The sequence below is a fragment of the Aotus nancymaae genome, unplaced genomic scaffold, assembly GCF_030222135.1.
Source record: "Aotus nancymaae isolate 86718 unplaced genomic scaffold, 86718_ANA_hifiasm-v0.15.2.pri h1tg000057l, whole genome shotgun sequence".
Lineage (NCBI taxonomy): Eukaryota > Metazoa > Chordata > Mammalia > Primates > Aotidae > Aotus > Aotus nancymaae.
Genome location: NW_026988471.1, coordinates 45,523,660 through 45,664,969, shown reverse-complemented (window position 1 = coordinate 45,664,969; position 141,310 = coordinate 45,523,660). Strand labels below are relative to the sequence as shown.

Sequence of the window (141,310 nt, the reverse complement as noted above, 5' to 3'; positions counted from 1 at the left end):
TCGGGGAAGCCACAGCACAGTGACGCATGGGCTGATGTGCAATGAGAATATTTTAGATCTGAGTTATCCTTCCGTGACTGGAACACGTGGCTGCCAGAGGCCAGAGGGCACTGTTCCCAAAGAGGGGAAAGGAAAGGGACAAGTGTTGAAAGGGCAGAGAAGACAGCAGGGCAGGGACAAGGACAACCTAGCAGAATTCGAGACATCCTCAGGGCCGGCCTTAGCAGGCTGCTGTCCTCTGATGCTCAGGGTCAGTCCCTCCCAGGCTCTGGAAGCCCATTCTTGCCCTCTCAGGACCCCCATTCCCAGCACGTTTCTGCAGCACCAGCAACACATTTCTATATCTCCCGATCTCCCTGGGCGGCCCGTTCCACCCCACCAAAGTGGGCCTGCACAGCAGATGCGTCCCTCACTCCACTAGGAGATGTGTGAGAGGCAGAGGCAGTCCCATTTCCTCATCCTCTAGACTCCAGGCAGGGGACCCCGGGAACAGGACAGCAGGGCCTGAACTCAATCACCTGCAAGCCTGGCCGTCTGGGTAGGGTGCCCAAATCCTGTTGTGGCTAGCTGGGCCAGGACCCTCACACAGAGAGCACCCGAGAAGTCAGGGCGGCCCAGAGGAGAGGCCCAAGGGTGGCCGGTGAGCAGCCAGAGAGGGACCAAGGATGGCTGCCCTCCCCTGCAAGGCAGCCTGTTTAGTTTGTCGAGAAGAGACAGATGGGTGTGGGGGGCACTCAAGGGCTCTGCCTCCAGGGCTTTTGCAGAAGTGCTTCCTTCCCAGAGGGACCAGATGAAACTCAGTGGCCCTTAGGACAACTGTTTCCCTCAATGAGCCTCCTCCTAAGAAACTAGCTGTCGGGCCAGTTAGCCACCAACCCAGGCAGAGTTCCCACACGGTGCAGAGTTTCTGAGCAGGCCATCAGGGAAGAGGCCAGCCCCCTCCTACTGGCTGTGCAGTTGCCTTCCAATCTCTGGTCTAATCCCTTGGAGCAGGTTGAGGAGGTGGTTTTGCAATACCTGGCACCAGCCATAACAGCTTTATTTGGGGCCTTTCCTCTAAGGAGCTCCGAGAGAGGCAGGTACCAGAGCTCCTCGGGATGACACATGGCTACCAGGATCTCAAGGCTGGATTTCTTGATTCATTCAGTAAACATGTATTGAGTGCTTGCTGTGTACCAGGCCTTGATAATGCAGGGGATATAGAGTCCCAACCCTTGTGGAGCCTTAGAAGTAGCCCATGATTACAATCAAATCAGGGAGAACTGGATGTTCTGGGAGTTCCTGGGGGCCCTGACTCAGTACTGGGGCTCGGGGGGATCACCTTAGAACATGGACACCTGAGACAATGGCCAAAGGATGTCAGTTAAGCAAGAGGGGGCAGGGAAGAGCCTTCCAGGTAGAGAGGATGGCCTTGCAAAAGTGATGGCGCTTCCCAGAAAAGGCTCCCAGAGCAGGTGCTGGAGAGAGAGGGGCGCAGAGATACGCAGGAGCCACTCGCACAGGACCTTGCTGGCCCGGCTTGTTTATACCTGTCCCCAGTCCAGCCAGAATTTTTCTGGGCCTCCAACTCCAGCAGGAAACCCAGTGGGAAAGAGTTATTTCCTGCCCTCAGAGAGAAGAAGAAAACAAAAACCCCAGCAATTTCTGCCTAACTCCAGAATGTCAAAGTTGACTCACGCTGGTTGGGTCAACTTTGACATTCTGGAGTGAGGCTGATGAGAGACTTTTCTCTTTCAAAAACAGTGCTTACTGCTTTTCTATTTAGAAAGGTAACACATGCCCTATGTAGCAAAGTGTACAGAGGAGGGTGAAATCACATAGAATCTTCATGTGGAGATAACCAATAAAACACATTTTTCCTTCCATTCTTTTTTTTTTTAAACATGCACTTTTACATTTGTTACATAGCTGTGGCACAACCGTACATGCGATTTGTTACCTGTCCTGTTCCCTTAATGTCTGTTCTAATGTTATTTAAAAATTCTTCTTCTTCCTCTTCCTCCTCCTCCTCTTTCCTTTCTTCCCCTCCTTCTTCTTTTTTGAGACAGAGTCTCACTCTGTTGCCCAGGCTGGAGTGTAGTGGCATGATCTTGGCTCACTGTAATCTCCGCCTCCCGGGGTTCAAGCAATTCTCCTGCCTCAGCCTTCTGAGTAGCTGGGATTACAGGCACAAGCCACCATGCCTGGCTAGTCTTTGTATTTTCAATAGAGACAGGGTTTTACCATGTTGGTCAGGCTGGTCTCAAAGCCCTGACCTTGTGATCCGCCTGCCTCGGCCTCTGAAAGTGCTGGGATTACAGGAGTGAGCCACTGCGTCCGGTCAAATTCTTCCTTTTTAAGGGCTGTATAGTATGCTGCCATATGGCTGTATCATAGTTTACTGAAGTGCCCTCCTGGGCACTCCTCTCCCATGTGGCTTTTCCTGGACTTTTCCTAGGGTTCCCCCTCAGCCCACAAGACCCCAGGCCTCAGCAGTCCCTGGAACAGCAGTGCCAGAGCCAGCCAGGCTGTGGAGTTACCTGGGGGGCCTGGGGAAAGCTCACAGACTTCAAATAAGAATTGAAGATGTGGAGCTGAAAGTCTGCATTTAAAAAAATCTCCTCGGATGCTATGAAGCCACTCCCGGGCCAGCATTTGGAAGATGCTGTTTCAAAGCCTTCTAGGCTGCATAGCACCTGCATAGCCACATGGAGTTGAAATAGCTTATTCTAAATTAGACAAATAATATCTATTTTGCAGAATTGTTGGGGAAAACAGAGGTATGGCTTGTGAAGCTCAGGGTCTGTCATATCTTACATGCTCAAAAAAATTGTAACTGCAGTTGTTATCATTCCAAGCAGAAGCCTTTGCACTGTGTCCCGCTCAGATGGACACTGTCAGTTCCTATAGCCATCCCGGGAAGGGCTTTCCTGCCTTAGGACCCAGTTCTCCTCATTCTCTTTTGCATCAAATAGACGAACACACCTACTGTAGGGCAGTCAATAGAAAAAAACATCAAGCTGGGTGCGGTGGCTCATGCTTGTATAATGCCAGCACTTTGGGAGGCTGAGGTGGGAGGATTGCTTGAGGTCAGGAGTTCAAGACCAGCCTGGGCAACATAGTGAGACCTCATCTCTACAAATATTAAAAGTAAAAAAAAATAGCTATTGTGGTGGCTCACGCCTGTAGTCCTAGCTACTAGGGAGGTTGAGGCCAGAGGATTGCTTGAGCCCAGCACTTGGAGGCTGTAGTATGAGCTATGATCATGCCATTGCATTCCAGCCTGAGCTACAGGCAGACTCTGTCTCAAAAAAAGAAAAAAAATCATAACATGTTACCCGTGAGTCAGAATATGTATAATTGGGACTGTTCCATATGGCATATGGTGTTAAATGACCAGGAAGGACCTGCGATGGGGGAAGAGGTTCTAAACAGATGGTGAGGGGCTGTTGGAACCCCTCTTCCTATCTATTCAAGGAGGAGGTAAAACTTCAGGAAGAAAAAGAGGGAAATTAACCTTTATGAAAGTGTCAGCTCCAAGTGGAGTGTGGTTGTTGTGGTACCGACCAGTGGTACAAACTGTTATTGGTTGCTGATGAGCTTGTGAGTAAGCACACAGAACAATTTTACAGCAATTTGACATTGACATTACCACAGTACGCAACAGTGTGATCATTTTTTTGGAAATTTTTATTGCATTTTACAAAAGCATTATCTGTGACTGATTATATATTTTAAACAGAGATTCTTCACCACAGCGAGCTTGAAAGGCACTGGTTTAGAGACTGGTATTATGAGATCTCACACCACCTCTGCAGGGTCTTGAATTAGGGGCTCCATCACTTTTCCTCTTGTCCCTCTCAGGAAGACAGCACCCATCCCATGCTTGCTTGCCAGGCTTCGGCCAGAGAAAGGCAGTCCTGTTCCCGGGTCCCCCATCCCACACCAACCACAAGGCAGGGGTCAAGACTCCCCAGGAAGAACCCAGGCAGAGTTTGGAGGATCTAGATTTTCCCAGGAGGACAAGGGTGTGAGACCCTCAGGACAGACCAATGTGGGGAACTGGCATGTTCCTGAGGCCTCAAGGGAAGGAAATTCCCCGATGACTTCTGCCCTTTGTTTTATAATCACCCCTCCTCATCAGGGAGCTTCTCTTGTTTCTGATCTCAGTTCTCACTGCTGGAGCTGAAGTCCTTGACTAATAGTCAAGCCCCTGCTCCACGCTGAGGCTGGTGCTAGCTGCTCTGGGGGCACATGCAATGGAGATATTTTTGTTAAGCACTTACTCTGATTAACTCATTTACTTTTCCCGATGATCTCATGAGATAGGTCCTATTTTTATCTTCATTGCACAGGAGAATCTCAAGGAGGTTGGCGGTAAGGGACTGGCTTAAAATCACACAGCTAATACGTAGGTAGGCCTCCAGCCCGCCCTACTCCAGGACCCGAGCCCTGAACCACTGACTGGTGCGGTGGACCTGCCTTCGAGGATCTTACAGTCTAGTTGGGTCTGTGAGAGCCTTGAAGAATCCCAGAAGAGGCAGGTAGTCCTGAGTGTGTGGCCCGGGAACCTAGAGAAGGAGGGACACTGGGGAGGAGGCAGCCAGCCCCAGGCCTTGCTCCTGGCTCTCCATGCTCCCCCGGGAGGATGCTCATATCCTGTGTTTCTGCCTTCTTCCTCCCCAGATGTGATCTCACTCCTCCTCTCCCTGGAGGCCCCAGAAAAGTGGCTATTGTTTCCTCCCACACAGAGAGCTTGGGGACCCATGAGACCCCTCTCACTCTGTCAGGGCAGCTCACGTTCCTGGCAGTGACAGGGTTGGGTGGTGCCCCTCAGCCTCCCAACTACACCGTTTGTTGGGAGAATGGTCTGCATTGGGAATCTAGAGGAAAGACCCTTGTTGGAGTTCTTCCTCTTTCCCATTCTCCTGTTTTCCTATCCCCTACTTCTGGTATTCCCTGCTCTTTGGATGGGGCAGAACAGGGTAGAGCAAGTGATATCAGGAGAGCCCAGCCAGTATCCTGCTGTCCTAAGCTCTCAGTGGAGCGTCACTGAAACTCTCAATGTGCTCATCCAGTAAAGCAGTGTTTGAGGATCCAATAGGAAACGGCTGTGGAAGCTCTGCTAGCTCTAAGTGGCTCTGCCTGGTTTGGCTTCCCTCTCATTCTAGACTTACTCAATTCTTGCAGCTTCCAAAGCTTGGCTCAGGTCCACTGCCTCCAGGAAGCTCTCTCTGACTACACAAGTCTGGATCCAGTCCTCAGCCTGGAGGGATTATTGTTCACACTAGTGATACGAGGCTGTGTTCCATCAGCCCTAGAGAGCCGTGGGGACACCAGGCAACCCTATCATGACCACGGGTTGGAATCTGCCATGCTGCTCCACAGCACCAGGCCCCACACAGGCTCAGGCTTGCTCTGCTCAGAACTTCTCTGCTTTAGGACTTGGTGGTTTTCCTTGTTTTTCACCTGGGATCACCAGCTATGGGGGAATCTCTTAACTCCCAGGGAGATGGTTTTAGAAGAGATCTTTGTTATTCCCACCACACTGGTGAGGAAACTAAGGAAGGACCTGGGCAAGGTCACGAAACTGGTTTACGGATTGCAGAGTCAGGACTCAACCTGGGTTCTGATGCTCTCAATACACCCCAGGCTGCCACATTTGCCCAGGGCCTGAAGAAAGCCATGCACAACACAAGTGCGTGCACCTGGGGCTCATTAGACCTCTCAATGGGCTTTTGCCTTGTCTTTGCTTCACCAACTCCTCCTCCTGGCATTCTCAACCTCTCCCAGAACCCTCCCACGGCCCCACAGGGAGCCAGGCGGAGACAGCAATGGCTGGAACAGACCCTACACACTACATACATGGGGATCCCAGGCCACAGCGGGTGGGGCTTTGCTCTTGGCAGGACAAACAGTCCTGGTTCCGAAAGGCCCCAGAGGCCAGGACAGAGTTTTAAATAGCCAGTGACAGACCAGTTGTGAGGCCCGGTTTAAATTAGTTGTCAGGGCTCCATTGAATCAGGTTTAATTGTTGGTTGGTGCTGAAATGATGAATGAGATGTGGCTTTAAATAGGAAGCATAAGTGTTTCAACCTCACCCTGGGCTGGAACTGCAGGCATGATCTGGTGTCCTCTTATTCAAAGAGTTCCCTAGAGGAGAGGAGGCAAGAGGATGGGTGGACTGAGCGGCCGGGCTGGCCGGGGCTGCTGCACCTGTTTCTGGGTGGTCTAGTGTTCCAGGACAGACACAAGGATCACCTGTTGGAGGCTCAGGGAAATAAGGTCTCGATAATTCAATCAGTCAGTCCTTCTTCAGCCCATCTGTCCACTATTTTCCTGGCCATCCTTTGACCAAGGATGCTTATTCCCATCTGTGCTTTTGCAGGGGTCCCAGACCAATCTTCCGAGAGTTGACAGAGGAAGTGGGGGGAAAAGGCAGACAGGAAAAGTCCACCGTGCTTGGGAGTTCCTGCATTTGGACCTTACTCTGTCCCTCAACAACTGCTTGGCCTTGAGAAGTCACATGGTTTATACATCTGTGAACTAAGATGAAGGTAGCTCCCTCCTCCAAGGAGCTGTTGAGGGATCAAGAGGGCTAAGGTGGGGAAGGAGCTCTGAAAACTGTCATCGTGCCATTACTGATGATCAGCGATCAGTGCCTCCCCTGCCCGGCCCTGGGCCAAGCTGGGGTGAATGGAGGGTGGAGTGAATGGGGAGAGGGAGCCCCCAATGTGCCTTCTGCAGCCCCCTACTGACCCCCAGCAGGTCACTGCCAACTCAGTGGTGGTTTGGTACCTTCTCCAGGGTTGCTGGACAGTTCCAGTTCTCTGGGCCAGGGTGGGATTCCCCACCCACCTCTCTCATCTGGGGCCTGCCTGGTAGGTTCCCCCAGCTGCATTTTCCACCTCCAGCTTCCTCTAACCCTCACCTGGAGCCAAGTGGGGCAGTCAGAAGAGAGGGCAAGAGAAGCCCCACAGAGCCAGGTTGTAACCACCAGTCTTCTTGGTAGAGGAAGCTGGAGGGCTGATTTCTGGGTTTGCTTCTCAAAGCTGGAAGAATGGCAGCAGGTGGGAACCAAGGACCAGCCACTGGTGAGGGAAAGCTTGGCGGCTCCGAGAAGGCACTGGAAGCCTCCACAATGGTGTTTCTGGGGCTCAGGGCTGCAGCGGCTGCTGCTAGAGAGGGCCAGGGAGAGTCCCTCACACCCATGTCAGCCGGCTCCTGCACCCCTGGCCACACCAGGCTCAGCAGAGTCCTCTCCATTAAGCAGGCAACTGTCCTAAAATGCCACTCCCAGAGGTGGTTAGCAGCTCCCCGTGGCCTATGAGGTGGCGCCCAAGCCCCGAGCTCACCTATGACAGTCCTCGTGGCCAGCTCCACCTGTGGATTTCCCCTCTCCCCTTGTACTTTCAGCAGCAGAGGGGTGCACCGAGCAGACGCAGGATTCCACACTGGAGTCCAAGCTCACATGTCGTGTTTTTGTTTTTTGAGACAGCGTCTCGCTCTGTCGCAGGCTTGCCCGTCTTGTCTCTGCTCCCTCCCTAGCTGTCATCTGGCCCCAGCCTCCTCACCTGTTGGCATGAGGAATATTTACCTGCCCCAGAGCAGGGCTGTGAGGGGTTGGGAGGAGTTGGGAGATGGCCCCGGGACAGCAGCACAAGGTGCAGCTGAGGAGCTCAGGTAGGGCGTGTTCAATCTTCCTCACCTTGCAGGCTTGGTGGGATTGTCTGAAGAAAGAATCTACAGGAGGAAATGTGCTGCTGAAAACTTTTAAGAACTACACAAATTCTGGCCTCAGGAACCTCCTTCTCCTGGATTTCAAGCAAATGGGTCTGCGCACTACAATAGGGCATCCCAGGTGAGGGGTGGGCCACATTCCTCCCACCCCCAATACCCTCTGATTCCCACCCATTTCTCTCCCACCCTCCAGGTCAGTGGCCCTGGGTTCCCTGTGGACACTAGCAGTCCTCTTTGCACCTGCACACCTTCTCTGTTCTCTGTCTTTGAGATGCATGCCATTTCATCTTCTACCCTCAACTGTCTTTCGGCTTTTACCACCTCCAGGAATGGAAGATTTAAATCACCCTTGTTATATTGTAAAGGGTGGGAAGACACCAGCTGACCCTAGGGTGCATGCAGAAAAAAGAGACCAAACACTTTTATTTTTTTTTGGAGACAGAGTCTCACTCTGTTGCCCAGGCTGGAGTGTGGGGGTGCGATCTCAGCTCACTGCAACCTCCACCTCCCAGGTTCAATCAATCCTCCCACCGCTGCCTCCTGAGTAGCTGCGATTACAGGCATCCACCACCACGCCCGGCTATTTTTTTTTTCTTTGTATTTTTAGTAGAGATGGGGTTTCACCATGTTGGCCAGGCAGGTCTCGAACTCCTGACCTCAAGAGCCACTACGCTTGGCTGACTAAACACTTTTCTATTTCTATATCTTTTTCTTTAGCTTAAAAACGTTTGTTGGGGGTGGGGAGTGGGCTACAGAGGAGATGCTTTTGAAGAGAAAAACATCACAACTCTGAAAATTCTGGTGAAGGACAGAAAGCTCAGGCAACAGGCTCCCGAGAAGGTGGCCAGGGTGCTAGAGCACGCATGACCTGCTCTTTGCAGTTTCTGAGCCCTCTCTGCCGGCATCACTGCGTGCTCCTCCCGGACGTGTGAAGTTGCTATCATTGGAACGCCCACTTGCGTTGATGGGGGAAACAAAAGTAGGTATTATAATTCCCACTCCATAGAAGAGGAGCCAAGGTTTGGAGAGGTTAAATACTACTGATGATAAAGCAACGACGACAGCTACCATTGGCTGAGAGCTAATTATGTGCAGGCTCTGGGGGAAGTGCATAGGAGACATCTTCTCATTGACTCCCTTAGCCATCTGGCAACGTAGACACAATCGCCCCCATTTGATGGAAACTCAGAGGTATTAAGAAATGAGTCCACATTTAGGAAGTGGCAGGGCTGGGCTCTCAAGAGCACCCATTCCAATTCTAGGACAGGGATGGGGCAGCCAAGGGTCATCTGGGGCCATCTCCTCATCTCTGAAGAACAGACATGACCGAGGGCAGAGCTCTGGCTTTCTTTCCTTTGCCTGGAGTTAGATTTAGGACTTACAGGACCCATAGATGAAAGTGACAGAGAGGCAGTTTTTAGTCCAGCCCCCAAAAACATTTTAGATGAGACTTTCCTTAGAAATAAGAGACACACAAGGAGTTCAAAATCTGGATGAAACTTTACTGGAGTGCTGTAGAAGAGACTCCTTCTGTGCCTGGGACAGACAGGGCTTGGTCTCAGAGCTGGAAGATCATATCCCAGCACTACCACCGACCTACTCACGTCATGACATTGAGCCAACTACTTGACCTCTCTGAGCCACAGTTTCCACATCTGTGAAAATGGGAAAGTAAGGCCTTTCCAGAAAGATGGTCATGTGGATTTTGAAATATGAAATAACAGGTACGAAAGCCCTCCTGGCCTGGCCCAGGGTTGGCATCCAGTAAATACTGGCTGAATCTGAATCTAATCCAGGCGGGGGGCTGGGATCAGAGGACAGTGACAGTCCCTTGCCACTCCAAGTGTCTATGACTTTCATCACCACACTGGCCATGGACCCTGCTTATTGTATTTGCCACAGGTAGCCAAATACCCAGGTGAGGATGTGCCCACAGGGCCGAGAAGAGATCTGCTAAGAGTATTCAGTTTCACTATGGCACGCCATGTCCTTGGTTCAACTTCTTTTTGGAGAGGAGTGTGGTGAGAGGAGAGGAAATCTTATGATCTGTCTGAAGTGGAAAGAAAGCTCTTATCTCATTTCCTTCTCAGAGCTACATGTGATGGTGTGACTCGGCCGTGGACGTGCTGGGGAGAGTAACGGGAACTGACAGAGGCCTGGGCCACGTTCTCTAGTCCTCTTCCCACACAGGCGTCCAGAGAAGGGGAACTGGGCCCTCTTTGCCGTGCCAAAATAAACTTGCATTGTTTCCAGCTCCATGAGAGGCCTCGAGTGAAGCCTTTGCCAAACCCTAAAAGGAAGGAAGGCTGGAGGGAAAGGGGGCCCTGGTCGGGGGATGCACCCACCACCCCTCTTTCTCCTGACTTTCCAAAAACTCCATGTGGGCAAGCTCCAAAGCAAATCTCAGATAGCACTATGAAAATCTGGGCTTTTAGGAGAGAAAGAAAGAACTGGAACTCCCATTTGTTGAGGGTCTGCTATGTGGTAGGTACTTTGCTCATTAAGAGTCATGTTGGTGGGCTGGAGGCACATGCAGACGTGGGTTCAAATTCTGACCCTGGCCCCATTTGCTAACCATATGACCTGGGCAGCAAAGAACTCTGAGCTTCCATTTCCTCGCAGGTAAAATGGGGCTGTTATGTAACAGCAGTACTTTGGAGAGGTGCGGCGAAGGTTAAGTCAGGTCATGGATGTAAAGTTCTCAGCATAGTGCAGGGCATATAAAGGCACTCAATATACGTGAGTTATTATTGCTGTTATACAGCTGCTACTACTAATAATAACATTTTAAAACTTTCATGAAAATGCTGAGAGGTAGGTATTGTTCAATAAACATGACAGGTATAGGCAATGGGGGCTCAAGAGAGGCTGAGGAACTTTTTCAGGGTTCATGAGTGGGAGGCTCAGGATTCAAACTCAGGTCTGCCCGGCTTGAGGGCCCATATATGTTGCACCTGCATCTGAAATGAGGGCCGACTGGGTTTTCTGATACAGATGCCAAGTTGCTCTGAGGCTGGAAAGCTGGAAAACGGCAAAAACAGAGACCATGGGCATCACTTTCATGGCCCAACTGCTCCCCAGACTTCATAGGCTCAGCTAGTATCCAGCTGGGCCTGGCTGACCACCAAAGCCTAGGGTTCTCCTGGCCAGGCCCCGGGGCTCCTCTGTCTTTCAGCTTCCATCTGGAGCCAGCGTCTGCAGCATGGGCCCCGTCTGCACCACTGGACCCCAGGCCCGGCACAGTTGGCCTCCTGCTCCTGCACGGACAGCTTGTTGAAGCTGAGCCAAAGCAGCCTGGGATTGAAATCCTAGCTCTGTCCCTCAATAGCTGGGTGATGCTGGGCATGTTACTTGCTCTCTCTGAGCCTCAGTTTTCTCATCTGTAACTCTGGAGCAATATACCTAGTGAGAATTACAGGAGACAATGAAAATGGCAAGTGCTCTGAAGGTGTTAGCTCCCCCTCCTCCCGTTCCCTGCCTCTGGAAATGGGTGCTCCTGGCTCTCCTGCTCACTCAGGATCATAAGGCTGTGGAGCCCCAGGCCAGGACCTATTTTTCATCCTGATATGTACTCTCTGCATGTCATCCTTAATGAAAAACGAATAACTCATGTGTTCATTTCATTAAATGCTGCCCCCACAAAAGTGTGGGCTTGTGCAATTCTCCAAAGACTGTCAGCTGGAAGATATCTCAGAATTCCTCGTAAATCAAAAGGTTTCATTTTGCTGCCAAGACAGTCAACTCTCTTTGCCTGAATAAGGCGGTGGGCGGTGCTGGGCTGGGATGGAGTCGGAGACTTGCCTGCTTGTCCGGGCTCTGCCAATTACCCACACAGGAAGGGAGCAGACTGCTTGTGACTCTGGCAGAGGAATGAGTGGGGTGGGGTGCTGGATCCTACAGGGTCCTTCCTTCTCCTTCTCTAGTTCTAAAATTCTAGACTTTGAGCTTCCCTTCTCCCTCTGCCTCTCCCAGCCCCCTCCCAATATCCTCCTCCCCCTCTGCTCCACCATCCTGGCATCTCCAATCAATCAGGTCAAATCAGCTCAGGGCAGAGTCTGCAGAGAAAAAGCATCTATGCCTTCCTGGTAGAGGATGATCTTCTAATGCCCCGTAGCACAAAAGCTGCCCTCCTTAGGAGTGAAAAGAAGGGCAGCCAAAGTCTGTGTTTCTATTGTGGGGTCCAGGAAGAGCGGGGCATTTGCTCATGGAGCTAAGGATGGATAAATTTAGAAGTAAAAAGAGGGTTCCCCTCCTGACTCCAGCTTTGGAAAGGGCTCCCAAGTCAGCCCAAAGGGGCTTTGTGGTCACCTAGTGGAGCAGGTTCTGGACCACCCAGAGGGGTCTGCACTTTGTGGGTGGCAGTGGGGTGGGGAGTGCACAGGGTGAAGGTCCCAGAGGAAATTGGGCCTCCTAAAAAACACAGTCAGAGCTGGTCTCTTGGGGAGGGGAGATGAGGGTTGCAGAAATGTTCAATGTCTTTAACGCTGGGGTGTCTGACTGAGAGCAGGAGATAGACATCTCTTCTATTTGTGGTATAAACAGAGACTACAGCATATTTAATGATTTAGTGAAAGATTGCTTCTGAGTGCAGGTGTTAGGAAGGAGAAGGAGACAAAAGAATGACAGGGACAGAAACAGAGACAGGCTGAGGGGACAAAGAGAGAAGTGAGGGGCCAAGGGGAAGGAAGGGAAAAGGGGACAAGAGGAAGAGAGAAAGGAGAAGGAGGAAAAGGGGAGGGAGAAAAGCAGGCGAGAAGAAACAAAAACGGGGGAAAAAGAGTGAGGAAGGACAATGTTTCCCAACACGTGTCATCTGAGCACTGCACTCCTTGACAAGGGGGTGGGAGGTGCGTCCAGCAGCCAGCCTGCAGGCTCAGCAACATCTCCACACCTCACGTCCTGGTCATCGCTGTGCCTGCCGCTCCAGTGCCTCCCTAGCAAAGGTGGGCTCAGAATCCGCCCGTCGACGACTCCAGGAACACTGTTTACCTAAAACACAAAGAGAACAGGTACCCTGGAGCTGTACAGGAGGTGGTGTGGCTGACAAATCCCAGCAGCGTAATAAGATGGGGACATAACGAAGCACTCAAAATACAGAATGCGTTGTCCCATTCACTAAATCATTAAATATGCTGTAGTCTCTGTTTATACCACACTAGCACTTTGACGTTTATAAAACCACTCTATTCACCATGGGAGGCTTAAAAAAAAATCCCTTCACTAATTCTGAAAATAAAACCCCTGGCCAGGCATGGTGGCTCACACCTGTAATCCCAGCACTTTGGGAGGTTGAGGCGGGCGGACCACCTGAGGTTGGGAGTTCGAGACCAGCCTGACCAACATGGAGAAACCCCATCTCTACTAAAAATACAAAATTAGCCAGGTGTGGTGGCACACACCTGTCATCCCAGCTACTCAGGAGGCTGAGGCAGGAGAATCGCTTGAACCCAGGAGGTGGAGGTTGTGATGAGCCGAGATCATGCCACTGCACTCCAGCCTGGGGGACAGAGTGAGACTCTGTCTCAAAATAAAATAAAATAAAATAAAACAAAACTCCCTAAGATGTCTATCCATCCATCTACCTGTCCATCCATTCATCTGGAGTCCATCCTTTCAGTGACCTTTTAATTGAGGAGCTACAGTGTCAGGCACTCTGCTTTACTGGTACAAGCGTGAAAACTTCCCAGTCCTTGCCCCCGGGGGCTCATTCTCTGCTGGGAAAACACACTTAAGGAATTTATTATATATATCATTACAAGTAAAGTGATGAATAAATCAATTTATCATCTTCAGCATTCTGGGTAGAATAATAACTGTATTAACAATTGTTATCTGGGAAAAATAAGATGATGCAAAAAAACCACGTGTGTGGAGTGACCATTACAGGTCATCTGTGATATAGTCCCCTATCCTTCAGCAGCAGATGCCCTGCTCTCTCCACCTCTCAACTGTGCCCTGATCTCTTGCTTGGTTAGTGTGCCCTGAGTTTAGAACTGGCATCTATGGTTTTATTTCCTATTTTTATTTAAAAAATAAAATCATTTTAAATGCGTAAAACATATGCGTAGTTTAAAGTAGAACTATAAAGCAAATGTTAGCTGGGCATGGCAGCTCCCGCCTGTAATCCTGGTACTCTGGGAGGTCAAGCAGCAGGATCACTCGAGCCCAGTAGTTCACAACCAGCCTGGGCAACATAGCAAGAACCCATCTCTACAAAACATAAAAAAGTTAGTTGGGCACGATGGCACATGCTGGTGATACCAGCTACTCGGGAGGTTGAAGATGGAGGATCACTTGAGCCCAGGAGTTGGAGGCTGCAGTAAACCATGATCATGCCACTCCAGCTTAGGCAAGAGAGCAAAGCCCTGTCTCTAAAATAAAATAAAATAAAATAAATAAATAAATAAATAAATAAGGCAAATTTTTTTTGAGCACCCATGAGATAAATAAATAGACTAGAACATCGCTAGTACCTGTGAAGTTCCTCACTACCAACACCACAGATCCTTCCCCAGTCAAATCTCCCTTCTTTCCTTCAGAGGTAACACTATCCTAACTTTTCTGTTAATCAGAAAAAGTCTGATTGAACCCTGCTTTTTTTTATGGTTTTACCATTTATGCATGCACCCTAAACAGTATTAGAGTGAATAATAAATGCCATTTGTAAGAGAAAAATAGCTGAATATCTGCAATTTCATACAACTTCATATAGTTTAACCCACTAGTTTAGTCTATTTTTTAAACTTGGAAATAAATATACTGTATGCATTCTTTTATGATTCACTTCATTTGGTCAATATAGCTACAGTTTCATTGTATATATTTTCACTGCTGAGATTTCATATACCATACAAGCTCATAGTTTATGCATTTTGTGGTTGATGGACATTTGAGTTGTTCCCTGTGTTGTTGTTGGAAGTTTTCTTGTCTCTGGCGCACACATGCATGGGTTGCCCTAGGGTGTTTAGCAATAAAGTTGCTGGATGACATGGTCTTTAACATTGCTAGATCAAGTCCAGTTGGTTTCCACATTGGCTGTACCAATTTATACTCCCAGAGGCATCTGCATCCTTGTCATCTCTTGGTATTACAGACTTAATTTTTCCAATCTGGGGGATACAAAATGGTATCGTATTGTGGTTTAAATTTTTATCTCCCAGATTATTAATGAAGTTGAGCTGTTTGTTTCTTACCTATTTGGATTTCCACTTTTCAGACTTGTCTGTTCAAGTCTGTTACCTTTGAAAAACTGTTTTTTTGTAATCCCAGCACTTTGGGAGGCCGAGGCGGGTGGATCACAAGGTCAAGAGATCGAGACCATCCTGGTCAACATGGTGAAACCCCGTCTCTACTAAAAATACAAAAAATTAGCCGGGCATGGCGGCGCGTGCCTGTAATCGCAGCTACTCAGGAGGCTGAGGCAGGAGAATTGCCTGAACCCAGGAGGCGGATGTTGCGGTGAGCTGAGATCGCGCCATTGCACTCCAGCCTGGGTAACAAGAGCGAAACTCCGTCTCAAAAAAAGAAAAAGAAAAAGAAAAACTGTTTTTTCCCCTTGATTTTTAGTTTTTTCTATGTTCTGGATATTAGTCCTTCATTGGTTATATGTGTAATTCCAGTTTGTGGTTTGTTTTCATCTCTTTATAGTCCCTCCTCAGTCTTCTCTCTCTCACAAAGTTATTTATGGTAAAATTCCAAACATATACAAAAGTAGATAGAATAATATGATCAATCTCCTTGTACCTATCACTTAGCTTCAACAATTATAATTTCATGGACAATCTTGTTTCACTTATACCTTTTCAACTTCTGCTCCTCTAGCTTCATTTTTAAGCAAATCTAAAACACTATTCATCATAAAATTTTGAGGATTTATCTCAAAATTTATCTCTCTTCATAACATAACCACAATACCAGTATGACACCTAAAAATATTTTAAACAATTTAATATCACCAACTTTTATAATAAATTTTGATAAACAGAGGTGCTTAATTTTAATGCCAATCTACTTCATGGACCTATTTCTTTCTTTATTTAATTGTTTGAGATGGAGTTTTGCTCTTGTTACCCAGGCTGGAAGTGCAATGGCATAATCTCAGCTCACTGCAACCTCTACCTCCTGGGTTGAAGCAATTCTCCTGCCTCAGCCTCCCGAGTAGCTGCGATTACAGGTGCATGCAACCATGCCTGGCTAATTTTTGTATTTTTAGTAGAGACAGGGTTTCACCATGTTGGCCATGCTGCTCTCGAACTCCTGATCCCAGGTAATCCACCCACCTCGGCCTCCCAAAGTGCTGAGATTACAGGTGTGAGCCATCGTGCCCAGCTATTTCCCTACTTTTATATCTCATTTAAGAACTCTTGCTCTGAGACCCCAAAAGTATTTGCTTCTCTCCTTTTTTAAAAGGTTTATAGTTTTACTTTTCACATTTAGCTCTTTATTCTAAATTAAAGAGATTTTAGTATGTGGTGTGAAGTAGATTCTCATTTTTTTCCCCTTTAGATCTTTTTCCCTCCAGTATCATTTCTTAAAAAGTCTTTTTCCCACTGCCCTATAATCTCCAGTCAGTCATATATCAAGTATCCATATATGTGTGAGTCTGTTCATGTCTCTCTCTTCTGTTTTATTGATCTGTTTCTCTATGGCTATGCTAATGTGACATTCTTTTAATTACTATGGCTTTATAATAAGTCATGATACCTGGTAGGGCAATTCCATCACCTTGTTCTTATAATTATTGCACTTTCATATGAATTTTACAGTAAGCTTACCAAACTCTACATGCAAAGATGTGTTGGGATTTTGATTGTGATAGATTGAATCTACAAATAAAGTTGGGGATAATGGCATATTTACAATATAGACTCATTCATCCATAAATATAGTATGTCTGCATTTATTAGTGCATTCTTTAATGTCTCTCAATAAAGTTTAATATTTATACAAAATCAGCATACATTTTGTTGGACTTATTCATAAATACTTCATTTGTGTTGCAAATGTAAATGATCACTTTAAAATTTTTTATTTTCTCAATGTTTATTGCTCATCTGTTGAAATAAACTCATGATTTGCATGTTAACTTTATACCCAGCAATCGTGCTAAACTCTTTTACTTGGTCTAATAGCTTGGATTTTCTATTTAAACAATAATATTGTCTGTACATATTTAACACTTTGTCTCATCTTCCCCAAACTTAAGTCCCTTCAAAATAAAAAATAAAAAATAAACTTAAGTCCCTTTCTCTCTCTCTTCCTTCCTTCCTCCTTCCCTTTCTTTCTCTTTCTCTTTCTTTTTCCTTATTTCCTTTCTTTCTTTCTCTCTTTCTTCTTTCCTCTACTCTCTCTTTTCTCCTTCCTTGCTTCCCTTCCTTCCCTTCCTTCCTTCTTTCTTCTCTCTCTCTCTCTTTTCTTTCAACAGAGTCTCGCTCTGTCACCCAGGCAGGAGTGCAGTGGCATGATCTTTGCTCACTGCTACCTCCGCCTCCCAGGTTCAAGCGATTCTTCTGCCTCAGCACCCTGAGTAGTTGGGATTACAGGCGCATGCCACCATACCTGACTAATTTTTGTATTTTTAGTAGAGATAGGGTCTCATCGTGTTGGCCAGGCTGGTCTTGAACTCCTGACCTCAGGTGATCCACCCACCTTGGCCTCCAAAGTGCTAGGATTACAGGCGTGAGTCACCATGCCTGGCCCTTTTTTTTCTTTGTTGAAATGGGTAGGATTCCTAGTGTAATATTAATATAAGTAGTGATAGTGACCATTCATTTTTCTTTTCTCCATCTCAAAGGCAGTGGTTGGACAAGATGATCTCTTTCCAATGCAAAGGTCTTGATTTTCCTTATAATCATCTTCTTTCTGGCTCAAGCAACTACTCACAGCCTTCTAGAGTGAGACTAAGAATCATAATTTATATCCAGACTTTATGTTTTTATTGTTTTTGAGACAAGTCTGGCTCTACTGCCTAGGCTGTAGTGCACTGGCACGATCTCAGCCCACTGCAACCTCCACCTCCCCAGCTCAAGCCTTCCTGCCACCTCAGCCTCCCGAGTAGCTGGGACTACAGGCACAGACCACCATGCCTGGATAATTTTTGTATTTTTCGTACAGACAAGGTTTCACCATGTTGCCCAAGCTGGTTTCAAACTTGTGGGTTCAAGTGATCTTCCCATCTCAGCCTCCCAAAGTGTTGGGATTATGGGCATGAACCACCCAGCCATATCCAGACTTCTGATAGTTGTGTCTCTCTAGCCTGAGTATAGAAGATCGTGGAGTCTGATCTCTGCTCCAGCAATTCGTATTAGTTGAGTCATTTCCTCTCAAAACCCCATTCCTCCTCAAACTCCCAAGCCATTTCTGGTTCATATTTTGAATCATGACTAATCATCAAAAAACTGTGATGGCCAAGAGGTTGGCTGTGCTCATATCCCTTTTTGAAATTCTATCTGTCCTCCTCCAGGGTGACAGAGATGGACTGTGCCTTTGCTCCCACCTCCTAGCTCTGGCTGAAAGAAGTGACACATGCTATGCTATGCTATCGATCTGGGGTGTCTAAGCTGCGTCCAGATGGGAGAACACCAGATACAGCACTACTAGATTCTCCAGGATCAGCCCCTTTCCCCAGAGAAGTGCCTAATGCTCTGGCCCACTTTTATGGAGGGTTAATAGAACAAGCAGCTATTGGAAGAAGGTTCGCCATATAAGTACTGGAGATGGTGTTCATCGCGCTGCTCAACATTCCTTACATAAGGACACATAGATGATATTATGTTTGGAATTAAGTATCGGTCTAGTTAGTCTCTCCTGTTGAGCTAACATGTGTCTGCAATGGGGTTGATACTTTCTGGAATTATTTTTAGATAAATTTTCATATCCTGTAAACATTGTTCTGTAGTTTCTTGTACACTGGAGTAATGTTTGAGTCTCAGATGGAAAGCTAGATGTTGAGAGAGAAAACGTTTACTAAATTCTTTTGACCCTCACTTAGCACATCAGGAGGTAGGTCTGGCTGACTACATTTTAGAAGATGATGAAGGAAAGCATATCCCTTCTATCCTCGTAGACTGTGGAGAGGGGAAGGAGGATAGAGAGAACAGGTAGCTCAGGAGCCAGAGCTCTTCTCTGCCTCTACCGTTATTACCTTCCCCACCGATGTGTCAGGGGACAACCTGGCAAGTTGGGACTTTTTTTGTTTTTTTCCTTCTGAGATTGCTGTGATTTTTTATTCAATTTGACATCTTGATTAGAATGAAACTAGTAAGAATGAAGCTTTAAACATTGCAATATTATTATATCATTGTGATACGGCTTTATACTGATTATATGTAGAGAACAAAATAACATTAGAATTAAGGCAATAACAACAGGTGCAGACCACGCATATTACCCTGATATGGTCCTTGATAGAAAGCTCTTTTGGTTAGCTGATGGTTGATATTGCTGCATGCAGGTCATTGCTCTGAAGGATAAGCTGTGAATAGCTTCATTCATTAAAAAAAAAAAAATCCCTCCTACTGGCCCACAATAGCCAGAAGAAGTCTTCGGTAATCTCCACTCATGTCACCTGCAATCATTGTGCCCAGGGTCTTCTGATACATCTGAGCGAACACTTGTTTTATTTGTACAAGATCAATCTCACTTCGAGTGACCACAATCCTGACCAGGGTGGAGTCATCTGTGCCAGCACCTTTCATAGTGTAGTAGAGCCTCTCAGCAAAGAAGGCAGGGCGGTTCAGGGCACACTGCAAGACGGTCTTCAAACCACTTGCACATATCCGGAAAACTCACGGCTCACACTGCTTAACAAATCTCGATTAGCCATCCTGGAATAAGCCTTCATGGTAGCTCTCAGCTGAGGATAGCTTCTCGTGGCAAGGATCATGTTAAAGCAAGATTCATCGGTTCCTAGTCTCCCCTCGCCAGCTTGATAGAGACGCTGAGCATCTTCCTGAGCCATTTGGTGGTTTACACTCTGGTTTTCATCAGGATTTCCCTGGGACATGGACACAAGTAAGCGTTCAAAATGTCCTGATGTATCTGACCTAATGTCCTTTTCAAGGTCTCGTCCAAATTCTGACTGATAACATCTGACAGTTTCTCGGATTTCCTGATTTGTTCTTGTGCACAAAATTTCAATCAATACACGTTCCTGAGTTCCTGCATTGCTTTCCGTAAGCTCCAGACATCGTAATATGTAGGAGGCATGAATAGGGCCAGGATCAATTCTTCCATATTTCCACTTAACTCTGATTTGAGATCATTGATTAAATCCTTGCCATACAAGGTCTTAAATGCTGCTTTAATTTTTTGCCTCTGATCATTGGAACGGTTGGCCACCACATCCACAATTGCCTGCTTATCTGTCCCCAAACCCTTCATTGCCTTACAGAGAATTTCTGCATCTCTCATAGCATCGAAGTTGGCAGCTGGTTGGATAGCTCCTTGAGTGCCCTGAGTCATTGCGGCAGGCTGACTAGGGTAAGTAGGCTGTCCTCCAGGATACTGAGAAGGCATCTGTCCTCCAGGAAAGCCACGAGGTAGTGGGACGTGTGCTGGACCACCTCCATAAGACTGAAGGTGGCTGTGGATAGCCAGAAAATCCTGCTCCACCTGATGGGACTCCAAATCAATGGCCTGGAGGAACTCCGGGATAAGATGGAGCTCCCCTTGGCTGTGGGGCACCAGGATAGCCTCCAGGGGCTGGATAACCTTCAGGCACAGGGTGGTCTCCAGCTCCTGGATAGCCACCACTTGGCACTTGTGGGTAGGCACCTCCCCCCATTGGAGGAAAGCCACTAGGATAAGGATACTGACCAGAAGTGGGAAAAGATGACTCCTGACCTGCAGGAGGATATCCAGGGATAGGTGGGTAGCCTGTTGAGGGATAGCCTGTGTATGACATTCTGACCCAGGCAGCAGCGTCACAGCCAAACCTGGTCATCTGCCAAGTTGGGAGTTTTTAAAGCAAGCAGATGTCTGAAGGCCACAGGGAGTGTCTGGGCTGGAGACACCCTTCTCCAGGAACACTGGGTCCAGGAGAAGCACCCACACGAAGACGTGGAGGTAGTGCAGGAATTAGGAGGTAGGGGAGACTGAGACAGCACCTGACCAGGTGTTGAGAATGCCAGCAGAAAGGCAGAGGCCTGGTGACAGGACTGAGTGACCACTAGGATAGCTGGCAGGGGTCATGGGCTCCAGCGACAGCTCCTGGCACAGCACCCCAGAAAGCAAGATGGGGCCATCCCATCACAGCGGTCATGAGCTCAGAAAGCAGGAGGTGAAGATCCAGGCGATGCCACAAGAACCCAAGGGCCTCCCTTCTGGGCTGTGCAAGGCTCTGGTCGGAAATGTCGGCCACACTGGGATTCAGCAGCCAGAGAGAGCAGTCTTCAGAAGGTTGACATTTACCTGAGTCAGTCAAGTTATCTATGAAAAACAATTTTGATTACTAGATCAAGCTTGACATTTACCAAATTGGATAAAATTTAGGATTTTACCCTCCTGCTTCCCAGTGGAACTGATAAGAAAGAAAACATTCATTATAAAGAAAATTTTAGCCAGGTGTAGTGGCACATGCTACTTGGGAATGTGAGCTACTTGGGAGGTTGAGGCAGGCAGATCACTTGAACCCAGGAGTCCAGCCTGGGCAACACAGCGAGACACCCATCTCTAAAAAAAAAAAAAAGAGAAAGAAAATTGTAGGGAGAGAGATCCAAGATGGCTGATGATTAGCAGCTCGGGCACGTACCTCCCAGTGAAAGCGCAAAGAACGAGAGGACGCCACACTTTCAGACGAATATTAGTTGCTCACGGACCAGGAGATTCCCAGTGGAGGAGCTCCACGGGTCGCCGGGGCGACTCTTGTGGCCGGCGTGGCGGTGTTGCTGGTGCCTTAGCGCGCCAGTTCTTGGTGCAGAGTCCGGAGATTCCCGGGCAGAAGGGCACCATCAATCTTAACACCGCTGTTTTGGCCGGCTCAGTGGATTGCTCAGATTTCGGCGCAGGGAATCAACAAGTTGGACGTCAGAGACCCAGTTAGAAAGTCGGTAATTATAAAGACGACAGACGGACAAATATATAATGAAGGGAAGAAACCAGCGTAAAAAGGTAGAGAATACTCAAAATCAGAATGCCTCTCCCTCTACAGGGGATTGCAATTCCTCATCAGTAACGGAACAAGGCTTAATAGATTACACGTGTGTTCCAATAACAGAAGCAGGTTTCAAAACGTGGGTGATAAGAAACTTCTGTGAATTAAAAGAACTTGTTCTAACCCAATGCAAAGAAACTAAGAACCTTGAAAAAAGGTTTGACGAAATGTTAACGAGAATGGACAATTTAGAGAAGAATGTAAGTGAATTGATGGAGCCAAAAAACACAACACGAGAACTTCGCGAAGCATGCACAAGTTTAAACAGTCGAATTGATCAAGCAGAAGGAAGGATATCAGAAGTCGAGGACCAGCTCAGTGAAATGAAACGAGAAGACAAGAATGCAGAAAAAAGGATGAAAAGGAATGAGCAAAGTCTCCAGGAAATATGGGACTATGTGAAAACACCTAATTTACGTTTAATAGGTGTACCTGAATGTGATGAAGAGAATGAATCCAAGTTGGAAAATACTCTTCAGGATATCATTCAGGAAAATTTTCCCAACCTGGCAAGGCAGGGTAATATTCAACTCCAGGTAATACAGAGAACACCACAAAGATATTCTTCAAGAAGACCAACCCCAAGGCACATAATCGCCAGATTTATTAGGGTTGAAATGAAGGAGAAAATACTAAGGGCAGCCAGAGAGAAAGGTCAGGTTACCCATAAAGGGAAACCTATCAGACTTACAGCAGATCTCTCAGCAGAAACCCTACAAGCCAGAAAAGAGTGGGGACCAATATTTAACATCCTTAAAGAAAAGAACTTTCAACCCAGAATTTCCTATCCAGCCAAACTAAGCTTTATGAGCGAAGGAAAAATTAAATCTTTTGCGAACAAACAAGTACTTAGAGAGTTCACCACCACCAGGCCTGCTTTACAAGAGCTTCTGAAAGAAGCACTATACATATAAAGGAACAACCAATATCAGCCTTTCCAAAAATATATCAAAAAGCAAAGAACTTTAACACAATAAAAAATTTACATCAACTAATGGGCAAAACAGCCAGCTAGCATCAAACGCCGGTATTAAACTTATATATATTTTAATTGGATAAAAAGCCAAAACCCATCGGTATGCTGCATCCGGGCCCATCTTACATGCAACAATACACAAAGACTCAGAGAGAAGGAGGAAGATTTACCAATCAAACAGAGAGTAAAAATAAACTAATAAACAAAAAGCAGGAGATGCAATTCTCGCCTCTGATAAAGTAGACTTTAAAGCAACAAAGATCAAAAGAGGCGAGGAATGACATTACATAATGGCAAAAGGATCAATGCAACAAGAAGAGCTAACGATTCTATAGATCAACGAGACAGAAAATTAACAAGGACATCCAGGACTTGAACTCAGACCCGGAACAAGTAAACTTAATAAACATTTATAGAACTCTCCACTTCAAATACACAAAACGTACATTACCACCTCACACCTATTCCAAAGGTGACTATATAATTGGAAGTAAATCACTCCTCAGTAATCGCATAGCATTTCATAGGTTTAAATTAAATATTGGTTGGCTGTTTGTTTGTTATCTTCTTCCCTTATTCCTTCCTGACTACATCATTAAGTATAATTATCAGTATAAAAGAGGTTTTCAATACCCATTACTAAATTGCATTCTAGCCTGGGCAAGAAAGCAATACTCCCATTCTCTCTCCCTCTTTCTTTTCCTTCTCCCTCCTCCCCATTCTCTCTCTCTCTTTCTCTTCCTTTTTCCTCCTTCCTATTCTCTCTCTCTCTTTCTCTTTAAAAAAAAAAAAAAGAAAATTGTAAAAGTTACATTTTTCCCCATCGTTGCATCGCATTGCATTTTCCCCATCACTGCATTGCAGAGTAAATGTTTCCTCCCTACACGTCACTACACAGTCTTTTTATGAAACTTAGAATTATCGATCTCACTGTGGTCTCTGTTTAGCTGCAGAGCTGACTAGCGTGTTACACTCAATGATGACAAATGTTCTTGCACAAGTGAGGAAAGGGCACAAGACTTGGAGTTAGGCAGACCTGAGTGTGTGGCCTGGGCTGCACTGTGACTTCTGCAGACTCCAGGCACTTTTATACCTGAGGACTTCTCCCTCCACAAAAAAATTAAATACATTTTATAATTGTGTAAGCATAAAGACAAATCTGTTAATATCATATATTAAAACATTTTCTTCAACCTAAAGGTTCTTTTCTCTTCTTCTGATTTTAAAAGAAATTTTAAAACATTTTAGTGGTTCCCTAAAGGTATCCTGGGCCCTGCGCCTGTTGGCGAGGTCAGCCCTGCTTGCACCTTTGCCTGGCCCGGGCATGCCTCTTTGCTTGTTTTCCTCATCTGTAAAATGGGGCTGTTGGACTCGATGGAGTGCATTCAAGGACTTGGCACCTGGGTAAATAAATGTGGTTTTCCTTTCTTCATCTCCATGGATTTGATTTTCTATTTCTATTTTCGTGATCTTGCTGCATATGTGGTTTTCACTGTGAGTCACCTTCAAAATTCTCTTTGGAAGTAGGTGGGGTATAAATTAGAAATAAAAATTCCTTTTTACTTCCTCAGCACTTAGCACAATGCCGAGCTTTATATTCCCAATCCTTGTTTGTTGACTGTGCCGGTAAATGGCTCCCTCCCAGCCGGCCTCCACCCACCACCCTGTCCCACCCGGCCTGGCTGCTCTTAGAGGAGGCATCCTTTCTTTCGTTCTTTGGCCTCTTCTCTCTCCCTCCGAATTCTTCTTTCCTTAGTGGCCTGTGCTCAGCTGGATGTCAGAGTGAGGAAGGTGCCCGCTAAATGTCACACGATGAGCTGGGTAATACTCCCACAGCCCCATGTGGCAGGGTGTGCACCCTGCTCCACCCAGGAGGACGCTGTGGCTCAGCAAAGAATTGCCTCCCTACATGGTGGGACCGGGATTTGAACCCCGGCCTGTCTGGCCAGGTGGTGGCATGGTGTGTTAAGCCTCCATGGTTTGCAGTTTCTAGGGGTCTGAAATTTCTTGGCACTGCTCAAATAAAACCCTACTGGAAAAGATGGAGGTCCCTCGAGGTGTGTGCTCAGCTTTGTCACCATCACTCAGGCCCCACCAGTCACCCAGCTGAAAGCTTGTGCTGAAACTCCCTTCCTAAATGTTAGAGGGGAACAGTGCCACAAGCAAGAGGGGAGGAACCGGAAGCCACAAAGCTCACACTGGAGATTCAATGGTATGTCCATCAAGAGGGTGGCCACCAACACATTTCCTTTATTAGCCAGACTTCAGAGTGCCTGGCTCGAGGACTTTAAGACGGCACCAGAGTATTCAATGAGCTGGTGTATGTGAGGCACTTACAACAGCGCCTGGCATGTGTGTTGGCCAGAGCAGAACCGAATGCACCGACTCATTCAGCACCCATTGAGCACCTACTGGGCTGCGTGCTGGGAAGATACACATGAATAAAACATCTTCCCACTTATTCAAGAGAAGGCAAAATAAAAATTGCCCCATGATGGGATAGAATCTGCAATTAAAAAGAAGAGCATGTGCAAGTTTATTTATGTCCTATTACACAAGCTCCTCCATTCTCCACCCTACCCCCACCCTCTCAATCTGTCGCATTCAGGGATCTGGGGCTCTGAGCATTTGCTTGAATTAAACAGAGTCAATGGCATGTCAGAGTTGGAAGGAGGAGGAATGGAGAAGGTGGAAGAATGAGATGGAGGGATAAGTTTAAAAGGAGAGTTGTTGGAAGTTAATGCACAGATGTCTCATCCTGGAGAGGAGATGAGGTCAGACAGACAGACCTGGAATGTTCTAGTGGGAACAATCATATTATTAATAACTGTGATAACGATGCATGTTACTGAGTGCTTCCAGTGCCAGGCACTGCTCTAAGCCTTAACACAGATAAGCATATTTAATTCTCCCAATCCCCCAAGGAGGCAGCTCCTATCATAAACCCCATGTTAGACCCCAGAGGCTCAGCAGGGAGCAGTGACTTGACCACAGGCACCACTGCCAAGAGGCAGCCTCCTGCCTGGAGCCTGCACTTGTCCTGTGGCCTTCACACAGGTTCGTGTGACACTGTGGGCCAGGTGAGGTCAGGGTGGGGTATACAATACCACCACAGCCGAGTTAGAGTTTAGAGCAGAAGGCATGAGGTCGGACTGGTGGAGTTTGAATCCTGGCCCACCATTACTAACTCTGTGGCCTTGGCCAGGGTCTTTCTATGTCTCGGTTTTCTTATAATTTATAATTTCTTATAAATCAAATGAAGATTGAGGACGGTGATGATGACACTACCTCCTGGAGTGGTTGTAAGGCTTTAACACAATTCTACACATACAGGGTTTAGCGGGGCCTGCCCAGATGAGCAAGATACATGGCAGGCATCCCTGAGGTCATGATTTGTCCCTAGGAGAGTTGCCCCTGCCATCATCCAGGCAGATGAACTCAGGCTTCCAGGCTTCCATGCTCACAGATGAGGGGGCCAGCTCATGACAGACAGTGGGAACCACAGATGGGGAAATGCTAATGAGAAGTGACCCCACCCATGGAGCCTGTCTCCAAACTGATTGAGCATGTTGGGAAATGTGCCCAAGTGTGACAGGACCTGACCCGTGGAAATGCCTTGGGCATGGGCAGCTGATGACTGGCCACGGGAATGCTGGAGGACATCGCCTGATCTCTGCCTCCAAGCAGGGCACCGTCTGGCCAGGGACAGAAGACTCTTCACAAGAACCAATGAGTGGCCCAGGTGGGGTCTTCCCAAGAGTCACCTGCAGCGTGTGGTCCCAGCCGTTGGAAAGCAGAGTGACCAGTGAGCCATGGGCTGGGAGCGGGTATGCGCAGAAGGCCAAGGGGCTGTGGGAGGTGGCATGTGTGTGGGATGCTGTGACTCAGCCACCCAAGGACTAGCTTCAGGTCTGGCTGCCCCACCTTCATCAGGCCTCCCCGCTTTTGACCATTTCTGATTTTCTCTCCTTTTCCTCTTTTTGGTGAGGGGCAGGTCTGGTGTCATAAGTGAGGCACAGCCAGGGCTGTTCTGGGCTGGGCCGACTCTGCTGTTTGAATGTGCAGGGCTCATTCTACAGTACGCCAATAAATGTGCCCATGAAAAAGAAGACCTTTAGAGATGTGCTCATGCAGATGATTCTATCCCACCTGTCACAGAGGGAGGCACGGCAACCATCTGCTAGATTCTCTATTCCCACTCCACCCCTTACATTTTTAACCACAGATTTTCACAGTTTGCCTTACTTATTTAAATCTGTTATTTAGAAAGACACATGTATGGCTAAGTAAGGAAACGGCAGCTTTTGCCCATTGAAGCCTGTTCTTCACATATTCTGTAGCTGGCTGGGGTCCCCTGAGAGACCCTTATGTGTGCAAGCCTGGGTGTCCTTTAACCAGGCTGGATTTAGGACTGAATCCACTGTGGATTATCGAGTGCTCTGTACTGGGCGGGAGGAGAGCTGACATTTAATGTGATTCGTCTTTCAGAGTAACAGTGAGACCCCAATCTCTTGGTCTCTACTGCGGGGGATGTAGAGCCCTCCTTTAACCCGGGGACAACACTGTATGTCCAAATGCTATGCTCTTGAAGTCATGCTGCTCAGCCAGACCACTGATTCAGTTATTCAGCACCTACTGTATGCCATACATCGTGTGCCAGGCACTGGCAATGCCTCGGGATGAGACGAAGTCCCCACCCTCATGGAACTGACACTTTTGTGGGGAAAGAGCTAGAAAGCCCAACATGGACAAATTGTGCTAAGTGCCCTGAAAGGAACAAACTGTGACAGAGAATGGAGAATAGCAGAGAAGACCGGGGGCAAGGAGGGTCCACAGAAGAGTGATGTGGAAGCCGGGCCCTGGCAGGAAGAACTCCGCACATGCAGAGGGAGGGTGAGTGCAGGTGGGGAGGAGAGGGAGCTTTACATATCGGAAGCAGGAGAAAAATCTGGCCCTGGGCCTCCTCCATACCACCTACTTGCAAGCCCTGGGGTCTCCCTGGCCTTCTCTGTCTTTGAAGCTCCTTGGAGTAGGAAGTACCAGGCCCTGTGCTTCTGTCCATGGCCAACAGAGCTCCCTAGAGAGCCTGGCCTGCCTGCTCACCCAGTAGTTCCAGGCTATGCCACAGCCTGCACCTGGCCAGAGTCCCAAGGAGTTCCGAAGCCTCCCTCAGCCCACACAACTCCTGCCCCACCACACCCTGCTCAAGTTACAGAGCTTTCAGCCTTGCAGCCACCACTGCCATCTCTTTGGGCCTCTGGTCACCTTGACACAGCCTCATTACTCTGATCATTTCTGCTGCAGCTGCAAGGTACCACTCACTGCCCTGCTGTGACTTCAGCCTCCAGCACGCTGTCAGGAATATGCTACTGCCTATTCCCCTTCTTTCTGGTGACATCTGGTGACTTCTTTGAGATCTCTTCAAATGCTGCTCCCTTCTGCACCCCCTCTCCCACGCTTTCCTGCCTCCTTCCCCTCTGTCCCTGGCACTTCACTATAAGGCTTACTTACCCCGTCGTTAGCTATTTGAGTCTCTCCCCGGCTTCCCAAGGGCAAGGTCTGAATCACTTTTATACTTGCAGTTCCAGGAGCTGATGCAGCGTAAATCATCAACACAGCTTTGTTCAATGAATTCCTCATGAGCCCTTTAGAATAATAATCTCCTTCGTATATTCGGCGTTTAACAAGCTCATCCAAAGCTTTGTGCCATTGTATGCTTGCAACACCGTTAAGAGTAGGTGGTGACCTGCTGCACAGGTAGGGAAATGTGGAGAAAGGTTACATGATTTATGTTAGATCACACACAAATTGGTGGCAGGGCTGGGGCATGGTCCTAATATCCTTACTCTTAGTTCACTGCTCTTCATTAACTTCAGAGCACTCAAACCTGGAGTCAGAGAAAAAACACATTTCTCAGTAACACATCTTAAGATATAAGCTGAGTACATACCTGTTTTAACACAAACTTAGAAAAAAGTGCACTATATTTGACCTTAGACTTCCCAAGCCAAATAAATAAATTAATTAAAAGTGCACTATAGACAGGAGGTAGGCCTTTATTGAGCACCTATTATATACAGTTATATACAGAACTCAGTATTCTGGGAGACACAAAAGAATTACAAGACTCTCCTTCATAGTACTCACAATTATTCAGGGAAAAGGACCAAGTGACAGACACAGAAAATGGAGATAATGTACGGGTGGGTAAATGCAGAAGCTCTTGGAGCACAGTTGCTCCTGAGAGGCCCATGGAGAAGGTCCCAGGAAGTCATTCCCATGGGAGAAGTGATAGCAGAGAGGAGACATGGGGATGAGAAGCAGAGGTGGGCAGGTGCAGAGGACAAGGAGGCAGCCCAGGGGCTGCCTGGAGGGAGGAGTTTATAGGAACACTTGTGTGAGTGCTCCTCTGAGGACCAGAGAGGACCCAGACATGGTCTTCTGGGATGTCTCACCCACAAGTAAAGCATTACTCTTTCTCATCAGTTGCCAGAAACAGTTTTAAGAACAACAAACTCAGTCTCTGGCATCAGAAAGGATGCCTCATCCCCAGGGATTCTAAGAGGGTAGGAGTTGTCTTTCCAATTCAGCTCAACTCAACTCAACTCAGCTCAATTCAGCTCAGCTCAGCTCAGCTCAAGTCAACTCAACTAAACTCAATTTAACTCATCTCCACTCAGCTCAACTCAATTCAGCTCAACTCAACTCATCTCAGTTCAGCTCAAGTCAACTCACCTTAACTCATCTCCACTCAACTCAACTCAGCTCATCTCATCTCCACTCAACTCGGCTCAGCCCAGCTCAACTCGGCTCAGCTCAACTCAGCTTGGCTTGGCTCGACACAACTCAACTCAACTCAACTCATTTTAGCTCAGTTCAGCTCAGTTTAACCTGGCTCTTCATATTACCTGTCAGTCATGGATCAGCACTTCCTATCCCCAACTGCCACAGACAAAGCTAGTGAAGTAAGACACACAAACAGAGGTTTCTATCTCTTCTCTGCCCCAACAGCAATCATGACACCCACTCCCCATTACCTCCACCTACCCCCATTACAGGTGCTCATAACAAGGTCCAAGGACCCAGCTTCATTACTGAATATGGTACTTGAGGGATGGTTGGCAAAGGCTCTAGCCCTAATGGAAAAACCTGGAGAACACTCCAGGAGTGTGATGGAAGTGTGATGACTCTCTTCCCCTTGCAAACTGAGACCTTAGCAAAATGGACACAAGGAGAGAAGAGGTTGTCATAGGCTGATGGCCCTGTCTGCCTGGCCCCATTGGCCTGGCCATTGAAATTGTGCTGGAACCCAGGCAAGTGTCCAATGTATCCCTAGGTGAACTTCTAAGGTCGTAAGGAGGTTTCTGAAGGACACATAGGGGCCTCATGGAAAAGTAGGTTTGGTGGGGGCCCTTCTCAATTCTGTCTTTCAAAGCCATGCATTGCACTGGTTCAGGGTACCAGGCAGGGCTCTGCTTCTTTCACTCTGTCCTATGGCAACACTAATGCATTTCAGCAGCTCTTTAACCTAAAGACCTGTGGGTCAGTGTAAAGCAGGTCACACACAGAGCATCTCTAGTTGAGTCCGCTGGCCTCATCACAATTCCTGGGAGCTGTTCATGGGCCTGTAGAGTTCATGCCCCTCCTCATGTGTCAACACAGGAGCTAGTCCATGCTGAGGAAATCATTTATTGTACCTTTCCCCAACAGAGTTTCTGTGGAGAGATTCCCCACCTATTTTCATAACTTCTTTCAAAGTCTGACAGTCTTTGTTCAGGTGTAACCTGGATCTAACCTCCTACTGCCAGACAAGCCAGTTCTCTTTGGTCTGATCCTCAGAGACAGGCCCTTGAGTGAGAAACTCCAGGATGTAAACTGTCTGGTTGAAGGTTTTCTGGCTCCGATCCCAGCCACGTGGAACGGACCTAAGCTCCCAGAGAGGAGGGCCTTCCCCCACAGGGAGGGGTTCCCTGCCTCACTCTACCCTGGCCCAACTCAAGGCCAACAATTTTTCCACCCAGCAACTCACTAAACCAATCACCATCCGCCCCATCAGCTCTCCGGTAACCCTCCATCTGCCCAGCAACCGACTTAGCCAATCACTGCCCACCAGGCCAATTCCCTTTGGCGCCCCATAGACCTCCTGCCCAGCAACCAACCTGGCCAATCATTGCCGGCCAGGTCCACTCCCCCAGCCTATCCCTACCTGCCAGATCAGCTCTCCCGCTACCCCAGGCTCTCGGTCCCTATAAAACAGACCGAACAAAGAAAGCGCACGCGATTCCCCCTTTGCTTGCTTGAGTCGCCCAGAGTTCCCAATAAAGCCAGTACTGATCACCACGCTTCCTGCCTCGTGTCGGTCGAGCACCTGTTTGTCTCCGTGGGTCGGGGTCCCACAACCGGGGTCGCACATCTGGTGCCGAAACCCGGGAGGGTTCGGGCTGCTGGGCTGCCCACAGCCCCCTCCCGGCGACCCCTCCGGATCTGGCCGTCCCGCACTCTGAGTAAGGTAGGACCGATTTTATTACTCTTTCCCTGCCTTACCTTCCTTTCCCCGTGGGGTGCACGGCAGTCCCTCCCAACTCCAACTCCACGGATCTCTCGCCAAGCGCCGGCCGGCCCGAGTACGATCCTCCAACCAGGCTCCAGGAGCCTTTTGGAAGCGCCGGACAGGGGACGCCCTCTCTGACTCTTCCTCTCTCCAATCCACTGAGTATTTGTAGTGTTCGGGGGACGCCTCGTCCTACATCTACTCTCTCCACTTCGCCAAGTGTTTGTAGTGCTTGGGGGACGCCTCTTCCTACATTTACTCGGTAGTTGGCAGGGAACCACTGCCACGCCACCCATGGGGAACGCAGAGTCCAAAATACCCCTTAACACTCCTCTTGGGTGTTTGTTGCGAAATTTTTCAAAATTAGGATATTCGCAAACCTTGAGACGAAAGAAACTTATTTTCTTGTCTCAAGTGACATGGCCTCAGTACCAGCTTGATAACCAGTCACATTGGCCCCCGACTGGTACTTTCGATTTCAATGTCCTTCGTGATCTTGATAATTTCTGCCGCCGCACCGGCAAGGACCGCGAGGTGCCCTATGTGCAGGCTTTTTGGGACCTCCGTACCCACCCGGACCTATGCTCTGCTTGTTCCACCCACCAGGTCCTCCTTGCCCAGGTTCCTCATCGTAAAACCCCCTCCACTTCCGCCACCATCCCTCCTCCTTATTCAATGCAGGAAGACTTGCCTGACCATCTTTCCTCCCCTCCCCTTGCGGCCGGGGCGGGCCCCATGGCCTTAGAAGCTCCTCCTCCCTTTGTTCCCTCAGTGGCCGCCCCTTCCACGTTGCCTGCCTCAGAGGCCCCTCTCTCTCTTGCCACATCGGGCGCCACTTCCCCCGCACTTCCCGCTGTGGAAACTCCTCCCTCCTTTGTTTCCCCTGCAACCGCTCCTTCTGTACCTCCTGCTCTGGAGGCTCCTCCCCCTCCTCCTACTGCGCCACAAACACCACTCTCTCCTACTTCCCCGGTGGCGGCACACACCCGTTCACACCAACCTACACTCCTAGCACCTCTCCGTGAGGTGGCTGGGTCAGAAGGTTTAGTAAGAGGTCCCCTTCTCCCTTCAGGACCTTGCTCAGATCGAGCGTAGGCTCGGTTCTTTCTCAGCTGATCCCTCCACGTACATCAAGGAGTTCCAATACCTTACTCAGGCTTACAGCCTTACGTGGCACGATATACGTGTCATCTGTACTTCCACTCTCACTGCTGAAGAACATGAGCGCATCTTAGCGGCAGCCAGACATCAGGCAGATAGAGACCATGCCCTAAACCCCAACCAAATCCCTGTGGGAACCGAAGTTCTTCCTAATGTTGATCCCCAATGGGATTACCAGGCACATGCAGGGTCCCATATCCCGCTGCGGGACCGCATGATCCTATACCTTCTTAGGGGCATGGACATAGTTTCCAATAAAGTGGTAAATTATGACAAACTCAGGGAAGTCACCCAGAAAGCAGATGAAAACCCCGCCCTTTTTCTTGGCCGTCTACAGGAGGCTCTCGTCCGTTATACTCGACTAGACCCAGCATCCCAAAACGGAGCCACGGTCCTGGCCTCTCATTTCATCTCTCAGTCTGCCCCCGATATCAGAAAGAAACTTAAAAAGGCAGAGGAGGGCCCGGAAACCCCCATACAAGACCTGGTAAAAATGGCCTTTAAAGTTTTTAATGCCAGGGAGGACACAGCTGAGGCAGCTCGCCAAACTTGAATGAAGCAGAAGGTCACTTTGCTAGCTGCCGCTCTGAGGCCGGCAGGGACCCAGAAGCCAAAAGGCAGCTCTCGCCCTCCTCCCGGGGCGTGCTTCAAATGTGGAAAGGAAGGGCACTGGTCCTCCACCTGCCCTCAGCCTCGTCTGCCTACTAAGCCCTGTCCTAATTGCCAGCTTATGGGACATTGGAAGTCGGACTGCCCCAGCTTGCCTAGGGTCCCGGCCCCTCCAGGTCGGCGCACTGGACAGCAGGGAGCAACCGCTGGGAGTCTGGAATCTGGCCCCACGACCCAGGACCCAGACACCCAGAACCCCCCGTTTCCGGAATTTCTGGGGCTGATAGACGAGTAGTGGTGCCCTGGCTCCCCAACTCCGGTTACCCTTGCCGAGCCCAGGGTTACGTTCAAGGTAGCGGGTAAAAGTGTCTCCTTCTTGCTCGACACAGGGGCTACCTATTCTGTGCTCCCCACTTTTTCTGGACAAATCATTCCTTCCCAGGTCTCTATTATGGGGATTGACGGAACTCCTAGCACCCCAGGCCAGACTTTGCCACTTACATGCTCATATGGCCCCATTCAGTTTACTCACTCCTTTTTAGTCGTTCCATCTTGTCCGGTGCCTCTACTAGGCCGAGATATCCTCTCCAAACTAAATGCCAGCATTACCTTCTCCCCAACCGCGCAGTGTGATTTTCTCCTGCTAGCCTATGTTTCTGAATGTCCACAATCTGCAGACAGTTTATCTGCCCTCCTCCCAAAAGTTAATCCCCAGGTTTGGAACATAGACAGTCCCATGGTGGCAACTCACCACCGACCCATTAAAATTCTCCTCAAGGAACACTCCCCTAAGTTCCTTTGTCGCCCTCAATTCCCCATTTCTAAGGCTCACCGCGTGGGCCTCCGGCCCATCATTGAGCGGCTTAAAAGCCGTGGCCTTTTAATCCCTATAAACTCCCCCTGTAATACCCCTATCCTTCCTGTCCGCAAACCTTCAGGGCAGTATAGGTTAGTCCAGGACTTACGTCTTGTCAACGCAGCAGTTGTCCCCATACATCCAGTGGTTCCCAACCCCTACACATTGCTCTCACATATCCCACCAGATACCACCTATTTTTCAGTGCTGGACCTTAAGGATGCATTTTTTACCATTCCCCTCGATCCGGACTCATACTTCATTTTTGCCTTCACCTGGGAGGATCCCCTCACAGGAGTCTCCCAGCAACTTACATGGACAGTCCTCCCTCAGGGGTTTCGGGACAGTCCTCACCTGTTTGGGCAGGCATTAGCCCATGACTTACTCAATTGTGACCTTACACCCTCGTCAGTTCTCCAATATGTGGATGACCTGTTGGTCTGTTCCCCCAGTCATTCCGAGTGTGTTCAGGCCACCACTGTTCTCCTGAACTTTTTAGGTAGTAAGGGATACCGAGTGTCCCCTGGTAAAGTCCAAATAGCCTCCTCTTCAATCACCTACTTGGGGTTACAGTTAGCACCCGGAAAAAAGTCCATCACGGTCGACCGGCTACAGGCTCTTAAAACTCTCCAGCCCCCGCAGTCAGCCCAGGAGATACTCTCCTTTTTAGGCTTGGTTGGGTTTTTCCACCACTGGGTACCTAACTATGCGGCCCTAGCCAAACCTCTATATCAGGCTGCCTCTGAAACCCCTACGGGACCGCTTTCTTCCCAGGGTACGGTTACCCAGGCTTTTAGGGCACTCCTCAAAGTTTTATGTACATCTACCAGCCTGGCCTTGCCCAACCCCAGCCTGCCTTTTCACCTGTACATGGATGAAAAGTCCCACACTGCAGTAGGAGTCCTAGCGCAGCCAGTGGGAAACACCCTTTTACCAGTGGCCTACCTCTCCAAACAACTCGACCCTACTGAGAGGGGATGGCAGCCATGTCTCCGCGCCCTGGCCGCGGCAGCTGCCCTCACCACTGAAGCCCTTAAAATCAACCTACAGCTTCCTCTTCAGGTGTTTTCCCCCCATAGGCTAACTGAACTCCTCACTCACCGGTCACTGCCATACCTGGGCCCATCCAGAATCCAACTAATACACTTACTTTTCATCGAAAATCCTGACATTACTCTTTCACACTGTGCTGCCTTAAACCCGGCCACTCTTTTTCCCACTCCCTCAGGACCTGCTCCAGACCACCATTGTCCTGAAATTCTGGCTGAGGCACAGTCCCCCCGTCCAGACCTCCAGTCAACGCCTTTGCCGACAGCCCCCCCACTCTGTTTGTGGACGGTAGCTCCATCCCGCATCCTCCTGGCCTCAGGATGGCTGCCTACGCTGTGGTCACACAAACAGACATCATTGAAACTCATTCCCTTCCTTTGGGCACCACCTCACAACAGGCCGAACTAGTGGCCCTCACTCAGGCTCTAAAATGGGCCAAAAACAAAGAAGTTAACATCTACACAGACTCAAAATACGCCTTTTTCATCGCCCACTCCCATTGCATGATCTGGAGGGAACGGGGTTTCCTCACCACTAAGGGGACCCCAGTCTTAAATGGCAAACTTATCGCCAATCTCATTCAAGCTATCCAACTTCCCAACAAGGTAGCAATAATCCACTGCAAGGGACACCAAACCACTGGCTCCATAGTGGCGGAGGGTAATGCCTTTGCTGACAGGGTGGCTAAGGACACTGCAAGGAATCACCCGCCCCCTGCCCATCTTTATTTCCTGTCCAAATCATACAGCCCATGTTACTCGGATCAAGAAAAACAATTCTTACGAGCCACCCCAGGAGTTACATTCAAAGACAAGTGGGCTTTTAAGCACAACCTTCTCATTCTCCCAAAACAACAACGAACTCAAATAATCCAAGATATTCACAACTCTCTTCACATTGGGCCCAAGGCCCTGCTCCACTTCCTTAGTCCACTCCTACATCCAGACGGTCTCTCCCAAACCATTCATGAGGTCCATGCAAAGTGCCTCACCTGTGCCAGGGTTAACCCTCAGGGGTCCTGCCACCCCCGCAAACAACTCCACCAATTGCGAGGGTTTCTTCCGGGCCAAGATTGGCAAATTGACTTCACCCATATGCCTAAACACAAACAGTACCGATATCTTTTAACCATTGTGGATACCTTTTCAGGCTGGATTGAGGCTTACCCTACAGCATCAGAGTCTGCAGAAACAGTGACCACCCATCTCACCCGGGACATCATACCCCGCTTCGGACTCCCGGCTACCATCCAATCTGACAACGGTCCTGCTTTTGTCTCCAAGGTTACTAATGCTGTCTCTACCACCCTAGGAATTCAGTGGAAGTTACATACCGCTTACCACCCACAATCCTCTGGTAAGGTGGAGCGGGCCAATGGTCTCATCAAGGAACAACTAACGAAGCTCACACTAGAGCTTCGCCAGTCTTGGGTAACCTTACTTCCTATTGCCCTTGCCCGACTAAGAGCAGCTCCTCGGGGCCCATCACAGCTTAGCCCGTTTGAGCTGATGTATGGTCGCCCTTTCCTGCTCTCTACTCCATCACCTCCTGACACTACTCCCTTAGGAGAATACCTCCCTTATTTCACCCTTCTCCGGAGCCTTCTCCGCGAACACGCTAACGCCTCTCTTCCCCAACCAACTCAGATAGCCGACGGCACTCAAAAGGTCTCCCCCGGGGATTTGGTCCTTGTTAAATCCTTGTCCCCAAAACCTCTCACTCCAAGGTGGGAAGGCCCGTACACGGTCATCCTCACCACCCCCTCTGCCGTAAGAATAGCTGAAGTTCCGTCCTGGATTCACCTCTCTCGGGTTAAAAAAGCTCTCCATGGCCCCCCTCCCAGCTGGAGGGCCACTTCTACTGGTCCTTTATCTCTTAAATTCACCAGAGCCTAGCCAAGGTGGATTTGGTTCCGACTATAACCCAAATCAAGTATTACAGGCTGCATACGGAGAGCCATGCAATTGCCGGGAGGGCTATGTGTCTTCTGCACCTAACACGTACCTGTCTACTGTCCAGTGCGGACCCATGACGGCATACCTCGTGTACGGCCAAAACCAAAAACCAGGGTACAGGTGCCTAAAAAGTCCAACCCTAGCCTCCGTTCCACCTGGGTCCCCTCTACCCCCCTGCAACTGCTCTACAATATATCAATCTATACACAGTAGCTGTTACAACCAATATGCCACCTGCCTACAGGACGGCACCCCAGTCTTCACCGCTTGGGTCACTCGCAGAAGGGCAGGATCATCTGGAGGAGACTGGCATTTTACCACACAAATAGGCCCCTCCTATAAACACCTCAGTGCTGGTTGCCCGGAACCCTCCAGCCAGGCTGTCTGCTGGAACATCAAACCTACCCTTGGCGTCAGCGATGGAGGAGGCCCACATGACCAAATGAAGGCTCACCATCTTAAAGAAACCCTCACAGCATTATTTCCCTCCTTATCCTATCATCCTTTATCTCTACCCAAATCCCGCCGCCTAGATTTGGACAGATCTACCCAAAGTCTTCTTAAAGCAGTACACAACTTCCTCCTACATGGCAACTCTTCGTTAGTTAACAGTTGCTGGATATGCTTACCTCTGGGAACTCCTATGCCCTTGGCTCTGCCTGCCCCTGCCAATCACAGCCAAAACGGGACCCTTCGGCTCCCTTTTTCAGTCCAACCCATAGGGAGTGCCTGTGTCAATGTCACATGTTACCAAAAAACTCCTATAAATAACTCCTATGATCTGGATGTAGGTTCCATTTTAGAGTCTTGCAATTGCTCTAGTTTCAAAAACTCTACTACGGCTTTATTTGCTCTCCCAGGGCAGAGTTTTGTTTGCGGGAACAACATGGCTTTCTCCTACCTACCCCAAAATTGGACAGGTATATGTATGGTGGCCTCCCTTTTCCCCGATGCCAACATCGTCGCGGAGGACGATCCCGTCCCCCTTCCCAGCTTTGACTCAGTAGTAGGAAAAAACAAAAGGGCGATCCAGTTCATTCCTCTATTGGCCACCCTTGGCATCACGGCTGCAGTCTCTACGGGAACCGCTGGGTTAGGCTACTCCCTACAAACCTATCAACAACTCTCTCGCCAATTAATTAACGATGTTGATCTACTCTCATCCACCATTCAAGTTGCCCAGGACCAGCTTGATTCCCTCGCAGAAGTCGTTTTACAAAACCGCCGAGGTCTAGACCTACTCATGGCCGAAAAAGGAGGCCTGTGCCTTGCCCTGAATGAACAATGCTGCTTCTACGCCAACCGGTCGGGCATCGTCAGAGACAAAATTAAAACTCTCCAAGAAGACTTGGCCAGGCGACGGAAGGCCCTTCAGGACAACCCTCTGTGGAATGGATTCAATGGACTTCTCCCTTACCTTCTCCCTCTCCTTGGACCTGTTTTCGGCCTCTGCCTAATCCTGTTTTTCTTACCCTGTCTCTTCCAGTTTCTCCAAAAGCGATTCCAGGAACTGACTAGGACTACCATCCACCAAATGATGCTCCAGCCCGCAACTCATCGACCAGAGTACCGCTACACGCCTCTCCAGACATCCTAGTTCCTGCCCCAACCCTACGTCGCCCCACGACAGCAGGAAGTAGCCAGGAGAACAGCCGTCGCCCTTTTCCCTTTTTAAGGAGTTGGGAATGTCTGGTTGAAGGTTTTCTGGCTCCGATCCCAGCCACGTGGAATGGACCTAAGCTCCCAGAGAGGAGGGCCTTCCCCCACAGGGAGGGGTTCCCTGCCTCACTCTACCCTGGCCCAACTCAAGGCCAACAATTTTTCCACCCAGCAACTCACTAAACCAATCACCATCCGCCCCATCAGCTCTCCGGTAACCCTCCATCTGCCCAGCAACCGACTTAGCCAATCACTGCCCGCCAGGCCAATTCCCTTTGGCGCCCCATAGACCTCCTGCCCAGCAACCAACCTGGCCAATCATTGCCGGCCAGGTCCACTCCCCCAGCCTATCCCTACTTGCCAGATCAGCTCTCCCGCTACCCCAGGCTCTCGGTCCCTATAAAACAGACCGAACAAAGAAAGCGCGCGCGATTCCCCCTTTGCTTGCTTGAGTCGCCCGGAGTTCCCAATAAAGCCAGTACTGATCACCACGCTTCCTGCCTCGTGTCGGTCGAGCACCTGTTTGTCTCCGTGGGTCGGGGTCCCACAACCGGGGTCGCACATAAACCATCACATTGGGAGTGGAAAGGTGGAAGAGAGAAGAGACAACAGAAAGGGGAATGCCTACAGCCACTGCAAAATCAACAAGCAGAATGGTGGTAGATGCAATAATGACCATGATGGCTACCGGTTAGTGAGCACCCACTCTGTATTAGGTGCCCTACATGGACATTATAAACATCTCATGTCATTACATGTAGCCGTCACCATTCCCGCCCTATGAATGAAGAAACTGGAGCTCAGAGATGAGGTTACTCATTTGATATCACGGCAGTCTAGGGTAAAGCTTATACTCAACCAAGGGCTTATGATTTCAGCCTTATAATATTATCTATTCAAAAAACATTTGTGCAGGCCAGGCATGGTGGCTCATACCTGTAATCACAGCACTTTGAGAGGCTGAGATGGGAGGATCATTTGATATCAGGAGTCCGAGACCAGCCTGGCCAACATGGTGAAACCCCATCTCTACTAAAAATACAAAAATTAGCCAGGTGTGGTGGCACACCCCTGTAACCTCAGCTACTTGATAGGCTGAGGCAGGAGAATCGCTTCAACCCCGGAGGTGGAGGCTGTGGTGAGTAGAGGTCATACCTGGGTGACAGAGCAATACTGTGTCTCAAAACAAACAAACAAACAAAAAAACTCAAAACCATTTCTGGAGTATGTATTACACGCCAAGCACTATTTTAGTCATCATGAACTTACATGAATACAAACACATGGACAGATATCTCTCTCATTTCAGAGTTGTTCACAGAGTCACAGCTGCAGTAGAGAGAAGCAGTTATGCATAGATGAGTAAGAGAGCCCAGGGATGCTGAGTGCTTTTGGTCACCCAGGAAATTAAAAGGCAGAACCAGGTGTCTGAACTCTTGAATTCTCCTTGTTATTCCTCTCATCTTTGGAAGTGAGCATTTCCTAGGAAGACAAAATAATCTTTTATTTTCTGGGTTCCTAGCCAGGAAGTCCTCTTCACTACTTTGGAGGGGTTTTCCTTGCCCAGGGAGACACTGGCAGGTCAGCCCTCGTGTTCATGGTGCCTGCTGCTTGCAGAGAGTTACGTTCCTGGACCTTCATCTTCTGGAAGCATGACATTACTTTTTTTTTCATGCATGGTATTTATGAGGTCTTTTTCCCCCTGGGGCTGCTCCATATTCTGAAATGTGAACATGGTAGGCAGGATGGATACATTTTTGGAACAGTAAGTAGAACCAGATGTGTGGATGGGGCTGAAGAAACACAGCGAGCTATAAATATCCCTCAAACATTGCTTAGCTGCATCTCACAAACTTTGACATGTTGGATGGTCATTTTCATTTGGCTCAAATATGTTTCCATCCCCTTTGTGATTTCTTCTTTGACCCATGGGTTATTGGAAGTGAGTTTTTACATTTCTAAGCATTTGCATATTTTTCACATCTTTCTGTTACTGATTTATAATTTTGTTTCAAATTAGTATGGCCATTCATATTAGTATTAGTACTCTAGATTATTTAAATTCTTGTTAAGTTTTTTGAGACTCTCGATCTCAGCATACAGTCTATTTTGGTAAAGGTTCTATGTGCATTTGAAAAAATGTGTCTTCTGTTACTGTCACATGAAGTGCACTATACATGTCATTTCTGTCAAGTTAGTTGATAGTGTTGTTTGAGTCTTCTGTATCTTTGTTTTCTAATTATTTGTTCTATCAGTTACCGAGAGGAATTTTGGGATCTCCAGCTACTTTTGTGGATTTGTCTATTTCTTCATTTTTTTGCTTCCTGTATTTTTAAGCTTTCTTATTGGGTACATACACATTTTTGGATTGCTTTGTCTTCTTGATCTGTTGACCCCTTTATCATTATAAAATGTTTCTCTTTATCCACGGTATGGTGATATTCTCTGTTTTGAAGCGTACTTTGACGTAACATAGTTACAATGGCTTTTTAAATGATTAATGTTGTGCATGGTATTAGTATGTGGTATCTATCTTTTCCCATCCCATTCCTTTAACCCTTTTTTAGGGTTTATATTTCAGGGTTTTTTTTTTTTAAAGAGTGTATAGTTGGGTCTTGGTTTTATATCCAGTCTGACAATCTATGTTTGTGAATTACAGTGTTGAGATAATTTACATTTAACGTGGTGATTAAGTCAGATGTGTACCTACCATCTTGCTACTTGCTTTCTATTTGTCCCATCTGTTCTTTGTTCCCCTTTTATTCCTTTTTGTCTTCTTTTGCATTCATTGTACATTTTTTAGTATTCTATTTTATCTCAATTATTGACTTGCAAACTATTATCACCTTGCTTTATTGTTTTTAGTAGTTGCAATAGTGTTCAAAATATACATAATTAATATGTCAACTCTACCTTCGAGTAATATTATACTCATTCACACAGAATGTAAAAGCCTTCCAACAATATACTTTCATTTTTATGCTGTTGTTGTCATAAACTTACTTTACTGCTGCATGTTATTAACATCACAATACATGCTTTTGTTTTAAATCATTGTTTTAAAACTAATTTTAAATAAAGGAAAAGGAAAAAAGGTCTCTTCTTTTTATCTGAATATTTGCCATATCCTAGTCTCTCCAGCTCTTTGTGTTGCTTCAAGTTTCCACTTGACAGCATTTTCCTGTTGCCTGAAGAACTTTATTTTTTGAAGTCCAGTACTACTGGGAACAACTGCTCTCATCTTTTTTCTATCTGAAAAAGTAATCATTTCACCTTCATTTTTAAATCAGGTTTGGGCCATAATACTGAAAGACATAATCCTGAATGTCACAATCCTGTTAAAATCCCAAGAGATCAAAATCCCTAAAGTCTAAAAGTCTGGAAAATCACAATGCTGAAAGATCGAATTCTGAAAATGTAATTTTGGAAAAACTAACCTTTAAAGACATTTATTTATATTTTTAAAGAGAGATTTATTTGAGAAACATATAAAGACACAACAGAACATTTCATACTTTACCCAACAAAATGGGCAATCATAACATACATATTTTTACAAGCATACACACTCAGGTATACTAACAGCAGTCACGTGGATATAACAATTATAAGGAGATGAATCATATTCATAAAGAAATAGGTGAAAAAGAAAAATGTATGCATGCATAGCAGTATGGTTGGTAATTGTGTGCACCCAGCTTTATAACTGCTGTCATTTGAAATTACATGATGGACAACCTAAGTCTTTTGATGAGATCAATCAAAAACATCAGTGGGTCACCACTGTATATGCAGTGGCCCAAAGAGCCAAGATTTTGAGACATTTTATCTTTCTCAAGTGCAGATGTACAAAAAGAATATCTTTTCATTTACTGAGGAAGTTTCAATATTTTACATATATGGACAATGCTTACACACAAAGTCAATGCTGTGATATGCAATTTTGTGGAATTACATTTGCAAAAATTGCACAAGACAAATTAGAACTCACTAAAAGTCTTTATACAATTTATACTTAGTACTGGAAATGATGTGAAGATGAAATACAGAGCATAGCAGATTGGTACTATGTGTGAAAGGGCAGAAATCATACACAATTGAATAATTTAGCAGGGGAGATTTCTTGTATTTTTTTGCCTGCATTTTCACTTCTATGATCATTGAAACACTCACTGCTCTTGTATTTGGAGAGTGGTTGTGGTGTACAAATTTTGTAAGTATATGATGTCCTTTTGAAATTCTGGTTATTGCTTGGCTGTTGCAATTAAGCAATTTTCTGTTTTTGCAGTGTCAAAAATAATTAGCTTTTTTTTTTTTTTTCTGAGATGAGTTTCACTCGGCTGCCCAGGCTGGAGTACAGTGGCGTAATCTCTGCTCACTGCAACCTCCACCTCCTGGGTTCAAGCAATTCTCCTGCCTCAGCCTCCTGAGTAGCTGGAATTACAGGTGCCCGCCACCACACCTGGCTAATTTTTTGTATTTTTAGTGGAGATGGGGTTTCACCATGTTGGCCAGGCTGGTCTCGAACTCCTGACCTTAGGTGATACACCTGCCTTGGCCTCCCAAAGTGCTAGGATTATAGGCGTAAGCCACCATGCCAGGCCATAATTTTTTTTTTTTTTTTTTTTTGAGATAGCGTCTCATCTGTCACCAGGACTGGAGTTCAGTGAAACAATCTTAGCTTACTGCAGCCTCAACCTCCTGGGCTCAAGTGATCTTGCCATCTCAGCCTCCCAAGTAGCAGCTGAGACTACAGGGTCATGCCACCAGGCCCAGCTAATTTTTTATAGAGATGGGGGTCTCTGCCACATTGCCCAGGTTGGTCTCAAACTCCTGACTCAAGCGATCCTCCTGCCTCAGCCTCCTAAACTCCTGGGATTGCAGGTGTGATGCACCATGCCCAGCCTAAAATTATTAGCTTTAAAATTTTTATCTTACACAGTTAAGTAGCCTTGTACATTTTATTCACAATTTTGTTTTGTTTTGTTTTTTGTAAAGAAACAATTTCACAGATCACTTCCATTGAGCTGTAAGGAATACATTAAGAAGGAATGATATTTGGCTTCGCCAATACCAAATCTGTATTAGGCAATAATCTCCAGAGAAACAGAAACAATAGGATATGTATATAGGTACATGAGAGGAATTTTTTAGGGGAATTGGCTCATGCGATTATAGTGGCTGAGAAGTCCTGCAACAGGCTATCTGCCAGCTGGAGACTGTGGAATATGGGAAGTACGGGTCAGTCTAAGTCTGAAGGCCTCAGAGCCAGGGAAGCCAATGGTGTAACTCTTAGTCCAAAGCTGAAAGCCTTGGGACCCAGATCGGGGCTACTGGCAAGTCTGGAGCTCTGATGTCCAAAGTAGCAGAAGAAAAGCCTGTCCTAGCTCTCAGAGAGAGACTCATTCACCTTCTGTATTTGTTCTCTCTGGACCCCTGGATGACTGGATGGTGCATACCAACAACGAGGGCAGATCTTCCCCACCTAGTCCACTCAGACTCACACACCAATCTCCTCTGGAAACAGCCTCACAGACCCACCTGAACTAATGCTTTACCAGGTTTCTAGGTATTCCTTAACCCAGTTAAATTGACACCTAAAATTAAGTGCGCAAGTCCCCTTGTCAATTTGGCACATATATGCATCTCCTTAAACCAAACTTAATTTCCAAATAAAGACAATAACAAGATAACAGTTCTGCGTAACATGCTGCAACTAACATGATGCAACTATCTTGTGTATAGCCGAAGACACACTAATCCTTTCTCCAGAATTTAGCTTTCAGAATTTTAGAAATTAGGATTTTAATCTTTTTTTTTTTTTAAACGAAGTCTCACTCTGTCTCGTCTCACTGCAAACTTTCGCCTCCTGGATTCAAGCATTTCTCCTGCCTCAGCCTCCAGAGTAGCTAGGGGTAGCACGTGCCACCACGTCCAGCTATTTTTTTCTTTTTTTGGTATTTTTAGTAGAGGTGGGGTTTCACCATGTCGGCCAGGCTGGTTTTGAACTCCTGACCACAAGTGATCTGCCCAACTTGGCCTCCCAAAATGCTGTGATTACAGGCACGAGGCACCATGCCAGGCAGGATTTCAATTTTTGGGATTTCAACATTCAGGATTATGGCATTCAGAATTATTATTGGCAATATTTTAAATTATATTTTTGCTAGATTTACAGTACTGGTTTGGCTTTTTTCCTATCCATACTTTAAAATGCATTCCATTGTCTTCTGAATTGCATTGTTTCTGATGAGGAATCTGTAATAAGTTTTATCTTTTTTCTTCTGTACGAAATATTTCTTTTGTCTCTGGATACTTTAAAGATGTTTTCTTTGGAGCCATTTTTCAGAAATTTGGTCAGATATTAATAACATCTTGGTGGAAGACATTTCACTCTATTGATTTATAGTTCTCATCAAGTTTGGAGGGAAATTCACCATAAAATTTTCAAGCTTTTTTCTATTTCCCTCTCTCTCTTATCTTTGTGGCACTCCAATTTCATGGGTACTAGACTGCTTGATATTGTCCCACAGGTCATTGAGGCTATGCTATCTCCCCCTACTCCCACTCAAGATTTCTTTTTTTTTTTTTTTCCCTTTGGTTTAGATAGTTTACATTGCTATGTCCTCAAATTCACTGTTACTTTCTTCTGTAGTGTCAAATACACTGTTAGTCTCATCCAGTGAAATTTTTCTCTCTTGAAGTCCCATTTGGTTCTTTTTCATATCTTCCATTTCTTTCTCATTATCTTCATTTTTCTTTGACTATGTAAACTTATTTATAATAGTTGTTTTAAAGTTTTTGTGTGCTAATTTTGTTATCTCTGTTATTTCTTAATTAACTTTTATTACTGATTTTCCTCCCAGTTATGGGTCACATTCTCCTGCTTCTTTTCATGCCTTGAAAAGAATATTCTTTTAGATGCTGGACAGTGTGGATTTTATTTTGTTCTGTGTTAGATTTTGTTATGTTCCTTTAAAGAATGTTATCTTTGCTCTGGCGGGCAGTTAAGTTACCTGCAGATTAGCTTGACCCTTTTGAGGATTGTTTTTAAGCTTTGGTAGCACTTCTGCTAAGGGATGACTCTTTGTGGTCTCTAACTGAATGGCTCTGGAGCTCAATGTGCACTTTCTATTCTGCCTGGTTGAATGCAAGTATCTTGTAGCCCTGTGTGACTGCTGGGAATTGTTCAGCTTGTATCTCCCCAGTAATTCTTTACTTAGTCTCATGGAGTTTCACCATACTCAGGTTCAGCTTGGTGTGCGGCAGCAGATTCAGGGAGACCTCTCTGCAGATGCTGGAAGCTTTCTCAGCATAACTCCCTTCTTTATGGTACTTTGTCACACAAATTCTGGCTGACTCAGCCTCCCTGAACTTTGATCTCTGATACTTCAACTCAGTAACACCACCATGCTCTTCTAGGATCCCACTCCCTGCAACATGGTCCCAGAAACTGTCCCCAGGCAGAAACCTGGGGGCAACAAGAGGGTTCACCTCATTCATTTTTCTTCTCTCATGTATCACAGTCCTAGGCTGACTGTTGTCTAATACCTGAACACAGTTGTGGTATATAATTTATCCATTTTTGTAGTTGGTTATGGTAGGAGGCAAGTTTGGTCCCTGTTTCCCCAAAATGTTATTTATCATTTTTAACAAAATGAAAAATTACAAGCACATAGAAAAAATATGGAGAAAATTCAACCAGTGAACATGTTAAAATTTGCCATATGTGCTTCAGATTTTTTTTAAAGAACAAAAGTATTACAGATACAGCTTAAATGCTTTAAATCTTTTTTGATTTTATAACAACAGTGCCAGGTGGTGATAATTACTTGAATTTTATTCAAGGAAAAAGAAAGTTCCCAAGGATGGCATAGCTGGTCCTGGGCAGAGCTCGGTTTAGACCTTTTTAGGCCACTTCAGCCTACAGAAATAGACTCTTAGGTGACTTGCACATAGTGTGTGCAGGAGCAAGAAGGCCTCTGGGCTGACTGGGGGTCAGTGGAAGGGTCCATAGGGAGTAATGCGAGAAATACCTTTGGGTTAGCTGGGTGTGCCCACTGACAGAGTCTCGAAAAACACACAGGAAACTGGCTTTCTTTCTATGAGTCAATGATGCGTGAACCTCTTTAACCTGCATATGACTGGGCTTTTGAAATGAACTCCAAAGCAGTGTGACTTAGCCAGGGCAGGAGGACACGAATAGCCAACAGGTATGGATGAACTCATTTCCGCACCGGATTTTTTCTCAGCTGCTGCCATCAATCAGGTTAACTAAGGCTCCCTGAAACATCCCTGTCGTCACCTGAAGTGACCAGTTTTGCTAGGTCTCTGTGGCATCCCTGTCGAGGGGCCTTCTCATCGTCTGTGACTCAGTGGCTGCTTCCTTCCAAATGGCTGCCTTGCTGCTCAGGTGATCCACCCACAGACTGCATGGCTCAGGTCTGTGTTGAATTTCACAGATTGTTTCATTATCAAATTTTAGTAGTTGGAGAGGAGGTGAAAGTTTTCACGCAGGTGTGCAAAGTTCTAAGGAGGATACAGGAGTGGGAGGTGTCATCTGGATCCCTCCATGGATGGAAGAACAATTCTTTCTAACCAAAGAGCCAGATTAAGCGAACACTAATAATCATGGATAGCGTGGAAACTTCGTGTTTTGAGGTTCCCTTCCTACTCTCTGGGAACCATCCATCTTCTCACTCCACAGCTTCAGGGTCTGGGGGGCAGTCATATTCTTATGTGGCTTGGCTTCTGGACACAGTGGTTCTCTCAAGCTGGGCCATGAGTCCCTCCCCAGGACCTCTGGATGTGGGACCTAGAATAGCATTGGTGTCTCTCTGTGAAAAAGAAGTTGCGCTTTGCCAACTCTGTCAAATGTGGGCAGTCCCCACATTTCCTGCCCTGGGGAAGCACAGGCTGGTGGTCAGCAGAGAGAAAAATGGAGCAGGTGCTTTAAGAGGTACATAGATAAAAGGTGGAGAGAGCCCCATCCCATGACTGAGAGCCTGGTTGTGCCCTTGGGTCTTATGACACATCCCAGGATGTTTCTTTTTTAAAAATCTCCATCTTGTGTAAGTTAGTTCAATGTGGGATTATTTAATACAATCTGCATTGGGTCTTCATAATGGTAACGATTACATACTTAATCTCACCTAGGACTAATAGCCACTGTAGCACGGCAACTTCAAGGCATTAAGAGAATTGCTGCGGGCAGGTGAGAGGGTTTCCCTGGGGTGGAGTGGGGGCTTTAGAAGAAGGTCCATTTTAGCTAGACTTGTTGACGCTCAGCATGCCTGGAGGCAGAAGATTATGTGTGTTGATTCCTTGACACTTCAATTTCAGTATTGGAACTAATGTGATTGCTAAAATATCTAAGTTCCTCTTTTTGGAGTATTTCAGTATAAAGCAGAGTATTCAATAAAAATATTGAATATAATGTGAACCACATATGTAACTGTAAATTTTAATGTGGCCATATTAAAAATGTAAAAAGATACAGGTGAAATTAACTTTAATAATATATTTATTTAAACTGATATATCCAAAATATTCTCATTTTAATATAATCAATATATGCAAATTATTGGTGAAATATTTTATCTTCTTTTTTTGGCCTTAAGTCTTCAGGGTGCAGTGTGAATTTTAGACTCACGGCACATCTCAGTGTGGACCAGCCACAGTGCTTGAGCTGCAAGAGCTTGAGAGCCACGTGTAACTAGTGGCTGCTACATTGGACAAGGCAGGCTTCTAGCATTATCCTCAACTAGCCAGTAGACCTGCCCTTGATGAGCAGGGGTTCAGAAACAGACTCCCCCTTGGGCTGGCTCAGAAAAGAGGGCTTTTGTGCAAGGATCTATGTGAAAGAGATGGTGTCTCAGAACAGGGGCCTTGGCCTGGGTGGCTTTCGTAGGAGCTGGGACCGAGGTGGCAAAGCCATCCCAAGCTAGGGCCACACTCCCACCTTTCCAGGAAGCTGTGGAGCATTAACCCTGCTCTCTGAGCATCTGCTCCATTGTCCTGACTCTGCTCCTGGCCCCTTCATGCCCTTGCCTGCACATGACTGTCATGGAGATAACCTGTTTCTCTTTGCTTCCCTGCTTTCTGCACCATGATCCTTCTGCTCTGGCTCCCACTTCAAATCTCAACAGCCACTCAGTTTCCCAAATTTTGTCCTGAAGGGGGAATCTTAAGAGGTCTGGATCATCTTTTTCGCCAGGCCACAACTCACTGGTCTTGGGAGAGGCTACCCTTAAGTCAGAGCCCACCCTGATCTAGCTAGTTATAGCTGAGGTGGGAGGAGGGACAGATTCCCATGGAGGTGGTCTCTGGGAGGGTGACACAAGATTGGCCTCTCATGGAACATCTTTTTCCTTAATGGGAACAAAGGAGACAAAAGCCACTCTTTCGAGGGTTCAGACACCCTTCGCACAACACTCTTTGCAAAGGGAAGAGAAATGTACTCTCTACAGGCCAGGTTAATTCAGTGGCAGTCTAGAGACTTCACAGGGAAACAGTCTCTGTGTGGCAGCAGCTAGACTCAGACTTGAGGGTTTAAAAGGAGCAAGAGACATGAATTCCCAGTCATCTGTGCCCTTGTGGAGATCTAGACACAAAAGCACAACATTCACAATAGACTCTTACTAAAGAGCTTCCTTTTGGTCTGATTCCAGCAGAAGGTTCATAACTTGCATTGCTGAGTCCTCACTTTCCTGGGAGAAAGATGGAAAGGTTAGAGAAAAATGCTGGTCAAGAAAGGTCATAATTCCCTGGAGTTGTTGGACATGACAAAGAGGCAGGTGTTCCAGTAGAAAGAGCACCAATTTGCCTACTCCTTGTCCCCCAGTTAGGAGACCTCAGGCCACTCTAGGATTCAGTTTTCCCTGTAGGTGGGACTGAGCAGTGGGGCCAGGCCTGGAAGGGCTTGGAGTCCGTGGTGGATGGATGGGGCAGGGCCTCTGCTTCCAGCTCCACAGCTAGCCTTGCCGGGAAGGCTTGGAGCTGCTCCCTGGCCTTGACCAACCCTGGGGAGCAACAAGCAAAAGGTTCTGAGCCAGGGCATTGGTGCTGCCAGAAGGGCCCCAGCATTTGGCCAGAACTGAATATAACGTGGCAGAGGTGGGCTGCTGTTCCAGTCAGCAGCCCACCTCCCCCAGGTTGGGGAAAGCAGCCTCAGAGACCACATTCATTCAGCCTCAGAGACCACACTTTATTAGTATTGCTTTCATCATATTAACACAAGCAATAACAAGTGCTTTCAACATCCTAAAGCACACATCTGGAAGCTGCAGCAGGCTATACAGATATAGACCCTTCAAAGAACCGGCCACTTGTTCAGGTTTAAGAGGCTCTGATGGACTTCAGACCGGTCTCATTTGATCCTGAGCCCAGCCCCACATCACCACGCTGCCGTGCCCATGCACGGCCAGGCCCCACAGTCATGACTGCCCAGGCACCAGCCAAGTTCTGATGTTCTATCTAAACATTGCCATCCCTAGGATCAATGGCAAAAAAACAGGACTTGGAAATTTCCTTGATAAAAGAGCTTTCTGTTAGAAAGTCCAGCCAGCTGCAGTAGGGGCTCGAGAGGATAGATGGGTAGAAGAGAACCGCATCTATAGGGGCTGGCTTTCTGCCCCTGGTGGGGCCAGCCCAGCCCACTCCCGGAACGGTGCTGAGTCTGCCAGCAGAGGGCTGCACCCTTGGGGCCTGCTATAGGAGTGAAGCCATATTGACAGGTTCTGTGCACTCCCCTGACCCATGCTTGTAGGGCAGTGCTACTCACAGCTGGGGTGCTGTGGGCACATTAGCCAGCATCTCAGAGGTGGCAATGTAACCCTCGCCTTGCTCACTGCACAGGGTGATTTTATCAGTACAAAATGGAAGAGCTATGTAAATGGCTGAGTGCTGAAAAATGTAATGATGGCACTTGCTGAAATGCCATTTAACCCACAGAAAGTATTTTATTAGCTGCAAAAGTGTCCTTACTCTTGGAGTAAGGACAATGGAAATGCCAGGGCAAAAATGCAAAACAAGAAATACTGGGCCAACAGCAAGCCAATATATGGCATTTCCCATTTCACTCTTGAAAAGCTTTGGCTGAGCCTCTGGGTGAACGTGGCCTCTCTGGCATTGGCCCTGGGGCCCACTGGCACAGTTCCCTTTGCTGATAGAGGCGGGTTCCCAGTCCTGATTCCTTCCCCACCACCCCCAAGGATGTCCACTGTCCCCAACTCCCTCTCTTCCTCTCACACCTTCCATGCCAGGCTCCTGACAGAAATGCCATTTGCCAATCTTAAAGCCTCACCTCATCCTTCCTCAAGCCACACCCTGATAGTCTCCCTCTCCTCCAAAACTCAGCCCTGAGCCCTGGTCCCAGAGGGTCCCACTGGCTCAGACGAGTAAAACCTTAAGACAGGATTGCTGTCTCCCTCAAGGTGCCCCCAGAAGCAGACCCTGAGACAGGAATTCAGGTGCAAGTCGTTTATTCAGGAGCTGATTCCTGGAGGCACGGAGAGGTGGTGAGGGCCACACGAATGAGCCCTGGCCAGGAAGCCACCGAGAGTCAGTGTAGGATATACCTTGGAATCATGCCACCAGGGGCAAGCAGGATGGAGTGGCAAGGAAGCTGGGGTATTTCCACTCAATCTGGGCCCTTACTGTTAGAGGGGTGCCTCTGAAAGGCACTGACCCCCTGAAACTTTCAGTCTAGCCTTCCCATGGGCAGATGGTGTCAGAGAAAGCCCTCAGGCAGAGAGTCACAGGTCCTTATCTGCATGTACAGGAACTGTCCTCCAGTAGGCCAAGGGCATGTGTGCTGGGCATAAACACCACCACATTGACCAAGGCCCCAGAGGAGCTCTGGCACCAGCAGGCAGGCCTCAGTGCCCATACACAGGTGAAGGCCTGCAGGACTCACAGTTGGAAGATCTGAGTGGGAACCCTGGCTCTGTCCCGGAGCAAATCTTGAGCAACTTCCTTTCTCTCTAACCCTCACCTGCTTTGTTCAAATGGGATATTCATACTTCCTTCACAGGATTGCTGTGAGCCCTGAAGCCAAGACACCAGGTACTGTTAGAAACTGGCTTTCAACCTTTTAGATAATGTCTTTTTGAAGTTACAAATTGAATACTTCCCATTCTTACCAAGAATTACTCATATTTCTGACTAACATTACTAATGCCAAAGCAATAATGCTAGGAGTGGGGAATCAGAAGTTGAGAATTAGTCTTGGAATCACGTTCTAAATAAGCACCATTCCACGTTATCCTCCAAAGAACTGGCCACTTGAGAGCCTGGTAAGAAAGTGCACAGCAGTGTGACAGGTACGTTCAGCTCTTTTCCACAAGTATCAGTAAATAAGTTAATTCTGTCTCACCTGACTGTTTGGAACATATGATTTTTGTCCATCTCAAAATGGGCAAAATTACACTGGGATTAGTGGGGAAAATGACTAATTGTGCCATTATAAAATTCTCTTGGCAACAGATTTCTCATTAGAGGAAAATAGCTGTATGTAAAATAAATAAACCAACAGGTTGAAAATACAATTTGCTAATAAATGATAGACAATATACCATTGAATGGAGGAAAGTAATTAAAAATATATGTGTATATATATACATCCACATAAACATATATAGAGAGAGAGCACGTGTGTGTGTGTGTGTGTGTGTGTGTGTGTGTGTGTATGTATTCAGCCCTGGCTGAGAAAATGTCACAGGTTGGATTCTCCAGAAACAGATAATGAGGCAGAATTTGGGGTGCAGAATTAGGGCTCCACACTTGTGAAGGAAAGAGGGAGCAAGTAGAATGGGGAAGAAGTCGAACTGCAACAAGGCGTTGGCTAGTCCCCCAGAACTCTAGAGTGGATATTGTCCTGCAGAGCACGAGATGGCTGTGCTTTCACACCCCTGCCTCTCTGTGACAGGATGCAAGCTGCCGCCCGAAGACAATGCAAGGCAGCTCTTTGCAGGGAGGCGGCCCTTTGCAACAAGGCAGGTCCTGAAAGAGCTGATAGCTGGACCAAGATTTCAGTGGATGGGCAGCAAGTCCTTTAGGGGAAGGGGATCTAGGCTTTGCATCCTGGCCTCTACCACAGACAACGGCATTAACTCTCGGTCATTTTATTTCGACAGCTTCTTTTGGCTGACCATAACTCTTCAAGGAGTTTTCCTCCCACCTCCCTCTGCTGCCCCCACCATTTCTCTTGGTTTACTTTCAATCCTCTTTGCGAAACCAAAGGCAAACAGGGTGGGAGAGTGAAGAAGAAAAGAACTATTCCAGTCCATTCCTTCACCTCTCAGCTCTGGATATGGCTGTCTGCAGATAGTCACAGCACCAGTGACCTCCATTCCCTCAAGCTAAGCTCTGTCTTCCAGCCTCAGTGCCCTCATCTAAACTAATATCCTCATGGAATAACCCTTCTACTCTATCTATTTCTATTTATCCTTCAAGGGCTTTTTAAGTCTCACCTCTGTGAAAACCGAAAATCCCTTCGTGTGCCCTATTCTCATTGTTTATAACCTACGTTCAAGTATTTGATTACATTTGAGGCAATATTTAACTACACATTTTCTTAAATCCCAGCCTGGAGTGCAGTGGTGCAATCTCAGCTCACTGCAACCTCCACCTCCTGGGTTCAACTGATTCTCTTGCCTCGCCTCCCGAGTAGCTGGGATTACAAAGGCACATGCCACCATGCCTGGCTAATTATTGTATTTTTAGTAGAAACAGAGTTTCACCATGTTGGCCAGGCTGGTCTCAAACTTCTGACCTCAGGTGATCTGCCTGCCAAGGCCTCCCAAAGTGGTGGGATTACAGGCATGAGCCACCATGCCTGGCCACAAAAATTAATAATTGAGGAGTAGGATATGTGCCTTTTGCATTCCCTTTAGTACCTGGATATTACGGGTGCCTGATATGTACTTAGGAAGTTTTATATTGAATCAAAAGAAATTTCTTTTAGAAGGAATACTTAGAATGTTGTGATTAAATTCCAACCATATGCAACACTTCTAATTGCTGCAGTTTCCACTTTGAAGAAAAATAAGTGATTACGAAATGATCTGGAGAAGCAACATGTGGGAATTTAAATCCATTCATTTATCAACAGCAAAACAACTATTTCCAGCTTTTTTTTTTTTTTTCAGACAGAGTCTTGTTTTAGAATATATACATGTGCAGTGATGCGGTCTCAGTTCACTGCACCCTCTATCTCCTGGGCTCAAACAATTCTCCTTCCTCAGCCTCCCAAAGCTGGGATTACAGGCATGTGCCACTATGTCCGACTAATCTTTTTTTTTTTTTTTTGTATTTTGAGTAGAGATGGGGTTCCACCATATTGGCCAGGCTGGTCTCGAATTCCTGACCTCAGGTAATCCACCTGCCTCGGCTTCCCAAAGTGCTGGGATTACAGGTATGAGCCACGGCACCTGCCCTATTTCCAGCTTTTTAACAAGGACTGAATCAGGGCTTTCAGACTCATACTGCAAAGATAGAAGGATTTAATGGGATCCAAGTGAGAATTCATGGCTCTTGAACTGTTAACCTCCGATGTCTCTTATTTCATTCAAAGCATCAGCAGCTCCTGAAATCTAATTCTAGGTTCTACAAGGTGCATCAAATAAAGAACGTGTAATAAGCATACTTAAGATAATTGAAATTCATTTAAAACTGATGGCTCCCTAGACCAGTGATTCATCAAATGTAGCCTGGGGACTCCAGGGGGCGCTAAGAGGCCAAGGCTAGAGGATTGCTTGAGGCCAGGAGTTGAGACCAACCTGGACAATGTGGTGAGACTCCATCTTTACAAAAAATTTAAAAAATTAACCGGGCTTGGTGGCGCACGCCTATAGGTCCAGCTACTCAGGAGACTGAGGCTGATCGTGCCTCTGCACCCAATCACTCTAGCCTGGGTGACAATGTCTTTGGTGAAGCAATAAAAATTGCGAATTTTATTAAATTCCAACTCTTGAATACGTATCTTTTTAATGTACTATGTGACAAGATGAGAAGCCCACATCAAGTATTCTGCTGCATCTTGAAGTACAGAGGTTGTCTCCAAGAAAAGCACTTGTGTGACTGAACTGCAAGCCGAACTAGCCACTTTGTAACTGAATACCATTTTTATCAGAAGGACTGAAAAGTGTGCTTGCTCAGACTTGAGTATCGAGATTTTCTCAAAAATGCCACTTCAAGAAAAACAACTGACAGTATTTGTTGCTAATGATAAAATTTGAGTTTTCAACCAAAAATTGGAATTTGGGGAAAATTTGTATCGAATATTATAAGTTTCCCAGTACTTAAGTATGAGATCATTGGTGCTATTATTAAATAGGATTTTTAAAATATTATATACTGAAATGAGTAAAAATTTGGAAGAACTCTGTGACTCAATGAACTGGTATTTTCCAAATGAGCAATGCAATGCACGATGCTACAAAATCCACTCAGAGCACAAGATGGACCAGTGCATTTTAATGTAATACATTTTCACAGTTCATTGATAGGGTTTCAGATTCTACTCTGTAACCAGCCTTTAAGAAACTAGGATTTGTCAAGTTTTGCTCTAATATCGCTGAATACCCACAATTATTTGAAAAGGCTATCAAAATGCACCTCTCCTTTTCCAACTGCATATCTATGTGAAGCCAGATTTTCTTCACATTCTTTAACCAAAATAATGTATTGGAACAGATTGAATGCAGAGGCAGATAAGACTATCCAGTGCCTTCTATTGAGCCGTGTGTGTGTGTGTGTGTGTGTGTGTGTGTGTGTGTGTGTGTGTGTGACGGGGTCTCACTGTTGCCCAGGCTGGAATGCAGTGGTGTGATCATGGCTGACTGCAGTCTCAACCTCCCAGGCTCAAACGATCTTCCCACTTCAGCCTACCAAGTAGCAGCTGGGACTACAGCCGCATGCCACCATGCCCAGCTAATTTTTAAATTTTTTGTAGAGACTGGGACTTGTAATGTTGCCCAGACTGGTCTTTAACTTCTGGACTCAAGTGATCCTCCCATTTCAGCTTCCTAAAGTGCTGGGATTACAGGTGTGGGCCACCATGCCCAGCCTAAGCCAGATACTAAAGAGATGTGCAAAGATGAAAACAATGCTGTTTTCTCATTCGTTTTACAGAAGTTATTTTAAAAAAAAATGTTATTTATATTAATGTATGTTGGGCTTATTGTTATTTCCAGAAGAATAACCAAATGTATATTTCTAATTTGTGTTTTAATTTTTAATATGATAAATATTGGTAGGTAAATCCACAAATAAAAGCATTTTGGGGTCATCAATAATTTTCTGGAGTGTAATGGGGCCTGGTAACCAAAGAGTTTGAGAAGCACTGCTGTAAACAGATGGGAACTTAGGGTATGTTGAGAAGTGGGCTGGAGTGACTTGAGATGGGTATCAGTTAGAGGAGAGAAGTGAGTCTACCTAATTCCAGAAAGAGACAAGAGAAAAAAGGCACAGGCCAAAGGCCACATAACTGCTACACCTGAATGTGTTTCTTGTTACAAATGGTGGGGACTAGAGCAGAGGTTTCAAGGGTTGGGCCAGGTTCTTTCTTGGAGGAGTAATTTACTAGACCTAGGGCTGGTAAGCATGAGATATCCTTTTCCTGAGATGTGAGGTTCAAAAATTCCAGATGGATGATATTTTTTTAGCCACTTAATATATTTAACCAAAAAATTCAAATTAAGTATATTTTGGGCCATTAGATTTTATCCTTTCATTTGATAGCAGAATAAAATTACCACCGAATCAAAGACTATATAAAGTTTTTAAACCTAAAAGAACTAGTCACCCAAAGAGCCAGAGAATCAGAGATAAAGGGATTAAGATTATTTACTTCTTTCCTCAAAATTTTTCTGATTTGATTATGTAACTTACATGATATCGGTTTTATTTGTTGTTGTTGTTGTTATTGTTTTGAGATGGAGTCTTACTCTCTTGCCCAGGCTGGAGTACAATGGCATAATATCGGCTCTCTGCAACTTCTGCCTCCTGGGTTCAAGTGATTCTTTTGCCTCAGCCTCCCAAGGAGCTGGGATTACAGGTGCACGCCACCATGCCTGGCACTTTTTGTATTTTTAGTAGAGATGGGGTTTCACCAGGCCTAGGCCTCCCAAAGTGCTGGGATTAGAAGTGTGAACTACCACAAATGGCCTTTTTTTTTTTTTTTTTTTTTTTGAGATGGAGTCTCACTTTGTCACCTAGTCTGGAGTGCAGTGGTGCGATCTTGGCTCACTGCAACCTCCACCTCCAGATTTAAGCAATTCTCTCACCTCAACCTCCCAAGTAGCAGGGACTACAGGTGTGCACCATCTGCTCAGCTAATTTTTGTATTTTTAGTAGAGATGGGGTTTCGCTACATTGGCCAGGCTGGTCTTGAACTCCTGACCTCGTGATCTGCCTGCCTCAGTCTCCCTAAATGTTGGGATTACAGGTGTGAACCCAGGAAGAAATACGTGCCTCTACGTGGAATACCACGTACCCTGTGACACACCAGGACCTAAGGATAAACGTTCACTAGAAGTCACAAACCATTAAAATCAAAAGACCACTTTTTTTCACTTGATCTGTATTTGGATGTTTGGAGGCATTCCTTGTAAGTCTAATATAGTTTTCAGGACATCCTGTTAGAAACTTCTCCATCTAGGTCCCAAGGACAATACTCTAAACATTCTGCCTTAGAGAATGAAAGCATGATTCTGGTATCCATCCGGTGCAAACGGAAACAACCAGGAGTGACAGCTATGTGGCCTTTTACCTATGTCCCACTGTCTCTTGTTTTTTTGGGGAAAACTTTGTTAATAGGTACAACTACTTTCCATTTCCTGATACACAACAGGCCCCACTTCTCAACAAATGGTAGGCATTTCAACCTCAAAGTAAAACAGACATCTTCTCAACTTCTAGCAGCTATAGAATCAAAGGATGTGAATTCCATTTTTTTTTTTTTTTTTTCCGAGACGGAGTTTCACTCTTGTTACCCAGGCTGGAGTGCAATGGCGCAATCTAGGCTCACCGCAACCTCTGCCTCCTGGGTTCAGGCAATTCTCCTGCCTCAGCCTCCTGAGTAGCTGGGATTACAGGCATGCGCCACCATGCCCAGCTAATTTTTCATATTTTTAGTAGAGACGGGGTTTCACCATGTTGACCAGGATGGTCTCGATCTCTTGACCTCGTGATCCACCCGCCTCGGCCTCCCAAAGTGCTGAGATTACAGGTGTGAGCCACCGCACCTGGCGTGAATTCCATTTTTTATTGTTTAAAGGGGTATATAACCAGCAGAATGAAGTAATAAGGCCTAAAAAGGTTCGGTCTCAATTTCAAAATTAATAAAGTCAAAAAAGACTTTTAACTATAATGTAGTAAGGTAATTGAATCTAGTGTTAGATTAAAGAAATAAAGTATTATTTTTTTAATTTTTTGAGACAGAGTCTCACTCTGTTGCCCAGGCTGGAATGCAGTGGCACAATCTCAGCTCACCACAGCCTCTGCCTCCCAAGTTCAAGGGTTCTCCTGCCTCCGCCTCCTAAGTAGCTGGGAATACAGGCACACGCCACCACACCCATTTAATTTTTTGGTATCTTTAGTAGAGATGAGGTTTCACCATGTTGGCCAGGCTGGTCTCAAACTCCTGACCTTAAGTGATTTGCCCATCTTGGCCACCCAAAGTGTTGGGATTACAGGCATGAGCCATCGTGGCCGGCCAAAGCATGACTTTAAAGTTTTTGACATGAAGCAAGGTAAAACTAGTAGACAATGCTATCTTATTCTTTCAATTCTTCGAACTGAAGCAATTTAGAACAAAAGACCATGTTTTATGCCTTTAAAATATTTACACAGTAGATCATTACATATTATTTTTGAAAACTAATTCATTTTTCAACAAATGTTTACTGAGCGCCTACTCTAAGCACCAGTAGCCAAAGATAAATTCTTTCACTTGATGGGAAACTAAGCCAAGCACTGGGCTGGGCTCTAAGGATGTGGCTAGGGCTGCCTTCAGGGAGCTCCCAGGAACAACTAGCAACGATTCAGTGGGTAAAAGGAAGGAGGGACCAACAGAAATTAGATGAAAAGGAACACTTGGGAATCTTCCCAGAAATTTCTGTCATAAAATGAAGCACACTAGTTTTCAAAGTCTTAGGCAGCAGCTGAAGACGATGAAGACAATGTAGATGTCCCATAGACGACACACCTGTGATGATTAGTATTAGTGGGAGAAGATGGTTAAAGAGCTCTTACGGCTACCGTAGCCATGCCCCAGGTCATATCGCGTGCGCACACGTGTGTGTGTGTGTGTGTGTGTGTGTGTGTGTGTTTCCTGGTCCTATACTCATAGCCAAGGTTACAAAATAGAATGGTGTATTTAGAGAAAAAAAATTAATGAAACTTTTATTTTTATGTGTATGGCTACATTTTTACTAGGATGTAAAAGCATAAACTAAATTTATAATAACTATATTTCTATTGATTCCAAAGATAAATTCTTTCACCTGATGGAAAACTAAAACATTTTATGAGTATAAAAACAAAAATTTGAATAGAATTATGGCCTGCTTTATACTATCTGCTTCCTAGTAATTTTCTCAGCAAGGTATTTTATAGATTTTTTTTCCTATGAAGATTTGGAGATAATGTTTCAACATTTTGACCCTGTCCTTCAATATAACTCCACAGTAAACCAATAGTGTATAGGAGAATTACTAGCTGAATTTACATTTTAGCCAAGCCTTTGGCAGAAAAAAGAAACACTGCAATTTGGATCAGGACGCCTGGATTCCAGGATCGTATTTCCATGAATGGACTAGCATGCATAGATGGATGTAAGCACAAAGAAAATGATAACAATATTTACCAAGCACATATGCTGTGCGGGGCCCTGGGCTATGTATCTCTCGAAGAATATTCAGTTTATATTTCTACACCACGACGAGGTAGGTGATGAAGAACTCACGCCTCGGAAGAGTTAAGAAACCCACCAGTGAATAGTAGCTGGGCTGAGTACAAGCCAGGCAGTCTGACAGCAGTTCCACAGACACGGAAGAAATCTGAGCTCTTCAGAAGAAAAATGTTACTGAAAGACCAGCTTCTCCACTCAAAAATTATTTTCAGTAAATCTGCTCTGTCTTATATTAATTCATATACTTATGTTACAAAATGTCCATTCTTCCCAAGTGCCACAGTTCTGAAAACTAATCACTGGTACTTTATCTGTAATTTCTTATCTGAGATGATTTCCAAAATATAATTCTGTGGGGTAGGCAGGTATTGTTTTCTTCACGAGAGAAAGAAACAAAGGTCATTGGAAAGTGTGAGCTGACCAAGATGATGGGGTGACAGCCCCCAAACTTTCAGTTAGCCCAGTCTGCCTAACTCCACCATACCTCAGCTCCCAAAGATCTCATAAAACTTCATCCAATGTTTATTCAAGGGCATTCTTTTTCTTTAAAAAATAAATAAACGACTTTCAGTACCAGATAACTTGGGACCTGTAGTTTCACAGATAGGGTAAATTACATGGACCTTAGTGTTTCCCAGTGGTCATTTTTTCTCTGTATTATCCACAGGCTTCTCCACTCATCACAGGAAGACCAACATGTTAGTTATCTACTTGTCTCTTTTTTAAAGACAGTTTTGTGCCCATACTGCAAGAGAAGACACAGTACCCATACCTACATTTCATCCATTCAGATGTGAACACAGGGTTCCCTTGAATCTCATTTATTACGATTGAAGAAAGAGTAATCCTGCATCTATATATACGAGAGGTCAAGATCAACAAATTGAGACTATAACCACAATCCATTTGAAAACATGACACCATCCTTTTGAGTATTTCTCCATTTCCAAAGCAGCACTTTTTCATGGTTTGCTGAAGTTCTAAATAGTTTTAAGGTGCTGGTATAAAAGCAATCACTTTTTTTTTGAGACAATCTCACTCTGTTGCCCAGGCTAGAGTGCAGTGGTACGATCTCGGCTCACTGCAACCTCTGCTGCCCAGGTTCAAGCAATTCTCCTGCCTCAGCCTCCCAAGCAGCTGGGATTACAGGAGCATGCCACTGCACCTGGCTAATTTTTATATTTTTAGTAGAGATGGGGTTTCATCATCTTGGCCAGGCTGGTCATGAACTCCTGACCTCGTGATCCACCCACCTCAGCCTCCCAAAGTGCTGGGATTACAGGCGTGAGTGACCTCGCCTGGCCAAAAGCAATCACTTTTTATGTTGTATTTATAATACACACACACACACACACCCCTCTTCGTGTTGGAATTCACAAGAAATTACCCAAAGAAATTTGAAAGAGTATGTATACATAAAAAAAACTCAATGTATAAAAGAGAAAAAATATTTTGAGTGTGAAAACAAGATTGAGGAAACAGGTGAAGAAGGAAAAACAGATTTGTCCGTTTAATTTTATCACTCATTGGGCCCTGCATTCTGGATATTCAGGTAGAGAACACAACCTAGATTTTTTTTTTTTTTTTTGTATGAAATATCCTCCTAAACACTTGCTTTTCTTTTTTTTTTTTAAACAGAGTCTCGTTCTGTTGCCCTGGCTGGAGGGCATTGGCATGATCTCAGCTGACAGCAGCCTCTGCCTCCCAGGTTCAAGCAATTCTCCTGCCTCAGCCTCCCAATTACCTGGGATTACAGGCTCCCACCATCATATGCAGCTAATTTTTGTATTTTTAGTAGAGCCTAGGTTTTATCATGTTGGCCAGATTGGTCTTGAACTCCTGACCTCAGGTGATCCACCTGCCTTGGCCTCCCAAAGTGCTGGGATTACAGGTGTGAGCCACTGTGCCTGGCCTACTCCTAAACACTTTCTACAGTTTCAGATGTGGCAAATTTCCAATTTTCTAACTTTAGTGAAAAAACACCACTTTGCATTCTTTTAAATATCTAGTTGTACTTATAGCAGCTACAAAAGTGTATTGTATCTTAAAATGCAAGCTTTTCAAGAGGAACGATTTTAGAGTCACCTCTTTTTGCTAGACAGCTGTGGCATATTTTAAAATTCACTTATAAAGACATCTGATCTTATTACCTTTGGAAACAATTTTGATTATAGACACACGCACACACACAGAGTTTTAGTTATGTCTGAGACAGACTATAGACAGACTATAAAGGAAACGGTAAATGATACAATGTTGATGAATGATGGAAAGCTCATCCAATTCCTATTACACTTCTACTTTTTCTGGAAAGGGCAGAACAAAAGCTGGCAGGAAGGAATCAATAGTCCAAATGGGTGAAGAGATTCTAGAAAAAAACATAGTTACTATAAATATATTCCAATATCCTTGCCTGGATTGGTTTCTTCCAGAGAACTATGCGTCTCCAAATAAAGTCTCTGCAGGTTGCCATCAGAGGTGCCGAGGCAAATGAAAGGGAGGCTGGAAGACCAGAGAGAGGTGATTTTTATCTTTAAATAAGGAGAGTCAGATGGTCCCACAACCTGCAGACTGATGAACATGACATAATCCTGGGCAGCATTCTGGGATGGATTATTGAAAGGTAGGGCCTGTGAGTATTTAGGGGAAAAAGGGTAATCTCCAGGAACCTGCATGAATTCACCAAGAATAATTCATGTCAGATTAATCTTATCTTTTTTCACAGAATAAGTGGGAGATTGTGGAAGCAATCTAGATTTCGGAAGGACAAGCAATAAGGTTTTCATGACTTTTTTGTGGGTAGACAGGAAAAATAAATACAAGTGAATTAATTACTCATTTAACAAATATTGGGTTAGTGCAAAAGTAATTGTGGTTTTTGACATTGGAAGTAATGGCCAAAACCGCAATGTTGCACCAACCTAATAAATACTTGCTGTGTATCAAGTACTGTCCTAGGCATTGATGATAAAACAGCAAACGATAGATATGGTCTCTGCCCTCAGAGTTCCTCAAGAGGGACAGTCAAAACCCAAAAGCCAAATAAATAACATATGCGCAAGTTTTTCTGTAATACAGACTATAAAGACAACAGAGGCAGGGCAGAGATAGAGAGTGGGAGGCAATCTCCTTTAAATGGCATGAGCAGGTCTGAGGAGGTGACACTGAGGCTTAGGTGTGAAGAATGAACGGAATCTACTTTGCTACAAGGAACAGTGGGAAGATGACAGTTTCAGGAAGGGTAGCATGTGCGAAGGCCCTGAGGAAGGAAACATAGTGGAATGAGGGAGCTTTGAAAGGCAGCCAGTGTGTCAGAAGAGTGGTGAGTAAGGTGATAGCTGCACTAGATTAAGGTTGGAGAAATTGGCAGGGGCACTCCCCCAATAAACTGGTGACCAGTTCTTTCAACTCTTTTACCAGTGGTTTAGAAACCATTTTTATCAGTTATGTATATCCTATTGTCTTGAAATACAATATAAGAGAACAAAGCATAAAAAGAAATGTTAATTTGGTTGACAAAAGTAGAATCCAAAGAGGAAAATACAGTGGATAAGCGCTTAGGCTTTGGTCTCAGCTCAGTGTTGGAAATCTAGCTCTAACATTCTCTCTATGACCTTAGACAAGTTATCTAACCCCTCGGATTCAGGTATCAAAGACAAGCATAGGGCCAGCACAGGAGGGCGGATCATTTGAGGTTGGGAGTTCGAGACCGGCCTGGCCAACATAGCAAAATCCCATTTCTACTAAAAATACAAAAATTAGCCAGGACTGGTGGCATGCACCTGTAATCCCAGCTACTCGGGAGGCTGAGGTGGGAGAATCTCTTGAACCCGGGAGGTGGAGGTTCGCGTCATTGCACTCACTCCAAGCTGGGCAACAGAATTACTCCATCTCAAAAAAAAAAAAAAGACAAATATAGGACGAGACCCAAGCAGCTCAGTTAAATCTTCTATATTACACAATAATCTTTGGTGACCAGGAAACTATTGTGGCAGCTTTCTCCCAGGATTATTTTAAATACATTGTCCAGCCTCTGAAAGAATTGTTTATAGACCAAATGTAGGTCCTTATATTTATTTTGCTTATATCACCAATAAACTATAGTGCCTCACAAATTTTCTGTTTGAAGGACTGAGAAACTTAGCAGAGCCAAATTCTAGAAATTAATTTTAGCCTTTCAGTTCTATTATCATCATTGGGAAAGAAACTGCTACTATACCCAAGTATTTCTCTATTCCTTTAGTGCCATTAAAACTTTTTTTTTTTTTTATTGTTTTTTCTTTATTGTGATTAAAAAAAACACATAATATAAAATTTACCACCTTAGTCATCTTTAAGAGTACAATTCAGTAGCATGTTGTGCAATCTCCAGAACTTCTTTGCTTTGCAAAAATGAAACTCTATTCCCATTAAAAAACTACCTTTTTTCTCTTCACTCCTAGACCCTGGTAACCAGTCTCATTGGTTTGCTTGTTTTTTTTTTTTTTTTTTTTTTTTTTATTTTTTATTTTTTTATTTATTGCATTTTAGGTTTTGGGGTACATGTGAAAAACATGCAAGGTTGTTGCTTAGGTGCATACGTGGCAGTGTGATTTGCTGCCTTCCTCCCCTTCACCCATATCTGGCATTTCTCCCCATGCTATCCCTCCCCAATTCCCCACCCCCCCCGCTGTCCCCCCCACTCCCCCACAACAGACCCCCATGTATAGTGCTCCCCTCCCTGTGTCCATGTGTTCTCCTTGTTCAACACCCGCCTATGAGTGAGAACATGTGGTGTTTGATTTTGTGTTCTTGTGTCAGTTTGCTGAGAATGATGGTTTCCAGGTTCATCCATGTCCCTACAAAGGACGCGAACTCCTCGTTTTTAATGGCTGCATAATATTCCATGGTGTATATGTGCCACATTTTTCCTGTCCAGTCTATCATCGATGGGCATTTGAGTTGGTTCCAGGTCTTTGCTATTGTAAACTGTGCTGCTATGAACATTCGTGTGCATGTGTCCTTATAGTAGAACGATTTATAATCCTTTGGATATATGCCCAGTAAACTTAATACTGTTGTAATTACACCCAAAGCTACTTAAAAATATTTTTTAAATTAGGTGGCAAAGCTTTAAAATATTCAAGTTCAATTTTTTAAAATGACTTAAAGGGTTAATAAAAGCACAATAAATTTAAAACAATTCACCCTTTTAAAAATAGAAGCAAATAAAATGTTAGGTAGGATTAAGGGCATAACTGTTTGTATTTTAAGACAGGTAAGAAAAAATTAAACCATTCAGTGTAATGATAGATTTACAAAAACAACCCTAAAATCTTGGGTTGCTAGTTGGGAAGGAATATTCAGTAAAAATATCCAGAAAAAGAAATGTCAGGCAGTAATGCTATACATTTCTAAATATACTACTACTAAGCAACAAAAAATTCAAAGCAGGCCAGGGACAGTGGCTCATGCCTGTAATCCTAGCACTTTGGAAGCTGAGGCTCAGGAGTTTGAAACCAGCCTGGCCAACATGGTGAAACCCTGTCTCTACTAAAATGCAAACAATTAGCCAAGCATGGTGGCGCGCAGCTGCAGTCCCAGCTACCTTGGAGGGGAGGCAGAGATTGCAGTGAGCCAAGATTACGGCACTGCGCTCCAACCTGGGAGACAGAGGGAAACTCTGTCTCCAAAAAAAAAAAAAAAAGAATTCAAAGCAGTTTTCATACTTAGTAAAATTGAGAAATGAGAAAAAACTACATCGATTATAGAAGTATTTTGGAGGTTAACGTCAGCAACTCCCTCTTAAGATTGTGCCACCTTTTCTCAGCATTTTTGTCAAGTAAAAGTGTTTTTGATGTTGCTTTTTTTTCATGTTCCTATTTTCTCTACATAAGCATAGTTAGTAGTGATATTTTCCTTATTTGATCAAATCTTCATTTTTTTTGCATTAAAATGTGCCTTTTAAAATGCTATCCATAATTAAAATGTTGTCCATAGAAAAGTTACCCTAGTTTTCTCTACGTATGCATAGTTAGTAGTGATGTTTTCCTTGATAAAATATTTATTCATTTTTTGCATTAAAATATCTTTTAAAATGTTATCCATAATTGGATATCCATAATATCCAATATACATGTCCTACTTTACTGTAGTTCAGGAGTTTGAAACCAGCCTGGCCAATATGGTGAAACCCTGTCTTTACCAAAATGCAAAAAATTAACTGGGCATGGTGGTGCGCAGCTGTAGTCTCAGCTACCTGGGAGGCTGAGGCACGAGACCTGCTTGAACCCCAGAGGCAGAGGTTGCAGTGAGCCAAGATTGCTCCATTGCGCTCCAGTCTGGGTGACAGAGGGAGACTCTATTTCCAAAAAAAAAAAAAAAAAATGTAATATACTTAGTTTACTGTAAGACATGTATATTAAATGAGAAATACAGCTTGGCTTATGATTTGCTTAAATTTGGAGCAACTATCAAATATTTAACTAGAAGTCTCCTAGGCAAGCAAACTGCTTGCTTTTCCTTACTGAAAATTTAGTTGATTTTTCTTCTGCAACTTCTCTTACATGTGCTCCTGTTTGATTCCAAAGCTAGCGACATGACCTAGGCAAATTTCACAGGACTTCTTGACTCCAGTCCCTCTTGGTTATAGGCTATCTTACAGCTGCTGCCATAATATCTAAATCTTTCTTGCTGCAGAGCCTAGGTAATTTCAGACTGTTCAGTCTAGCGTATGCTACAATCATCTGATTCCTCCACCTCAATCCTGCCCCTCTTCTTCTGCACCTGGCCTCTCCATCATCTGCTGCTAAATGAAATTCTCATTTTTGTGATAAAAGAAACCCAATACCTTCCCAAATCATCCCTACTTGACTTGGGTCACCTTTCTGTTTTTCTTTATCATCAATGAAACCAGTTTTTACTTAATTACTTTATGTCCATATGTTCTCATAACTATACATTTATATAGTTGCCCACATCCCCACCAGCTTATAAACTTAGTCAAGGGTCTTCATCTTCTACTGAAATCCTATTTCAAAAAAAACCCTTCAGTAACTGACTCAAGATGTACAACTTTCTATCTTTTATCTTTTATAAAATGTGGTTTTTAAAACTGTTAAAAATATATGAAAAATATGAAAGGGAATGTAACAAATATTAATAGCAGTTACCTCTGGAAAATTTCAACATGGGAGTTGGGAGGGGCAGGGCTGGTGGTAGTAATGTACCTCAATATATGCCCATTACCTAAAATTGTGACTGGCACATGGGTCTTCAATGAGTATTTGCTGAATGAATGACCAGAGTCTAAATGTCCAGTCAACAGTATGAACTGTTTTTGGTAGGTTCTTTTACAATCTTTAGTACTTCTTAAATATTCCATAATGAACTTGGATTTCTCATATAAAAATTCACACTAAAAAAGATACACAAACAAATCTGACATGGAAAGCATGACAACCAAATTTGATGTGGATAAAGTTTTAAAATTCAGTGCAAGGTTTGATTCCAGTATTTTAAAACTTTTTGGAAGACAAGTCCTCTATTGAAAGCAGATGGCTTTTAAAACATCTAATGATACAGAATCCTGAATTAACAAACTAAGATAAATGTTGCCATAATTATTTCCTCCAAAGAAATTCTTAATCCCATGCAAAATCCCTGGCTGTTGCATCCTGTTCTGTGGCTTTAAATACTATCAATATAGTGATTCCCCATTTTATTTTTAATATATTTTTTAGAGACAGGATGTGGCTGTGTCTCAAGTGATCCTCCTGCCTCAGCCTCTCAAGTAGCTAGGACTACAGGCACATACCAACCCACCCAGCTAATTTGGAGAGATGGGGTCTTGCTATGTTGCCCAGGCTGGTCTCAAAATCCTGGGCTCAAGTGATTCTATTGCCTTGGCCTCCCAAAAGTGCTGAGGTTACAGGTGTGAGCCATCGTGCCTGGCCTAGTCATTCCCTACTTTAATTTTCTCCCTTAAACTCTACACTCATATATCCAACTGCCTACTATGCAATGTCTCTGTTAGGATTATTAATAGGAATCTCAAAACTCAATACTTCAAGGCAGAATTTGATTTATACCCTCCAATTTGCTCCTCCATTAGTTTTCTTAAATCTCAGCTAATGGTAGCACCACCCTTCTCACACCAAAAACTGGAGTCATCTTTGATCTTTTTCTTCTTGTTCATATCTAATCCATCACATCTTATCAGCTCTACCACTAAAATATGCCCCAATTCTGACTTCTCCCCATGACTATCGCCCCCGTCTAGGGTCCCATTATCTCTCACCTGAATGACTGTAAGTCTAGTCCTCACCTTGTTCCACTGGTCTTTTCTCCACTGACAAGAGAAATTTACAACACACCACACATCTCCTTCACTTAAAACCCTCCAATGGCTTCCCATCACAATCAAAATAACATCCTTTTAAATCCCTCACTATAGGCTTATAGCCTTCAATGGTCAGGCCCTTGCCAATCTCTAGAACCTCATCATTTACTATTCTCCACACTCAATGGACTTATCTTACTGGCATTTTCTTTCTCAGCAAATAATTCCATTTCTGCTTTGGGGACTAGTTTTATTGTTCTCTTCATCTAGAATGATTTGTTCTTTGATCTTGGTCTAATTTTCCTATCATTCAAGGTTACGACCCTGTAAAATTATGCCCTCTACCACCATATTCTGCCTCACTTTCTTCATAGCTTCGGAAATTATTTTGTATTTCACTACTCTCTTACCTACTAGAATTCAATAAACTCCAGAAGGCAGTAAAACTTTGTCTTGTACCCCAATGTACCCCCATTACTTAAAATAGTGAGTGGCACACAGATCTTCAATAAATATTTGTTGAGTGCATGGCTGAAGAGTCTTCATGTTCAATCAAGCGTCCAGGGCATGAAAACAAAACAGTTGCTCCAACTCATCTATGCTTTGCAATAGCAACATCTCCTCCCGTCCCCCACAAATAGCCAGCTACCTCCCACAAAAATTCCACCTCAAATCTCTTTAGAATATACTATTTTAAAAGTCTATGTTCTGGATCAGCTGTTGCAAAACTATAAAACAAAACCAGAGCCTCAAATACATGTAGCTTTTATGCACACGGGCCAAGCAGCATTGCCCTCTTCAGAAACTTTTCTTACCTTTGAGTTAGCCCTTGGTGTACATTTCTATCTAATTTCATCTAAGTAAAACTGCATGTGCTGGGGTACAGATAAGCAAACAAACTGGTGCTATTTGCCCTACGTTAACACTCTCAAAGATGAACCTGGCTCTGTATCCTTCTTCGGAGGGTCCTATGGCCGGGTGCAGTGGCTCACGCCTGCAATCCCAGCACTTTGAGAGGCTGAGGTAGGTGGATCACCTGAGGTCAGGAGTTTGAGAACAGCCTGGCCAACATGGTGAAACCCTGTAGCTGCTAAACATACAAAAATTAGCTGGGTGTGGTGGCAGGTGCCTGTAATCCCAGCTACTTGGGAGGCTGAGGCAGGAGAATCACTTGAACCTGGGAGGCAGAGGTTGCAGTGAGCCAAGATCAGATCACTGCACTCCAGCCTGGGCGACAAGAGCAAGACTCTGTCTCAAAAGAAAAAAAAAAAAAAAAAAAAGAGGCAGCTCCGGATTCACTCACAGGCTCTTTGGTTCTACCAAAAAGCAGTATTTGCTATAAAAATAAGAGATCTAAGACCAGTCTCAATAAAACTTTCCAAATTAGTGTTTAGTGCCAGAGAGAAAAGAAAGCTTTGGAATAAACATAAATAGCAACCAGATCAAAATGTGAAATTAAAAAATTCATAAGCTTTGGATTTTGTCAAGTGAAGGTTAAAATGCAAGTATCAGTTCTTATGGTTCCAGCCATTATAAATCTTATGTAAACATAAGAGGCAAAAACAGATTGGTGTGTAGAGAATGATTATTTGGGCTCAAGTTTTGTCTAAGAAACATAAATTTAATTATGACTCTTAATAACTATTTAATCCAAGCTGCTTTTCTTCAAATATTTTGTACTGTGTTTAGCCAGAAAATAAAATACAGATGAACTCTTTCTCTTTGTAAGGTGACTGTATTATAAACAAGACTAAAGTAGCAAGGCTAAACTTTAAGTGCAGAGAATAAAATTTGAATAGTACAAGAATACTCTTCAGGTAATATCTATAGCATAAGATCTCTAAATGCTTTTCTATCAGGTGGCAATGCCATCTAAAGTAATATTAACAACATAAATGTATATATGTGCATACATACATAATACACACTTGTACATATGGGGGAAGGAGAGGTGGGGTGTGTGTGTGTGTGTGTGTGTGTGTGTAAGGGAATGAAGAGAATGAATGAGAATGGGTACAAATCAAACCAACCTTTTCTTGGGTTAATTATTTCAACTAGAAAGATGCATCTCAACTTTTAAAGAAATTCCTGGTTTATATTTAAATGCACTTTAAAAAGACCATAACACTCAAATTTAGTTGACAGGCTACAGTGGGATTCAGAAAAGGACACAGTGAATATAGACTTAGGTGCAAGTTCATGCTGGTGATTTTTCTTTTTTAAAATGTAAGCCACTAATATTTTAAGAAAAAAATTTAAACCAAAAATTGCATATTATTATACACAAACTGAAACAGAAGTGACTTTTAGCACAGTGTACGCATGCTTACATAAACTCAAACACATTTAAAACAATTTCCATTTAACACATGAAAGTTTTAAATACATAAAAGCATTAATATTTTCCATAAAACTACAGTTAGAACATCAATTTGCTACAAGCATATAAAAACATCAAGTGCTTTCTTGGAGTTTCAAGTTTCCTCTCTAAAACACAATCTTGCTTACATATATAGTCCTTTTCCAATAATCAGTATGGACTTTTTTTTTTCCTCAAGAGGTTTATTTTCCAGGTACAATTATAAGCTCAAGAAAATAGACCCAACAATTACGCAATTTAATAATGTCGTAACAACTTAATTGCACATAATGCTTTAAAGTAGGTTTGGATGAAGTTCTCAAACACTTTGGTATATGATATTCAGGGACTTCAATTAGAAACAACAGAAATTATAAGTCCCTTCAATCCCCATTTTGCTTTAAAATGGACAAGTCTTTGGTTAAAGTTCTACATTTTGGGCATTTATTTTTAATTAAGATGGTCCCCAAACCAATACATGGTACTGATGTATTACTAATTCACAAGACTTTATTCAATCTGCTTCTGATGCAGTGGGAGGTTACAGATACTCATTTACTATAATATGTCATTGGATAGTTTCAATCTTTCACTTATAAGCAGAGAAATCAATAGGCTTACTATTTCTCTGTCAGTTCTGTTATAACCTAAACTGTACAGTAATTTGCAGTAACTATACATACTGTTCCACAGTATATGTGATTGTGACTGATAAGATGTAGAGCATTAAATTTGGAGTTAGCTTATTCTGATAAGTCAATATTAGACTGTATAATAACTCTGCATTAACTATGGAAAGGTTGTTAGTTAATGCTTATTTAAAAACCCCAAACCATTCCATTTACAAGAGAAATTGTTGCAAATGTATAAAACAGCAGATATACAAGGAGAACACCAAACATACTTTATTAGCACAAAAAAGCAGCCATAACAAGGCACAGCAAGCAGAAACATACATTATCAGTCAAAGGGTTAGTGTTGCATACAAATATAGCTTTTCTTTTTTGTAGCCTTGGCAATAACCATAGGGATGTAAAATAACATTCTGTAGCAGCAGGTAAGGAAACTATGGAGCACTCACCAGTGGTACAGAGCACATAAACAGAAAGACACAAGAATGGATTTGGCTACTTCAGTGCAAAATGTCTAGGACAGAACTGTAAATTCAGTCCAGTTACTAAGAAGCAAACACTAGAACTTGATATAACTTCCAAAAGAGCTCACTCAAGTAGTAGTACATATTATTCTAAGTGACAAAAAGGTGCTAAGTAAAGTTATTTACAGATATAATGGTTGTACAGTACCTTTTAACTCTGCAATTTAGGTTTCAGATTTTCCATTAAGAATTAACTGCACTGAAATTCCTATAAATTATACTTAAGCAATTCAGCTACGAGAGTTTACAAAAAAGAGATAAATACTGCCATCCAAATTATTAATTACAGTTCAACAACAATCTCAACATCAGCAACCATTGTAGTTACTATCATCTGATTTGTTTGGGCATCTTCTAGTCTCATGTACTTCATGGTTCACAAAATCATCCTGGGCATAGGAAAAGATCCAACTTTTATGAAACAACAATTAGACTGCACATCAACTTAAAAAAAAAATCACACGCAAGACTACATTGCAGCAGCTATTCCAAATGCCTGTTTTAAGTTAAAGCACTCACTTAAAAAATTAATACCTAGGGCCTTTCAATAAAATTCAGCTTTGTAAGTCTGAAATTTTAAGAATGACTATTTAGAAAATCTGGTTTACTTAACAGTACCTTTTGCAGAAGAGAAAAGGGGTCTGATTATAAACTACATCAACACTGAAGTCAACTGCACTATGCCCTTGTGGCCAGAAAATTGCATTTTTTTCTAAAAGGAAGGCAGTCTTTTATTTTTTATTTTTTGGACTTCCAAAGCTTGATTTATAGTAACTACAAACATCACTACTTTTGGAAGGTTATAGAAAAACTCTTGGAAAAAATAATTTCAAACATTAGTCACACTGTTGAAATACTCATCCAATATTAATAATTTGTTCTTTAGTAAGAAATAGAATTCTTCATAACAAATGCCCCAGAGTTGCCTCACTCAAATACTACAGCCATTAAAAACCAAACTGTTAGCGAAATCGGCAAAATGTTTTTGTAGTCTTACTGAACACCTGTAGCTCTATCCTCTGTTGTTCCAATAGGCACCATGTTTATCTGAATAAGTAACAGCAGGTCGCATCTGACAGATACTAACACTAAGCTTACATACTGTATGAAAAAGCCTAACACTGCTATGTGTGCTTGCTATAAGTGTACTGTCTGATGCACATGAAAGCGGACCTAGTTAACACCCTTTGGGGACAGGAGAGTTTACTTTGCCTTGACTGGTTCTCGTTCTAACCAGCGAACTCTAACTTTTTGTTTATAATGATATTCTTTTAAAAAATCCTGTAACATTGAGGGTAGAGGGAGCCCATCAATGCCATCATACGTAGTGCACCTGCAGATTACCGCACGGCAGATATACTGCAGGCTAAAAGGAAAAGTCCTATTTAGTGATATAGTAAGCAATGGTTCAAAAAACATGCATGAACTTGGATCTTTATAATGTTCTAAAAGTCCTGTTACAGTGGAGGAGTGAAATACACACGGGTCATGGGCATCAAAACTAAAGTTGTGATTCCACTGCTCAATTCGGGCATGCAGGGATCTGTTGTAACGTCGGAAGCTCACAGAGAAGAGGTAGTCCTCTTGCGCAGAGTCCCTGAGCAAAAACGTGCCTTCAGGTTTCCCTTCAAGAAGGGCTTCTGCTTCATAACGGTCCATCACTCCCCAGTAACAGGGATTCCCTGTAATTTGAAGCAAATCAGGCACAAGGCAGTGTATGTAATCAATCTGTGTGTGGACTTTCCAAGCTCCCTGTCTGTTAACATGGGTATGGCTGTCTCCAGATACCTGACGCTGCTTCTGCCTCCGTGACTGCAAACACAGGGTGGTTGCATCCTCTTCTGAGTCACAATTAGCTTGTGGAATTGCAGAACTGTCCCCACTTATTTCAGTCATTCCAGGAGCTAACTTTGGTCCCAGTTTATATAATGGATTAACCTGTGCAGTAGCTTCAAATGTATGTATTTGTGCATTGGGAGGGGGATCAACCCCTTCTTCAATACTAAGCCGCCTTCTCTCTCTAAGCCTATCTTCTTCATCTTCTGTAGAAACCAAAGATGGATCGAATGTATCAAAAAATGTTGAATGTGGGCTCACCGGAGCTGTATGCTGTTTAATCAAATGCCATTTTTGAGCTAAATCTGAACCAGCAGGAAAAGGGCATTTCTCAAGCATTAATTCAGAAAGATGGATTTTTCTTTTATTGGAAAAGAGAGGCTTTGACTGCTTGCTGTAAGTTCTCATGGGAAAACACAAGCCCACAGTATCCTGCAACCGCTGTCTCAGAGAACGACTTCCTACAGTTCTGCTGGAAACACTGTCCATGTCGTGTACAGAACTTACACCATAGCGCCTCTCTCTCCTTTGAAGTCCACTTCGAGTTCTACCAAACTTTTTATCAGTATCTAATGAACTTTGGGTCTTTGTAGAACAGGAATGTTTCTTCTTCCCACCCCACGGAGCATGTCGAGAGTAGGAATCTCTTCGTGTAAGTCTTGTTCCTGGGGTAACACAAGAATCATTATCCTTTTCGATGCTTATTTCAACAATTTGAGGGATTTCAGTGGCACAATTTTGATTTCTCCTTGAAGAATTCTTTGAAGGGCTTAATCCCAGTTCTAAGGCAACATTTTCTCTTAAGGGACTGCTTTGTTGCTGAGGAGTTGAGTCTCCTATGCTGATATTTTTCTCTTTGACAGACAAACATCTGTTGGAGTTCATGTCCACATTTTCATTGTGGCTTCCTCCCTCATGACTAAAGAGATTCTGACACCTGTATTTGAAGTTATTCCACATTTTTCCCACTTTATCCATTGATTATAAAATCTAAAGACAAAACAGGAAAAAGAGAAAAATAAATTAATCAAAGTAGCATGTGAAGGTAGCTAATGCAGTGCCCATGCCCCTTCCCATTCAGAATTTCAGTGATACTGGCCAAGAGTTCACTGAAGCAATGAAGCAGTTCACTGCCCTGCTGAAGTGATGAGGCGTGTGTTCTGTTGGGCAGCAGGAAGACCACAGGGCCTTTTAGGCACTGACCTTGTTCAAGCCAGTCCTTACTTCCCATTTCCTTTCCAGTAGCATATTTTGAACTCAGGTGAAAGGAAATAAACACTCTTAAACTCTGGTTTCTTTTTCCTGTGCATCAACCTGTCTCCTTAATTTGAATATTACAAAGGCAAAATAGGCTCCATATTGTTGAAACACACTTGTATACAGCTTTTCAAAAGTTATAACCAGGAGCACATTTGTGTAACACGGTAAAATTAGTTCAAAACCTTTAATTAGTAGCAATCTTCCCAATTTAACGTAACCAGTTCCTTGCGATTCTAAGGTTTACAGCTTCATCACTTACAAAAAAACCTTATCTTCCCTCTCACTCTATAACATATCAAATGTATCCATGATTTTGAAGAAGCAGTTTGAGTAGAAAAGAAATAAACTACAAAAATATTTTTCTCTCTTTCTTTTTTTGAGACAGACTCTCATTCTGTCGTTCATGCTGGAGTGCAATGGTGCAATCTCAGCTCACTGCAACCTCCACCTCCCAGGTTCAAGTGAATCTCCTGCCTCAGCCTCCTGAATAGCTGGGATTAGAGGTGCGCACCACCATGCCCAGCTAATTTTTGTCTTTTTAGTAGGGACAGGGTTTCACCATGTTGATCAGGCTGGTCTCAAACTCCTGACCTCAGGTGATCCACTGGCCTCGGCCTCCCAAAGTGCTGGGATTACAGGCGTGAGCCACCATGCCCAGCCAGGAAAGGTGTCTTTAAACTTCCCAATTCTTAATCCAGGAAGAGTTTGGAAATTATAATAGAGTAATAGAGCAAGGCTATGATACTATAGTACTCACAAGAACAAAAACCAAAAACATACAATTTGGCATCTTTATTCTTGTTCCTTAAAAAAAAAATCTAAAGCAGTTTATGACAAAAGAATTTTAGAATAACCTGGCCTTTTAAAAATGATTTATTTTTAATTGTTATTTACGTATCATATTGTGACATGATCTATTATTACCTAATTGGATGGCCATTTATCTTTTATACTGTTATTTAACATTGGGTTGAACCATATAAAATTGCTATTTTGTGGGTAAAAAATGAACATATAATTCATAAAATTCTTTTTACAAAGCTGTAGCTATGACACTTTGCAAATAAATTCTTTTAAGACTACAGTATCAACAGACACACAACAATATCAACAGTAACTAAATATCAACATTAGAAGAAATGGAAAAATCTAAACTCAAGAAGTCAAATAATTTAACTCTCTTCTCCATGTTTACAGATTTTGGAGCTATCTAAACATACTTCTCTGACAAGCAAATTATACCCCAAAAATAACTTTTAGAAAGTGACCTAACCTAAAACCACTCATCTCCTTACACAGATCTTTGTAAGTTGTATGAATGAATATGGTATGCAGAAAACATTTGTACTTGCCAGAGTACAAAAGGCAGTTTCTAACGCTAAACCCTTGGTTCGGTTTCATAGAGCATGAAATTTAGTTATTTCTCTATTCTTACTCTGGAGCATGTTATCAGATTGCATTGTGACAGAATATTCTAATTTAAAGAAAGGTATTATGCTCCATTCTCCCTGGAGAAAGATAGTTGATTTTCTTGACATGTGAAATGTGATATGGGCAGTTGTACTATTAGGAAGGAAAAAATACTGACAGTAATTCATAGACTAGTCGACATAAGAATCAGGAAGGCATTTCAACTATCTTGGTATTAACAATGTCAGATTCAAACTTCTTTTGTTTTGTTGAATTTTTAGAAATGTGTTTCAGATACAGCTGAAACCCTTTGAGATCTAAATGACAACTCTATTACCTTATGGTTTTATATAAAATTACACAGGGGCTAAAAAAGTGTTAAATTTCAAATGCATTGATTTTAGAATAAAAGTTTATCATTCATTACAATCTCTTACATTTCTACACATGCTTAGCTATTCTTAAAACTATCCAAAACAAATTTCTAAAATGTTATTCTTTCCCCCAAGGAATAATAAGTTAAAACTGATTTTATAATCCTTTTGGAAGTTAAATAGCTTTTGTTGAAAAATTATATTTAACCAGATAAGCTACAAATTAGAACTATGGAAAATTAGGTCAAATTCCCTCACTACATAAATTTACATATATAAAAATGAAATAGTATAGTCAATGGCCCTTGTTAATGCCAAGTAGTATCTATTACAAAATTTACACAAAACAAAATAATTAAAATAGTTCCCAGGAGTTTATTTCAACGGGACTTAACCCATGCTTTGAGTAATAAGTTTAACATGTTTTAAGAATACATTAAGAGAGAACTATTATACTTACATAATTATGACAGTTATATTCTTAAAATATACAGTTAAATTATAACATAACAGTTATATTCTTAACGTTGAATGCCATAAAGAGGAAGAATATGACAACTCAACTCCTTCCTCTACTATTCAATCTATCTAGACTTCTTAGCCATAACACCTTTCCAACAGAAAGTCCTTCAGTTACAGTAACAAAAATTGTGGCATGTAGGTTGATTAAAAGTATTTCTGTATCAAAGTCAGGCACAAGAGGCAGTTTAGGAGACAAGTTTTGACTGATATTTTGGTGGCATTTCAATAATTTTTAGAAAAAGATAATACAACATTTGACAGTAAAACTGATCCAGAATTTCAGGAATGTGTGGCTGTCATAGCTACAGCTTCGTAAAAAGAATTTTAGAATAACCTGGCCTTTTAAAAATGATTTATTTTTAATTGTTATTTACGCATCATATTGTGACATGATCTATTATTACCTAATTGGATGGCCATTTATCTTTTATACTGTTATTTAATATTGGGTTGAACCATATAAAATTGCTATTTTGTGGGTAAAAAATGAACATATAATTCAACCTCAGAGTTACACTATTACAGTGTACATAATACATTAATACAGTAGACCATGTACACTCAAAAAAAGGTGGAGCCCTCTAATCTAGTGTACCCAGACACTTGTAGTTCCCAGCAGTTGAGTTACACTTTTAGTTATGTTAGGTTCCAAACCTGTTCATGCCATTTATATTACTGTAACTATGTGATTTAATTAAATGTTAATTAGCCTAATGAAATATGGAAGAGTGGGGAGTTGGATAAAGTTAAGTGACTCTCAAATACTCAATAAAAGTGAAATACTTATGCTGCTGAATTAGGTATAGGCCAAGAGAACAGTTCGAAGAAATGGAAAAAATACTGTAAAGATCTATAAAGATTCTAAACTAAGAATTCATCTGAAGAGCCTAAATTCTTGTTCTACTTAAAAAACTCAAACTGGAATCTTATATGATATATTATGGGCATGGATTCTCCAATACAGACAATATGGATCTACAACTAGTAGACCTATTCTGAAAGAAAAGGCCTTGGCTCTTTCAGTAGTGTTTGAATCAGAGCAACTCTATCTTGAATAGAGGCTGGGTAAAATAAGGCTGAGAACTACTGGGCTGCATTCCCAGGAAGTTAGGCATTCTAAGTCACAGGATGAGACAGGAGTTGGCACAAGATACAGGTCACAAAGACCATGCCGATAAAACAGATTGTGGTAAAGAAGCGAGCCAGAACCCACCAAAACTAAGATGACAACCAAAGTGACCTCTGGTTGTCCTCACTGCTCATTCTACATTGATTATAATGTATTAGCATGTTAAAAGACACTCCTGTCAGTGCCATGACAGTTTATAAATGCCATGGAAACATCAGGAAGGTACCTTACGTGGTCTAAAAAGGGGAGGAACCCTCAGTTCCAGGAATTGCCCACCGCTTTCCTGAAAAACTCATGAATAATTCACCCCTTGTTTAGCATATGACCAAGAAAGACCGTAAGTATACTCAGTCAAGCAGCCCATGCTGCTGCTCTGTCTATGGAGTAACCATTATTTTATTCCTTTGCTTTCTTAATAAAGTTGCTCTCTCTTTTCTATATTGGCTCACCCTTAATTGTTTATTGCGAAGGTCCAAGAACCCTCTCTTGGGGTCTGGATCGAACTCCTTTCCAATAACAGGTCCTTAATCAAAAGACTGGCAAATTAACATACAGTTATATTCTTAAAATTAGAATAAACTATTTAAGGTATGTATCCCTTCTTATGACTTCTCGCTTCATTAGACTTTATAGACAATTGGTTCTAGCTGAATCAGATAAGAGGTCTTCCTCCAACAATCATAATTAAAATTTATAGTAGTGCCTGGATTAAGTAGCAGTACAAAGTCCTAAAGATAATAGGGAAACATGACCTAGTTTTGGGGTTGGGGAGCAAGGAAGACTTCTCTGAGGAGGTGATATTTCAAAATTTTATCCTGAAGGATAAGAAGAAATGAATCAAGACAATGTTCTACAGGCAGAGGGAACAGCATTCGCAAAGGTCCTGAAGCAAGAATGAGCATGGCATGAACAATGGCTGAAGTTAATACAACCCAGTGAGTGAGGGGAAGCGTGTCAAGATGAAGTCGGAGAGGTAGGCCTCATAATCCGTGATAAAAGAACAAGGGTGGATGCTGATACGGCACTGAAGGCTACCACAGGAGTCCAAGTAAGCACCTGACTAGGATGGTGACAGTAGAGATGGCTATGAGATGTTCAGAAGTCAAATCTATAGGATTGAAGATCAACTGAACATGGGAAATGAGGAGAGTTGTATAAAAAATGACACTAGGAGCCTAGCTCAGGCAAATGCAAGAATAGAGATGCTGGTTAGAGATAGCAAACACAAAATAAAACAGTTTTGTCACATGGGGGTTTGAAGAGAGTCAACAAATTCAATTTTTAAAATGTTGCTGTTGTGGCTGTCATGGAGATATGTAAGTGAATGCTAAGTAGTCCGTTAGTATACATTCATATGATATATAGCAGAAATGATTAACTACAGCTACTTCCATCAATATAAAATTTAACACTCAAAACATAATGCTCAGAGAAAGAAATTATAAGAGATGAATATATCCATTATGAATCAATTTACCTTTTAAACAAGCAAACCCCCAAATATATTGGCTAGGTATACATACATATATAAGAAAGATTCAAAAGCAAGGGGATGTCAGCAAAGTTAAGATAATGGTTGCCTGTTATGGGAAAGGGTAGAGAATTGGAAGAAGCACTCAGAGGCTTCTAAAACAGCAGTCCCCAGCCTTTTTGGCACCAGGGACTAGTTTCATGGAAGATGGTTTCAGGATAAAACGGTCCTACCTCAGATCATCGTGCATTAGATTCTCATAGGGAACACGCAACCTAGATCTCTTGTGTGCGCAGTTCACAACAGGGTTGAATCCTATGAGCATCTAATGCTGCTGCTGATTGGATGGGAGTAGAGATCAGGCGGTAATGCTCACTTGCCTGCTGCTTACCTGCTGTGGGGCCTGGTTCCAACCAGGCAATGGACCAGTACCAGTCTGGCCTGGACGTTGGGGACCTTTGTTCTAAAACACTGGTAATTTTCTATTTCTTAGCGTAGGTAATGAGTACATGGTTTTTGCCTAGGGACCAGTCTTTCGACTGCACTTACAATTTTATACACTCTTTCCTGTACATGACATGTTGCATAATAAAATTTTTAAAATTATACACAATTCACATTTTGACCACAATAGAAATTAATAACCAAAGATTAAACAACTAAGGTAAAGAAAAAGCTCTCTGAACTGTTAGGTAGTATCTTGGGTCTATTTTTCTGCATGGCAATTTAGTGAAATTTATCAAAATGCTCTTATTCTTTAACTTGGCAACTACATATTCTAGATGCTGACTCTAAAGACAGCAACTTTCTTTTTAAAGGAACAAAACGCTGAACTAAACGGGTTTCTCGAATGTGGTACAGGGCTCAGCAAACATTTTCTCTAAAGGGCCAGACGGTAAATGTTTTAGGCTTTGTGGGCCATACAGTCTCTACGGCAACTACAGAACTCTGCCACTGTACCCTGAATGCAGCCATAGGCAAGATGCTAGTGAGTAAGCACTGCTGCAGGTCAGCATAACTTTATCTATGGTCAGTGAAACTTGAATTTGATATAATTTCCCCTTGTCACAGAATATTATTCTTCTGATTTTCATTAACCATTTTAAAACGTAAAATCCATTCTTAGCTCACAGTGGGCTGTACAAAAACAAGTGGTGAGACAGATTTTGCCCATACGCCATAGTTTGCCAACCCCTGGTGCAGTACATAAAACATTTAAGATTATGTTTAGCAAATCTAATAGTCATTCTATGAAACAGTTTGAATATCAATACTCTAAATAGATGATCACTAGAGCATAAAGTGATAAAATAGAAAATATTTCTTAGAAAAATACCACACACACATATTATAAAATAATTAAAATACTCCAGAAACATATTTAAAAAAATCTAACCCTCACTTGAAGTCCCACCACCCGGAGACAATCACTATTAATCTTTTGGTGAGTATCTTTCCACATGTTCTCTTTTATGCAAAAGCTGTACATAATCTTCTTATAATTAAAAAAAAACCCTCTTCCATGTCTGGGTCTACATTCTATTTTATTTCTTAGAAAGTCTATTTTTTTTTTAAAGTAAACTATATGTCAGAGATGGAATCAGACTAGTAAAAGAGAAAAACCTCTGGCAATTACATTTTTTTAATAGTAAATGTAAGAGTCTTTGAAGTGAGTAATAAAAGAAACAAAACTCTGGAAAAAAGCTGACTCTTGAAAAAAGAGGTTAATAACGATGATGGTAATGGCTATGATGACGATTTACATTATTGGGGGTAATAATGTTCCAGGCTCTGACATAAGCATTTTACTTCTCCCAACAACCCTACAAGTAATAATTATCTCAATTTTATAGATGTAGAAACCAATACATCTGAGAGATTAATAACTTGGACTTCAGTTTCTTCCATTATTATTAGTCTACTCAGGTTCTCTACCTCTTCTTGAGTCAATTTTGTAACTGCATATTAATTATTCTAAGTCCAAGTACTATAGTGTCATTAATAAGTTCTTTAAACTTCAAAGAATACATCATTTCCATATTTTGAATTATTGGAGAGAACAAAGAGATGAACTATATCTCAAATTATTATACAAACTTAGCATCACTCCAACATGAAAATTTGACAGAGGTAGCACATGCATACTTAAAATTGTAATGAAACAATACTCTGACCAAAAGAATCTCAAGTATATTCATGAGCTTACTCACAATGTTTCAGTATCTGTACTCTACATGCCTATCAACTATGAAACCCATGACCCTTTGTGTAGGCCTGTATGCCACTCAGAAATATTCTGGTACTATTGTAACAAATGGGTCTATATGAGTATATTCTACTGCTTCTCTGAATACTACTTTTAATTACATGGTCAGTTAAGAATGTATTTTGTAATCATATGCCTAATTTCAAGGGATGAAGTTTAATAAGTTCTTATATTTCTCTCTATACATTAATATAGTGGTCCATTTTTAAAAAGAAGAAAAAAGAGGACACAGAACCAAATTAAGAGTCATGTGTTATATGGTCTCTGCAATACTACTCTCCAGAAAAGACAATTTAAGGGCTATTTCTTTTTCTAATTAAAAAAAAGTAACTATTTAATTTTGCATTTCCAATTCCTAAGTTTTATCCACACAATTCTAACTTCTAGTATCATGTAGGAGGGGATGTCTAGCAGAAATCCTATTCTTAAGCCCAAATTCCATGTACAGACACTGCATATGCTTTGCTTAGGGCACCATATAGAAAAGCGGATAGGTAATGAAATAATCAAACACTTAGGAGGAAGGAGGAGAAAGGATGAATTCCAGCATTACCATTTAAGAGTGCTATAACCTTGAATGTGTTTCTTCATATTTCTGAACCTAAATTTGCCCCCTGGTACAATGAGGATAATATCTACCTTATGGCTTACATGTGACTAAGAAATAATATGCATAAAATGTTTGGCTCATAGGAGACACTCAAAATACAGAGAGGTTTTTAAAATGTTACCAGTATTATCTAGCATCTTTAGCTTTTCTCTCCTTTAAAAAATACTCTTCTCTTTCAGTTCTTCTGGGTCATGCCACAAACGTCATTTTCCTATGTACAGTATCTGCCAGAGTGAAAGTTCTATCCATGACTCCCACTTCTATATTATATCCTAAGAAACAATATGGAGATTTCAATGTTCCTGAGCCATTGAAGCTACAGCTCATCTACAAAAACTAAGGATAGCTAATCTGTACAGTACTGGGTAAGGTCCAGGAACATAGTCCTTAATTCATTTGGAGGGCTTTTCAATTCCTTTTCAGTCTATAAAACACTGCCACAATTTAAAATTGCTCTATAGATACCGTACACTAGAGAAGCCTAAAATCCTACTAAGTTATGTTTCATTTTCTTATGGGGAAAATATCTTATGTAATATACGAACAAATATACCATTCATTGAAATGTTTCTTATTTGGCCAGCATTATTGACAGACTGTGGTATAACACAAACAACATAAGCCTTGGATTTAGCAGGACCTAAAATCAAATTCAAGTTCCTACTAGCTGTGTGAGAGACTTAAGTCTCAGGCTTTCCATCTAAAAATAGGAATAATTATTTCTTTCTTAGGAGGACACCATGATATAAGGTAGGTACAACTAAGTATATAATAGGGCCTCAAAAATGGTAGCTTCTGACATACAACCAATCCAAAGCACGTTAGTTCATGTTAGTGACAGTAACAAAAAGCAAGCCTGTTTTATGTCTACGGAGAGATTATTGCTGAGTCAGTTCTGCATTGATATCCCACCTTCAGAGAGATTACTTCTGTCAGGCAAACCAACTTAGTAAAGTAAATAACATTTTACTAAGCATTATAACCATATGTGACTAGTACGGTCAGCATTGCCTCTACTGATCATGCTTACTAGAGCACAGGGCATCAAAGCTTCCCATAAATCTCCCTTAATATAAAAGGTAGTTAAAAACAAACAAAAAACCCAACAAAGTAAAACAACTCTCAGTTGAGAAATTTAGTAGATAGCTTAATCCAGAAAAGAGTTTCTGATTTGGGGAACTACTTAACAGTGAACTCATTATGATCCTGCTAATAATTTACAAATAATATTCAGTTACCAATGGTAAGTGACAAATGGAATCTGCACCATTTCCTTCTCTAAGGAGTATAACAATTTTATAACTCCAGCAGTTTAAATCAAGTATCACAAGAAATATGAAGACTCTAAGGACTAAAAATAAAATGTTTTCATAACAACACCTTTTTACTTTTTATCTAAAATTGCTTAGAATACATTTACTAATTTTTTACCAACTTAAAGATACTACTGTCTCCTATACCAAACTTAAGGTCTAAAAAAAAAAAAAAACTAATGGGAAATAATTTAACAACTTGTAATGAATCCAAGAAAGAAAGAAAGAAAAAAAAGACCAATCCGGACAATGTGTGCCCCTTTTTTGGATCAAGCTTCTCTGACATTGTAAGAAAAAGGAAAATTTGGCCAAGCACAGTGGCTCATGCTTATAATCCCAACACTTTTGGAGGCTGAGGCAGGAGGATCTCTTGAGCCCAGGAGTTTGAGATCAGCCTAGGCAACATAGGGACACCCTGTCTATAAAAAGATTTTCTAAAATTAGCCAGGCAAAGTGGCACATATCTGTGGTCTCAGCTACTCAGGAGGCTGAGATGGGAGGATCACTGGAACCTGGGAGGCTAAGGCTGCAGTGAGCCAAGACCACACCACTGCACTCCAGGCTAGGTGATAGAGTGAGAAAATGTCTCAAAAAAGAAAGAAAAAGAAAAAAGAAAATGTAAACATCTTAAAATGAGTCTTTAGGAGGTATCTGAGAAGGGTATATCAGGAGAGGTAAAGGCAAATGAGGAAAACTTTTAATCATGTAAGAAAACAAATGTAAAGATAAGCATGTTGAACAAAATAATCAACTAGAAACTCCAAATAAGACAGCTTAGTTTTGGTTTTACCAATTAGCATGTAACATACAAATTTAGTTTTTAGAAATAGAAATCAAGAAATCTTTAGTTTATTAACAGCTGAAATTAAACCTAATCTATCAAAAGCTGAGAAACTGAAAAGATTTTTAAAACATTCATTTTAACATTTGCTGAGTACCACATGTGGACAACATGATGATACAGTTCAAGCTCTCAGATGTAAATATTTAAAGTTCTTTCTTTATGCCTATTTACTCTAAATTGACCAAAAATTTAAGCAAACTTCGTTTGCCAGATACCAAGTGCATAGCAGCTTAGAACCTGCAAATTAGAAGGATTGGGGATGTGGTTATAGAGGAGTACTATGAGTAAGTACACTGTCCAGAGCAAGAGAAGACCAAAGAAACCTTAAAATGTGTAATAGCCCAGGGCCACAGACTACATGGATACATTATGCAAGACATAAAAAAAGGAAACACATGAAGACATAAAACAAAGATTGAAAAGATTAGAGACCAGTTGGGCACAGTGGCTCATACCACTTTGAGAGTCCAAGGCAGGCACCTTGCTCAAGAGTTTGAGACTAGCCTGAGCAACAAGGCAAAACCCTGTTTCTATATACAAAAGTTAGCTGGGTGTGGTGGTGTACACCTAGGATCCCAGCTACTCTGGAGGCTGAGGTGGGAGGATCACTTGAGCCCAGGAGGTCAAGGCTGCAGTGAGCTGTGACTGCATCATTGCACTCCAGCCTGGCCAACAGAGCAAAATCCTGTCTCAAAAAAAAAAAAAAAAAAAAAAAAGGTAAGAGACCACTATGAACAACTGTAAGCAAATAAATTCAAAAACTAAAAAGAAATGACTAGATTTATGACTAGATTTTTAAAAAAACATAAATTACCAAAACTGACTCAAGAAGAAATTAAAAATCAATGGCCATTAAAGACTTTGAATCAGTAATTAAGATCTTTGCTCAAGAAAAACACCAGCCCATGCAAAGTGTTCTAGGCAGAGCTAATCTGTCCAGCAACATTGATGTGCAATCACTGATGGCCAGAGCAAGAGGTCAAAAGAGATCCAACAGCCAGCTCAATAAGGCAAGAAAAAGAAATAAAGTCATACAAATTGGAAAAGATAAAATAAAACTCCATTTCTGATGACATGATTGTCTATATAGAAAACCCTAAGGAATCTTTAAAAATGAACAAAAGTAAACTAAGTCACAGAGTCACAGGACACAAGATTGACACACAAAAATCAATTATATAACTACATACCATACTAACAACAAAGATGTAGAAACCAAAATTAAAAGAGATGCAACAAAGAATATAACCTTAAAGGCTGATAGGATATTTCTATACTCCAAAAGGAGAAGGTTCAAATGGCAGGGTAGAAAACATGCTAGATATCCTAGAGTTACACTGCCTTGTACTTACTCTAGGGAGTGGTGAATAATAAGAATGTGGGTCTACAGTCTACTTCACAACCATATCAGGCCTATCCCTCCTCTCCATCTCCACTGCCCCCTAACAGGTTCAGTCTTCATCATTGGCATGGATGAATCAGGTGCCTAAATTGTCTACCTTTCTCCATTCTCCCTTTTGAAACATCCTTCACAATATTGATCCCAGGATTTCAAGCATCAAAGAAAAAAAAAAAATCAAAGGGCTCTATGTCTGGCTACTTCCTCTATCCTTTAAAAACTGGAAACAAAAGGTGCAGCAAAACAACAGATAATGGTATTATAATTTAGGAATACTGAGATAATATAGCTGGAATTAAGCCATCTGGAGAATGAAGGTGATCAAATGGTTGTTTTTACATATATAGAAACTCTTTCTTTAAAAACGGGAATTCTGACTGGCCACTCTTCAATCCTTCTAAAGACCAATACAAAGAAACTCTCAGGAAAAAATTATAGTTCAAATGGTTAAAAAGGTAAATAAACAATCAAGAGATTTGTGAAGAGTCTTTCATGGGAAATGTTAAAGAGGATAAGCAACCCTCTGTCTCTAGCCAGCCCAGTTGTCCTTCCTGTACAAGCAACTCAATTAGCTAACCTCAAAGATCTGTGATCTTTCTTTTAATATGAGAATTTTTAAAATAAGCAGAGCATTCCACAAACAAAAACAAATTATTTAAGGTCTCTAACATAGCACAACAGTTAACTACTAATTCTGATCATACTACTCTCCAATTAAATTAAAGTAAAATCCTAATGTATAATACTGTGTTATTTAAATAGTCTCAAACTCCATACCTAGACATTGATCAGGTACAAATTTATGTTCAATTTGAACAATGTAAGTTTAGTGCTAGCTACAAAAATATGTAATCAAAGTAATACTGTTCTTCTAACACAAACTTTCCTGTCTCCCCCTAAGAGAACTTCCTACACAGTTTAAGGTATAGTCATTTCCCATAAACATGGCTTAAAATTGAGACTTCTTTTATAGAAAAAGAAAAGTAGGTTTAAACAGTCTCAAAGATGAACTGAGCAGTTTAAAGTAGAATTCTCAATATTCTTTGACAAGGATGTAGTGCTTGATTAATATCCCCAAAGTTCTTAGACGTTCTCTGAGATCTGAAATGAATTAACACTTACTATTAACTTAAACAGTTCACATCATAATTGTTTGAAGTGTAGCAGGTAAAAATCCTTTGTTATTGCTTGCAGGTCAATCCTAGAAATCCACTTAAATGGGATAATCCTACATCTTGTTATATAGTAGACTTTCTAATTTTCACAATAAAATGTAAAATTTTCCAGGGAAAATACTTAGATCTAGTATGGATGAACCACTCCACAACTATTTTCCAAGTACTAAACAGAAATCACAAATATACATAAAATAAAATCAGGTAAAAAAATCTTGATTATTATTTTGAAAGAACTAGTTTGGGAATATCTCGCCACCCACACTGATTTTCTATGCTCTATCCATTGTCAAATTACTTCACCAGGAAGATATATATGTGGTTTGTACTATTTTGGCTCCCTACACAAATACTTTACCAGAATTACAACTTAATGTTATGGTCTCAACTTTTTAAGAGTTTATCAAATACGTGGTCTTGTATTATTCCATGTTCTGTAAAAATGGTATCAAAGGTTTGGGTGTGGTGGCTCATTTGGGAGGCCGAGGTAGCCGGATCACTTGAGGTCAGGAGTTCGTGACCAGCCAGACCAACATGGTGAAACCCCAACTCTACTAAAAATATAAAAATTAGCCAGGTCTGGTGGTTCATGCCTGTAATCCCAGCTACTCAGGGGGCTGAAGGAGGAGAATCGCTTGAAACCAGGAGAGGGAGGTGGCAGTGAGCCAAGATTGTGCCACTGCGATCTAGCTTGGGCGACAGAGTTAAACTCCTTCTCAAAAAAAAAAAAAGTATCAAAGACATTACCCCGATATAAAGACCCCCACACAAAAAAATTCCTTTGACTTTACTGCCAAGGTTTCTCTTTAAAAAACTGGTATGTTTCCTTTACGCAGAAAATGAGAAAAATATAATCCAATGTATTTCTCCTTCCTTTTTTCCCTGCTATTACCAATAGAAAATACAAATGGAAGGCCTTTGTTTAAATTTCTGATATATTTGGAGATGCCCCCCAGTCCCTTGTACAATTCTTAATCAATTATCATTATACTAAATGTTCGAGTATACATGTGTTTGTCAGAGGCATGTTAACCATCTTGAGTAGGGGTTGGGTAAAATGAGGCTGAGGCCTACAGGGCTGTATTCCCAGACGGCTAAGGCATTCTAAGTCACAGGATGAGATAGGAGGTCAGCACAAAATACAGGTCATAAAGACCTTGCTGATAAAACAGTCTGCATTAAAGAAGCCAGCCAAAACCCAGAAGGCCATGAGTGACTTCTGGTAGTCCTCACTGTTACACTCCCACCAGCACCCATGATAGTTTACAAATCATTGCCACCCATGGCAATGTCGCCTGAACTTTTTCAGGGCGAGATCCAAGAACCTTCTCTTAGGGATCTGGATCAGGACTCCTTTCCTGTAACATGTTGATTATATATGCATATTTATAGTGGAGCGGGGAGGAAGTAAATGAAAAACTTACAAAAAGTTAACAGTCAAGTTTTCTGAAACTAAAAAACTATACTTTGGGGCCTAAAATTGAGTAATCTCAAAAGTTCCCATAAGATGAATGGGTAAGAATTTCAACGAATTATAAAAACATAAACCTAATTTAAAAAGTAGTAAACAGGCCGGGCGTGGTGGCTCATGCTTGTAATCCTAGCACTTTGGGAGCCTGAGGTGGGCAGATCACAAGGTCAGGAGTTCGAGACCAGCCTGGTCAACAGTGAAACCCCGTCTCTACTAAAACTACAGTAAGCTGTCATATGTTGAAAATTAATATATGTAATTTATAAGAAAAAGATATGCCAGATGCAGTGGTGTGCCCCTCAGACCAGCTACTAAGAAGGTGGGGGTGGTGGTAGGGGTGTGGAGAGGATGCTTGAGCCCAGGACTTCAAAGTCCAGCATGGGCAACAAAGCAAGACCTGTCTCTATTTAAAAAAGGAAACAAGACAAAGAAAATGGTAAAACACAACACCTCAATTAAAAAACGGCAAATGATATTTCCAGAATAATCACAAATCAGATGTATACTTGGCCAATAAATATATGGAAGAAAGGTCATTCTTGGAATTTGTCAAAGACATACAAATTAAAATGTGATAGAAGATTTATCAACCTGGCCAAGTTTGCTTTTATTTCTTTTACATTTTAATGGTACCATCTAGCATGGGTATTGAGAAAGTACCGTTGTCACACACTAATGTGAGAACATAAATCCACATGACATTTCAAAAAGGAAATTGTATATTATGTACCAAAGCTTTAAAACTATGCACATCTTTCTATTCGAGGTTTCACAATTAGAAACTTACTCCAAGAACATAATCAGATAAGGATGCAGATTTATATACAGGAAATATCCATCATTACATTAGTTATATTCGGAAACAACTGGCAATAATCATAATGCTCAGTGAATAGAGGGCAGGTTAAATAAATTGTGGTACTTTTATATGCTGGAATATTAGACACAAAAAACCATGTTTCTGGAGCATTTAATATTCTGGAAATGTTCACGAAATTAAATAAAAATGGTTATAAAATAGTACAACTAAATAGACCTCAACACACACATATACCACAAATTTTTTTAAAAAATACAGTTAGGAAATACCACTGTGGTTATCTCTGGATAGTTTCTAATTATTGTAATTTTATTCTTTTTTCTTTTTAGTACTTTCCAAAATATTAGATTCAATATTTTTAAATGTGATTTAAAAAGGAAAGTCTTGGAGCTGGGTGTGGTGGCTCATGCCTGTAATCCCAGCACTTTGAGATTTGTAAAAATACAAAAATTACCTGGGCGTAATGGCGTGCATCTGTAATCCCAGCTATTCAGAGGCTGAGGTGAAAGAATTGCTTGAACCTAGGAGGCAGAGGTTGCAGTAAGCTGAGATCGTGCCACTACACTCCAGCCTGGGTGGTAGAGTGAGACTCTGTTTCAAAAAAATAAAAAGGAAGTTGATCTTGAAAAAGATCAATTTAATTTCATATTATAAATTCAAAGATATATTTAAAATGCAGAAGAAATTAATAATGAAATATTTTTAAAACTTTTTAAAGAAAAGATGAAGCAATGGTGAGAAAGGAAAGCAACACAAAGAAATGGTGGGTTAGATGGGTAGAGAACGCAATCAATGGAGAAAGGAATCACAAACACAGGTCTCCACTCAAGCCAGCGTGACTTTCTCAAACAGTATTGGAAATTAGTGGTAAGTAATACCACTAATGAATTTCAACTCATTTATGAGTCTCTCTTGGTTGCAAGGTTCTAACACTCAGGGTAGACAAATGTAGGTGTGTATGGATGGGGAAGGATCCTGATTAATAGGCATGGATTTGATCAGGAAAACAGGTCAGAAGTCCAAGAACAAAATCAGTAACATGAGTGGGTCTGGGCCTTAAGGATACTGGGACTGAGAATGAGTCTGGTTCCAGCGCTGCCCTAGGAAGCAGCAAGAGGAGCAGCAGGCATTGGCAGCTCCTCATTCTAGAACTCTGGTTCTTACTGGGACCCAGCAACTCCCCAGGTATCAGCTTTAGATATGTGATTTGCCACCAGCCACCAGCTGGTATCTCTGCTTCTAGACTCTGTATTCTTCTTCCACCTTATAGATACCACTTTCTAATAACTTTTGCTAAGTCTTGGTCTATCACAAGCCCCTCCTATCGCTTTCTCTTGATTTTTCACTCTGCTTCCAGCCGGGCGCGGTGGCTCATGCCTGTAATCCCAGCACTCTGGGAGGCCGAGGCAGGCGGATCACCTGAGGTCGGGAGTTCAAGACCAGCCTGACCAACATGGTGAAACCCCGTCTTGAAAAAAAAAACCTCTGCTTCTAATACTTAACTGCCAATCTCTATTTTTTTGTATGAGTTTTATGATACACATCATGTATATCCTTACAGTAAGTAGCACTCTATCTTGTCTATCTGGAGTATATACAGACAGAAAATTAAAAGCAAAAGCTGTATTTCTTTAAACAAACATAGCCAATTGTAAGGCCTGTCAGAACGTGATTTGTTAAGCTGATTCCCAAGTGTAAACAAGTTTCTGTGCTAGTCCACCTGGTTAGGCAGTGGCTGACCAATCACTGGTGACTTTAATTTGGATACCCATGCCAGTCCAATCACCTATGGCCAGGTAAGGTAAGGTCATTCATGATCTAATGCACAGCTATCTTGGTTTACTGCCTCAGTGAATGTTCTCCTTAGAGATGACTGTAGGAATAGCAGGCACTGAAATTACTCAGTGACAAAATGTAATAACAAAAGGTCTTATCCAGTATTTCATAACTCATGTTCCCTAGAATTCGAGTATACTCCATGATATTAAGAAGTATTCTACAAATAAAGGTTTCCATTTGAATAGCTAATACCTTAGTTCTCTGAGAGAGGAGATCCTCCTTGGCATTATTTCCTATTTCCTAAGCTGGTCACAGCTGCATTTTTCAATATTATAAAGTAGAACAGAATACACATATTATGGTATATTGATACAATGGAATAGTATATGCATAATGGATTAGAGAAATGAAAATATACACATGAATACTGACATGCAAATGTGTGTAAACGTGTACAAAAGAGACAAAACTAAACTATACCATTTAGGGATGCACACATAGATGGTAAAAGTTTAAAGAGAAAGAAAAAATAATCTTCACAAAAGTAAGAATATGGTTACTTCTGGGGGATGGCATGGGGTGGGGACAGGTAGAATTTGACTGGCAAAGGGCACACAGCAGGCTTCTGGTACACTGGCAATATTCTATTTCTTAATCTGGGTAGTAAATATGCTTTGTAATTACTCATTAAACTGCACCTTTATAATGTATTCATTCTTTTATATATGGGTTACATTTTACAACAGAAAAGGAAAATAACCAAAAAGCAGTATACACAAGAGAGACAACAAAGAAAGCAGAAAGCAGTACTTTACTTGTGCTTGGAAGCACTCGCAAAGTGCTACCAACAACCACCTCAGGCATCCTTCAGTGAAACCCCAATAATAGTCCACCTCTACACAAGACTATTATTTCTCTAATTACATTACCTATCTATTATTATTCCTGTAAGATATTACATCTTAGGACAATTTACAATCAAATAATAATGGATATAGTCTTCTGCCAAGTTTTTTTCTCTTTGACTTCATATGGTTATATATATGTTTTGCTATTTACAAAAAGAGAGAGAAAGCCACAAATAAAATCTGTCACAGTTGTCCAACTAAATATCCCACCTAAGAAAAACCTGAAGCATCCACTTTTCTACTGGTACATTACTTCAAATGTTATAAAATTAAACATGTTAAATAATCCAATAATTTACAACATTTAAGAATATATTTCTCCTTGATATGACATTATTCTGCCACAATGCTCATTTTAAGATGTTCTTAAAAGAATCTGAGTTCTTATCCTGATTCTGCGTCTTACTTACTGCTAGCAAGATGCAGCTTACTAGCTTTCTTATTTCTCTGTATGGGAAAAAACTTCAGTTTCCTGGATCTGATTGATGAACTTCATCTATTTAACTAACCTAGTTCCTTCAAGTAAAATGTAGCTAATGGGAAAAAAGTTTTACTTAAAGATTTTTTAACATATACATAGAAGCTATGAGAATATATGTTCCTGCCTTTACATTTATAAATAAGTATTCTCTAGGATCAAGTTTTACCTCCTCAAATACAACTGGATGTGTATGGGAAACATACTTCTAGTCCACACATTCAACTCCACTAAAAGCCTAAAAGTCTGTCCCATTCTGGCTATTCTCCATCGGACCTCAAATTAACTATATCTAAAATCAACAATATTTCCCCCCCAGGTTTGTACTTGAAATGTCATTTACCAGGTATGTACTTGATTTCTTGGGAAAATCTTAGAGGATCTTACTCTTCCTCCACTAAATGCCACCATATGAAATGTTACCTAGTTCAATAGTTTCGTTTTTCAAGATGTCCCTCCAATGTACCTTTTCTGTCTATTTTCACTGCCAGTAGCTTTGTCCAGATTTCTTTTGTCCCATTCTTAGATTTCTACAACACCTTGGTCTCTCCTGTCTTCCCGGACTCATAATACTCAGATTTTGTTTCTTCTAGTAACATTCAACAGTTACAGCATCTTGTGCCTTGCATTTACTCATTACCACCCATAATCAGGCCTTGCTTTATCCAAACTAATTTCTCCTTACTCTGGAATACCTCCCTTACTATTTTTAACATCTACATCAAGTTCAAATGTCTCCCTGTTGATTTCTCTAAAAGTGTTTACAGTTAACACAATTTTCAGTTCATTTCAAACATATCAATTTATCTCTACAACTATAAGTTTCTAAAGATAAAAAATAGTCATACATTGCTTCTTGAAACCCAAAGCACATACGGGAGGGATGGAAATTTACTTCCAGATTTTTTTTTTTAGAAATGACAGGTGTCTGAGCCAAGGTACTATCTTGTATTCTGCTGCTTTCATCTTGGCTCAGGTAACTGATTATACCAACAGCTGGTGTGCGAGTTGGCCAGTAAAGCATGACTCACCATTTTGCCAAACTGGCCAAACAATCAGCTTCAATGGGAAAGCTTCTATGAAATTCTGTTTAAACCACTGGATATGCATTCTATGTAAATGCATTAATTATTTGAAAGCTTGATCAGATAATTTTAGTAAAAGAATTTGACTGATAATTTGGAATTTGGGCTATGTGCCCACTATGATACAGACTCCAAATCAGAATTTTCTAGGCATCTGGCAAATGATAAGCAACGAAGCATCCAATAATAATTATTGTCACCAAACTAACTCCTATCTGATAATAAAAGTCAGGCAGTAGGAATGGAGTTAATTTTTCTTACTTTACCCATTAAGAATCCTTTTCTCTTGAATGCCAGAGGAATTTTATAAAAGCAAAACCATCAAGCTACAGCTATAATATTTCTTCTCATTGTCCAGTTATGATAAAATCTCCATGGTTCAAAAGAATAAGAATTTACAGATTGTACTGTCCTGTGTCTCTCATCAAATAATTAAGAGACTTTTAAAATCTAGTCTTTTATTGTGAAAGGCCACTGTATTTCTCTAATTCCACTCTTGGATCTACTTTTAAGATTTGACACCTGGACAATGTTTCATAACTTTCTTAGTTTACACTTCAGAAGCTATGATTGGGAGAGGTGATAAATAACTTGCTAGAAAAATAAGTTCTTAATATAGGTGAGTGTACTTTTCTTAAATTTCCTTTTAAGAAGCTATGTGAGTACAGGTTGAGCATCCCTGAATCGAAAAATCTGAAATTCAAAATGCCCTATATTCTGACACCTTTTGAGTGCCTACATAATGCTCAAAGGAACATTTAGAATTTCCACATCAGGGATGCTCAACTGGTAAGCATAATGCAAATATTAAAATCCAAAACACTTCTGGTCCCAAGCATTTCAGATAAGGGATACCAACCTGTATGTGGCTTGTGTTGTGGGTAATGGGTGTTTGGGAGTAGCACAACAACCCAAGCATCCATCAACATACGCATGGACAAACCAAATGTGGGGTGTATGTGTGTCTATATATATATACAATGGAATATTACTCAGCCTTAAATGGGAAGGATATTCTAACAGACGCTACAACATGGATGAACCTTGAAGATATTGTGCTTGACATTTTGGGCTGGATGAAAAGAAAAAAAAAGGGAAATGACATTGTGCTAAGCGGAATAAACCAGTCACAAAAGGGCAAATATTGGATGCTTCCTCTCATGAGGTTCCTAGAGTAGTCAAATTCATAGACACAGAAAGTAGAATGGTAGTCTCTAGGGGCTGGGGAGAGGAGGGAATGGGGAGGTAGTTTTTAATGAGTATAGAGTCTCAGTTGGAGAAGACAAAAAAGTTCTACAGATAGATGGTGATGAAGGGTGCACAATAATGTGAATGTGCTTAATGCCACTGAACTATACACTTAAAAATGGTTAAAATGGGCCAGGTGTGGTGACTCACACCTGTAATCCCAGCACTTTGGGAGGCCAAGGCAGGAGGATCATTTGGGCCTAGGAGTTCAAGGCCAGCCTGGGTAATACAGTGAGGTTCCATCTTTACAAAAAATTTTTTTTATTTAGCTGGGCATGGTAGCATACACCTACAGTCCCAGCTACTTGTGAAATTGAAGCAGGAGGACAAATTGGGCCCAGGAAGTCTAGGCTGCAGTGAGCTATGATGACACCACTGCACTTCAGCCTGGGCCACAGAGAGAGACTGTGTCTCAAAAGAGGGAGGGGGGGAGTAAAGGGGGAGGCGGGGAGGGAAAGAGGGAGAAATGGTTAAAAAGGCAAATTTTATGTATATTTTACTGCAATAATTTTTAAAAGTATACCACAGAATCATATTGCCTTTTAAATAACTATGTTCTGTGGGGTCAATTTTGAGGCATGCCCTTTACTATTGACTGTGTCTATTCTTTCACATAATGGAGAAAATTGGGAAAAAAATTAAGTATAAGAAATAGACATCAATGTCTACATAAGCAATTATCCTTGTACACATGGGTATTTAAATACTGCCATCTGCTTATGTCTGATATTTTTGCTGTACTCTTCCCAAATGTCTTTATCCATTCATTCAACATGTATGAGCATAGATCATGTGCTAAACTTTATGTAAAGAGCTAGAGATAAAAAGATGAAACACAGTCTCTGAGAAGTCCAGAATCCAGCAGAGAAGGCAAACAAATTACAATATAGATTAAATGTGAAAATAATTAGAGTGCTCTGGGAACATAAAGCAACTACCTTTAGTTAGAGTAATGTGGCAGACTGCCAGTTGTCCCCATACCTGTTCTCTTTTCTTCCACAATAATATAACCTTCCTTATGGCCATGGACTAAGTTCTGGCCAATGAGATGCAAGTAGATACATGGTGTGAGAGGCTTTAGGGAAGCTTTCTTAATAAACAGTTTGCATATGCCCTTTGTCTCTTTTTTCTTCCATACTGCTGATTAAAACAAAGATACCCCAATTTTGAACCATGAGGACAAGGGTCAAATCTGCAAGCTTCCAAAGCCATCAGGTGGAAATTACTTCGTGGAGCAGAGTTGTCATTTTAGCCCTACATTGCAAACTCTGAACTTTTACAGGAAATAAATTCTCATTTTTAGGCCATCCTTATTTTGGGGTTTCTGTTACTTGCTACTATATCCAACTAATCCTAACTAATGCAGGGGGTCAGGAAAGGCTTCACAGAAAAGGTGATCATGAGCTAGGTTTTAATGACTGAATAGCTATGTGCCAAGTGGAAAATGGCATTTCAGGCAGATATCGCAAAGGCACGGACTCAGGAAAGGGCCTAGCTCTCCAAAAGAAGGAAAATGATTCAGATGGCTGACGTATAGGATGGATGGTGTCAAGTAAAAGACAAAGCAACCTGACAAAGCAACCTGAAAACTGGGGAAGAAAGAAACTCTAAAGGGTCTTCCATGCCATGCTTAAAAGTGCTTTTATTCTTGGATGTGGTCCTATTAAATGACTAAGACTTCATTTCTCTGCATATTCTAGAAGAACCAAACGTCAGTCAGAAGACAATCAAAGCAATAAGGATTAGGTATGATGAGGACAGGGGTTCAGGAAAAAAAAATCTTATTTCTATAAGAGATGGGTACATTATTAGTTTAGTAAATGCTGAGGACTAGAAGAAATATTATATGGCATGAAGAAAAATTTATGATTCTGAGAGTTAAGGGAGAAGAATATGGATAAATGTATACTTTAGCAATTTCTAGATTAAGTGAAGATTCAAATATCTGCCTATTAAGTGAACTAAGGCCAATGAATTATGGTATAACTATCAATAATAAAATGATCATCTATCAATAACAAAATTTCTTTTTATTATATGCCTACACCTGTATGTTGGTTTCCTTTCACAAATGGCTGTCATAGGTTAGTAGAGCTATGACATAGGTTAGTAGAGTAAGATGCTGTAGTTACTCTACTAACCTGTATCTTACCTGTAGCAGAAACTTGGTATTTGATGATCTAAGAGTTATAAAGAAAAATCAGCTCTTTTAAAGGTCATTAGAAGCTTTAATTTTTATTCATGCAAGTAGCATTCTTTTATTTTCTGTAATAATTATACATTATTTTTGTAAATTTTAGTTTTCTAATTAAAAAAAAAACCACCAGTGCCTATTAAGGAAATAAAAAACACCAGCAACTATTGCTCCACAGAGTATCAAAGACAAATTATTGAGAGGGTATATGGCCTCTCTGAATCCATAATCCATTAATTATACTCTCCTAAGTTTCAAAGATCAGAAAAATCTAAAAGGTCCCACAATGTTTCCATTATTTCTGTCTAACACTCCCTTAAGTACTACAATTCAGACTTAATAAATAGTTATTGCATACTAATCACATCCTAAATAGAGTATGGGATAGTTTATTAACCAGAAAACTGTAGAACATGGTTTTTATGTTTTAATCTGATATTCCTGTTTTCAATTAGTTTTAGTGTGTCATTAGTATCTTCAACAAGATTATGAGTTTTCTCAGCACCTTGCTGTAACAGGCACCAAAACACTTGCTAAAGAGCACTGTGGGAAAATATTGATTTTTTTAAAGAGTGGGATATACGGCTTTCTTCATTTAAACATGTTACTCAAATCATTTGTATCTAATTGTAACTTTTCTTTGAAAGAATGTTATAGCTTTTTAAATCTTGAATCTTACTTGCTTATTATTTATTCATTCCTTACAATGGTTATTTATTTATTTATTTTGAGACAGGGTCTCAGTTTCACTCTGTCACCTAGGCTGGTACAATCCAGGATCACTGCAGCCTCGACCTCCTGGACTCATGCGATCCTCCCACCTCAGTTTGCCAAAGTTTTGGAATTACAGGCATGAGCCACCCCACCCAGCTGGGTTTTTGTTGTTGTTGTTGTTTTTGTTTGTTTGTTTTTTGAGACAGAGTCTTGTTCTGCCACCCAGGCTGCAGTGCAGTGGCAGGATCTCAGCTCACTGCAAACTTTGCCTCCCAGGGTCAAGCGATTCTCCTGCCTCAGCCTCCTGAGTAGCTGGGATTACAGGCACGTGCCACCATGCCAGGCTAATTGTTTGTGTTTTTATATAGAGCCAGCACGGTCTCAAGTTCCTGACCTTGTGATCCACCTGCCTCAGCCTCCCAAAGTGCTGGGATTATAGGTGTGAGCCACCACACCTGGCCTGGTTATTATTATAAAATAATCTGAGGCTGGGCACTGTGGTTCACCCCTTTAATCTCAGCACTTTGGAAGGCTAAGGTGAGTGATCACCTGAGGCCAGGAGTTCAAGACCAGCCTGGCCAACACGGTGAAATCCCGTCTCTTCTTAAAAGACAAAAATTAGTTGGGCGTAGTGGCATGCACCTATAATTCAAGCTACCCAGGAGGCTGAGGCAGGCATCCAGGAGGCAGTGAGTCAAGATCGTGCCAATGCACTCCAGTCTGCCTAAGAGAGTTAACTCTGCCTCAAAAAAGTAAATAAATAAATAAAATAAAAATAATTTGGGCAAAAATAGGAAATCTAATAGATAAAGAGGCCTTTGACCCATGTAATTATTTGTCAATGGATACACATTAAGATGTTAAAATCTCTCCAATTATGATTCACCACATGATTTTTGAACATTGTAAGAATAAAGCTTACAGGGAAATAGCTATTGTGAAAGCTGGTTATAAATTCACCTGACTCATCACCATATAAAAGCCTAACTCTCATGGCCCTGGCCCTTAATATCAAGAGATGAAATTACAGTAATAATGATTTCTAGGAACATAGAAAGGACACAGTTGCTAGTGAGCATCTATAAGCTTTTATAATATTCTCAAAGGGGTCAAGCCTATTAAAGATACACATTTGTTCTTCCTTACCTCCAGATTCAGAGCCCAGCTGGACCTGCCTCAAACTATCTTCCATACCGTCTCCAGGGAGTGCCACAGAAATCAGCTCTGGGAAATAGTCTCTGTTCAAAATTCTTCAGTGGTCTCTACCCCTTGAAGGATAAAATGTAAATTCTTTCAAGTGGCATACTGGGCCATGATGAATTTGGCCCCTGCCTAACCACTAAGTTTCATTAACTGTTTTTCTTTTCAGGTTCAACCTACATATGAGTTTTCTAGAGACACCAGGCTTCCTTCTGCATGCTTTTTCACAAGCTGCTGTTCCCTCTGCCTGGAATGCCCTCCCTCTACTTACACTATACCTGGCAAAAATATTACTACACTCATTCGGCAAGTCTCAGTTCACTCATCATCTTCCCTATAAAGGCATCCAAGAGCCCTCCAGGCTGACTGACAGCTCCTTCCAGTGGTGCTCTGGTAAGCCAGCTCTCAGAATGGAATAAAAGCCCTGATACAGTCAGCTCTACTACAACATTTGCTTTGAAAACTAGAATTTCTTTCAGTGTACACTGGGGAACAACATGAGCACATGAATCCCATTTACTTTTGTGCCATTTAACACTAGATGGATGAAATAAAACTGCACCCAGCCACAGAGCCAGAACATAGGAATACACAACACATACACCTCAAACATCTCCCAGCTACTTCAGTTCATCTCTTATGTTACCAGCCACAGCCATCCACATCTGGTGTTAACTTTCCCTCAGATTTCAGGCAACCATCCTTCCACCATTTCACAGTAACTCACAAGAGGCAACTTTTCCCATTACTACCTCCACAAGCAAGCTTCAGGTCTTTTTCAAGGTAAAGTGCCATATTTATTATAGTATTTTTGTTTCTCTTAACCATTTTAACATGTAAAATTGTTAAAACGGTGCTACAATTTTTATTAGGTTCCTACTTCTTCTAGAAATGTGTTACTGATGAAACTTTCATGTGTTGTGCCCCAATCCCATTTTTCCCTATACCTGGTGATTTTTAAGAATGTACACATCTCATTATAGCAGAACTGACTAGACACAGCATTTTGCTGGTTTCTGTGGTGTATATACCACCAACAGTTCAACTCTACTGGCCAGACCTGGCTCCAACACACCACATCCACAGTCCTTTATACATATCTGTATCACAGCAATCACATTTTTGCATAAGTCTTTTCCTGTTTATTTCAATAAACAATAAGCTCCTGGAGAGCAGGGTCTGTGTCTTAGTATTAATATTTTCTGGCTGTCATAACAAAAACACAACAGAAAGGTAATTCTCATAGTTCTGGAAGCTGAAAGTCTAAGGTCATCACGGCATTGCAGATTTGGTGTCTGGTGAGGGTCTGCTTCCGGGTTCAGAGATGGCCATCTTCTCACTGTAACCTCACATGTGGAAGGAGAACTCTCTTCAGCTCCTTACTAAGGCACGAATCCCATTCATGAGGGTACCAACCTCATAACTTAATCACTTCCCAAAGGCTCCACCTCCTTATACAATCATGCTGGGGATTAGGTTTTGATACAAACATTCAGTCTATAGCAGCCCTTTCTACCTTAGTACTGATACTCCTTGAAGAGTATCCAGCAGATAGTATGCATGTTGCTAATGCAGACACCATGGAGTAATGGACTTAAAATACAAAAAGAACGGCTATAAAGCTTATTTCTACAATGGAGAATTAATAACCTTTGCTCTGCACCAAACTTATTAGTAAAAGGAGAACTCAGATTTAAACACAAGTGTTTCTGACCCCAAAATTTATCACAAAAGAGACAATGGTCCATAATTAACCTTCATATCTGAATATACCTACCAACCTAATATACTAGCCTACATATACTTAAAGGTAAATGAGAATTATAGACTAATTAAAAAAGCAGACTCTGAAAATGTGGTTAACAAATTTTTTTCCCCTGATCAGCAAGTGTATATAAAATGTCTTATAAGAATATGCAAATTAGATTTAGTTATACATTTAATATTTTGTGGAAAAAATTGTATGAAATAGAACATAGAACCCATTCTCCAACCATGGGCCATTTAATCTTTTTTTTTTTTTTTTTTGAGACAGAGTCTCACTCTGTCACCCAGGCTGGAGTGCAGCGTGATCTTGGCTCACTGCAACCTCAGTCTCCCAGGTTCAGGCAATTCTCCTGCCTCAGCCTCCTGAGTAGCTGGGATTATAGGTGCTTGCCAATACGCCTAACTAACTGTGTATTTTTAGTAGAGAGAGGGTTTCACCATGTTGGTGGCCAGGATGGTCTCAAACTCCTGGCCTCCCAAAGTGCTGGTATTACACAGGCATTAGCTACCACGCCCGGCCAACATAATCTTAATCTGAGCCAATCACAAAAGTTGCCCTGAAATCCAGGACAAACAGTATTAATATCTTGAAATGTAAAATACAGGGCATCACATAACATAGTAGTTACCAGAGGTGAAGTGATTTGTTGGCCAAAAACGATATCTAAGTGTGCTTTCTTTACATATACAGTCATGTGCTGCATAAAGATGTTTGGGTCAATGAGAGATGGCATATTATGATTGTGGTTCCTTAAGATCATAATGGAGCTGAAAAGTTCCTATTCTAGTGATGTCTAGATGATCCTGACCAGATGTATGCTCACGATAATGTGTGTGTTTGTATCCTAGTCTTTAACAAAAAATCTAAAAATTTAAAAACAGAAAAAAAGCTTATAGAACAAGGATATAAACAGAAAACATTTTTGTACAACTGTGTATGTTTGTGTTTTAAAATAAGTATTGCTACAAAAGGGGCAAAAAGTTATAAAGAATTTAAAAGTCTACAAAGTAAATAAGCTAAAGGTCAATTTATTATTGAAGAAAGAAATTTAAGTAAATTTAGTATAGACTAAGTGTACAGTGGTTACAGGGTCTACAACACAGTAATGTTCTAGGCCTTCACATTCACTCACCACTCACTGACTCACCCAGAGCAACTTCCAGTCCTGAAAGCTCCATTCAAAATAAGTGCCCTATGCAGGTATGCCATTTAAAAATATTTATATTGTATTTTTACTGTACCCTTTCAATGTATAATGTTTAGATTCATAAACACCACTGTGTTACAACATCTAGAGTATTCAGTACAGTAACATGCTATATGGGTTTCTAGCCTAGGAGCAACAGGCTACGCTATATAGCTTAGGTGTATAGTAGGCTATACAGGCTATACCATCTAGGTTTGTATAAGTCTTATCTATGATGGTCACACAATGAAATCGCTTCATGACATATTTCCCAGAATGTATCCCTGTTGTTAAGCAACACATGACTACTTTTGGAGCCCCTATTATGCACATATATTTAAAATTTTTAAGTCACAATATTTATATTTTAATACTATTGTCTTGAGTAATAAAGAAAAGTGTCACTTTCAAGCTGTATGTCAGTGATGTTAGTAAAAAATTAGATTTTAGCATACTTGCATATGTCTCAAACAATGGTGAAAAATTGGTTTCTTATATTAAGGTTTTGCTAAGAAAATAAACCACACATAGTGCTTATGAAGTTATATAGCATCAAGAAGTGGTTTTCAAATTTAGCGTGTATCAGGATAACAGAGGGCTTGTCAAAACAAATTACTGGGTCCCACTACCAGTATTTCTGATTCAACAGATCTGAGGTAGAGCCAGAAATTTTGTGTTTCTAACAAGTTCCCAGGTGATTCTGATGATGCTAGCCCTGGGACCACACTTTGAGAACCACTGGCATAGAGGCAAATGGCAAAGCTTTGGGGGTCAGAAATACAAATCCCTGGTGGGCGTGGTGGCTCATCCCTGTAATCCCAACACTTTGGGAGGCCGAGGTGGACAGATCACTTTGAGGTCAGGAGTTCAAGACCAGCCTGGCCAACATGGTGAAGCCCCATCTCTACTAAATATACAAAAATTAGCTGGGAATGGTGGTGCACACTTGCAGTCCCATCCCAGCTATTTGGGAGGCTGAGACAGGGGAATGACTTAAACCCAGGAGGTGGAGGTCACAGTGACTGAAATAGCGGTACTGCACTCCAGCCTGAGAGACAGAGCAAGACTCTGTCTCGAGAAAGAAGAAATACAAATCCCTGCTTGTATTTAACATCTATGGACATAGGTTAACAGTTTTACCCTAAAATTTCCTCATGTCTAAAATGAGGAAAGTTATTGGAGAAATAAATAACATATGTAATAAGTGCCCAATACATAGTAAGCACTCAAATGATAGCTACGTGTATTGACTGAAAATATGAATGTCATACTTAACAGTACACATTGCTCCAATGCAAACCAAGATAGAGTAAAAACACTCCATCCTGTCTCTCCTACTGAATATAGCTACAAAACCCCAGAATGCTTGGAGCAGCTATTTAAAGACTGAAAAGTAAATGGTGGGAGGAAGATGGGAAAAGATCAAAATTCAACGGTAGCATGGAACCAGTGGTAAGTTTACTTTCCTCTTTTCTTGTATTCTGCCAACGACTTGGGAGAAACCTAGAAGTGGAAATCAATGCAGAGATCCAGGAGAAGCCCTTCAGTTCAGGCTTAAGAAGCTAGGAAAAGGATCGTGGCAGGTAACAGTTGGGCACCCACAGGTACCTAAAACTCTGAGGGAGGGAAAATTCCCCATAATCCCAGAAGCTGTCATTTCAAGAGAGTGGGCAACCTCTTTCCATCAACTTTTTTTTTCCTCTCTGTATTCCTACCACTTAGCCCTGGATGTGGGTGCAATCACAAGAAGTGAGCAGAGTAGAAAAAGACCCAGCTTTTCCTCTCAAAGACTCAAAAGAGGTCAGGAGCAGAAAGTATAAGGGAAATTGCTGAAAGGGAGGAATGCACAGAAAAGTGAATCCATAAAGTTGATTATAAACTCCTGGCTTTATCCCAGAGCTGAGCATGGCATGGATCTCAACCTAAACAGCATACCAAAAACGATGAGAACTGAACTAAGAGAGAGATTACCACCTATCTCAAACTGACTGGAACAGTATCAAACTGATACTGCACACAGGACAGACCCAAACAGCAAAGCACTACAGTCTTTGAAAACAAACTGACATTGAAATCACCACCCACAGAAAGCTGGCTGCAACTTGAAGGTTGAACTCAACAGAGTCAACTGACTGCTAAAACACAAATATCAACATTCTCCATGGAATTTAAATAAGACCCAGAGTCTTATGATGTAATACTGAAGATGCCCAGGAAGCAATCTAAAATTACTTGGAATATGAAGGACCCAGAAAATATCAACTTGCATGGGAAAATAAACAGACACCAACATTGAGATGACACAGTGTTTGAATTATCTGACAATGACTTTAAAGTGGTTATTACAAAAATGATCCAACAAGTGAAAACACTCTTGAAACAAGTAAGTCTCTCAACAAATAAATAGAAGCCATAAAATAAAACAGAAGGAAAATTTTAGGCTGGACACAGTGGCTCACACCTGTAATCCCAGCACTTTGGGAGGCCGAGGTGGGCAAATCACTGAGGTTGGGAGTTCAAGACCAGACTGACCAACATGGAGAAACCCCATCTCTAATAAAAAACATAAAATTAGCTGGGCACGGTGGTACATGCCTATAATCCCAGCTAGTCAGGAGGGTAAGGTAGGAGAATCGCCTGAACCCAGGAGGCAGAGGTTATAGTGAGTCAAGATCGTGCCATTGCATTCCAGCCTGGGCAACAAGGGCAAAACTCAGTCTCAAAAAAAAAAAATTTTTTTTTAGAACTGAAAAATACTGTAACTGAAATTAATCACTGGATGGACTTAATAAGCAAAATGGAGATGACATAGGAAAGTCAGTGAACCTGAAGATAAACTGGTAGAAATGATCTAGTTTGAACAACAAGGAGAAAAACAGTGAATAGAGCCATAAGGACCTTTGGGATATCAAAAGGTCTGATATTCACGTCACTGATATCCTGAAAGGAGCATAAAAGACAGCAATGTAGAAAAGTATTTGAAGAAATAATGGCTGAAAACTTTAACAAACTTGGTAAAAGATACAATGCATATCAGATTCTAGAAGCACAGAGACATCAAGTAGACTAAACCCAAAGAAATCCATGCCCAGACATATCATAGTCAAACTGGTGAAAAATAAAGACAAAAATTTTGACAGTAGCAAAAAAAAAAACCAAAAGAATTAATGCATTACTTACAGGTGAATAGTAATTTGACTACCTATAAATTTCTAACCAGAAACAACGGAGTTCAAAAGGAAATAGCACATTTTAAGGGGTTGAAAGAAAATAACTATCAACTCAGACTCTAGGAAAAGTATGCAAAATGAAGACACTTTTGGATGAAGGTAAAATTATGAGAATTCATTGCTAGCAGATCCACTCTGAAAGAGTTACTGAAGAATAGAAGAGAAATGATATCAAGGGAAAAAAATGTAGCATCTAGAATTAAGGAAGAACAAAGAAATGGTAACCATCCGGTGGATATTGAGGTTTAAAAAAAAAAAAGAAACAGTAACCACCTGGTTGAAAGCAGAAACTATTTAATTGTCTGATGGGGTTTTATATGTATGTAGATGTAATATAAAAGACAATACAACAAAAAAGGAAGAGGGCAGAGAAACATATACTGTGTTAAGATTTCTACAATACACTTAAGTGGAAAAAGACTTACTCTAAGTCAACTATACGAACTTAAATATATATGTTACAATCTTAGAGCAACTACAAACACACACTGTAATGAGGCATATTTTTTAAAAAACAATAAAATTAAAATAGAATACTAAAAACTGTTTAAATAACTCAAAAGACAGCAGGAAGGGGAATAAGAGGAAAAATATATAAAAAGAACAAATAGAAAGCAAATAAACAGCAGGGCTAAATCTAAACATATCAGTAATTATATTAAATGTAAATAACCTAAAAACACCAACAAAAGACAAAATTGTTAAATTTTTTTGAAAAGAATGACTCAATTATAATTTATTTCAAATATGATGAGATAAGTAGGTCAGAAGTAAAAGGATAAAAAAAAATATACCATGGAAATGTTAATAAAAAGAAACATGAACTGGCTATATCATTATCAAATAAGTAAGCTTTGAAGCAAAGAAAATTACTAGGAATAAAAAGAGCCACAACATAATAATGAAAATGGTAATTCATCAAGAAAATATAACTAAATATGCATGTACCTAACAACAGAACTTCAAAATATACGAAGCAAAAACAGACGGACTGGAAGGAGAAATAGACAAATTTACAATTATAGTTGGAGATTTCAACACCCTCCTCTCAAAAAACTATGCAGCAGGCCAGGCGAGGTGGCTCACGCCTGTAATCCCAGCACTTTGGGAGGCCAAGGCGGGCAGATCACTTGAGGTCAGGAGTTCGAAACCAGCCTGGCCAACATGGTGAAACCTCGTCTCTACTAAAAATACAAAACTATTAGCCAGACTTGGTGGTGCGTGCCTGTAATCCCAGCTACCTTGGAGGCTGAGATAGGACAATTGCTTGAACCCAGGAGGCGGAGGTTCCAGTGAGCTGAGACTTTGCCACTGCACTCCAGCCTGGGCAATAGGACAAGAATCCATCTCAAAAAGCAAGCAAGCAAACAAACAAACAAAAACCTATGCAACAAAAATCTAATAGACCAAAAAACCCCACAAGATAGAACACTATTAACCAACTGTATCTAATTGGTATCTACAAAAAATTCTACCCTGCAAGAAGAGCAAAGTACACTTTCTCTTCAAGTAAACACAAAATGTTCACCAAGACAGATCATATCCTAGGCCATAAAACAAATCTTAACAAATTTAAAAGAACTGAAGCAACACAAAATCTGTTATTTGACCATAAAGAACCTAAACTAGAAATCAATAACAGAAGTAATCTCCAAAAATTTAGAAATCAAGTGATATAAATAATCCATGAGTCAAAGAGGAAGTCTCAAATGCAGTTAGAAAATACCTCAAACTGAAAGGAAATAAAAATACATCATTTGTATGATGCTTATTATTAACAAAAAAAAAACTTAACAAATCAGTAATCTAACTGTCCACCTTAAGAAGCTAGAAGAAAAAACGAGCAAAATAAACCCAAATCAGGTAAAAGGACATGCCTACAGCTAACATCATGCTTAATGGTGAAAGCCTGAATGCTTTCACTCTGTAATTGGGAAAAATGCTTTCCCCTCTATAATTGGAATCAATGATATTTACTCTCATCAATTCTATTCAGCATTGTATTTGATGTCCTAGCCAGTGAAAGAAACCAAGAAGAAAAAAAAGCATACAGATTAGAAAGAATTAAAACTATCTGTATTTGAAGACATATTTATCTATATAGAAATCTCAAAGAATCTACCAAGAAAACCTTCTAGAACTAAAGAGTAAGATTACAAGGCCACAGGATACAGGTCAATACACAAAAGTCAATCATATTTTTATATATTAGCAATGAACAGTTAGAAACTAAACATTTTAAAGACCATTTATAATACCTCTGAAATACTGAAATATTAAATCTAATAAAACATGTACAAGAGCTGTTTGCTAAAACTAAAACACTATGAAAGAAATAAGAAAATATGTAAATAAGCAGTGAGAGATACCAGATTCATGGGCTGGAAGACTCAACATATTAAAGATGTCAATTCTTCCCATCTGATCTACAGATTTAACACAATTCTAATCAATCCCTTCCCAGGATATTTTTTATAGATACAAACAAACTGATTTTAAAACAAAAGGCAAAGGAACTAGAATAGCCAAATAATTTTGAAGAGGAATAAAACTGAAAGAATCATACGTCCTGCTTTTAAATATAATAAAAAACCAACAGTAATTAAAACATTCTGTAGTATTGGGAAAGGACAGACACACAAAACAGAATAGAGCTGAGAAAGAGACCCACACAAATATGACCAACTGATTTCTGACAACAGTTCAAGACAACTCAATGGAGAAAGGGTAGTCTTTCCCTAAACAATAGGTGTTGTAACAATTGGACATCCATATACCAAATATACAAACTTGAACCTAAACTTCATGCCTTATACAATAACTCAAAATGGATCACAGATGTCATGTCTTGTAAAATGCAAACCAATAAAACTTTTAGAACATGAGATAAAATCATTGTGACATGGAGTTAAAGAATTTTTAGATGTGACACCAAAAGTACTATCCATAAAAGAAAAAAAAAATGAATTGAACTTCCTCAAATTAAAATTTTTTGTTCTGTGAAAGACAGTGTGAAGAGAATAAAAAGCAAAGTATAGACTGGGAGGAATTATTGGCAAATGATATATATGACATAGGATTTCTATCCTGAATATATAAGGAACTCTCAAAATTCAACAGTAAGAAAACATGTAACAGCTATTAAAAAACGGGCAAAAGACTTGAACAGAGTTCACTGAAAAGAACAGATAGAAGACAATTGAATACATAAAAATATTCAATATTATTAGACATTAGAGAAATCCAAATTTAAAGCCAAAATGACATAGAACAGATAAGGTAAAAAGTGATGGTAACACAAAATGCTGGCAAAGATGCAAAGCAACTAGAACTCTTATAACACTGTGAGTGGGGCTGTTTTCAGCCATTCTTGAAAACAATTTGGCAACTTTTGATAAAGTTAAACATACATATACCATATGACCCAGCAATCCCAACCCTTGGTGTTTATCCTAGAGAAATGAAAACTGTGTTCACACAAAAACCCATATATAAATGTTTATAACAGTTCTATTCATAATCGCTCCAAACTGGAAATAACCCAAACATCCTTCAACAGGTGAATGGATAAACAAACTGTTAGTGCAGCTATACAAGGGAATACTATTGAGCAACGAAACGGAATCAACCATTGATACACGCAACAACCAGGCTGAATTTCAAAGACATTCTGATGAGTAAAAGAAGTCAGTTGAATACACCCACTAATCTAACCTACTAGCCTACATATACCTCAAAGTAAATGTGAATTACAGACTAATTGAAAAAGCAGACTCTGGAGATGTAGTTGACAGATTTTTTACCCCCCAACTGGCAAATGTATATAAAATGTCTTAAATCTTTTGAGTACGTGTGCATTAGTGAAACAGGAGAATGAATTACCTACAAATATATGAAATGGGTATAAATTCTAGACTGAGAAACAAGCATCTCTTTCAACCAACCACAGAGGCTATTAATACCTAATATCAACTAAACACAAATATTTAATATCATCATGTAAAAGAGAGAATTTAAGACAAGGCAAACAGTATATACAAATCAAATAGAAGTTTGAATAAAGATTATATATTCATATTAGATATTCATTGGGTCTTTGAAACAGAAATGATGATACTGTCCATTATTAATATGGAATGTACCTTACTTTTTCTAATAGCAGTAACAGATTTATACTAATCTATCCATATTTTTTTCACCTAATTCCCTCTGACACCAAAAACATGTCCTTTGAATGCTGACTGGGATCAAGTACTGAGACTGGTCACATTTGCACCCCTCTGTAAAACCATCCTAAGAAGGCATGAAATATTTCTTTTTCCTCCAAGATAAACCCACAGCAAATCAGTGCAACAAAATACACAGAAGATTATAATTCAAAGAAGACAGCTATTCATTATTTGTAACTACATATATTTTGGGATGATGCCATAAAAGTTAACAGACTAACCAGATGACTAAAAACTACTTAAGTGACCTATCTTATTCTTCCTAACTTTAATTCTTAACACATTAAATATAACTCTAATGTGGGAACACTTGGCTCCTTTTAAATGACAACAGCACTAGACAACTTCTCTATCTTAAACCTTCTGATGGTATGAGCTTTCTGTAGCAAATCCAGCTCTTCATATGTTTTCCATTATGCTAAAATGTAAAATTTGATGCAATTAGAAACTGATAACAAATATTTACCTACTATTCAAGTTAATTATTGAACACTTAAAATATTCCATACCCTGAGGGTCAAAGAAAAGAGAGATCAAAATGATACAGGACCTCAGGGACTTGGCTAAGGAGACGATGCAGATCTGAGATCATTAGATACCAGAACTGTGTATAATAAAGTACTATGGCATACACTTAGGGAATAACATCTAAACAGATGTCAACACATTCTTTAACAAGTCTCCCATATAAATCTCTTCCATGGAAGAGAAAATAAATTCATTTAAAGTAGAGAGGCACTGTGACACAAAGGAGTCTGAGCTCTGCCATTAAAATGCTCTTAGGTAAGTCTCAACTGCCGTAAGGTGTCTAGGTAGTAGACACGAAACCTGATACAAAAAGAACATTTGTTCATTCACCTCTAATTTGGATTTGGCTAATCAAGAAAGCAGGGGCAGGCAGGGGCTCCTCCTAGAAGGAAGGAACTTACGACGTCTGCACCTCTGGATGGCAAGCTCGCTGCTTAATTCAATACTGCCTTCTCAAAACCATGTGAAAGAAATGATGCTGACACCCAAAAAGAGGAGCTGGCTCCTCTCCTTGCCTCCTCCAGAGTACACACACTTATATCAAGGGCCTCACTGTCATAGGCCCAGCTGCACTGGCACCTCACAGTTCCAGGGACCCCCTATGATGCATCAGCTGTCTGGCTTAGTTTCACTCTGGTTCTGTGTAAACTCATTTGAAAAACAGGGAATTGGACTAGATCCCTTACAAAACCACAATCTACAAATACAATGAACTAGAAACGCTAACAACAGAACAACAATCTTAAAAATTTGTCAGCTATTAGTAAAAACAGCTTATTAAATTTGCTACCTGGATTTAACTTCTTGTTTTACAAGAAATATCAAGCTGTTTTAGAAATGCCAAATTGGAAAAGCAAATACTGCTGAATTCTTTAAAAGATTCTTACCATAGATACAAAATAGTAAAACAGCCAGATCTTACAGTAACACATAATCTATGCAAAAACTCATCACAGTTTGTTACTAGATTGAGTTAAATTTTACCATTTAGAACAAAAATATTCTTGTAAATCAAGTAATTTAGTATTCTATAACATCAAGAGCAGTAGAGTTCCCAGCAATGTCTGTAGGAATCAAGAAAAGATCAAGTCAACCTTTAAGTTCAAGACTTCAAATTCAGATGTACAGGTAAACAATCTTAACAATTACTGAACAGCAAGGATGTGCAAGGAATTGTACTAATCATTTTATTGGATTATCTTTAGTTCTCACAACAATCTTATGAGGTATGAGTTTTTATCACCAATTTAATGATGAGAACACTGAGGCTCAGGTTAAAAAACAAGACTTCAGGATGACACGCTCTGATCAGCGAACCCAATCGTTCACATCCTTTCGGCAGATATAACTCTACAATGACAAGGTGGACCATCAGACTATCATGGCTTGATATTGTTTCTTAATATAAATTTTTAAAATAGGCCTTGCTTTCTTTATCAGTATTCCATAAATTTGCTTAGAATGGAATCAGTTCCCTGATCAAACTGAGTTTCTGGATCTGTGACTGCTGAGGAATAGACTCTAGACCACTTAGGTTAAGGTCATTCTTCTTTGAGGTCTGGTATGAATGACGCTTCCCTGAAGGATGCGCCTATTTCTTTGTTTATTAACCATAACAATGCTTTGACTCTTAATTATTAACTTTCTGCTATGGATTGCCAGCATATTCTATATATAGCAAACTATGTGAAGCTGAGTCACTACAGTGAGTTCCTGAAGAGCACCAGGTCCATATGTTTAACATGCCAGGGATACAGACAGCAAATGTAATATTTTATTGAGAAAACGAAAGACTTATGATGTCCATTCTTTCTTTAACATAAGGACTTCTACATCTGCAAGGAAGTGGGCAGGAACACTGGCTGAGAAAGCAAGATCAGAACGTCTTTAAAACCAGCTCTAGAAAAAAGAAAACAGGAAAGATAGCAATATTAAATTTATTCAAGTGCATGAAGACCTGTTTAATAGAAACTCATAACTTTAAACTATGAAGCATAGGAGACTGCCTTAGTCTGGAAAAAGTTTAGGTTACATAGTACATGTACAGTGTAAGAATAAGTGTTCCTTTCATTAAATCTAGTTATAAAGCTAACAATAAAGCTCAAGCTGAAAGTGCAATAATATATATATATATATTTAAAAAAAGCTCAAGCTAAAGTATCTGCAAAAATGGAAAAAAAGGATTGGGTATTTATCATCTTGTTTTTATCAGTAACTTTTCTTATAACCCTCAAAATCCAAATTCTTAATTTTTCATCTCCTGCCAGCTATTTTTATTATAATCAGTACAGTACACTCAATAAAAATTTTAAAGAACATGGTTTGTAATAGTTTTATGGTATTTGGTTACACAACTGTAGCACAACTTAATCATTTGAGGTTTCTAATTTTATAAACATAAATACCACTGTAATGAATAAGTAACATACACATTTTGTGTGCATCTCTATTTCCTCATAATAAATTCATAAAAGGTAAACTTGAGCAAAGGTTATGAACATTTTAAGGATTCTGAATATTGCCAAACTGCCATTTAGAAAGCTGTATCACTGTATGTTCCTAGGAGCAACGGATATTTGCCAATACTTTATTCTTTTCTATGTGAGAGACCTACTGGAGCACACAATTATTGCTATCATAAATCAGCTCTTTGGCTTTTTCTGTAATCTTATTTCTCAAGTCTAGAGAAAACTCTTTTAGAAAGTATTTATCTGTGGTTGAGCAGTTTTTCCCATATTGCTTTTATTTAACAAATTTAGCTCTGTTGATTAAACTTAAATGCCTTATATCAGAAATAATATGAATGACATTTTAAAAATAAAATAATTATCCTTCTATGAGTAGACCACCAATAAAAGATGCCCAAAATGATGTTCATATAACTGGCAAACTTTGGGTTTAGGAATATTGAGTTATTTTTCCTTTTTTAAAAAATTTATTCTGTAACTTTCTGTATTGCTTGAAAATTAAAATATGAGCTGACATGACTTTTTAAAATAAAGCCATAGTCTAAAAATTATAATATACCAAAAATTGTAAAGAGCTTTTTTAAAAAAAGAAGAAGTAAACTCCTATGTTTCCACTTTCAATTATCATGGAGTAAACTGTATTGTGCTAGACCTTCTGTAAATAACTATTAAACTCAGCAACATAAATGAAATATTATTTTCAGATATTTGGATGACAGGCAGCACAGGACTGTGAATCCCAAGAGAAGAGAAACAAAGACTCATAAATGCCCTGGCTTTCTGCTTATACCCCATAGAGGAGAAACACCAAAAAAACCACAAGAATCTCACTGAGTTGAGGAAATAGAGCTTGAAGTTTGAGGCTACTGAGGTTGCTGGAATTTGAGCAGCAAAACTAGAAGGGAGCTGTGGAGACGAAGTTTCAGAAATCTTTAGAGTGATCTCCTGAGTCTTTGCCTAGAGACTAAGCTGCACATGTGCAGGCAACACTCCATCAGATCAGTAAAAAAATAACATGTAGGGAAAGAGCAACTACAGAGTGTGAACGGAACAACTTCTGAGCTTGCAAGCACAGATCCAGAAGACATTAAAATTCCTAGCAGCTAGAGTGAAAGACCTTGTTGAATACCTCATGGATTCAACAGAGACTCAGAAAAGGCATGCCTCTATATTAGAGGTAACCTAATCCTAAAATTAACAAAATTGTGTAAAACCAAAGATAAAAAGAGAAATCTTTAGAGCAGTGGGAAGAGAAAAAAAAAATACATATTGCATCAAGTGAGCAATGGTAAGAAATACCACTAACTTCTCATCAGAAAGCTGGAAGATAATGAAATGATGACCTTAAAACACCGAAAGAAAAAAAAAAAAAAACCTGTTAACCCAAAATTCTATATCTGGCATGAATATCCTTAAAAAATGAAGGTAGAAGACTTCTGACTTCTAGTCATGAGCCAGAAGCGAAGTCCAGAATTGTCCTGCTGTTATAAACAAATAGAAAATGAGGCCGGGCGCGGTGGCTCAAGCCTGTAATCCCAGCACTTTGGGAGGCCGAGGCGGGTGGATCACGAGGTCAAGAGATCGAGACCATCCTGGTCAACATGGTGAAACCCCGTCTCTACTAATACAAAAAAAAATTAGCTGGGCATGGTGGCGCGTGCCTGTAATCCCAGCTACTCAGGAGGCTGAGGCAGGAGAATTGCCTGAACCCAGGAGGCGGAGATTGCGGTGAGCCGAGATCGCGCCATTGCGCTCCAGCCTGGGTAACAAGAGCAAAACTCCGGCTCAAAAAAAAAAAAAAGAAAATGAGACAAAATATCAAACAATAGTTTTCACACAAGATAAGCGGCAATATGATCCCCTAAAGAAGGAAAACAAATAAGGGAGCCCTATGATTACTCCAGCTTTCTGCCTAAGACCAAAACACAGGGAGAGGAAGCCAAACAGAGTCACTAGTCTCACTAAGTTGAGGTGATAGAGCTCAGAATTTATAGAGTCTGAAGCAGCTAGAATTTGCAGGGCATTGAACCACAAAGGAAAAAATTACACAGAGAAAGTGCTCCAAAATATGCAAAAGGGGTCTTCTTGAGTTTCTGGCCAAATAGCAATCTGCATACATGTGGTATGTAACTCCATGAGGCTACACAAAGAAAAACGTCCAAGAAAATAACAAATACTGGGACACTCTCTGCCAAACAATTTAGAGTTCACACAGGGCCAGGATCAACAGCCAGCTGGGATGAATAAATCCTGATGAATAAATGCGAGGGGATTAAAGGAGACACAAAAAAGTGCACACCTCAGTGGTGGGCCCAAACAGGCCCTAAACTAAAAGCTATTCCATATCTGCCCAAAAACAAACAAAACTTCCCCAAACAAAAAACTCTGAAAACAAAACTTGAAAGTTCAAGTTGATCCATAAAATTGGCCAAGCATGGTAGCTCATGCCTGTAATTCCAGCATTTGGTGAGGCCAAGGCGGAAGGAATCCTGAGCCTACAAGTTCAAGACTAGCTTGAGCAACACAGAGAGCCCCTGTCTGTACAAAAAAGTCAAAATATTAGCTGAGTGTGGTGTTGTGCACCTATGGTTCCAGCTACATGGCAGGCTAAGGCAGGAGGATCTCTTGAGCCCAAATATTCAAGGCTGCAGTGAGCCATGTTTGTACCACTGCACTCCAGCCAGGGTGAAAAAGTGAGACTCTGTCTTAATTAATTAAATTTATTAGTTAATTAAATAAAAAATTTAAAAAGTTGATCCATAAATAAACTGCTTGCCAGGACAAACAATCAAGAAACACCATATTTAAAAAAAAAAAAAAAAAAAAACAAGATACTCAACATCATGAAATACAGAAAAAATTACCAGACCTATGAAAAAGAAATAATAACCTATAATAAGGACCAAGAAATGGCTGGGGTAAGTAAAGGACATTTGAATAAAAGATCTTACAACAGCTATTAGAAAAGAGTTAAAAGACATAAAGAAAAACATCAACACAATGAAGAAAAAGGGAATACCTCATAGAGAAATGGAAACCATATATATGTAAAAGGAACCACACAGGAATTCTAGATCAAAAAAAAAGCCGGAGGGCGAGGATATCTGATATGAAAAACTAACTGGACAGGCATTACAGCAAATTAGACAAAGAAGCTGTTAACAAAAAAATCAGTTACCTTGAAGACAGGGCAGCAGAAAATTTCCAAGCTAAAGGAAAAAGAAACATATTGGAAGAAAAATGGACAGGGCCTCAGTAATCTGTAAAGTTAATATTAAGTGGTTGAGCATATGTAGGATTAGAGTCTGAGGAGGAAAGAGACAGCTGGGAAGAAAAATATTTCAGGATAGATGGCTAAAAATTTTACAAATTTGATGAATACACCCAGAGATCCATGAAGCTCAATAAACTTCCAAAAAACCATACCAAGTGGAAACATAATAAAGTTGCTGACAATCAGTGATACAAACAAAATCTTAAAAGCAGCCAAAGGAAAAAAGCATATTATATACAGGGAAACAAATATAAGAATTACAACAAACTTCTTATCAGAAACTATGCAAACAAGAAGATAGTGGAACAAGAAGATGGTGGTAAGGGGATCCTAAAAACCTGGAATTCTATATCCATACCAACAACTTTCAAAACTGAAAACAAAATGAGAGGAATGCTGTACTACAGGAAATGTAACAAGAAGTTTTTCAAGCAAAGGGAATAAACTAGACACAAACTTGGATGGAAGAAATAAAAATCTAAAGAAATGGTTAAATGAAGGTAAATATTAAAGATATTTTTCTTCCCTTTCTTTTTTTTTTTTTTTGACAGGGTCTCATTCTGTCACCCAGGGTGGAGTGTAGTAGCATGATCTCAGCTCACTGCAGACTCGACAGCCCAGGCTCAAGCTACCCTCCCACCTAAGCTTCCTGAGTAGCTGGACTTACAGGCACAAGCCACTGTATCCCACTATTTTTGTTATATTTTGTAGACAATGGGTCCTACTGTGTTGCTCAGGCTGGTCTTGAACTCTTGGGTTCAAATAATCTACCCACCTCAGCCTCCCAAAGTGCTGGGATTACAGTATTTTTCTCACTTTTAATTACTTGAAAAAGTAACTGCCTGACAAAGCAAAAAGAACACATAAGCTCTAAATGTATGACAACAAAAGCACAACATATGGAAAAGAACTGGAAGTAACTATTATGATTCTTGAATTACACATTAAGTGGTAAATACTAGTTGAAGACAAATCATGATTAACTAAGGCCACCAACAAAAAATACTTAAAGAGATATAAGTTACAAACCAACAGAAAAGATAAAATAGAATCATAAAAGAATAATCCATCAAAAAACAGGTAGAAAATCAAAGAAAAAAGCAACAGAGACAAACAAAAAACAAATAGTAAGATGACACATTTTCATCCAACTATATCAAAATTACATTAAGTGCAAATGCTCTAAACCACTGCTTGGCATGGGGGCATGGCTGTGTTCCAATAAAATTTTATGTACATAAACAGGTGGCAGGCCACATTTGGCCTGCTAGCCATAGTTTGCCAACCCTGGTCTAAACACATCAATTAAAGGAGAGATTATCAGACTAGATTAAAAAAAGCAAGACCCAACTACCTACTCCTACAAGAAATTCACTTTAATATAATGATATAAATAGGTTAAAAGGATGAAAAAGATGTATCCTGTAAATAGTAATCAGGAGAAAAGTTTGGATCAGACAGAGACTTCTGAACAAGGGAAATTACCTGGGATAAAGAGGACCATTTCACGATGACAGAGGGGTCAATTCGTCAACAAGACTTAATAATCCTAAATGTACATGCACTCAACAGTACTGTAAACTATGCGTGAAATAGGAAACAAAACCTAACAGAAGTAACCGAAAGAAGAAACAGACAAATCCAAAATTTTAGCTGGAAACTTCAACCCTCCTCTCACAGTTGTTGACAAAACCATAGACAGAAAATCAGTAAAGATGTAAGACATAAGAAGATCAACTTAACCTAATTGGCATTTATAGAACACTCCACCTAGTAACAGGGAAATAAACATTGTTTTCAAGCACACATTGAACATTCACCAAGATATACCATACGTTGGGCTATAAAACAATCAAAAAGTTTATACTGGTTGAAGTTATGAAGAGTATGTATATGTTTTCTGATCACCTTGGCATTTTATGAAAACACAGTAACAAAAGGATACCTGGAAAATATCAAGTATTTGAAAATTATTTGGAAACATTCTTTCAAACAATCCATGGGTCAAATAAATTACAAGAGGAATTTTAAAATATTTTGAATGGAATAATAATTAAATTATATTATTATCTGTAGGATACAGCTGAAGAACGCTTACAGGGAAGCTTTAAACATTAATAATTGCTTTTAAAAGAGTTTTGAAAATCAATGATCTAAGCTTTCACTTAAAAAAACTAGGAAAAAAAAAGCAAATTAAACCCAAAGTAAGGAGGAGGGAAGGAATTAAAGAGCTCAAATAATGAAACAGATAACAGATAAACCATAGAGAAAAAGGAATGTCAAAAGTTGGTTCTTTGAAAGGATTGATGAAATTCATATTCCTTCTTCAAGTTAGATTAATCAAGGACAAAAAAGGAGAAAAGGCATCCAATCTCAAGAATGAAAGAAGAAATAGATCCTACTGACATAAAAAGGAAATACTGTTTCATAAAATTTATAATTTATTTTCATGCTGATAAATTCAACAGATTTGAATGAACAGATTCTCCAAAACATAAATTACCAAAACGGACAAAAAGAAACAGAAAATCTGAGTAGTCTTATATTTGTTTTAAACACAGAGTCTCACTCTGTCACCCACCCTGCAGTGCAGTGGCATGATGATCACAGCTCACTGCAGCCTCGACCTCCCAGGCTCAAATGATCTTCCTGCCTCAACCTCCTGAGTAGCTGGAACTACAGGTATGTGCCATTATGCCTGGCTAATTTTTAAATTTTTGGTAGAGATGGGGGTCTGCCTATGTTGCCCAGGCTGATCTCACTTCTGGGCTCAAGAGATCCTCCCACCTCAGCCTCCCAAAATGCTGGGATTACAGGTGTGAGCCACTGTGCTGGGCCTACATTCACTCTTTTTAAAATTAAATTCCTTAATTAAGAAGTTTCCACAAAGAAAACTCCAGACCCAGATGGCTTCATTGATAAATTCCATCAAACAGTTAAGGAAGAAGAACATCAATTTTACCCAAACTCTTCCACAAAATAAAGTAAGAGGAAACATTTCCTAATTGGTTTTATAAAGTCAGCATAACTCTGATACCAAAACAAGATAAAGCCACAAAACAAATGAACAAACAAACAACAACAACAAAAAAACCTATAGACCAAGAATCTCTCATTGAATCTAGGGGGAAAAAAAAACCCTGACAACACATCTCAACCAAGTGTTTATCTCAAGAATGCAAGATTGGTTTAATAATCAAATAACCATCCATGTAATTCACCATCTTAATAGAATAAAGAAGAAATACCACATAAGCATCTCAATAGATGCAGAATCATTTTTTAAGACAGCTAAACATCCACTTGTGGGGGGAAAAAAAAAGCTCTAAGCAAAGAAAACTTCTTCAATCTGATAAAGGGCATCTATGAAAAACCTACAACTAATATATTCAGTGGTGAAAGACAGAGTTCTTCTACACTAAAAAATATCTAAATAGAGCTATATCATGTTCATGTTAAGATGTAAATTCTCTCCAATTCATAGATTTAAATTCAACCCTAACAAAAATTCCAAAAGGCTTTTTTTGCAGATATTAATAAACTGATTATAAAATTTATATGGAAATGCACAATACCTAAAAAAAAGTCTAAACAATCTTGAAAAAGAACTAACTGGAGAAGTTATATTATCTTATTTAAAATTTATATGGAAATGCACATTACCTAAAAAAAGTCTAAACAATCTTGAAAAAGAACTAACTGGAGAAGTTACATTATCTTATTTCAAGCCTTAATGCTATGGTAAATCAAGACAGTGTGCTAGTGGCAGAAAGACAAACAGATGAACAGAATAGAGTCTAGAGACACATCCACACTTACCCCATTAACTGATCTTTAACAATGCGCCAAAGCAATTAAAGGGGAAAGGAAAGTATACTGTGTTGGAACAATTAGCTATCTATATGGGGGCAAAAATCTAACCTCAACCAATAACTCAGCCTCAATAAACAAAAATTAATTTGAGATAGTTCATAGAACTAAAAATAAAAGCTGGCAGTATAAAGCATCTGGAAGAAAACATAGGATAATATCTTCACAACTGTGGTGGTGACAAAGATTCTTAGGACCCAGAAAACACTAACATAGGAGGCAATATTGATAAAACAGACCACTATATTTAAAACTATTGTTCATTGAAAGATGCCACCAAGACAATAAACAGTCAAGTCACAGACTGGGAGAAAAATCTGTAATACATTTATGTGACAAAGAACTCATATTCAATTAATATACAAATCCTAAACCTTAACAGTAAAATGACATAAAATTGGCAACTGGCTAATGTCTTGAACAGACATATCATTAAGGATGATATGCAAAAGTCTATAAGCACATGCTAAAATGCATGACATCAGTAGTTACAAGGAAAATGCAAATTCAAACCACAATGAGATATCCTAGTAAGATGAATAAACCAAATATTGATGACGATAAGGAACAAAGGGAACTCTCACAGATTGCTTGTGGGAATGTAAAATGGTAAAACTATCTCAGAAATTAAATTGTTCTGCAAGTTCCTCGTAATGCTAAGCATATACCTATTTTAAAACCCAGCAATTTCGCTTCATGTATTGACCCAAGAGAAAAGAAAACGTGTCACAAAAAGACTTATACAAGAATGTTCATAGCAACTTTATTCATAACAGTTGAAAACTGGAGACAACCTTTTCCACAATAATAACACTTATACAATGGAATACTACCTTACAACTAAAAGGAACAATTATTACATGTAACACAGATGAACCTCAAAAGCATGCTGATCAAAAGAAGCCAGACTCAAAAGAGTACATACTGCATGACTCCACTTATATAAAATTATAGAACAAAGTTAATCTTACGTGAAATAAATCAGAACAGTGACTGTAGGCATGGAAAGGGAGAAACAGCAAGGACTGAATGGGAAGGGAGCACAGGGGGCTCTTTCTGCAGTGATGGAAATCGTAAGTTACAAAGATGTATTAAGTGTCAAAACTAATCTTAAACTTAGGTATACCTTGAACCTGGTATATTCCTATTTAGATTTTCAAATTTTCTTTTTTAGTGTAGAAAGAACTCAGTCTTTCACCAATGAATATGATGCTAGCTATAGGTTTTTAATAGATGCCCTTTATCAGATGAAGAAGTTCTCTCCTATATTTAGTTTGCTTAGAGTTTTTTTTTTCACAAGTGGATGTTTAACTTTCTTAAGGTTATTAAAGATATTTAGTGTATGGAACTGTATGTACATACACTTAATATCTGTCTATTTCACTATATGTAAATTATACTTCCGCTTTTTAAAAAAATTAAAGGAAAACAACCACCAAAAAATGAAATTCTATCTTCTTACTCTTTGCCCACTCTCTAAAAGAGTATCTCCTAAACGTGGGTCTGAGGACCATATATATCAGAATCACCTCGACCTTTGCCTTAACTTTTACTGAACCAGAATTCAGGCATAGGGGTGGGAGTCTGGAAATCTGTATTTTAAAAAAGAGCTCCAGGTAATTCTCATGTCCAAGAAAGTTTAAGAATTGCTGTTATAGAAGTATATAAGGAGAAAACAAAAAGATACAAGGGATTTAAATAGTATGTAAATTAAGTAATCAGTGCTACAAACATCAAAAACTATAACAGTTGTCACTGAAGTCCCAAATTGCTATTTAAATTATGTTACAGTATCCTCTGTTCACATTCAAGTTTCTACTTAGTGCTTTAAGGAGTTTCAATTCCCAATTTTAGTTTTCAATCACCTACCTGCCTACATCTTTCATTAATCTCAACTCAAAATATGCATTTTAGATAAGGAATCTTGTTCACCAAGTCCTTTCTGCTCTCCCCCTCCCCCGCTTAATGTTCTATTTCTTTCTTGGTACTGTTTTCCCCATCTCTTAATATGGTTATTTCTACTTTTCTCTGCACAGCCTTGTCTTTCGACCTCCTTTAAAAACTGAACCCAAGGCCAGGTGCGGTGGCTCACGCCTATAATCCCAGCACTTTGGGAGGCCAAGGCTGGTGGATCACCTAAGGTCAGCAGTTCAAGATCAGCCTGGCCAACATGGTGAAATCCCATCTCTACTAAAGATACAAAAATTAGCTGGACGAGATGGCACATGCTCTAATCTCAGCTACTTGGGAGGCTGAGACAGGAGAATTGCTTGAGCCTGGGAGGTGGAGGTTGCAGTGAGACTGCGCCACTGCACTCCAGCCTGAGTGACAGAGCAAGACTCTGTCTCAAAAAAATAAATAAATAAAAATAAAAAAACTGAACCCCAAACTCATCTTTTCCACTAAGTGCTAAACACCACCTAAGTCAGATTCTTTCCAAATTCCCTTCAGCACTTGAAGATCTTCCTCCTAATAGACATATTTATTTCACTGAAATTGGACATCTCATCTTAATGACTCATTAACTCCATCCTTTGCTTAGAGAGCAGAACCTTTGGGGGAGAACTGAAAAGATTACAGCCTCTTCTCTCAAGCTGTTTTTATTTTTCCCTCTTTGAGTTGCTCGAAGGGGCTGGAGAGGTAAGGAGGGAAAGAGGCAAAGCGCTAGTTGCTTGGGAATGCTCTGAAACAGATACTAAAGGAAGTGAAAAAAGACTTCAATCTTCAGTATCTGTTCAGACCACTTCACCAGCACAAAGCAGCAAACAGGGATTCCAAAAAGTAACTCTAGGTGAGGGATAAGGAAATGTATTTGTCTAAGAATCCTGTGTTGTACTGGATGGCTAGCCAGGATACTGAAGGCAGGAAGAAAGATCCCAATTGGTACAGTGTTTCAAGGACACTCAAATATTTCTGGCAGCAAATCTTTTCCTATATTTTTTGTAAGACTAGGTAGCTGGTTTGGGGTGGCAATGGGTAACAGCTAAGTATTATGAAATGTCTACACTCTTGAACTAAGTACCAGTAATGGCAGTTACTTTTTGTTCTGAATCCATTATCATTTAGGTATTATGGGCATAACTCATCTACTTTCATAATTTTCAGCTATAAAGTATATGCCTTCAAAATCGTATCTATAAGCCTGACCACACTTCTGATCCAGAATTTCTGATCTGTATTTCCAACTGATATTGTGGTATCTTTACTTACCTAAAAAGCATTATTGCTTATCTGAAATCAAACTCAGTATTCTCTCTCTCTCAAACTTGTATGTATTATCCTATTGCCAAGCCAGGAACCTTAGACTCATTCTCAACTTCTGTCACCTTCTAACATTAACAAAATCTGCAGGACTCAAACTTTTAAGTATCTCTGAAATGAGCAGTGCTCTTGTTTCCAACCCCACTACAAATTCCTTAAATTAGACCATCATATGATCATTCTCTTTTTTGAACTAGAGCAGAACCTTAAATGGCCTCCTTGACTGTCATCTATCTACCACAAGTCAAGGAGAATTGATTCATTCACTCACCTTGCCATGTGTAATACAGACAGTCCCTGACTTACAATTTGGTTCAATTCACAACCATTCTGTTTCTCATTTTCAGTATGGTATTCATTAAATTATATAAGATATTCAACACTTTATTATAAAATAGGCTTTCTGTTAGATGATTTTGCCCAACTGTAGGCTAATGTAAGTGCTCTGAGCACATTTAAGGTAGGCTATGCTAAGCTATAGTGTTTGGTAGGTTAGGCATATTATTATCATGATATTATCATTTCTGACCTAATGATATTTTCAACTTAGGATGGGTTTATCAGAACTAACTCCACTGTAAGTTGAGGAGCATTTGTATTTGTTTAGTAATTACTTGGTGAATGTCTCCAATCTTTTCTCCTCCAGACTATTCTCTTTATTACTGCTATGATCAATTTTCTAAAACATAAAACTGTTTGTGTCACTTCTCATCCATAAAACTAAATAAAAATCCAAACTCCTAGTATGGCATACATACAAAACCCTTTATAATTTATTCCCCTCACACCTCCGTCCTAGTCTGATTTCCTAATTTTCTTTTGCACTGATTTAGAAAAATCAAATAGCATTTTCCTCCTTAAACACTCTATAGCCTTTCATTTCTGATAATCTACGATAAATAGTAACTCAGTCCAGCTTACTTCATTTTTATGAGCACTCTTATAACTATTTACAACCATTAGCTAAACCTGTACAGAAGTAATAAGTGAAGAAACAATCACAAAACACACCAACTCTCAATTAGCTTATTTTCATAGCCTTATTAACGTGGTCAATATAGACTAAATGAAAAGTGATTAAAATGTTTCAATTATCTCCTGAGCTACCACTTTACAGTAAATTGACATTAAAATTCTTCCATTATAGACTTCTTATCTACCTTGTGATTGACAGGCACAAAGAGAACTATAATTCAACTTCCTTCCCATCTGTCCTTTTCCTCTCATCTTTAATACCTCCCTTCCCCACCTCTCCTCCTCTACTTTCTGTCCTAGTCCTGCCACCTAAGTTTTCACTGCATCCTTTTTCTCCACTCTTCAAAGGAACATCAGCATTCCTCTATCCTCATTTGTACAGCATTTAAAATTTATAAAGCATTCTTACATATACTTACTTGATCTTTACAACCTTACTTTTTTGAGATTTCAAAATCAAATGCTGACATTGGTACTTTTTTATATTTTATCTCAATTTTGAGGAAACTGTGGTTCAAAGAAGTTCAGTGACTCATCTAATATACTGCTATTCCCTTTGCCTGCAACTCAACAATCCCTTTCACCCACTGATCTCTCAAGACACAGTTCAAGCTTTCCTCTACCTCCAGGGCAAGAAGAATGGTATGCTTATTTCCATACCATCCATACCATCTTAATTTTTTCACATCACTACTTTATACCATTAGAACAACCCAGGTCTCTAGATTCCTATTCTGGTGACTTTTCTATTAAACAATATTTTCCTTGTTAATTAATGTTCCTTTTATTAATGCAACCATCCAACATTTTATAAAGTCAAGGGAAGAAATGCCATGGGTAACCAGAGGTGACTAAAACTGTACACCAAGACATTCCTACCTTTCCTTAAAAATGAAGAATTTAAGGAATGTCTCTAAATCTTCTCGAAGTATTTAGATACCATCCTTGTGGTAAAATGACATCCAAAGCCAACCATAGCAAAGAGTAAAAGAGCACTTCATAAACCCTAAATTAAATTATTACCAGTTTTAAGTGGTACCTCCTAATATCCTGGGAAATGTCTAGGATTAACAATCAATAGACTAGCATATTAGTCTCAACTCTACCACACATGGGCTGACTTGGGAAAGTCACTTAGCCTTCCCTTGTCAAACTTCTTTTTCTATAAAATTAGATAATGCCACCTACCTTCCTGAATTAATAGAATTAAATGTAAGAACAGTCATAATAAATCACTTAGGCTGGAACATAATAAACAGTCAAAATATGATAGCCCCTTTTTTTTTTATATATAACATCATTTGTGTTTTCAGAACCATGCCCAACAATGCTTCACTTATTCTTGGACTTTCCGACCCAGTAGCAACCACAATAAATGCCTTCAAGGAAGTCATCTACATAACTTCTGGATCCCCTTCCTGGGTCACAACTCAGGTCCTATAAATATAATTTGGAATATCTTCCCGTAAATGCATTATCTTATTCTATGCCACATGAACACTCATCAGAGGATATTCCTGTAGCTTCTCCTTGCTGGCTTGGCTTTTAACTACCTGGAACAGCACATGGAGTCAGCTACAAATCTGGCAACTGTCACTGCCAGTCTATCTTTTAAATCATTTATAAAAATGTTAAATAAAACTCATCCGAGTACTGATCACCTGAAGGATAATGGGGTTGGACTGCTGTTTTCATGTAAATACCCAATGTCAAAGATGAAATAATTAGATAAAGAAGCTCCCCTTTGGCCACATGCATATTTAACTCTTCAGAAAGTACTTGAGTTTCTCCTTATAGATTATATTCAACATTCAGTGGGTTTCTCCTTTAGCTTTAAGTATATTTCAGATGCTTTCCTGTTTGGTAATCTATAGGAAAAAACAAACTCAGTTTCTTCACATTGTCATTCAACAATCAACACAGAAGACTTTTGTGACCTCAAAAAGTGTGTAGGGATTTCTCTGTACCAAAAAGCAAGCAATCAATTCTACAACAGATACCAACTGGGTGTCCTCTAATTCAAACCAATTCTGACACCAGCTACACCTAGAGATAGCGTGAGATTGCACAGGTTGAGGACTCAGACCCAAAGACTGAGACCCACTTCCGACGCCAATCCCAAGCTCCATTATTTTACCTGTGCTTTGACCAACTGGCTATAAACTGGGGTTTCTACAACCTTCTCCTTGAGTTTGATTAATTTGCTAGAGCAGCTCACAGAACTCAGAGAAACACTGTAAAGTATGTGCTAGTTTATTACAAACTATATTTTAAGGATACAAATAAACAGCCAGAAGTAGATACAAATAAACAGCCAGAAATAGGGCAGGGTCTGAAGTGCAGGAGCTTCTGTCCGCCATGGGATTGGAGTGTGCCACTCTCCCAGAACGTGGATGTGTTCTTGTTCACCTTCACAGAGGCCCCCACAAGTCTGGCCCCCGTCTTCTCCCGGGTGGTTGGTAGGTGGAGTTGAAAGTGGTAACCCTCAGAGCCCAAGGCTGATTTCCCTGGAGATCATCACCTCCAACCAGTGCTAACCTAGGGACTTTCCAAAAATAGCTTCATTAACATATACTCAGGTGTGTTTGAAAGTGCTTGTTGTAAACAACAAAAGACTATCTTTCATCTTTATTGCTCAGAAGCTGTTTCGGAGCTGCTTCAGGAACCAAGGATAAGAGGCCAACTACTCTAACAAAAGATACTTTTATTGCTCTAGTCACTTAGGAAATAATGAGGCTTACAGGAGTTGTTTGAGTTGGGAATCCCAGCCGAAAAGCAAAATATATATAGTATATAATGATATTACATCCTGATACAACGCGCCAACCTGTGGGATTTGGGATTCACACTAGAGCTAAATTGCTACAAAATCCAGTTTACCTCAACACTACTCTCTATCCAATCACCTCTGATTCTTATTCTAACTCCCCTTCCTCCAACTTCCTACCATATACACAGGCCTAAAGTACAGTTACCATATGATTTCCATTCCATCATTCTAGTTCTCATTGTTCCATTTTCCCTATATCTATTATTTAAACAAGCTTCCACACTTTTAGATTGTTTGAAATACTTCTAACTCAAGCATACTGCTCAGAATAGGAAGACTGGACATTGCTCCTGTTTATGGTCATCCTCAAATAAAATAAGGAAGTCAATTTAAACATGATCCCAGAGCACGTAAGCCCATTTCAAATACAATTTTTAAAAAATTATCTTCATTACTGCTTCCTCTTACTAGCTTTGATAAAAAAAAAAGTATTACTGTATGAAAGCTCATCAAAGTAAGGTAAATTTAATTTTGGTGTTAAGCAGCATATGAACCTGTGAAAACATATTCTTGCTATATTATATTTCATAACACAGTATGGTCTGTCTCAAATCATTCCCTACAATTTTTCTCCTACATGTAAAGGCAGGCAACTAATTTTCAGGTCACTAAGATGCAAATTTAACATGAGTCAACAATCCAGCCTAATTATCCTTTCAAGATTATTTCTGCTCTGACCACGTTCAAAAGCCTTCCCCCTTCCCCTTACTAGGAGGATAGCTGGCTAACTCAGACAAAGAATCTGTTAAGATGGACAAGACAAATAATTCATATTTTCTCTCTTTCATTTTCTAACAACCGCGCTGAAGCTAAGAAAGTAATTTGTACAGTCTACACCTACTCAGTTAACATACCCATGAATTTTAAGTATGAATAACAGTCCATTCACAATGGCATAATTATCTCTAAATGTATAAAGAAAGTCCAACCTAATGAAAAAATGAGCAATGGTTGGTTATATTTTAACATGACATGCCTTCTAAAACCATATTAAACTAATTTATTCACATGGTTAGATTATATAATAGACCTGAAGAAAGTACCTATGAAATTCCTAAAGGTATGTTATGAATGCAATAAAGGCCCAATACATTGTGGTAACTTCATAATCCTTATTGTAAGAGTTAATCAAAAGAATATTAGAAATTGGTCACTCTTCAAACACTAAAATACTGTATCAGTGAAAAAAATATATAACTGGAAACTTGTGATGGCTACACGTGACTTTCTTAGCTCTGCTAGCATCACTTTAGACTAAAGAATTGGCCCAAGTATTCATCATCTGAAGTACCACCAACAGCATGACTGCCTGAGATCAAAAACAATAGCAAGACTACTACTGGTATAATAACAATGCTTTTGAGCTGTAGCTTGTTTCTAGTTTTAATCCCTCATCTGTAAAATAGACTCACTTCAATGAAACTCTAAAAATAAGGGCATGTAAGTCATTATGGAGATACATTTTTAAAATAATGAAAATTAATGTTAAAAAAGTCATTAAAAAACAGCTCTGGCATGACAAACAAGAAGTTACATATTGTGACAGAAGGCAAAGATGCTGTAAGGAAAGACCACAAAGATGCATGAGAATCGAAGTTAAAAGGACTACAAATGAAAGGACTGTTACAAAAGCAACAGAAAAACCTGAGAAGGCAGAACCATAGAACAACAAGAGAAACTCACTATTCTTTAGATAATACACCATTAACAAGGACTCTGAGATAACTCATGACTCAAACTGTTACCGTCAAAAACATTTGCTAAAACACATGGTCATGACACTAGTCGGACCTGGGTTACAGCAAATTAAAAAGAACCATATGTTATAAAATTGGAGTCACACAAATTTTATCACTAAAATCTCACAGCTTAATGAATGAAGTCATCAAAATATTCACTTAATAGAAAACAGGATTCAATGATTTTCCCAAGGTTCCAGGGGCAGAGAAGAGTTCCAATCAATAATATACCTTATAAATTCCTAACTTCCTCATCTAAGCATACCCAGCAGGTCTCCAGTACTCTAGTACTTTTTCACTAGAATACCTGCAAATCAATTATTAATATTTTTGTTCTAGAATAATGAAACTGCAACAAGGATCTCCCAATGACATTCAGAAATACCAGCACATTCACTTTAATTTGACATGCAGACCTAACTAAAGGGCCAAAGTAAGCAGAGGAAGGAGAGCGAGCAAATTTGAAACATCAGAGGATCATTTGCACCAAGTACCCCTTACTGAAGACTATGATTTGATCATGCATTTTTTTAGGAATTTTTGTAGCTTGAAAGTGTGTGTACAGCAAGGAAATAAATGGGCACACAACTGCCTGCTTATACACCTAATAAACCACAGAGAATAATGTCTAATATTTGCTGTACCCTTACAATGCAGTAGGCAGGCACGGTTAAACCTCATCACTATGCTATGAGGTAGGTACTTCTAACATTCTCACTTTACAAATGAGTAAAGTCAGGTACACTGTGGTTAAATCACTTGCCTGAGATCGTGTGAAGGGGCTGAGATGCAAATCTTGTCTTTCTCTATTACACCTATAATAGGAATTATGTATTCATAATGATCATGTAACTCTACTCTCTTTTTAAAGGTACTAAATTCATTTTAACAAAATCCCCACACTAACTGAAAATAATTTTCATATAATTTACTTTGAAAATATAAGAGCCTTTTGAATTTCGAAAATCTTTTAAGCAATTTTTAGCATAAAAATTACAGAATGCTAAACTATGCTAAGACATTCATCTAATATTTTAATCTAAATGACAGTTTGTCTCTTTCCAATGACAGGGAACTATCAGCACTAACACTAACAATGCAGCATGCTGTTTTAAACTTTTAAATAAAAGCCCACTCAGTTTTATATAATTTCATGGATAAAAGTAGTCAACTCAAACTTCATCCTTAGAAGGGAACAATATCACAAATAATCCAAAAACCATTAACAGTTGGCACGAGAATGCTTTAGAAATAAACAATGTGAAAGCGATCAAGCAAAAAACCTCTGTACTGGAGTCCACAGACCTGCCCACCAATCCTGGCCTCATCACTAAATAGCAATTTAATCCCTTCAACTGCTCAGAGCCTTGGTTTCCTAATCTGCAAAATAATCATCTCCATGGTCGTCTACCCTTCCAGCTCTAAAAGAATTGTGACTCATACACATATATCTTTTTTCCAAGCTTCCCATTCTCATTCTGTTTAGTTATTACCATTACTTCACAGCCAGTAAGTGTTATTTTTCCTTAGTTCTACAAAAGGAGAAAATACCCCAATCTAAACAAAGGTGATAGGGGAAAGCTCTCCTGACAACTGGTTTGCCATAGATGATTCTCAAGGTGAATAATGTAAAAGCTATTATAATGTTAAAAGGTGTTAGGTTTCAATATTTTAGGCTACTGTTTTGTATGCCAGTACATTCTCCCCGAGGACGAATAGTAAAATTCAAGGACAATAGGGAGAAAAAAAATACATAATTATCCATTAGTTATTCAAGAACTAAGAAGGTGCCAACTGAAAATATTAACACCTTTTTTGCAGAAATGTTTTCTCTGATGAATAAAAGGGCCAAAATATGATCTACAAATTTTTCCAAAATATGTTTAAGTACCAATTAGCTTTCATTTTGTAAACTGTAAAGTACTCCACAAATGTAAAAAATTAGTGACATATATACGATTAAGAAAATATTCATAAGATTAAAGATCTCTTCTCAGTGAAATGAAGAACTGCCATGGACTGCCACAGAGGTGGACTCTGGGGACCACCACGACTGCCTAAACCCGGTATGCATTTTCTATGTTCCCGACCCACTCTCTAGAGTGTTATGTAAATGAAAAATTATTAAAATTAAACTGAACAACTGACATTAAGATTACCAATTGTTAAGAAACTCAACCCGATTTTAGTATTGCTCAATAGAGCTGCTATCTTACCATCTCCTTCCCAGTCAACACTTTAGAAGTTCAATTTTGCATGATCGTGTAGAGAAATAAAAGTAAGGAAAAGAAAGAATGTGAATTACTTATTAGTCTTCTAGAATAAAACTCAGTAGTATATAAGAGCACAATCCAATCTAAATGTTAAATAGGGAAGAGGTAAGCCACCACTATGAATAGAGAGGTCACTACAAGAATTTCAAGGTGTAGTTATGAGAATTTCCAGCAAAACTTGTAACTGATAGAATACCATCAAACATACACATACATTTTTCAATAAAAGACAACTGACAAAGTCCAGCTGCAGCCAGGCACCTTTTAGTTGGAATGTCACAAGAAAATGTCAAAATTTCCTTGTGGCTCCAATCCCTCAAGCCTTTCAAAGTTCAGAACCAAACCAAGATGTATTTACACGGTTTTTAAGCAATTCCCTCTCCACAAAATCACCCGCTTCTGCTACTCGGATACCCAAACCCCACATCAAAGACTCTTCCGAGCCCAAGTAGTTGCAGAGGGGTCTTCCAGCTCCCGCCTCCACATCCCTTACCTACCTTGGTTAGTTAAACCTCCCGGGGCGCTCAATTCATTTTCCACATCTATACTCCCCGGTTTCCTCCCTCATCCCGCAGTGGATCTTTTCTCCTCGACCTTGAGGACCCCCAGATCGGGACCTTGGAGCCCCAAGTGACTTGGTCGGTGCCCCCTTCCCTGCAGCCTGCGTAACTGGCTCAGTCTCCGGTGGCCTCCCCGCGACCCACCAACACCCCGATCACGGATGTCCTCCTACTGGCCCCGGACGACCCCCTTCCCCTTAGGTACCCCACGTTCCTCCAACCGGAATAACAATTCCACAGAAATGCATCGAGAGCCTACTAAGCGCAAGCTCCCACTGTGCGCGGCGTGATCTACATGGAGCTCGCGGCCCGGGCTCGCCGTCCTTTTCCCGGCCAGCCCATCCCAGCCCAAGCCGGCGCTGCGTCCACCGGCTTGCGGGGGCGACAACCGGGGGCGCACTGCGCTGGGCGCGGGTACCGGGGCAGCGAGAGCCGGCCGCGGACCACGGCGTGGGGGCCGGGGAGCAGGCGGCGGGCCGGGCGCGACCGCGGGGACACTCACCGTTCGGGACGCGCGGGGCGGCCTCATCCAGGGCACCTGCGGCCAGGCAGGACGGGCCGGGACGGCGCAGTCACCGCCAGGGCGAGTCCGCCCGCCCTCCGGTGCGTCCCGTCCCCTCCGACTGCCCAGCGAGCGCAGCCTGGCTTCCTCTGGACGGAGCCCGGGGACCCCAGGTCTGCCGGATGCCCCCGCCAGGCCCCCACCCCCTTCCCGGCCGCCTCCCCCTCTTCACCCGTTTCCCCTCCCCCCCTCCCCCCAACCCCCACCGGAATGGAAAATACCTCCCGGGGCGGGGGGCGGGGGGCGGGGGGCGGGGGCACGCCTCTCTGAAGGGCAGCCTACCGTGACCAATAGCAGGCGGGACTTTGGAGGGGCGGGATTCCTAGCGGCCAATCCGGAGGCGTGTAGGTGAAGGCCGAAGGAGGGAGGCCGGGCGCGAGAGCTGGGCAGCCCGGGAGTCAGGGAGGTCCGGCCGCTTGGGTGCGAGCTATGCGCGGCTGCCATTTTGGAGTCGGGCAGCTGCGACGGCGGACGGGTCCGGCCAAGGAAAGGGAGGAACCAGTCAGGTGGGAGAGAAGCGGTCACGTGGGTCTGAGAGGCGGGGCAAAGCGGGCTGCGGCCCGAAGGGAGGGGTTGGCGGAGGCGAGTTTTGGGGGTTGGCGGGAGGGACGTCACGTGGTCTCAGAAGGGCCAGCGATGGGCTTGTGGGTGGAAGGTTAACCTGAGGTGGGAGTGGGGGGAAAAGTGTTGTCCCTGGTTTCAAGTCTTAGGGAAAAGGAGAGGAAAGTGCTGAATGGAGGGTGTGAGTGCCGAGTAGGAAAATGTGAATGAGTCTCCCTAGCGCCCTTCAGCATGGAGCCACCCAGTTAGCAAGTTCCAAGATCCACGGGAAACCGGGCACCTCCTGCAATTCAAGTATTCCCATCCCCGCCCCCAGCTGCCACAAAAATTACTCACAAATCCGATGGAGGGGTGTCGGTCTCCCTGTTTTTGTCTGCCCTTTACATGGAAGGGCCCCCTCCCTGGAAATGGCTGAAAGAGTAGAGGAAGAGAAGCATAGTTCAGGGATTGTGACGCCTGAAAGGGCTCTTTTCCGCTGGCCCTCCCCTTTTTTTTTAGACGGTGTCTTCCTGTGTTGCCCAGGCTAATCTCGAACTCCTGGGTTCCAGTGATCCTCCCACCTCAGCCTCCCAAAGTACTGGAGTTATAGGCGGAAACCACCGTGCCCAGCCCCATTAGCCTTTTAGAAACCTTGTCGTTCACAAACTTACCGGTCACTTCATAAGTGTTAGACATAACCTTGGTCGTGTTCCAATGCCTCAACTTAAAAAAGTAAACCAAAAAGCTCTCCTGTGAGACTAACACTCATCCTTTATTTCAATTCATGCCTCAAGTACTGGCTGATTCTCCCTACTAATCCACTGGAAAGTGCTTCTCTTAAGGCTACCAGTGACACCCATGTGACCCAGTTCAAGGGTGGATTTTTAGTCATCCCGCTTGGTCTCCTGCAGTGGATTTTGTGGTCTACATGAGGCCTTTTCTCTTCCCTGATGCACCCCTCACCCCACTTTTCCTAACACCGTAAACCCTCAGATTGTTTTTCTGTTCAGGTAGCCTTTCTAAATCTGTTCTCTGTTGACTCTAAGCCTAAGGATCTGATCCTCAGTCCTTTACCTAGTAGGCACACAGTAATTCCTCTGCACATTGGGTGATCTGACCATTCTGATGGCTCAACAGCTGAATGTACGTATGGTAACGTTCAGATCTGCAGGTATTAAGTGCCTCTTGGGCATCTGCACTTGCAAGCCATGATGTCTCCACGTGGAACCTGGTATCCTCCATTCCTTATCTTTTTTTGATGACACAATCATCCACTTACTTCCCCAAACCAGGAAATGGGAGTAACCTTTCATGCCACATCTTCACTGCTCTAACATCTCCCTACCTCTTCCAACTTGATTGTGTCAGTGATATTTACTAAGCTTTCTCCTATCCACTTCTACTGCCACTGCCTCTGCCTCACCTGCACCATTTATTTATTAGGCCAGTACTTAACTGAGCACCTTACTATGCACCAGGCATTGTTTGAGATTCTCAGGATATATTGGTGAACAAAACTGACACAGTTCCTAAGTGGGACAAGACAAATCATAAGAGTAAATTAGTAAATAAATGAGGTAATTCAGGGAATGATAAGTATTTTGGAGACAATAAAGCAGGGAAACCGATAAGAACCTCCCAAATTGTTGCCCAGCTCTTCACTGCTGTCTTCTCCCCTTCCCTCCTTCTTCTTTCTTCTTACTCTCCAAGAAGAGATTGCCTTGATCCTTTCACCTAGTGTGTTGATTCCATCCACTTTCATCAGCCCGGACTTTCCTCTATCTTTATATTTTTATGTTACAGCTATCTGAATACAAATCCCCAACTAGATGATAAGTTATTTGAGGTCAGGGATCATATCTTACATACCGTTGTGCCCCCACAGTGCCTTAGCTCAGAATAGGTGCTCACAAAATGAATATTATGAATTGGTGAGTCCTCTGATACCTAAAACAGGATACCACAGAAGCATCTCCAACCCAAATCAGAATGAAAAGGTCAGTGAATTCACCTATTTGAGTGCAGCAGCAGTTATGCCTGAGGGCAAGGGACAGAATTACAAATGATATCACCTGTGTTGGTCCTTTCCGGGCCTGAGACTTCATGATGCCGTGCCCCATGTGTGCCAGTAGTTGCTTCATAAATGCTGCTTTACTTGACGGTGCCAAGTACATGCAGGCAATTTAAAAGTACTCTTTGTTTCTGATGATGAGCTTCAAACCCAGAGAACTCTGGGTGAGCTGCCAGAATAGGCCCTACAGGAGAAGGCTGCGGTTGCCCCTTCACTTGGTATTTCCAGGCCCTTGGGTATTGCACCCCAACAGGGAGCAAGATGTTGCCAGTTCCGTCATAGTCATTGTAATTAAATCCAAGTTCTGGCAAAGGGCAGTACATAATTATGAAGTATTATTATGGTTTTTATCATTATTAGGCACCCAGCTGCCCAGCCCAGGAAACCACAGTAGTAAAACACTGAGAAGCCAAGCTCCTTTCCCAGCTGGCATGAACCAGTACCAGGTGTATTGGCACATCATCCTGCAGCTTCACACTCATCAAGATGAGACTTTCTGTCCCCTCTTTTTGGCAAAATAAAATTGTAAATGAATGGAAAGAGGAAATGTAAAGAAGGACCTTTGCCACTGCCTCTGAATCAAATTTCTTTTTTTCCCATCCCCTAAGAACGATCTCTCCTCATCCACCTGTTTATTGCATAAATCTTTTTCGACTTTATCCTTGACCTGCTAGCTTTGTAAACATCAGTTCACAATGACTCCTGAAAATATATCCCACTTTATTAGGGTGAGAGTACAAAGCACAGCAAAGAGTGCTTTCACTTTCAAGAAACTTAGAGACTGAATATTTAGGAAAGGATAGTCAGGTTTGACAAGAAATTTGCCATTTATTGAGTACCTACTCAATGCTGCTGTTGGCATTTTCACATATATTATCTGACTTAATTCATACCACCCTGCAAGGTAGGTTTCACTATCCCCATTTTCTTCAAGGTCACAAAGACTTAGTAAGTGATGAAACTGAGATACCAACATAATTATGTAAGTTGGATGATTGTATATTCATAGTGGATTTGTCCACACTGGTACTGAATAGAGGTAATAGAAATCTGTTACCTCTTTCTATCAAAGTAAAAATGGTTTCTTGTATAAAATAGATTTTAAGTTGAGCACCGAAAGGACAGTTCAGTAGTGATGCTGAGGGAATTGTGTCAAACGAGGAGGCCAAATTGGCCAGAAGCCTAAAATCAATCAATAAGGAAAGATTTCTTGTTCAGCGAGGAGTCACACTGTATTCTTCAAGTACCTTTATTGTCGCTGCCACACCAAATGGTGAAGTCAACCCATGTGGTACTGGGTTGCAGGTGTAGGCTGAGGAAGAGTGTGTTCAGGCTGGAGGCAGATGGTTTGGGGAGGGAATAGGTCTTTGCATGGTGAGATCCCCCAGTGGCCAATAAACTGTCACATCTAGCATTGGCTTCTGTAACAACTGAAACCATGGTGACTGTCTCTGCTGCCAATCACTTGTTTTTAATTGATGTGTGTAGAACAACTTCCCCTTAAATAGTTATATAGTTATTTAAACTTAAATAGTTAACTATTTAACTTAAGTCATTAATTTCATCTTTAAATAGTTTAATGTTTGTTAATTTTTTTAACTATTCAGTACTTACTATGTTGTACAAGGCAGTTCATTTCTACTAGTTTTAGTGGGGTTTTCTAAGGGATTTAAGTTTCAGTAAAATACACTCGTTCTCAGTGTACCAGTTTGATCTGTTTTGAGACATACAGAATTGTGTAACTACTACCATAATCAAGAAATAGAACATTTGCATTACCCCAAAAAGGTTTCCTTGTGCCCCTTTGCAGTAGGAATTTTAATATAAGTTGTATTTTGATGAATCTAGAATTTAGATCTCCAGCTTCAACCTTGTTTTTCTAGTCTAGTACCATATTTTTTTTTTTTTTTTTTGAGACGGAGTTTCGCTCTTGTTACCCAGGCTGGAGTGCAATGGCGCGATCTCGGCTCACCGCAACTCCACCTCCTGGGTTCAGGCAATTCTCCTGCCTCAACCTCCTGAGTAGCTGGGATTACAGGTACGTGCCACCATGCCCAGCTCATTTTTTGTATTTTGAGTAGAGACGGGGTTTCACCATGTTGACCAGGATGGTCTTGATCTCTTGACCTCCTGATCTACCCGCCTTGGCCTCCCAAAGTGTGGGATTACAGGCGTGAGCCACCGCACCCTGCCCAGTCTAGTACCATATTTTTAGCTACTTGCTCAACATATCTACTTACCTATTACAAACAAGCTACCTCAAACCAGTAGTAAATGCTTTCTCTTAACCACGAGAAAACTCCCATCTCCCGCTTACCATTTCCTTCTCAAACCACTTTTTCTGTACTCTCCAATTTGGTTGAGCTAATTATCTTTTATCAGAGTCATATATGCTAGAAATTGTTTAAAATAATCTTTTCCCTCTCTTCTACTTCCCAAGATCAGTAAGTGATTCTAACTCACACATACATTTTTTAGTAAGTCTTTTCCATTTTTACTATCCTCATTCACTTACCTCACTCGCACGATTGCAAAAACTCCTAACTTGTTTCTTCATGCTCCAATTCATCTACCAATCTGCCACTCTAATTTTCTTTCGAAAACCCAGATCTGATTCTTTCAGTCCCTCTGCTTTCATAGACTACCCAAGTGCATGCAAAATGGCACTGAAAATCATTCACAGTATTGCCCCAGCCTTCCTACTGGATCTCTGCTCCCCACTACACAGAGTATGCTGTTCATTTTTATCTTCCTGTGCCTTTCATCAAATCTTTGCTTAAAATGTGACTCTGTCTTTACCCGAAAAACTCCTCTCTTTCACAGCCCCATTTAAATGACTTTTCCTCAGTGAAGTCTTTCCAGACCTTTCCAATAAAAATAGTCCTCTCTGTTGCACTTAACCTCCTAGGGCAGGTTGCACATACATTTATCACACTAAATAGACACAGTGGTGAAGTGGAACAGGAGACCCAGATCTGGGTTTCAATTTAAAATCTCAGGTATTTGCCGTGTCATCCAAGACAAATTATATAACCTTTCTGAGCCTCGGTTATTTCACTTATAAAATTATAATAAAAACCATAGTAACACCCTACCTCATGGGACCCATGTGGTGATCAAATAAAGTAATTATTAATATGAACATGATTCGCTCTATGCAGATATTAGATATTATAATTACAGAACCATATCTCCTGATAGATTATGAGTGCCTCGAGTAAAAAAACAGTGTCCAATCATCTTTGTTTTTTGTTTTGTTTTGTTGCTTTTTTGTTTTTTGAGACGGAGTTTCACTCTTGTTGCCCAGGCTGGAGTGCAATGGTGCCATCTTGGCTCACTGCAACCTCTGCCTCCCAGGTTCAGGAGATTCTCCTGCCTCAGCCTCCCGAGTAGCTGGGACTACAGGCACCCATCACCGTGCCCAGCTAATTTTTTGTATTTTTAGTAGAGACGGGGTTTCACCATGTTGGCCAGGCTGGTCTCAAACTACTGACCTCAGGTGGTCCACCTGCCTTGGACTCTCAAAGTGCTGGGATTACTGGGGTGAGTCACCACACCCGGCCCATCTAGTCATCTTTATATGCCTTCTACCTAACATAGTGCCTGGGCCTCCCTAGATTGGTTTATGACATAAATTGCTGGTTTTTGTTGAATCATATTCTCCCAATTATTCACTCAGTTAACTCTCTTAGCCTACTTTCTCTTTTTTTATTATGATTTTTTTGAGACAGGGTCTCACTATGTCACCCAAGCTGGAGTACAGTGGTGCAGTCATGGGACACTGAAGCCTTAACCTGCCAGGCTCAAGCAATCCTCCTGCCTCAGCCTCCCGAGTGGCTGGGACTATAGGCACATACCATCATGCCTAACTAATGTGGGTATTTTTTTATGTCATCCAACCTGGTCTCCAACTCCTGGACTCAAGTGATCCTCCCACTTCAGCCTCCTAAGTGTTAGGATTATAGGCATGAGCCACCATGCCCAGTTTCTTAGCCTACTTTCTACAGTGTTTCTTCAAAAACCAATCGTGACATCCTCATTTATTTTAATAATTGTTTATTGCCTTTATAATTAAATAGTCACATAAAAAGCTATCTAAAGAAATGAAGTAAAGATTCTATCCATGTTTAATTTTAAAGGCGTTTATTTACTCAACAAAAACCTTTTAGAGCATTATATACCCAGTCCTATTCTAGGCATTGGGCATGCAGAGATGAACATGGGTCTTCATAAAACTTACAATATAGTAGGTCCAATAAGTACAAACCAACCAAGATTTTCATCTATATAGTTAAAGGTGCTACAAATAGCATAGAACAATAATGTAACTGGAGTGGTCATGGTGGCCTTCGCTAAGGAAGTGATGTTTGAGCATCAATGACTAGAAGGAAGCAACTATACAAAAATCAAGAGGAGGGCATTTCAGGCAAAGGGAAGAGATCAGAGACCCTGAGACGGGAGCAGGGAAAGTAGATTGAGAAACTGAAAGATCTTTGTGGCATGACAGAAGCAACAGGCAGTGGTAGGAATTGAAATCAAAGATGCAAGTGGGTCCAGATCATGCAGAACTTTGAAGGTCAGGGTGAATAGTTTCAACTGCAGTCTAATTGTAACAGGAAACCATTGAAGAGTTTTAAGCAGAGATGTGATATGGTTTATTTATTTATTTATATGTTTATTTATTTATTTATTTTTGAGACAGAGTTTGACTCTTGTTAACCAGGCTGGAGTGCAGTAGTGCAATCTTGGCTCACCACAGCCTCTGCCTCCCGGCAATTCTCCTGCCTCAGCCTCCCAAATAACCGGGATTACAGGCATGAGCCACTATGCCCGGCTAATTTTGTATTTTTAGGAGAGACAGGGTTTCTCCATGTTGGTCAGGCTGGTCTCAAACTCCTGACCTCAGGTGATCCACCCGCCTCTGCCTCCCAAAGTTCAGGGATTACAGGCATGAGCCATCCCACCAAGCCAACTTATTAAGAGTGCTCTGGGCTAGATGCAGTGGCTCACACCTGTGATTCCAACACTTTGGGAGGCCTAGATGGGAGGATCCCTTGAGCCCAGGAGTTTGAGGCTGCAGTGAGCGGTGATCACACCACTGCACTCCAGCCTGGGTGATGGAGCAAGACCCTGTCTCTAAAACAACAACAGCAGCAACAATAAAGATTGCTCCAGCTGCGTGTAGAGAATAAATCCTGGGGGCTTTGCGAGTGAGGGCCGAAGGCAGATTAGTTGTTTTGGTTCAGACTACAGATGTCAGTGGTCTGGATTAGGATGGTAACACTGAAAATGGTAAAGAGAAGTGGGTTTTAAGATATGTTTTGAAGGTAGAACTGAAAAGTCTTATTGACGGATTTAATGGGGTGAATGAGGGAAAGACATTCAGTGTTATTCTTAGGACTTTGGCCTAAGCAGTTTGGTAGATGAAAGTTCAGTTTATAGAGTGCCAGTTTTGTGGCAGGCACTGTGTTAGTCTCTGAGAATACAAAACTCGCTGAATAAAACACATTGTTTGCCCTCAAAAAACTCAGTCTAGTGGAAAAGACTGCCTCATACCCCAGTGATTCCCATGGAATGTTTTAAGCTCAATGACAAAGCTACACACAGGTGACCACGAGAGTATTGAGAAGGAACCCAGTTCCAGATACATGAACCAGGAGTCTCACCCTCTTGGGAAGATAACTAGGGAACTTTCTTGGCATTTATGAATGTGTGCAATAATCTACATTCTTAGTAAAGCTTTAATTTAACTTTTATTAATAAATAAGGTATAATTATTGTCAGCAGCATCTTCCAGAATCTCTGCTTTGTTAGAGGAAAGAAAGCTATGAAAAGATAGCCAAGCACACTGAAGATACTAGACAGGCGAGGTGCTCCGTGAATGGGATGCTCAGAGAATGGGAATCAGTGTGGTCTGGGCTTCTGTTGCAGCCCCCAACTTGACCGCTACTGACAGGATGCCTTTCATTGTTGAGGGTGGATTCAGGTTTTTTGTTGTGGTTTTAATAGCAACTATAGCTTTTATGAAATTTCCCTCTGACTCCTGAATGACTTCTCTCAAACGTTTTCCTTTTTAATATTTATTTATATTTAACTAGCTGATACATTCACATTTAATAAATCAAAACCCCATCTATAGTTTTGCTTTCTGTGATTTGTTGCCTCCAGTCAACTGTGGTCTGAAAATATCCGATGGAGAATTCCAGGAATAAACAATCGAAAGTTTTACATTTCACATCGTTCTGAGTAGCGTGATGAAAGTTCCCATCATCCCACTCTGTCCTACCCAGGATGTGAATCATCCCTGTACCCACCCATTAGTCAGTAGCATTCTCTTATCAGATTGACTGTCGCTGTATTGCAGTTCTTCTCTTCAAAGAACCCTTATTTTACTCAATAATGGCCCCAAAGCATAAGAATAGGGAAGCTGGCAATTCAGATATGTCAAAGAGAAGCCAAAAAATGCTTTCTTTAAGTGAAAAGGTGAAAGTTCTCAAAGAAAGAAAACAAAATTGTAGGCTAAGGTTGCTCTAATCTGCAGTACAATAAGGTATTTTAAGAAAAAAAGAGAATATTCACATAACTTGTATTACAGCATATCGTAATTGTCCTATTTTATTATTTGTTCAAATATCTTACTGTGCCTAATTTATAAATTATACTTTATCATAGGTATGCATTTGTAGGAAGAAACATAGTATATATAGGGTTCAGTATCATCTGCTGTTTCGGGTATCCATGGAGAGTCTTGGAACACATCCCCAAGGATCAGGGGAGAGTACTGTAAAAAGGTGGGAGTGGAAAGTCTCTCTCCTTTTGTGTAAGAGCTGGCCATGAAAAATAAAAAATATCTCTCTTCCACCCTGCCCCTTTCAGTCTATTCTCCCCCTTAACCCACTCTCATAGGTAGAGATGTCTATTTATATTGGTTTGTCTGTATATCCTTTTAGTCTTTCTTCATGCAAGTACAAGCAATTCTTACATTTCTTCCTCTCTTCTTACA

General features: G+C 41.3%; 1 protein-coding gene and 1 pseudogene across 3 annotated transcripts; both read right to left on the bottom strand.

Moving 5' to 3' along the window:
- Window positions 1-17,663: 17,663 nt before the first annotated feature.
- Window positions 17,664-21,395, bottom strand: LOC105731821 (annexin A7-like; annotated as a pseudogene).
- Window positions 21,396-69,637: 48,242 nt separating this feature from the next.
- SOCS5 (suppressor of cytokine signaling 5) lies at window positions 69,638-132,153 on the bottom strand. Of its 3 annotated transcripts, none has more exons than XM_012473759.3 (2): window positions 131,979-132,153; window positions 69,638-74,263 (listed from the first exon to the last, which is right to left on the bottom strand). In XM_012473759.3, the coding sequence occupies exon 2, from the start codon at window positions 74,249-74,251 to the stop codon at window positions 72,641-72,643; it is 1,611 nt and encodes a 536-aa protein (XP_012329182.1). In that variant the 5' UTR covers window positions 74,252-74,263; window positions 131,979-132,153; the 3' UTR covers window positions 69,638-72,640. The 3 variants fall into 3 exon arrangements, with proteins under 3 accessions (XP_012329182.1, XP_021529540.1, XP_012329183.1); XM_021673865.2 differs by lacking the exon at window positions 131,979-132,153 and adding an exon at window positions 131,637-131,791; XM_012473760.3 differs by lacking the exon at window positions 131,979-132,153 and adding an exon at window positions 89,792-89,955 and having other exon boundaries at window positions 71,999-74,263.
- Window positions 132,154-141,310: the final 9,157 nt, after the last annotated feature.

What these genes read in the sequence shown, in the direction of transcription:
- SOCS5 (XM_012473759.3), bottom strand. Translation starts at nt 74,251, where the DNA reads ATGGATAAAGTGGGAAAAATGTGGAATAACTTCAAATACAGGTGTCAG.